Raw genomic sequence first — 144179 nt, forward strand, 5'->3', positions numbered from 1 at the left:
CCCACGATTACATTCACACTCTCAACAACCCTTTGGAGTGTTAGGTATGCCTCCTCTGGATCAAGATTGAGCTCAAGAAAGCACCTATCCATCTTGTTAAGAGCCAAAACAGGCTTAACCCTTTCTCCAAGGGCTTGTCTCAGCACAGTTTCGGTCTGGGCACAGACACCCTCAACACAATCCACCACCACAAGTGCTCCATCGGTGATGCGAAGTGCGGTTGAGACCTCAGATGAGAAGTCCACATGCCCAGGTGAGTCAATGAGATTTATAAGGAACTCATTCCCTTCACGTTCCCCTTTGAAATTCTTCAAATCACCCTCTGGCATCGCATAGTAGAGAGAGATACCAGAGGATTTGACAGTGTTGCCACGCTCAGCTTCACCCTCTTGTGCTATGATATTACCAGAAGCAGCCACAAGAGAATCAGTGAGGGTAGACTTTCCTGCATTTCAGAAATGTAGCATCAGAGAACTAGGAAATTTCCATAATCAGAAATTTGTAAAAGGGCACGAAAATCTGTAAATCTTTTCTACTTCCTAATTTGTTAGATACAAAGACCAAAAACAAAAAAACTAATACTAAATTAACATAATATCAACTACCAGAAGCAAAATAATGTCATTGCTGGTCTTAGAAAAAACATGGAAAAATGGCTTCAGATCAACACAAAAGGTTTCAAACTAAAACAACATATCGTGTCTTGAATACCATACCATGATTGACGTGTGCAATAACAGACATGTTACGAATATTGTGTTTGCAGTCCATTATGTGCCGAAGCCTGTGAGTTGTGAACTTCACCTGCATATAATACATAGCTTAAGTTTTCTATACGGGGAGAAAAACAAACCAAGAAGAAAAAAACTATATCAACTCACCATCTTGATGACAGGTCCTTGTTTCTGCAAACAGGAGCTAGATTACTGTGAAACCATAAGCAATGAACATAGATTACAATGAAAGAAAAGAAACGTTAGTTAACATGAACCAACAGAGTATATGCATGTTTTGTAAGAGTAAAGACATATATAAGTAATGCTTATTTTTTAATAGTTCCAACAGAATGTTAAAAAAACAAGTAATTGTTTCTCTAAGTAACCTGAACCAAACACGCTAAATCAGCCACAGAAACAATAACCACTTTAGCATATATAGTCAAATCATAGCAGTTAAAACTCAAACAACACACAGTCCATCAAAAGTTTCATTTCATTCAACACAAAGTGTTATTCATTCAGTGAAGAAGATCTGCTGAAAAATTACCGGGCTGAGAAGAATGCAGAACGTAGAACACAAGGCAAGAAGCTCTATCCAACAGATAAAGGGATTGAAAGAGAGAAGTGGTGTAAGCAAGTGAGCCACCAAAGATCACCATTTATAGAAAGATGTACGGGTTTTTGTAGTTGGGCTATAATGATTGTCAATTGTGGTCTTGTAACAAAAAACATACACGCAAATGAAAATGATATATGTAGTGAAAGCGCGAGGTGACAGAGTAAATCTTAATAACACAACTATTCGTGCTCCTTTCAATTATACGGATTAAATCCACTTTTTTTAAGTATAAGGGAAAGGGACTGTACAGTGAGAGAAGCTTTTTTTTTTTTAAAAAAAAAAACTTATCTAATGATCAAAATTGATATATTGCATTTAGGGCTTAAAAATGTTTTTTTAATAAATATTTAATTTTTGTGTTTATTTTTTTGTTCAGTATTGAACTTTTAATAAAATAATACTTTTATTTATGGTTATCAAACTCTTGAATTAACTCATTAACTCGTATAAGTTTACAAGTTCACTTATTCTCTACGAGTTGACTCATGAGTAAATTCTCTTTTTAGTAGATTCTATAAACTCTAAGTAAATTCGGTAGAATTTTGAGTTTACTATCGATTCAATGATACAACAAGTATTATATCAAAATGTAAGTTATTTTGGATTATTTTCTGTCTGTTTAATGTTTAACATACATTCATTTAGTGTATTATTCTCAAATAAAAAAATTCTCACTTTTAATAACACCATACCCTTGTTCTCTAATCACATCAAACTCTCGATGGGAATGATCTACCACTACTATAACATTTGCAAGTTATTAGCTAGTAGTGATGCATTACTAGACTTGGTTATTTAAGTATTGTGAAATTTATAATTTACTATTTTGCTTTATTATATTATTGAAATGTTTAATTTGTATGCTATTTATAAATATTTTATTATTATTTTTATATGAAATTGACTCTTACGAGTTTACGAGTTAAGTCTATCAGAATTTACAAGTTAAGTCTATGAAATTCTCACGAGTTTATGTAAACTCTCAAGTTTGATAACTTTGTTTTTAATTTTGGTCTTTGATATTTTATTTTTTGTCCTTGATATTTTATTTTAGGTCCTCATAAATTATTAAATTTTATTTTAGTGATGACTAATAACAAATAAAAATAATTTATTATGAAACAAATATAAAATTTGTTAATTTATAGAAGATTAAAAATAAGCGTCAAGAATTTAAAATAAAATTATTGTTTTATTAAGGAATTAATAAAAAATAAAAATTTATTAATAAAAAAAATAAAAATTAAATATTTATTAGAGATAAAAAAAACATATTTAAATCTTATATTTATGTTATTTTTGTAAGAAGACATGCTGATAATTTGTAGGACTCGGTGTTTTCAAATTTATTTCCATTTAAAATCACTTTCAGCAAACATCTATGCTCATTTCGGTCTATGTTCACCCCTTCAAATTACTTTCACCAAACAAATAGTGTAATGAACTCGATTCTATCCCTGTCTAGAGCAAATTTCACACTAGTGTTCACTTCTTCAACATTTTTCTGCATGTGTGACGCTAAGGTAATGTTTGGTTGTGGAAAAAGAAATAACATAAATAAAAATAAAAGATAGATAATTTTAAAAAGAAAAAATAAAGTATAAATATCACTATTAAATAAAGGAAAATGTTAAATTATTTGATTAAAAAAAATAGGTAAAACAATGTGCAAATCATACATAAGATAACATGCATCATCGATGTTTTTTCTGATTCAATATTAATTTAGTGATGTCATCTCAAGTCAAAGTCAAATGCATGTCTGATATGATACAATGAACAGATTGACAATGGATACATTTTTCGGTTTAACGAATTGGATCGGCCCAATCCAAATTAAATAACACTACTATTTGTATTCGGGCGATGCTAGGTGCACCCAACATTTAACGTTAAAAGACAAAACTATCTCTATCTATTTTTTTAAAATAATTGGGCACCCAACGCTTCCATTTCTCACGCGACTGATATTCTTTTTCTTCTTTAGCCCCTGTGTCGCTGCTCTTCTTGCTTTGTTGTCGTGGTTGTTGCGCTACCGTGTTCGTCCATGCATTAAGGACCTGCGCCACCATCGACCGTCGAGGTAAGCGTCTTCTCCCATTGGTGTCGTTTCCTTTTCTGCATCCTTTTTTCGCTGGTGTACTGTGTAGGGATTTAGTTTAGTTGATCCTCTAGGGCTTTAGGTGATCCACATTAGATGTAGGTTATAGGATATAGATGATCCGTAGAGGAAATAGATGATCCGCATTAGATGTAGGTTATAGGTTGTAGATGATCCGCAGAGGAATAGATGATCCGCAATGTGATTTGGCTTACGGATCAAGTTAATCCTTAAGAGGCATACGAATCAACTTGATCCGTATACTTCTTACGGATCAACTTGATCCATAAGAGGCATACGGATCAACTTGATCTGTTAGAAGTGTACGGATCAACTTGATCCATAAGAAGCATACGGTATGACCCTATTTTAATTTTAAAAAATGAAAAACAGGTTTAAATTGATGAAATATGATTTTTATTAGGGTTTAGGGTTAGTTTTGAGGGTTTTAGGCTGAAGTAGAATTCGAATGAATAATGAAATAAGTTTCATATTATGCTGTAATTTTTTGATGTTGATATTGCTTTGAAATTTGATTGTGCTACATTTGACTATTGGCATTGTTTGGTTTGTATTGTACTGTTTGAACATGAACATGTTGATATTGGTTTGAAATTTGTTTAGTTTGTATTAGTTTTGACTTCAATGGAAAACCTCAATAAATCAATTTAGGGCAACAAATGTTTTGATGGTTTATCCCAAAGTTGTAGTCTACCTGAACCTCTTTTAATAGTTTGTATTAATTTTAAGATATCCAAGTGCCCGAAGGCTCCTTGTTATGCCAAGGTATGAGATATGGTCATTGTACACAGTCTTACCCTTGCGTTTATCTCCTAATATGGTTAAAAAGGACTTTACTGATATGAACTAACAGAATTCTCCTTCCCAATTATGGCCTTAACCCCATTCTTCTTTCTCTCGCAGACTTTAGTTAACTTCCATAGGCCCATCAGCATCCCTCATTCTTTAGGTGTGTATTAATGTAAAAAATGCTTCTATTTTCCTACCAATCTTCAAATAAAAACAAATCCTGATGACTCCCTCTGGAAATCCAAAGTTCCTTCTAAGGTTTAAGTTTTGTCATGTGGACTAAGATACTAATACTAGATAAGATTAAAATTAATGATAAGTTAAAATTTTAGCAGTTTGGCTCTAGCTTTAAAGGTGGTGGATCCTCTCGACTTAGATAATTAAAAGCTACAAAACACAACATATCTAAACTTTTTTACCATCCCATAGACAAAAAACCCAAACAAAAGCCCAACAATCCTGATAGGAAATATACACAAAGTTACTCCTCCTTAGTCCATGAATTCAAGCAAAGTATCATCAAAATTAATATCATGTTCAGAAACAGTTTTCTCCTAATCTTGAGGTGGTTTCTAAGTTATTGTTACAAGCATATCTTCTCTAGACCAGTTCAGTTCATCATCATTATTAGAAGCATTTACTTCTCTATTAATTGATTGTTCTTATTCATCAACCCATATTAAATAAATCTCTTGGAATTGTCTTCAAAACATAATGTATATTTGCTTCAGAAGGATGTTGGACATAAAAACATTGATGGACTTGAGAAGCCAACACAAAAGGATCATTTGGGTAACATTATTTATTGAAGTAAACACAAATAAGCCCATATTTGTCTTCTTCACCCTCAAACCAATCATACGTAAACATCACAAACTTGAAGTGACCATAATAGTCTAACTCAATTATATCATTGATTGCTCCATAATAAGTGATGGGTTCTATGTTAGGATTTCCATCCTTAGAACTTGCATGAGTTTGACTCAATGAAATCAGTGTTACACAAAAATTCTAAGTTTCATGTCTAGCATCTCACTTCATAGTATGGAATCTATATCCATTAATGAGGTAACTTGAAAACCTCTTGACGACATTATTTAGACCACGAGAGAATTCTCTAAGCTGAAATGACACATCATCTTTCAAGAACCAGTATCCCTCTGCCATGTTTTGATTGAGTTGAGTAGTTGCCAAATGCTACTACTTTCAAGAATTCTTCCCATCCCTTACATCTAATGTCGGCCAATAAGCTGAATTGCCAAATCGGGAGCACTTCAATTCAACCTTAAGGTGAACTTATAAGATACCAAATACCAAACATGACCTTTCACATTTTTTTAAATAATAAATAAATAAATATAGCATTATGACAAATGTAGGACAAGAAACTAAACAAGTTAATATTGTGATGAATTTGTGTTGTTTAGTGATGGAATTTGGGGTAGACATTTGCATATCATGGTTAGGACTAGAGGCTTAGGTCGTGCCTTAAGTAGAGTTATTGGCAGAGCTCTGGGGAGAGAGGATCGTCATGATTCTGATGATGCTCCCCAGTGGCGAAGGCCTACCTCATCGGCACAATTGATTGCATAAATATTAAAAAAACACTTTATATCTAGAATGTGCTTGAATAAAATGATTGTCATATACATGACCGATACAAATTATGCGATGCACTGAAGAATTTGACGGTGGTTGACTTCTAAGAGGAAAGAACACCATGCTTTGTTATTGAGACAAGGATACAAGGATTACATTATACCTTGATGCAATAACATATCCCATATCAGTTATATCCATCCACTTATCCATAGTCACCTGAATGAAACAAATATAGATGTCAAAGTTAATTTTAAAGTTAAGTCTTAAAAATAAAAAACATAAATTACATACCTTGGTTAACCCATCAGCAAGTAGTGACATCCTTAATTCCTCAAATTTGTCCGTGCCACCAAAGAGCTTGATATAGTCATATGAGAATTTGCCAAGTTCTTTAAACAGATGGTTGCGAACCAACGACCAAGAGTCTTCACCCATACCTAATAAACTGACAATCGATCGATATTCATAGTTTCCATCAGCTTTGACATCAACAATGTTATCAATGAAGTCGTGGATAAATGGCTGAAATTGATCCAACATAGGCATGATCCTTCTTGGATTGGGCTGGTCAGAAGATGATGCACTACGCCTCACTAACGAATTGCTATTTTGCACAGTATGAAAAACATCTACATACTCCCAGTAAGATGGATCACACTTTGTTGACCTTGGGTTTCTATTCATCGGTTTCTTCGATGCAACTTTTGTGCTAACCTTTGCTGGAGGAAGACACATAGAATTTTGATCAGGGTATGCAATTTCCCGAAGTTTACTCTTCAGAGTAAACTTATCACAAACATCAAGTTCTTCAAATCTTTTGGATATGGTTTCCATCTCTTCCTTGATGCTCACTTCGGGCTCAGATAACCCTTGATCTGAAAAATTGAGTCTCCTCCAGAACATATGGATTGAATCCAGTAAGACGAAACCAATAACATATTTAGATAGCTCACAAGCACAAGGAAGATCGTGCGTGATTCTCATGACACAACCACAAGTGGAAGGATTCTTGCTAGCATAATGAACACACTCAAATTCAGCAGCAATCTGATTTAAAGCATACCTTGAAACCATTCCAAGAAGCCTCTTGTATAAGGTTTTTTTAAACCACATGTGTACTTGTCTCAAATGATGCTTTAATTTTCGTGTGTTGTAGCGTCATCATGTCGTTCATGGTATCCCAGACACTGCTAAGTCTCCAAGGCAATTATGTAACACTCTTTTTAAAGCCCAGTGAGTAGATTCAGCCCTACATTTCAAATACTCAAATAACAATAAACAATACAACAATAAAATTTCATCAATTCATCAATGTTAATAGAAATAATTGAACAATTTCATACCTGTTTGTTGTTGTGTTTCCTAAGTGCATCACCTTATTCGTCCAGGAGGTAACAAATTTTTCCTTGTGTGGGATTATCCATGTTTCCTTGACATAGTCAACAAACATTGGCCAAGGTGAACAAACCATTTCAAACTTTTTCAGGCACTCATCAAATTTCTGCTTCAAAGAACAATCAACTAGAGTTCCCCAAGCATCCATGACATACTCCCAAGCATTTCTTTGATCAATTAATGATTTACATTTGGCCTTCACATTCTTGTTTATGTGAAAGTTGCACAACAAATTTGTACACTCAGGAAATACAATTTTCACTGCATTAATCAATGCTAGATCTCTGTCAATCACAATAACTCCAAGGAGGGCATCACGTCTTAAAAATATACCTCGAAACCGTTTTAAAGCCCAAACCACATTATTAAGACGTTCACTCTCTAGATATGCAAAACCAGCAGAGAATGTCATCCCAGTTGGTGTCACCCTAACAAAATCGAGCAGTGAGAGTCTATACCTGTTTATTTTGTAGGTACTGTCTACCAAAAACACCAAATTATATGCATTGACTAACTTTACTGCATCAAGGTGACACCAAAAGATATCAAGAACCATGTCTTCATCCTTTAATCTGTGCCAATGAATATACTGATCCCGTTCAAGAAGCTTCATTAGATGTTGCATTTTAGTATCACTTCCTCTTACGGAAGAACAATATGCACTTCTTGCATTGTATATTTGTTTGATGGTTGTACAACTATTCCCATTGTGGTCCTTCAGAGTTAGCAAAATGTTTTTTGGTTTCACCATTGACTTCGTCATATCAACAATAAGTGTCTTTTCAGCTTTAATCAATCGCCCAGCATATGGATGTTCAACTAATGACTTGGCCAATTCATGATTATGAATCCCAAACATCAACTTCACCATCCAGCCTTGTCCTCCAACCATTGGCTTGCCACAAAGCTTGAAGGGACACCCACATTTCCTAGTCCCAGTATATCTTCTAACAAATTCTTTCTTCTTACACCTATACTCGTTACTCCTTTCACAGTCAATTAACACAAACGAAGTCCTTCCTCTACTACAAGTGTTTGTGTCAGACCTTATAATGATCGCCACAAATCCGTTTTCGTGAGCAATGGATCGAGCCCACTACAAAACATCATCTCGGCTGTCAAACACCTACAAAGCAATCCAGACAATTTCAATTTTCTACAACACATTCATTTTATTAAATCACTCATAATAATGAACATTATTACCTGAGAAATATTGAATGCATCCGAACAATCAACATGTGGTTCATTCACACCACATTCTTCTTCATTTTAATAATCCATATCAATTTCTTCAGACATTATACTGTCATACATCCATTGATCTTTGTCCATCTTAACAAACAATCATAAATTTCAACACAGACATACAACACCTAACCGAACTATACATAACATGCAAAACTATACATAATATTTTACTATCAGTCACAACAACTCATTATTAGTAAAATGCAAAAATCCTATGTCATTCTACATACAATTTTAATCAATTACACGTATAAACAATTAAATTATTTTAATTATGACAATACAAACAAAGTAATAATTAAAATAATTATAAAATTAAATAAATTTTACAAATTCAAAATTTGTATAAGCCTTGTGCAATATCAACATACAGATCAACTTGATCCGTATCAGCCTTACGGATGAAGTTGATCCGTATGACATTTGCGAACCATCCCACTTACGCACACGCATCACAAATGCATATCTCATATGCCGCCGATGATGAACCAACCACCGCAACAACGAACACCAACACCTTCACCTTCACTGAAACTCACTGATCACAAGAAAAAAACACACCCAAGAGAGAAAACAGAAGAAAATAACGTTGGCAGCGAAAAGCACTGCACACCCTGCTTTTTAAAGAAGAAGATACCATAGGGACAATTTTAACATTTTTAAAAAATGTTGGATGCACCAACAATAATACTGAGTGCACCTAGTATCAGCCTTTGTATTCGGTGTACTTCTCTATTTTGTATTTCTATTTAGGGGTGGGAATAGGCCAGGCCAGACCAGACTTTAAAAGGCCTGAGCCTAGTCTACGATTAATTTTTGAGGCCTGAGCCTGGCCTATAGCCTATCAAAGGCTTTTATTTTGGCTCTGCCTGACCTTTTTAAAAGCCTAGCCTGGCCTGGTAGCCTATTTAAAAGGCTATTTAAAAGTCTTCTTCACATTAAATCTTTAATATTCCTAGTTGTTTTTACCCAAAAAAAAAAATAAAAATAACACACCTTCTATAATAGGTTAAACACAGAATGTTAATTACCTTTATCAAAAAGCTCGAAGTGAGAAGGATATGATTTTTGTTTGGTTAGGAACATAATAGGAAAGTTAAAAAAAAAAGAAAGAAATCTGATAGAAAAAGGATATGATTTTTTATAGGAACGTAATAGGATATGATAGGATATTATTTTTGTTTGGTTAGGAACGTAATAGGAAAGTTAAAAAAAAACCTAATAGAAAAATGATATGATTTTAGTATACGAACGTAATAGGATATGATAGGATATAATTTTTTTGTATAGGAACGTAATAGGATATGATAGGATATAATTTATTTTGCTCTAGAATACAGGAACGTTATAAAAGAAAAACGAAACCTAATAGGAATAGAAAAAGGAACTGTTAACAGAAATAGAAAAATTAATAAAAATAATGAGAAATATAAAAGAACACCTGACTCACACCTTGTAAATGAAATTTTACTTAATTATAGGAATAGAATCTGCTAATTTTTTTAAAAATAATATTAATTGTACCCAAAAAATAATATAAGTATATATATATATATATATATATATATATATATATATATATATATATATATATATATATATATATATATATATGTCGGCCTATCAGACTTATAAGACTTTTTAATAAGCCTAAGCCTGGTCTATTTAATTTAATAGACTTTTAAAAAAGCTTGAGCCTAACCTTTTAATTAAATATGTCATGCCAAATCAGGCTTTAGATAGGTCAAGTCATAAACCCCTGTAGGCCTATCTAGCCTATTCCCACCCCTATTTCTATTCATACGGAAAAAAAAATCCTATACTCCTGTCAAATACCAATGACACAATTATTGTATTCTCATCGCTTACCATCCACCAATGTCACTTTCGATTTTCGTACGTTACACCTTTTTTTTTTAATTATTGTACTATTTCAATTATTTTACTGTGTTTTCTGACAATTTTTAATTATTTTACTGTGCTATCTTCTGACCGGTAGTGTTGTATAAAAGTAAAGAATTTTTTTATCAAAATTGTATATGATGTTTTAACATAAAAATATTTTTATATATTTAATTTTTTATTATCTTTGCCCCTAATTTAGGTAGTATAATATAAATTCATCACCATATTTACAGTTAAAATAAAATATTCGTCTCTAAATCTATACTGCTTAAGTAATAATTGTAGGCTCCCTATTATTCTAATAGTGGAAAGAATGGATTGGGAGACACAGAAACGCACCCAATTTTTTTCCACTGATTTTGGATTTGGTGACTTTCTCATTTTAGACCTAACAGATTAGTCAAATAATTCATATTTTCTTAATTACTTGTTTTAAAAATTATTTTTAATTTAGTTTTTATGTGTTTTATACTTTAAAATCATAAAAAATATTACTGAATATGTAAATTAACTAATACAAAATTATTTCACTTTAATTAGTGATTTTGAAAAAGAATTTTATTCTTCATAACAGTCTCACTAGTTCAAAAAGGATGGTCTCAAATGAAAGATATAAGTAATTTGTATAAAAAGTAATTGTAAAAAATTTTGTAGTAGTTCCTAAACTACTAGAAATTTCTGTCACAATAAAAAGTTTCTGACAGTTTAATATTTGTAAAAAAATTGACACTTTTTTGCTGTAATTTTTTTTCCACGACAGATGAAAAAAATCGTTTTTTGTCAAAGTGAATTAATTTTATTTGAAGTTTTATTATTTTACTAACACGAATGAACAGTTCATTATTGATCACAACTAACCTTGGGCCCACTTGTATATTTTTTTAACAGAGACACGGACCCAATAAATTAAATCTGTGAAACAAAATTTAAGGGTGGTAGTAGTACGATGGAAAACGTGTCAAACGCAAATACAAATCACACCACGTGAAACAAACGAACCCTAAAGTGTGTGTGTGTCAAAGAGATTGAAAAATGAGTGTCCTACTCCTATGTTAGAGATGAGGGATGTTTGGATTTCGAATATCAGTGTTGTGAAAGTATATTTAAGAATAATTTTTGTTTGAAATCGCGTTCGGTCATTCTGGAATCGATCAATATAAAAAAACTGGATTTTAGACCAGCAAGATCTTGTGAATCATTTTCTAAGTTGTTTCATGAGGTTTAATACAAATAGCTCCATCATAACCAATTTCATGCATGTGGATGCATGCATTCAATCACAAAATAACTAAACCTCTCTCTTATCAAAATCCGATCTCGAAATCGAAGGCGGCGGGGGAGGACACTGTTTTGAACTCCCTCTATAATATTCTTATGATGGGGTTCTCTTTTATTCATTGTGATAAGAAACCCACTTCACGAATGCGTAATAAGTTGTAGCAACGTAACACATTCCTAATTCCTGGGGTTAAATAATCCAATGAAAGGATGAGAAAAATAATTGCTACTACAGTGATGGTTTATAAATACCCTTTTAGCATTATTGAGGGTGAAGGTTGGATGTGGGCTTTCCAATATGCAAATCCCGACTTTCAAAAAGTAAGTCGTAAAACAATGAGAAGCTATTGTTTAGCAATATATAATGTAGAAAATAATCGATTGAAGGCTTCGTTGAAAACTGTCAACAAAATTAGCTTAACAACTGACATATGGAAATCAAGTCACCAAGTGGTTGAGTATATGGTTGTCACTAGTCATTTCATTGATGTGGAGTGGAAACTTAAAAAGAGGGTTTAAAGTTTTGTGAAGGTGTCTGCTCTGAGGAGAGGAATTGATGTATCAGAGACCATATTTAAGTGCTTGGAGGTGTGGGGGATTGAAGAAAAGGTGTTTTCTGTGTCGGTTGACAATGTTTCTTACAATGACTCATGTTTTAAGAATTTGAAAGAGAACTTATCACTTGATACAAAATTAGTTTTGAATGGAGATTTATTTCATGTTAAATGTTGTGCACACATATTGAACTGGCTGGTACAAGATAGGCTTGGTAAGATAAAAGACATAATTCAAAATGTTCGTGAAAGTGTGAAGTATATTAACCATAATGATGCGAGATTGAAGGCCTTCAGTGATGTTGTTGAACAAAAGCGTCTAAAAGAAAGAAAGCTCATCCTTGATTGTCCAACTAGGTGGAATTCTATATTCCAAATGCTCTCAATTGCATTGAAATTCAAAATTGCCTTTTGAGCTTATGGAGAACGAGATCCTCTTTATACTTATGCACCTTAAAATGAAGATTAGAAAAAAGTGCTGAAAGTTTGTAAACTTTTAGAAGTATTTAACTTAACTACACATATAATATTAGGCAGTGAGTATCTTACTACTAATTTGTATCTTGCAGAAGTTTGGAGGGTCAAGCAAGTAATTGACAATTCATCAGAGGATGAAGATTTTTTTGAGAGATATGGTAGCCCCAATGAAACTATAATTTGATAAATATTGGGAGCAATGTAATTTATTGGTGTCCATTGCTAGTGTTTTAGATCCTAGGTGCAAGTTTCGTGTGATTGGCATTTTCTTCCCTTTGTTGGACAAGCTTGAAGGAATTGCTAAGGAGAATGTGGAGAAGGTACAAAGTGTTTTTCAACAATTATATGATGGGTATGTGGCTTTAAGAAATGAAGAGTCATCCTCAAATGAAAGGAATGTTGGTGGCATAAACTCCTTAACTATCCATCTGCCTTATACATTTTCTATGACTAGGTTTGATCAATTAATGAGTCTTGTGCATGAAAATGAAGCAGTCCCACCAATGAAATCAGAACTAGATGCTTATCTTGAGGAGAAAAATACTTATATCTCTAATAATGAAAACTCCTCTTGTAGTGCCTTGGAGTGGTGGAGGAATAATAGTTTCAAATATAAAGATTTTATCAAAGATGGCAAGAGATATACTAGTTGTTCTAATATCAACCGTTGTATCAAAATCTACATTTAGCGCTGGAGGTAGAGAAATTGATGAGTATCGTTCTAGATTGAACGAAGAATCTATTGAAGCTCTCATATGCAGTGGGGATTGAATTCGCCATAATTATAATTTGAAGAGAAAAACAAAGGTACACAAATTTTATTTTTAATTGACTCTTTTGTAATATATTTATTTTTCTAATAAAATTCTTTCTCATTATGAAGGTCGATGATCAACCGCTTGAAGAAATCACCTTGAAAATCTTATAAAATGATTACGACTTATTTGAAAATATAAGATGTTGAGACATTTTCTCTTTAAAAAATGTTTCTTTAACTTTCCTAAACTAATTTAAAGTGTTTTGTAAAATTAATTTATATTCTAATAACATTTTTCCCCTTAAAATGAAGGTGAATGAACAACTTCAAGAAATCACATTGAAGATTTGATGATATGTTGGCTAGTTGTTTCATGTTTGGGAGATGGCTTGGAAATTAAAAATTTCCTTCTTCTTTGTATTTAACTTGTCTTGGTTCTTATTTCTTATTTATTTTACTATTTAACATTAAGGCTAGATTATCGAATGAAACTTATGATATTTTACTTAGTTAACTTATTTTGTTTACAATATTTTAAATACTTAAAGTGCTCCGATTATAATTTTTATTTGGGTTGTTGTGATTAGTAAATTTTAATCTCATATTAGAGTGCTCTAATTAATTTTAACTTATTTTTTGTCACACAAATTAAAAGGAAAATATGTTTCTTTCTTTATATTAAATTTAAAAAAGTACTATATGAATTCTCAAAGTTTCCCTGTATAGTCATTAGATTCCCTTCATATATAATATTTATTGTAAAATAGGTTTTCTAATAGGCACGTAGGTTAAATCAGACTTTTAAATAGGTCAAGCCAAGCCTATAAAAAACCCTATGACAAGTAAATAGGCCAAGTCAAGTTTTATATTTGTAATTCAAGTCAAGATCAAGTCTAGCTAAGTCTGGTCTGACCTATTTCCATCCATACTCATAAGTTTGAAATGCTTAAAATACAAGAATATAAATCTATTGAAGAAATGTTCACAAGGTTCTACTATAGTGAATGAAATAAATGCTATAGGAGATAAATACACAACACAACAGAGAATCAAGAAGATTCTAAGGAGTTTGCCCAAAATTTGGAGACCAAAAGTCACTCCCATAACAGAAGCCAAGAATTTGAAGACTCTAGGTATGGATGAACTTATTGGTTCTCTAGAAGTTCATGAAAAAAAGCTTGTAGATGAGATAAAATTACCTGAAGGAAAAATGATAGCTCTCAACGCCTCTTAGAAAAACAAAACAAAGCATCAATCCAAAACACTGAAGTCAATAGTAGTTTCTGATGCTGAGAACAATGATGAACTTTTAAAGAAAGATGAAGAGGAACTGACATTCTTAACCAAAAGAGTACAAAGACTACTCGGAAGAAGAAAATGAGCGAGAAGAAACTTCTCTAGAAGAGACTTCCAGCAAGAAAAAAGTTCCAGGCAATTCAGATGTTTTGAGAGCAACAAACCTGATCACATCAAAACTGACTATTACCTTTCAACAACAAAAAAATGGGAAAAGATAAAGACCCAAGTGGAGAGCACTCAAGGCACATATGTACGTTTTAATTTTTAAAGGACGAGAAGGAAATTAGCTGAGCGCTATTTGGTAACTTTTTAAGTTTTAGTTGTGATTGAGTATTTGGTGTTGAATCTAATTTGTCGTCTTGTTTTTCTTGCTAGAAATGGGTTGATTGTGCTATGTTTCCTCTTGCCAGACATTATGCTGCTTTTTAATTGATTAATGGGAATGGGATGAACTCGGAATGAGGAGACTGCATGTGATAGATTAAAAGTTTGGTTGAACAAACTTCCCTGAAATACTTACAGGAGAAGAAAAAACATTTGCAAGTTAAAAATCAGTTTTAGAAGTATGAGAGCGCTATAAATTAGCTTTTATACATACGTTCTTTTTCTTATATGTTTATTCATCAGCTATTTTATTTTATTCTCGAAAGGTAAGGCTTCATTCCCGAGTGAGAAGGAACAAGCCCTATTAAGTGAAGGGCTCATATCTATGTCTATAAAGGGAATGTTTATCCTACGTACCTATTATAAGTTTCATTTTGGGTATTTAATGAGCAATACCATTACCATCTCTAATCTCATTTTTTTGTGCAGGATTTTATCTCAATCTCCATTCTCCACAAATCTCATCTCATATGGCAAGGTTATCATCATTTTGATTTGTCCTAGTATACCCAGTTCCCATTTGATCATGCACCACAAAATCAAAAGCACCACACAATTATTGAAAATACTACTATCTTATCTTTCAAGCAAAATTCCCAAATAGTTCGAACCAACACCGATGCAAAATCCTATGGATCAAAAATACACCGATGCAAGGACCAAATAACAGAAGTACAACATTCACGGACAAAACCACAAACAAAACTCGACAAAACTTAAATCTTAAGTAACATTGTTCATATGAGAAATAAATTCGGCTAAGTTCAAAAGTAAGTTAAATAGTTCAAACAATTTAAAGCTTGTCTTCAAACTCGGAGAGAGGAGTCATCTGTTCCTTCAAGCCCTTCCTCTTGCGGATGTCGGTGACAAGCTGTGCAGCTTGTGATCCAGCCTCCAATGGGTCAGAAGACATCATATCCCAGTGATCAAAGACACATTGTGGGAAAGCCTGGCCTGATGTTGCAGCCCTCAATGTGCTCGAGAAACCAAAGGACTCAATGACAGGGAGGTATGCTTTGATGTTGTAAAGTGGGGTACCAGGCCTCTGCATTTCCTCGAACACATGTCCACGTTTCTGGTTAAGAACACTGTAGATTCCACCAAGAGCTTGCTCAGGAGCCTGGATTTCAACCAGGTAGACAGGCTCAAGAAGCCTGGGTTTGGCAGTAATCTGGGAAGCATAGAAGACTCTCCTGGCAGTAGGGATGATTTGACCACCTCCTCTGTGGATAGCATCAGCGTGCAGAACAACATCACATACTTCAAAGCAAATGGCTCTCATGTTTTCTTCGGCCAAAGCACCTTCTTTTGATGCCCACTGGAATCCAGCAACCACAGAATCCTTGATTTCATTCAAATACTGGACTCCCTTACACATATCAACCACCATGTTGGGTCCAAGGGTCTCAGGGCCAAAGCACCAGATTTTCTTGGCGAGATCCTTGTCCCAACCAAACTCTTCTGACAAGATCTTGGAGCGAATCTTGGGGTCATCCCTTGGTCCAATCTTGCCATCGTCAATGGCCTCGGCAAGACCCTCCTCCAATGGTCTTGCTTCCATGTACAGACGATTGTGCTTGTTGGGTGATTTGCTCATCACAGTGCGGCATGATCTCTCCAGGACAGTCTCCCTGAATGACACAACAGGGTCAGATTTAATGATCTCAGCTCCACCCATGAAATCATCCTGCAAGTCCTTCAAACAGATCTCAAGATGAAGCTCTCCTGCACCAGCAACAATGTGTTCACCAGACTCCTCAATGGTACAAACAACCATAGGATCTGACTTGGCCAACCGCTTAAGACCTTCAACAAGCTTGGGAAGATCTGATGCAACCTTACATTGAACAGCAACACGAACAACAGGAGAGACAGAAAACTTCATAGCTCGAATGGGATGGGCATCAACTTCCTTTTCATTAGTCAAGGTAGCATTCTTTGTTATGAACTGATCCAAACCAACCATAGCAACAGTGTTACCACAGGGGACATCTTCCACAGTTTCCTGTCTTTTTCCCATCCAAATGACAGTTCTTTGAACACTTTTAACATACAAATCCTTCTTCTCCCCAGGGACATAATTTGGTCCCATAATCCTCACCTTCAAACCAGTTGAAACTCTGCCAGAGAATACACGACCAAAAGCAAAAAATCTGCCCTTGTCAGATGCTGGAATCATCTTTGAGACATAGAGCATCAGAGGACCCTCAGGATCACAGTTTCTGATAGCCGAAGCATATTGATCATCAAGGGGACCCTCATACAAATTCTCCACACGATACTTCTGGGCTGTTGATGGAGAGGGTAGATGAAATATCATCATTTCCAGTAATGCACTACTTGCTGGAAGCCAGGTTTGCATGACACGCTTCATCAATGCTTTGCCCATTAGGTCCTTCTCCTCAGATTTCATGGTGACCCCAAGCTTTTGCAGCATAGGCCACAGCTTATCCTTCTGATCATTCATACAAGTGTTAATAATCTGCTTGATGGGCTCGTAACAGAACTGAACAAACCCACGCTTGCAGGTAGCAGAACCAGTATTCTTGCTGGACCATTTCTTTGTGGCTGGATCAAAGAAGTTTTCACCCCAGAGCCTTTCCATCATTTTTCCTTCATCAACTCCAAACTTAGATGCATACATCTTGGCAAAGTTAGTCAGGGTAAAAGCCCAGCCGTGCAAACCAGCAGAAAAAGCAACTGTTCCTTTCTCTGGATAGACCTGAACATCACCGAGAAGTGGATCTTCATATGTAGCCATGATCACATTAGCATTCTCAATAACTCTCTGGAATGTCTGGTAAGCCTCCTCTCCGTCAACCTGGAGTTCAAGGAAGCACCTGTCCATCTTATTGACAGTCAGAACAGGCCTAATCCTTTCTCCAAGGGCTTGTCGTAGAACAGTTTCGGTTTGGACACAAACTCCTTCCACACAATCGACCACAACAAGAGCTCCATCGGTAATACGAAGTGCAGCAGTAACCTCAGAAGAGAAGTCAACGTGCCCAGGGGAGTCAATGAGATTAATAAGATACTCATTCCCATTGCGCTCTCCCTTAAAACTCTTGAGAGCTTCATCAGTCATTTCATAGTAGAGTGAGATACCCGTAGACTTGATTGTAATACCACGCTCAGCTTCATCTGCACGGGTATCAGTCATACGGACATCACCTGCAACTTCTTGAGCAATAATACCAGCAGCAGCCACAAGAGAATCAGTCAGGGTTGATTTTCCTGCAATTCAAAAGCAAAGCAATAAATTGTCAGTATGCAAGCGAAGTGTAGGGATTATATATTTTGAAAAAACATTGCATTCTGATAAACAGCTAAAAATTTTGATCAAAAACCATTCTTGAGTAATATATACATATACAGTAGTTTTTGATACAAAAGGAACTTCTTAAAAGGCCTAACTTAAAAATTTATTTTCAAACAAACGCCAAAGCTACTTATCTTCATTCAAAACAGCAATGGGTAAAGGAACAAAATTGTAATATCAGGTACATCAAAGAGAAAGAAACCACTATCTGTTAATCCATACCGTGATCAACATGGGCAATGACAGACATATTACGGATATTATGCTTATAGTCCATAATGCGACGCAGCTCTTCAGCTGTGAACTTCACCTGCAAAAATAGAGAAATCTCAATTCAGAGCATGAACATTCAACCAAAGGAAATAAATAAAAATCATGTATCACTCTCCATCGACTTACCATTTTGACTAGTCTTTAGTTTCCACCAAAGTCAAAGCTGAAACATTAAAACACCAACGTTAGCTAAATAGCAAGGTATCATGCAGGCAACAAAAATATAGAAAAAGAAAAGGAGTTATTGAAGGAGAAAAGGGGATATAAAGGATTTGTTGTCAAAACTCGGTCAAAAACAAATTAAAAATAAAAAAAGTAAAAAATACCACAAATTCAACATAGCCATAACATATAAACCATTCGTTTTAATATACACCTACAATTTTCTCTTGGAACAGTTATAATTCCTTCCTTTTTGCACCAAAGAAAATCCCTCAATTTTAAGTACCCAAATTAATTCAGGATAAAAAGTTTCGATTGTTTCAAAAAATCTTCAAACTTCTAAAAACAGTAGCAAACGGCTCAACTCAGAATGCAATTTGTTTAAAACCTTAAATTATCAGTTTCAAAATACGCCAATTACATCCAGCAGATTAACACAAAACAATAACACCCGTCTAAGTCTAAAACATCTCAACATGCATATGCGTCAGTGTGTGTGAACCAAGATCCATCTATCACATACAGACAGCAAACCAACCGAACAAAGACGAATTAAAAAAAAAATCAGTGTTCAGATTTTGATTACCTAATATCATGTTCAATCAATTCATATCATACCTCACTAAACAAATAAGAAATGCAGAACAATCGATTATTATTCTGAAAAAAAGTAAGCAAAAGTAAAACCACACCCAGACAACAAGCAAATGAACAAAACTACACCGAATTACCTATAAGTATTAAAAAAGAAAGGAGCAGAATCCAAAACACGAAGAAAAACACCGAAACGGAATCGGAATATTCGAGTAATGCACAGATCTGAAGCAAATAAACGGAAGCGAGAAAAACAAACGGTGCCGATCTGTTCGGAAACAAAGAAGCGAAGGAAAAGCGAATGAGAAAATTAGATGCAGTGAGGAACCAAACCTGAAAGAGCGAGAGAGAGCGAGCAAGCGGCGAAGAGAGTAGTGCTTCCGACTCTCGTGTGCGTATATAAAGTGGTGTGTGTGAGAGACGGTGAGAGAAAGGTAGTGATTTTTTAGGGTTGTATCCACCACGCAATGTAAACCCAATCCTAGAGTATGGGCCTTGGGCCTGGATCTCTCAAGCCCGATGCTATTCTTTCTCTCAAATTGTTATGAAGGATTATTCCCCTTTGGAAAAGCTTATGAAATGTTTATCGGGACTTATCTTAACAAAATAAATAAATGTTTTTTATATAAATGTTTGAAATAAATAGAAAATTATTAATTTTTAAGTAAAAAAAAATTAGACAAATTCCAATAATATGACTCATGTAATTTATTGGTTACTATTTTTTTTTTGTCTGCATCTACATTGGGAACCGATTTTCATTCTTCAGCTTTTATTTTTGTTCTTGCCACCGAAAAATTTCATTCCCCTGGCTATTAAAAACCCTCGTCACTTTTTATGTTATTAATAGGTGAATGTTTTATTTTTAAATCATAGTTTTAAATATATATGGATTTGATTTTATGATATTTTTTTAGATTTATGATTCTCAATTTTTTTGTTATTACGAACAAAAAATAGATAAATGGTAATTAGTGATTTTTTATTTTTAATATTTTTGCAGCATATAATGTTATTTTTAATTTTGTTAATTACTTTTTAAAAATTTATTCTAATTTTAAACATATTTTGATTCTTATTCTTTTTTTTTAATTTATAAAATCAAACAAGGTATTATAAGTGCTTATGTGACAATGTACATCCAAATGCCATAAAATTGTATAAGTACTTTTTAACATGTATATACAAACACAAACACCTTAATGAATTTGAAGCACTTATAACATAAGCTCTTACATAATAAAAAATTATAGAATAAGATCTTAATCAATTTATTTTTCCAAACGGACCCTTATTTGGGGTTAGGATATGATAGAAAGTGGGTTTTAGAGTATAGTTTTAAAAATTAAATCAATCACTTATCCAATTATGGTACTAGATCAATGGTTGAATTGGTGGATTATTAATTGATTCACATGATTTTGTCTTTATATAATAAAATTTGAAAAAAAATTATATTAATATTATTATTTATTTTATGTTATTATATGTTATTCTTTAAAAAAAATTATTATATTTCTATTACTATTATTATTAGTTTATTGTATTTATTATTGTTGTTTTTATTTATTTTATTATATTATGCATTTGAATTATTTTTTGGTGTTCAACGGTTCGTTTGGGTCTGAAAAGCTCCACTGCAACAACCCATTAGTTATGTATCAAAATGAATATTTTAATAGATAAATGACTAAATTAAATTTTAGTAAAAATTTTATCCTAATTTAGCCTATACACTACATGACATAAATGTTTGTTTGATATAATTAAAATTCATAATAAATAGATATCATTGAATATATAAACTTGTTCCTGTTTTGATTTTATGTAAATAATTAAGTTTAAAAGTTATGTATGAAATATATATAGTCTGAACCTGTTGACTCTGTGTTTAACGGATCAAACAATGACAAACATATTCTAAAGTCTTCAATATTTATGATTAAGTTAAAGCATTGTGTTTTATGATCCTCTTGGAAGGAAACGTATGAATTTTTTTCATAGGACTTGTCGAAGAGTAAAGTGCAAGACAGAAGTCAGCAAATAAAGCTATTTATTCCATCCCAAAGATAGAGTTAGAGTACTTCATAGTACAAAAGTTGATTTGATCTCTAGCATTGGATTTGGAGTGCCTTTTTAAGGAAAATAAACAAAGTGATTTATCAATCTTATTTGACAAATTGGTAACAGGCATTAAATATTGTAATAATCAAATAAAAGAAGAAGCTCATTTTAGAGTCAATAATAACTTTTCCAACAAGTCTATAAATACCAAAAGTTTTAAAATGTTAAAGTTATGAATTCTTAACAAACAATTATCTTTTAAGCATTGAAACTCTTGTAATTAATTTTTTAAGTTTGTAAAAAGCTCTCAAAACATCTTATGTATCCTGAGAAAAAAATATTGTGAGCTAAACTTGTACATTCATTATAAGATGATGGCTTAGTTTACATGCCTCCTACCTTAAACAAATATATTAATTTGTGTAAAGCTGGAAGTGAGTTGGTAGGAAATAATACTTTGGTTATTAGGTTGGAGAGGCTAGTGTAAACATTACTTGGGAAAAGCTAAAGGTAGCTTATAAAAACAATACTTGTATAGATAATAGAAACTTGATGGGTTATAAAAAACTAAATGTAATCTCAGTTAAAGAGACTACCCAATATAAAATATCAGTGTTTTTATGCTCTTTACACTATCTATTTTTGTTTGACCCTAATTGTGAATCTTGCTTTCAAAAATGTTTTTTTTAATAAAACTTTGTTTTGAAACAAACATATGTTGTTTTTTTTAAACCTTCTTTTTGAAAACTTATATTAGACAACTTATATTAGACGAAAGAGTGTCTTACAAAAAGGATTGCAATTTTGTTATAAATCATAATTCAATCCCCTTCTGGTAATTTTTGTCTTTAAAGTATATTATAGATTTATAATAAATAATTTAAATTGTGATATATGTTTATTTTTAACAATTTATAATTTTTTTTATAAGAAATTATTGGAGTTAATTTAGAGATAGAGACAAAAAAAAATAGTTTGAAAGACAAGGTGGACAATAAGAATATTGAGTATATAAATAAATGTAAAAGAATGATAGTTTAAGATAGTTGAAATAATTTTTTTTGGATTGTTGCATAGGTCGTATATGAAATAAACATCCAAAAAAGAGAACATAGATTATTGAAAATGCTTAATTAAAAGTGTGGAGAGAATAAAAGATTCACTCTTTATATAAGTTGTATATATTTTAATTTATAACATGAGTATATTAGGTTTCTCTTCTTTTGTTTTGATCATTTTGTAAAATTTAAGGTTAGTTATAACAAAAACATAGTACAAAAAATAAGTAAGAGGAAAGAAAAATATTTCCTATACTTTTATAATAACCTTTTTATTGTACATCAGTTACTATTTAGAAAATTTGTAATATAGTTGAAACATTCTAGACACATTTGAGGGGAAAAAACATGTTTAAAGGAAATAATAAGGAAAAAAAAGTATTCATAATTGTTGAAAATTCCTCCATAGTTAAGGTTGGTTCACATTCAAGTAAATATGCAAATTCAAATGAGAAGTATATTCATAGACATGCATAAGAAATTGTAGAATATTTTTCAAAGGCTTGAAATTGATTTCTTTGACCTAGAGACTTATACACTCCACTTAAAAAAGTAAAGATTAGAACTATAAAGAACTTTGTGAATGCAACTCATTTATTGACATTCACCACTCACTCTTGAATGGAGCCGCACCCCTCTCCTATAAATAGGGAGGCTTGTGAAGAGTTAGAACATCCCACCAAAGCAAGAGTGATAGTGAGAAAGAGAGTTCTAATTTCCATTACACTTAGTGAGGTAGAGAGAAATTGTAAATCATCCTTATTAAGTGAGGTTGAGAGATATTCTCTTGTATTGAGAGAATCATTGTAACCCTACTTTTAATAGTGAAGATATTTAGTGATTTGGTCTCCTGATTTTTACCTTTCACACTTAAAAAGATTTTCATGTTAAAAATTCTTGGTGTCATTCTTTTATTCTCAATTCTCGTTTTTTCGTTTTCACTAAATGCTTATTTTGAGTTTAAAGGGTGTTTCCCAACAATAATCCTTTATCCAAGCACATAATATACAAAATTGACCAATAAAAATTTGGTTTTATATACATCAGTTAAGTTGAGAAGAAAGACAAGAATACGGAGGAAAATCTTGAAATAATATTTTGCATTATTTGTAACAACTCATTGTTGCTATCTGACACCTTAAGTTGAAGGAGTAGGCTCCTCTAAAGAGTATATTGCACTTTAGAAGGTAAAATGCACATATATATCTCATCCTTTTATGTAATGAATGGTCCAGATTATTAATGTCATCTAAAATTATCATGTGAGTTTTATTTTTAATACAATCCAAGGTATTGAAAGTTCCTCTAAGCCAACTATAATAAGTTTAGGACATCTAAGGAAATTTAGATTTTCTTCAAGTTTTTCCAACTATAAAATTTTTCACAAAATCACACTTTTTGAAACTACATTAAAATATTATAATTTTAATAAACAGTTATGGAATAAAATAATTTTTTTTGCAAGGACCTAATTATAATGAAATCTTTCAGTTTTCTTGACTTTTTCTTACCTTCATTGTGTTTTCTTACACTATTAATGCATAATGCAGTCTTATTTTCAATAGAATTGTCTATTGAAACTTATTCAGAAAATTCACATAAAATTTAATTATCTCATCAAAGACTGGAAAAATCATGGTGTTACATTATTAAAGAAGATATTCTATAAGGTATATTTTATCGTTTTTCCCAGCTATGAATACAAAACTAGGCAATGGGAATGTAAATAAAAAGAAATAAGAACTTCCAAATATACAAAAGCTACTTAGATTTCATAGGATTCTTTAAACGATTAGATGTTAGAAATGCAGCATCATCCCTAATGAAACTCCACCAAAGGTAGGTAAGTGGAATAGTAATGGCATTCCTAAGAGCTTGTGCATCTAGAAGTCCTTTGTATGGAGGGAAATCATATATCTTTAGAGACATTGCAAGGCCACTAATAAAAACAACAAACCGAAGCTTCCACCGTGAGGGATGGTGACTAACACCACTCCAAATTGCCCATGTTGCAAGTTGTGCTATAGTCATTAGTACACAAACTTTCATATTCCATTCTGCAAAGTTAGAAAAAGAATTCCAAGAAAATAATTTGAAAGTGGAAAAAAATGAGTGGTATGGATAAGATTAAAAAAATTGGTAAAATAATAAGAAAAAGCACATTAACTTCTATATCTCAGTAAACACATAAAAAAGAGTAGACACAAAATATCTAAGAATCTTGTCATTACTTTTGCAATGGAACTATGAGTCACAAATGTGGATGAAATATATAATTAAGAAGATTCTTCTGAAAGAAAAATAAAGTAAACATGAGACTTTCATGCAATTTTTGTCTTGAGAAGTAATTAGCTAGTAATATAAAGTTTACTTGACAAGACTCACCATAGTCTAGTTTAAAGGAGTTGAGGTACATTATATGAGTGATCACAAAAGATATCAATGGAGCAGGAATCATAACTCTAGTAGCTTCATCTTTTACATTGAAGCTTCGTAATATAGCCATAATGAAGGAATACCCAAGGAGGGCTACTGTAGAAAAGTTGTCAAGTCTCTCTATTAACTCACAATATCTGCATTCATTGTAAGAAATTTTTTAAGAAACATGTTACTAAATTAAATAGATAATAAGATAGGTTATTCATTTTTCTTTTAACTAGTTTGGTGGGATTATATAGGGAATGTAGTCTTTAAAGAACAATAGAAGCATCAACATATAAGTTAGAATACCATTAGCATTAGCTATAACTAAATCAACTATTTATATGGGATTTGTTAATAATGTATTCTCATTTGCTATCTAAAAAAGTATGTTAATAAATTATAACTTTTTGTTAAAATATTATTAAAGATGTAAGTTACTGACTAATCATTCTAAAAAATAAGTGAAGTTATATTAGCAAACCTCTTCTTACACACACATATTGTAATTTTGGTGCAAACACAAAGATAATGTTTTGTAGACTAAGCTGAAAGTTTCATTTAAGATTTAAAGAGCAATGTTAAGAGTATAATGCATGTACTAGAAATTAACACAATAAATATGAAATTTGTTAAAATTTTATATAACTAAGATTGAATTAGAGATATATATATATATAGATAATATGATAATGTGACCATAAGATTTAGACTCCCAAAGAAGAACAAGGAAGTTTTACTATCAACTAACAAAAATATTATTGGGCCTTGTAAAAATTCCATCATTTTTAATGACAAATAACAAGGTATATAGGACATTCTTATAATACCCAATATAGAACGACATTGCATATTTTGAAATTAGTATAATTAAAATACTGAAATTATCTGCATAAATGACTTACCGACTATGAAAAATAGTGCTCCAAAACCAGGAGTTCAATGACAAAAGTCCATATACATGCCACAAACTAGCATATTCATAGTAAGGCCTTTTACTTGCCTTTAGAGGAAGTTTATTGTATAAAAGAGTGAAAAAGGACATCCAACCATGAAAATGCAATGCAAGATTAAGGGCAGAGAAAGCCATAGAAGCAGGTTCCTGAATAAATGGAAGACATATTAGATCTCCAGACAAAAATTTTATGTCTTGAGGAGTGTTAATGTTAGTAATACGTTTTCTATTACACTTTTTCATATATTTTTTCTTATAAGTTAAAATTTATTAAAAGTTATAAAATCACGAGTGAGATTTATTATATAAGCAGTGTTACTTGCAAAATTTTGTAGATTTTAATGACCTTTATCCAATAATTAAAAAAAGTGTATAAAAAAATATGTTACTAACATTTATCTTTGATATATTTGGAAATCAATTCAAAATGGAAAATATATTAAATGATTTATTTAATAACAAACCTGTATCCCATAGGTACGCTTAAATGGCCATTTACTATGGTATTTTTCTGGACCTTTATTAAGTAACTCCCTTTCTTTCTCTCTATCAAACATGCAATAGTATTGACAATCATTTTGGCAATCTCCTTTTTTCCAATGTACATAAAGTGGCTCTAACATGCCCCATGGATGATGAATTGTGACTTCATCTGAAGAGAATTTACAATTTGGAAAACATTTATCCTTAAAGCATCCCGTTTCCTCACATTGTTTTACACAACTCCTAAATCCAGAGCAAAACAATAACGAAAAATTCTCACAATTTACTTTTGGATAAAATGTATTCCAAATGAAAATAATGATTAAAAAAAGAATAAAGTTATGTACCTGTAATGTGGATCAACATCACCAGCACTTGCATTTAATATCACAATAAACGATGAAAACACCAAAATGAAAGCAATAGTATATGAATTTAACATCTGACCACAAAAGATTAGGAACTTTAAGGTTAATAACTTTTTGTATTCAAATAGATCATAAATTGAATAATGATTCCAAAAGCCTTAACAAAAGAACAAACTATTATGTTCTATCTAACAGAACACATTTCAGAAATATAATATGAAACAGTATTCATATAGTAATCTTAAATCTAATTAAGCTCTTTTCACCAACATAACTTTTTATGTAAAAATACTGTTTCTCTTTTCCTTCAAAATTATAATTTGAAAGAAATATCAAATGGAAGAATCAAATGTAGCAAAACACAATTTACCTTTGTGGTAGTGAGAGAGAAGAGAATGGAACACGATAATAAGTTTGAAAAGAGACAAACACATGGAAGCAAATGTAGCAATAGAGAGAGAGAGAGAGAGAGAAGAGGGAGACATTTTACCTTTGTGGTAGTGAGCACTGTATAAACAAAAATCTAGTACAAAAATTTAGAGTGTTAGAAGGATTCAAGAAATGACGAAAACAAAGGAAAATATAGAGGTAATGAGTTATCTCATTTTCCATTTTATCAAGACCAAGTCATATGAAAGGATCCAAGCCATTCATGATTTTTAAAAGCAAATAAATGGTTAACTACTCCCTAAAAGTATGTGACACCATTTTCTTATTTTTTTAATTTTTTTTAAAATTTTGTTTTATTTTTCCCTTGACAAATGTTTACTTATTCCTACAAGTTCCGTTTTTAAAATTTTATTTAGTTGTTTTGAATTATTATTTTTATTTACAATTTTAAATTAACAGCAATATTATAAAAATTGGATTATATTGGTAATTGAACCACGTATGAAAAATATATGTGAATGCGTGTATGTTTAACTATATGAGAAATATATGATTTGCTCATTGGATAAAGTTTCAAATGGTAAAGAAAATTCATGTGTAAGGTAATTTCTCGAGAAGGAAATTCAGAAAGTGGCATTTATGAAATTTCAGTGACACAAAACCAAAGAGGTTTGGCTTTCGTAGAATTGAGTTCATCTTTATTTATTTTTTATCATGCCTTGGTGCCATCAAGTACTTTTAAATCTCCATATATATGTATTATACATTAATGTCTCTTTTGGTGTCATTTAATACTACTTATATATATATATATATATATATATATATATATATATATATATATATATATATAACGTATAGGGTTTGGTGGTAAAATTATGCTATTGATTGATGCTACTTATTTATCTCATTATGTAATATTGTTACTTATATCAACTTAGTATTTTATATTATCATTTGATTAAAGAATATTAAAATATAATAAAGTTATCATTATTTTCATCACTTGCTATCATGTAATTTATGGGCGAAGTGATTTAAGCTTTCATAAAAGCTTAAATCATAATATTGTTTACTCAATGTGAAACACAATATTCTTATTCTTAATAATTCACATATAATTCATTGATTATCTTATTTGTTTTAAAATGCTTTTAAAAACATACAGACACACACTACATATTATAGGAAATAAAGTTTGAAGATGAAGAGCAAGAATGAAGAATAATGACAGGATGAAAAGTGAGAATGAAGAATAATTTTTATAAAAGTTATCATTGAAGAAAATATAATTTGAGTATCATGTTTTTGAGATGTGTATATACTATATCCATGTTTAATATATTGCTGATGATGTTATGATGGTGTGATTTTGAATCAAATTATAAAAAATATATTAGATCAAATATTTTTTATTTATTTAAATCATTGTATTTTTGTTAAAGAGCCTAACTTAGTTAAATAAAGTGTGTGGATTATTATATATCTCTCACAATATCTTTAATTTTTATGTATAAAAAAACATTATATTTTCATTCATGTTTTATTAATAAAAACAAAATTTCACGCACTACACGAGCGAATAGCTAGTCCAAAACACGCAGAAAACATCAAACAGAAACAGAATATTCCGATATTCCACTTAAACACTGAAAACGAACCCGAAAGGTGTGAGAGAGAGACCCAACAAAGAGAGTTGTGCTGCCTTCTCTAAAGTGGCAAGTGGGTATACCTCATATGGGTTTGGATCTTTCACTTCTGTACTTGGCTGATACTTTTGTTGGAATCTTTCTGCCTTCTGACTTGCACTAGTAGTAACTATTTGAGGACATAGATTAGAATTTCAATGATATTATTTGTACACAAAAAGTATGATGGTAAAAATGTGATTTTAGTTTTTATATTTTTTATTAAATATAGTTAGTCTTTAATTTTTATAAAAAAAATAAAGTTATTCTTTTTTTAAAAAAAATTATAATATTTTAGGAGAAACTATATGTACATAATTTTTAAAATTTGATAACCAAATTAATTAACATGAAAGTACAAGAGTCTTGGCCTTTGACAAAAAATACAGAAACTAAAAACACATTCTTCTCTTATTTTTTCATATGGCTTTTCAATTTGTTATTTAATTAATATAAAATTTTCTTTTATTCTTCTTGAATTTGTAATCATTTATGCTTTTCCGTAGCTAGCTATTAGATGCAAATATTTATATGGGCATACATTTTATTTTGATGCAATATGGGCTTAAATTTTAAGCTGCTAGTTAGTTATAGTATCCCCCATATACATAGCAATTGCTGTAAATTACTTGTTGCATTAGCTTCATGCTAAGTATTTAAATAATCCAATTGTATAGAACTTTAATTGTCATTTTATTTTTATTTTATTTCGAGTAACTTTTAGAGTAGGAGATATTCTTAGTTACTCGTAGAGTAGTACCCCAGACTATGTTTTGTAGCTATTTATTCTTTTTTATATTTCATTTCTTGTTTCTGGATTTCAAACATTTAATTTATCAGTTTTTAAATCATTATCTTTTGTAGCTGATAAAACTCCAGCATAGTGAAGAATCTAACTTTTATTTCCACATATATGTCATATTTTTTACCTCATAAAATTAAATGAGACGAAATGCTGCAAATTTTAAACAAGGTAACTTCTAGTTTCTTTCTTTTTTGTCCATGCATTATTATTTCCACAAATTCACCAATAGATTTTTTTAATAAAAAAGTCATCATATTATATTTGTATTCTAAAATAATTAAATATTTTAGTATTTATCTTTAAGGAGGTTAAAACATTACATGCATGTAAACACAATTTTATATATACATTAACAAGAATGAAGATTTTATAAAAAAAAATTATTAAATTAATCGTAATATAGTTTTATTAGAAAAACAATAGTTATAGAGGCGATTTAACCATAGGCATTTACAAAATATGAATACTGGTGGAAGCTTTAAAAACTGAAAAGAAAATTGTGTGATGAATCAAAAGTCAAAACTTGTAGACAGTGAGGACATCAATTGACTAATTTCTTTGTGAAGTGTTAAGCTTGTATTTATAAAATACTAGAATTTCTGTGTACATTGAAAGACAAACTAAGTTTTGTGCAACTAACACCAAATAAAAAAAGATTACCGTTATTTACACTATTTTTTCTTCTTCTTGAAGTTATACTGCTATATGGAGACCATGGTCCATTGATGATCTAGAGAGTGTCTTGTATGTGTGTTATACATGTGGATGAGGATGTTCCTTTACTGTGGTTCACAAAGTGACTTCTAGTGCCACTTAACCAAAGTGTGTGAGTGTCTCTCCTCAAATAATACCGAAACATTGTGTATGATAGCACACATTATATAAAAAAAGTTTTTAAAAAAGGTTTGTCACCATGATTTGGATCACATCAAGATTTTTTAACTGTCTGCGTTTGTAATTGGAACTGCATCGATCACATTTGTCCATGAATTGTCGGGATATCAATAAATGAGATGAAATCACAACACTACTAATAATTAAAACCTTAAAAGACGAAAAGTATCCACACTAAGGTTTTAGAGTTTAGACTCTAAATTCCACTAGAAGAAACATGGGTCTCTGTTACAGATGAAATTGCAGGCCCTGTGTAGCTCAACCCTGATAGGCTGCGTGAGCTCAAAGCATTTGATGACACAAAAGCTGGTGTGATAGGTCTTGTTGATGAAGGGGTGGGTCACAAAGATCCCAAGATTGTTTGATCACCCCCTGGTAATTTTGTGAAGGCCCAAATTTAGGCAACACATAACACATTATTCCTATCATAGACCTAGCAGAAGTTGGCAAAGAACCGAGTTCACGCCAAGAAATTATTGGCAGAATAAGGGAAGGAAGCTGAGAAATGGGGTTTCTTTCAGGTTGTGAACCATGGCATCCCTGTCACTGTTCTAGAGGATTTCAAAGATGGGGTGCAAAGGTTTTATGAACAAGATACTGAGGTGAAAAAGGAGCTCTATACCCGGGATGAGATGAGACCTTTTGTGTATAATAACAATTATGATCTCTATAGTTCACCAACACTCAATTGGAGGGACACTTTTATGTGTTACCTGGCTCATAATCCTCCCAAACATGAAGACTTACCACTAGTATACAGGTAAGTTCATGCATGTATAGTGCCTTAAATCTTAGGCCACTTAGATCATTCAAGGTATATTTATAGCTTCACTTTTCCGAAAATAGATTCAGATTTTCCTCGTTGAATGCAAAACAACACAGAGTTGCTTCCACTTTTTCATGATGTCACTGTGATTTTTGGTCTCTCGTCATCAATCCAAACGCACTATTTAAGGATTTTAATAGAAAGTAATGACAATTCGTGTTTTTTACACTATAATTCAAAAACAAATAGTCTTTATGATAAAATTGTTGACTTTTGTAAAATTACTTTAAAGGTCACTTTTAATTTTTTTTTTCTAATTGGTTAACAGTGTAACACAATGCATGAAAATAAAACTCAAATTTAGCTTTAAGTGTACGTTTGTATTAAGTTACTATGCATAAAGTGTGTGCATGATTCCTGAATAAGCTTCAACTTTCTAGTAGCATAGTAGGCTATAAATTGGGTCTCCACTGTTGGGTTACAAGTGTGAGGTGAAGTCCCACATCGGGTAGAAGTGGAAAGGTTGAGCACCATATAAGTGACGAGAAGACCCATAAACCTGAGCCTTAAGGTTTTGGGTTAGAGTGTGGTCTCAGGTCTCCTTATGTGGTGGCTCGTAGTCCACAGGTGTACCCCTCGAATCTCCCCAACAATTGGTATCAGAGCCAGGTTCGACCAGGTTCCGGTTCAGACGAGTATGCAAGTACCGCAGGTGGCCAGAATGGCTAGCGGCACAGCGTGCCCCGCAGGTGAAGCGGGGTGGCCAGAATGGCTAGCGGGCAGGGCAAGTACCGCAGGTGGCCATGGCTATACTCGTGGATGATACCGCAGGTGGCCATGGCTATACTCATGGATGATAAAGACTTCCGCTCGAGGGGGAGACTACCATGTGGAAGAGACTCACACTTGAGGGAGAGATGTGTTGGGTTACAAGTGTGAGGTGAAGTCCTACATCGGGTAGAAGTGGAAAGGTTGAGCACCATATAAGTGAGGAGAAGACCCATAAACCTGAGCCTTAAGGTTTTGGGTTAGAGTGTGGTGTCAGGTTTCCTTATGAGGTGACTCGTGGTCCACAGGTGTACTCCTCGAATCTCCCCAACAATTGGTATTAGAGCCGATGGTTCAAGTTGGTGACCGGCTCAGACGAGTATGCAAGTACCTCAGGTGGCCAGAATGGCTAGCGGCACAACGTGCCCCGCAGGTGGAGCGAGGTGGCCAGAATGGCTAGCGGGCAGGGCAAGTACCGCAGGTGGCCATGGCTATACTCGTGGATGATAAAGACTTCCCTTCGAGGGGGAGACTACCATGTGGAAAGGTTGAGCACCATATAAGTGACGAGAAGACCCATAAACCTGAGCCTTAAGGTTTTGGGTTAGAGTGTGGTGTTAGGTCTCCTTATGTGGTGGCTCGTAGTCCACAAGTGTACCCCTCGAATCTCCCCAACATCCACTTGTGTGCACGAAGAGTTATGAATCAGGGTATCAATGAGAGGTTATAGACACACAAATATACAAACCAACACATTTTACAAAAAGTAAGATCCAAAGTTAAACATTTCATTTATACTATAAGGCATTTAATTGCTAACCGATTGCATCTTCTTCTAGGGATATACTTCTGGAATATGAGACATATGTAATGAAACTGGGAATTGCACTGCTTGAATTACTATTAGAAGCTCTAGGGCTGCATCCAGACCATTTAAAAGACATAGGTTGTGCTGAGGGACTTCTTTCACTTTGCCATTACTACCCTGCATGCCCTGAACCAGATTTAACTTAGGGAACCACCAAACTTTCTGATAGTAGTTTCCTCACATTGCTTCTCCAGGACCATATTGGTGGCCTCCAGGTTCTTTACCAGAACACGCGGATTGATATACCCTCGAAACCTGGGGCTCTTGTAGTTAACATTGGTGATCTTTTGCAGGCAAATTTTCTATTGTAATTATAAATGTATGAGTTTCCTGCCAGTTAATTTTTTAATCCATAGGAATCAAAGACAAATACCATCGAGATCTACAACAACTCACATACCCTGGTCGATTAACTGAGCTAGACCCCTTTGGTTCCCGCCATAGTTATTGTGAATGGTTATAGCATCTGAAGTTTCAATGCAAAAAACTAATAAACTTTAACATATTTATATTAACATGGCTAGTCTAAATTATGGCTCTTTGATGCTTACTTATTAGGATTTGTGATCATGAATAAGATAGAAAAGAATAAAGTGATTTCATTGATACCATGAATGATTACAAGAGGGGTATTTATACACTGCAATAATAAGGGATAAAACTGATAGACTATATCAACAGTAACAAACTGCAACAAACTTAACAAGAGATAAAACTGATAGACTATATCAGCAATAACAAAATGTAACAAAACAATAACTAACTGTCTGCTTGACAATTTTCCTTTACACCCCCCTTCAAATTCATGGTGAAAGCGGATGAAACCTTGAGTTTGGATCTGAATATTGTAAATTGAGGATTTGAAACACCTTTAGTGAGAATATCAACAACCTGAAATTCAGCAGGCAGATGAACAACAACAAGCTCGCGCGACAAGACTTTATCGCGAACAAAATGAAAATCCAACTAAAAATGCTTTGTGTGAGAATGCATGACAGGATTTGCAGCAAGGTGGACAACACCTAAATTATCACAATAAATTCTTGGCAATACAACTGGAAAATGCAACTCTCTGAGCAAATTCTGCAGCCATAAAATATCTGCAGTGACAGTAGCAAGTCCTCTATACTCAGCCTCAGTGCTACTTCGAGAAACAAGTTCTATACTCAGCCTCAGTGCTACTTCGAGAAACAACAACTTGCTTCCTAGAAGACCATGATACAAGATTTGGTCCAAGATACACACAGTAACTTGTGGTAGACTTTCTATCATCAGGGTCTGAACCCCAATCTGAGTCACAAAAACCCATGATATGCAACTGCGGCGAAGGTTTGATGTGCAAGCCATATGTAATTGAACCTTGGAGATATCTTAAAATCCGTTTCACTGCCCTCCAATGATGCTCTTGTGGTCTATGCATAAATTGACAGACCTTATTAACGGAGAATGAAATTTCAGGCCTTATCACAATGATGTATTGAAGAGCTCTGACAATGCTTCGATAGTGAGTAGGATCCTGAACTGAAAAAGAACCATCAATAGTAAGCTTTAAACCAGAAACCATGGGAGTTGGCTGAGATTTAGAGTCTAACAAATTGGTTTTATGAAGTAGATCTATTATGTATTTTGATTGAGACAATAGAATACCACCATCAGAATAATGCTTAACCTCAATGCCAAGAAAATAATGAAGAGGACCTAAGTCCATCAAAGAAAACTTGTTGTTAAGATGAGAAATAAGAGAGGTGATTTCAGAAGAAGAAGAGCGGGTGATGATTATATCATCAACATACACCAACACATAGGTTTTAGAGGTAGGTGTAAATCGCATGAAAAGAGAAGTATCACTCTTGGCTGAATTAAATCTCAAGGACCTCAAAGTCAAACTGAGTTTGTGAAACCAAGACCTGGGGGCCTGTTTCAAGCCATAAAGAGCTTTGAGCAGTTTGCATACTTCGTGTTTGTCGGATGAAACAAAGCTTGGTGGTTGAGTCATATATACAGTTTCTTGAAGACCTCCATGCAAAAAGGCATTGTTGATATCCACTTGATGGATAGGCCACTGCTGAGAAACCACAAGGGACATAACAGTTCTAATCGTTGCTGGCTTAATCACTGGACTAAAGGTTTCTTTAAAATTAAACCCCTCTCTTTGATGATACCCTTTTGCTACCACCCTGGCCTTGTGCCTTTGAAAACTTCCATCTGCATTAAACTTGCTTTTAAACACCCATTTGCAGCCTATAGGCTTACAACCAGGAGGTGGATCCACTAAGGACCATGTATCATTTTGGATAAGTGCGTCATGTTCCTCTTTCATAGCTTTGAGCCATTCAGGCTTGGCCATTGCTTCCTTTACAATATGTGGCTCAATAGTGTGATCATAGCTTCCTTCCTTGTAAGAAGCATAAGTTTTCAGTTTAAAGACACCAGGTTTGGCTCTGGTTGTCATGGGATGAGTATTTTGAGGAACAAAACCTGTAATTGGAGATGAAACAACTACGACAGAAGAATCACTAGTATCACACTGTAAAGAAACATTAGGTAATAAATCAGTTGTATCATTATCATTTTGGAAATTCTGAGTAGTAGGAGATAAAACGAGTAAAGGATTAGAGGAAGTAGAATTGGAAGAAGGAGGAGAATAGGCAGAAACAAAAGAAGTGCCTCAATATCGTCAATAGTGTATGGATCTAAACATGATGTAACAGAAGTAACAAAAGAATCATAATCTTCAGGCAAGCCATCTAAAATCACTTCTATATGATCATCATTAGAAATTGCAGAACCAATTGCAGCTAGTGAATCTACGATTTTCTTGATCGCAAGTAAATATTCTGAAATTGACTTATCTTTCGTAATCATATGCAACTGTACCTTTAATTTTTTTTACCTTCGCACGAGTCTGAGACGCATAATAGACTTGAAATCTTTTCCAAATCTGCCATGATTGCTCCAAACCAACCATCTTTGTGAGGATTGGTGCTGATATCGATGCAAGGAGCCAGACAACGAGTAATTGATCCTATTATTCAAAATTGAGAAAAGCTTCACTGATCATACCAACTTCTTCATATTCTTTGGACTCAAATTTCTTTGGAACGTGTTCTTCATGAAGATATTTACTGAGCTTCAAACCTTGAATTGTGGCAAGAACTTGTTGCTGCCACACTAGAAAATTCTCATCATCAAGTTTGATCGAGATCGGAGTTGAAACGTTTGAGGATTGAAGAAAGTTTCGGAACCCTTGGTTAGAAGGCTCTGGATACCATATTAGGATTTGTGATCATGAATAAGATAGAAGACAATAGAGTGATTTCATTGATACCATGAATGATTGCAAGAGGGGTATTTATACACTGCAATAATAAGGGATAAAACTGATAGACTATATCAGTAATAACAAACTGTACCAAACTTAACAAGAGATAAAACTGACAGACTATATCAGTAATAACACAACGTAACAAAACAATAATTAACTGTCTGCTTGACAATTTTCCTTTACATTACTTAATATGTATTTTTGCGCTTATAGGTTCAATAGGCTGTTAGGAGTATCATAATTTTATATTCATATTATTAAACAATGGTACAACTTTGTAAAAAGCCTGATACAACTTTGCAACTTTTTAAGTTCCTATGATATGTAAAATGAATTTAATGAATGTGGCTAATTATTCTTTTTCCTGAACTGCAGCTGATAACAAATGACAGATTCAATAGTGTTGAACACAGAGTTGTGGCAAATCTCATAGGTCTAAGAATATCTGTAGCATGCTTTTTCAACGCTTCTTAAATCATCACCGAAACTCTATGGACCTATAAAAGAGTTATTATTAGAAGACAATCCTCCCAAATACAGTGAAACCACAGTTGTGGAGTATGTACGCTACTACAATGCAAAAGGCCTTGATGAGACATCTGCTCTTCAACACTTCAGGATTTGAGTTGGTGTGGTTTATTTAGCACAATAAAGGAATAAATTAGATATGTTAGAAATTGTAACATTTTTCAAACTCGATAAGATTAAGGATCCTATATTTCTTGGACAGGATAATACACACCTATTTTCTTGATCTTAATATACTATCTGAGATGAAACAAAAACTCTTTGCTTGTGTTGATTATATATCTTTATATGAAGCTACACCTAGTTTCTAGTGAATTTATGTTTTTCCTAAAATACTTTCTAACAGCCATCAATTACAAAAACTCTTGGAGACTAGGTCTAGCAAACAAACTAAAGAAATAAATTATTCGCACTTGTTGTTTAAAGGAATAACCGTTGATATGAAATATGTACATGTTCTAGATTGCAACTCCAATTCTTAGGAAAAATAAGTGTTTGTCCAATGCTAATTTCTATCACTCCCTTAATTTGTCGTATCCATACCAGAGGTTTGGATCAAGTCCGTGCCTTATGTCGACATTTGCTGCGATTTGCTCAGTTAACTTGATGGCTAGTCAAGTCAATCGAGTGGTTGCTTTGTATTTGAACTTTGCTGATTATGATAGTTGTCAAGTTTACTAAGGTGATTGCAATCGTGGCAGTAGACTTTGTAATGTTGTATTACCTGTTACTAGAAATAATATGGAAATCATTGATATAATGGGATAGAAATATTTCTCTAGCTTATAGCACTACGATTCAGATAATTTTTTTTTTTGGCAATTAGTGAACTCATAATGGTGGTTGAATTCAAAATGATTAAGGAAAATAAAGTGGAAATCAGAAAATTTTTCTGGCCGGTTTAGCTGTTGATTCCCCTGTTGCCTCATGTCACTTTGTCTTGTTGGTGGTTACTTTGCTAGAGTCACTGTGTGGCATTATTGTCAGCTGGGGATGGTGGAGGGTATGATTCCTAGGGCATTGGTAAGGTATCCATGGTCCCTTGCTATGACGAGTTAATGCATGATGAGTATTGTGATGAGATCTATTGTGGGAACTCAACGAGTTTAATCACTTTGATGGGTGACGAGTTAAAATTATTTTGAGAACAATTGATGAGTCATGTGTTTTGTACAGTTTATAGATAGAGTTTGTGTGCTAAAATGTTTTTTGGGTTAGACCTAAATCAGGAGGGAGAGGCCCTGACGAACTTTTCGGAGTCTAGGCCTTGGGGGTAAATATACCCAGTTTGAATGCCCCTTTAAGCCTATGCCTATCCCACATGATTGTAGCATTCTCGCAAAACAACATGATCTTAATTGGTCTCCCTATGATTTTACCTAGTGAGAGTAACCTGACTTACCAGTATGTGGTCTGTCTTGTCAAATACTCCTGGTATAGGATTGAGTCTTAGTATATTTGTTGCATAACGCTTCTGTATTTATAACATCCCAATTTTTCGTAAATAAATTTAAAAAGCTTTTTAGTAAAAATAAATAAATAAATAAATAAATATAGAGCAAATAATAGGTTGAGTACCCTAGGTATAAATAGTTATGTTAAGTCAGCTGCCTCCTTTTGGCCTCATTTTTGTTTTTCCTCTTCTCCTCTCAAAACCCTTTCTTTTTCCCGCAGCCCACCAAACCTATCTCAGTAAAACGACGATCTCGAACTCGTTCACCGTTGGATCATCGTGAAATTTGAGTATCATGTTTGCAACCCAATTCCAAACATTGTCACCGTTGGGAATTTCATAATCATATCTGAGCTTAGAGAAAAGCCCTTCGCATTGTAGCATTTTAATTTCCCGCAGAAACCCAAAACTGTCTCGGTAAAACTACGATCCCGGTTTCGTTAGCCGTTGGATTTTCATGAAATTTGGACATGTTGTTCAAAATTCAATTCCGCACGCTCTCACCGTTGGGATTTGCGAGACAATATTCGTGGAGGAAGAAAAAGGAATCGCATGAAGACAGTACAAGTGGAAGTTTCAATCTCTTCTTCGTCCCTCTGACGTTTGGGAATTCTATCGGAGCAGTCAGAGGAATAATTGAAAGAATTTCAGGGAACCGCTAGAGATGTTGCTATCGCTGGCTGAAGACACGTGAGTCCGCTCAGAGATAAGGGATGAGTTATTCACAATTGGGGATTAGTGAGAACATGTGTAGGGATCCTTAGAGGATTAAATTGGGGTTTTATTTTGGGATGTTTGTTAAATTGCAATTTTTTCCTTTATGATTATAAATAAAATATTGATGCCCTAATGAAGATTGCTTGATAAATTGTGCTCTTGATATTTGTATGTTTCGACCTATGATTTTGATATAATTGTATAATATTATTTGAGGGGTTTTAGTCCTCATGTTGTGATGGTCTTATATATAAATTGTTATATTGAGGATATGAAATGATGATTCAAATTGTGAGTATGTGATGAATTGTAGAATAACATGTTGCTTTGAGATTATAATATTGTTATTGAGATTGAGTATAAGTGTAAAGTTGAACATGTGTTAATTTGTGAGATACGTGTAAACATGTGATGATGGATTGTCACACTATGAGATGTGAAATTGTGAATGAGTTCTAGTTGTGGATAAGTGTGTAGTTAACACTTGATGTGAAATTACTTGTGTTGTAAGCTATGAATTGTACAATAACACGACCAGTGTTATCTTGAGAAAAACGTTGATGCGCAGTGTTAAAGAGAAAATGTAGGTTTCCTATTTAGGAACCAATGTTAAATCGTAGCGCAATTGTGTTGAACGTGTTTAAAACACGAGTGTAAGGTCGTGGGTGTTGTATAATTCATGAGCAGTGTCTGCATGCAAAAAATTATTTTAGGGGTTGGACCTGAATCAGGAGGGAGAGGCCCTGACGGACTCTTCGGAGTGTAGGCCTTGGGGGTCACCGGGTTTGAGTGCTCCTTTAAGCCTATGCTGATCTCATATGGTTGGAGCATTCTCGCAAAACATCGTGACCCTGACTGGTCTCCCTATGATCTTACTTAGTGAGAGTGACCTGACAAACCCATGGTGTGGTGTGTCTTGTTATGTACTCCTAAGCGCCCCAGGGTGGTTTTTCACTGACATGGTACCACATTGCATATAGGATTAAGTCTTAGCATAACTATTGCATATGCTTGTTAATTGATGTGTTATTATATCTTGATCGAAGTGTGGGATTCTTGTGTAATGTGATTGATAATTGAAAAGTGATTTTTGAATGACGAAGTGGTGAAGTTACGTGAGCTATGTTTAAGCAAGTGGTATCTCATTTATATAATATGTATATTTAATTGTCTTGTTTCTCTATTAGCTAGGAATGTGATAACTCACTCCCTGTGTGTTGTTGTGTTTGGATCCTGTGATGATCTTGATCTTGTGTTCGGGGGAGCAGATGAATAGGTGGATGACTATGAAGAACCTCATGCTAGAGGACATGAGAACACAACGCTCTGATAGGATGTGACATTAGGATATAGGTTCTATATTAATTGTATGAAGCTTAGACGACCTTGTTGAGTCGAGAATACTTTATTATTTATTTGGACAAGTTTAAATATGATGTAGAAGAAAATGAATGTGAGCCTTTTTCCCCTTTGAAAGACTTGTTTAAAAAAAATGTTTTAAAAATACTTTTAATTAATATTTGAATTTTTTTTATTCCTTATTAGTATGTATGTGAGGGGTAGAGGGTGTCACAATATTGATCAAGATTGATTGGTTGAGTGATATTGTGCTTTGATCCCTGAGTACGTGAATGATGTGAAAATATGTGAGACGTGTAATGTTTCTTTCAAAATGATCCCTTGTCTTCCCCATCTTGTTGGTTGGATATGCAGTTATAGCTCTTTCTATCCTTCTCTTGTATATTTTGATAATTGATCTCTTCCAATGAGATCCTCAACCACGTCCTTCAGTTTGATGTAGTAGTCGGTGTTGTGTTTGACCAATTTATGATGATGATGATGATGATATTTTGTCTTATAAATTCTAGGTTTAGGTATTCAAGGACATCACCATTTGTAGTTGGTGTATAGAGGTTTTGATGTATTGGTTCCTCTATTGATGGTGGAGGAGGAAGGTGCTTATGGTTGGGTTTCATGGCCACATTGGTGATTGAGTGATGTTGGACTCGAACGATTGATGGTAAATCGTTATCACATAGGCTTCAAGTGTTCGACACTAGTCCTCTGAGATTGAGATGGAATATTCGAACAAAATATCTTTGAACACACGCAAGCCAAGCTATAGTGGTGTACTTGCAAGGATTTTAATGCTCATGTCAGTGAAGACAGTTACATATGGGTGATCAAAGATAGACAACACCTTAGACCCTTGGGGTTCTATTCATACCATTCCTTCATTGCTATTACAGTAGAAACTCTTTAAATTAATACTTGGTAAATTAATAAACTTTATAAAATAATAAATTTGTCTGGTCCCGACTTGGGCCAATGTAAAAAATTGAAAAACTCGATAAAATAATAAGATAATAATTTATTGTGAGATCCCTTTATAATTTTCGGTCCCAAGAAAATCATAAATTAATAATTCGTAGAAATTGAAAAAAAAATATATTACACTCTATTGAAATATGATTCAATAGTTGTCTGTTTTCCTTTAAAGTTTAAGTCTATTTGGAGCTCATCTCTAACTTTTCTTATTGCATCCAATAGCTCAGGTGTTGTATTTTTGTATTATATCATAAAGTTATGAAGAGTGTTCGATGCCATAAGTGTTTCCTTTTGCGTAACAGACTCCAAAGACACCGTATCATCTTTGTCGTAATCCTCTGCATTATTCTCAATGATAGTACCCACAATATCTTCTAAACTCTGAACCTCCGAACATGCTTCATTTTCACCTGGGTAGTTCATTAGATTGTCGATATCCATCTTATTACGATAGCCACATTGATTGATCATAGTCTCGAGGTCTTGAGTTTCTTCATCAAAAGTGGATTCATCCAAATTTCTTGCAACGTCACTAGCTGAATGAATTTTACAGTGTCAAAAGCAATTCGCTATTGTTTTTTTTCGAACATCTATCGTCCAAGCTGGGATTGCTAAATTGATAGCATCAAGGAAATTTATCTTCCCTAGATCAGATTGTCCCACCTCATAACCTTCCAATATTTTGTGGTAAAACCTTCTACGGTAATACATCTTGAAAGCTCTTATTATCCCAGCATCACAAGGTTGAATCTTTGATGTCACGTTGGGTGGAAAAAAGAACAACTCAACGTTTCTTAGCCCTTCAATATTTCTTGGATGTGCTGGACAATTATCCACCACAAGTAGAACTCTTCTACCATGCATCATTTGGTCAAATGAACGAACATATTCATCAAAAAGCACACTAGTCATCCATGCTTTTTTGTTAGCTCGATACTGACAATCCAAGCTATTCATGTTGACATTCTTGAAGCAACGAGGCTTTGCATATTTCCCAATAATCCATAGAGGGATTTTTTCAAAGCCATCTTCATTGTAACAAATAACTACCGTCAGCCTTTCTTTATCTTATTTTCTTCCTTCAAGTTGTTTTGTTGCCAGTGAATGATCAGCTTGTAGCCTATAAAACAACCCAGTTTCATCCATATTGAAAACATCTTTCATAGGGAACTGATTAATTTTCTCCCGAATCGATACCAATTTCTGTTCCATGTCTTGTACATCAACAAACCCACTCTCGCCAAAATGACGAAATGACTTTATGCCATGTCGGTGCTTGAATTTCCCAAGCCATCCTATAGAGAAGTTAAAATCTGAATTATCATGAGGGTACACGAGTTTCATTATATCTCTTGCCTTCTGCAAAATTAATTCTCTTGTTATATTCACACGTTCTTGATGCTGGAGAAACCACTCATAAACAACCTTCTCCATGTCAGGATATTTTGCTGGTTTGTGTCTTTTGATCTCTGCTCTTCCCTTTTTTATTTCAGCAGAGAGATAGTCATCTGACCACTTAAGTGTGTTTGATATTGTTCCTTGACTAACTTTCAACTCAAATTTTCCCTCAAGCCATATCTGCAAGTCTTTTTGTGTGCTTGCAGGATTATCTCTCTTGTACTCACACAACTCCTTACGTATTTGATCTGACATAGTTGATTTTGCAACACCTTTTAGATGAGAAGGCATCTTGTGAAATATGATTTGAATACTCTAACACATTCATGTAATTTATATATGCCAAACTTGCTTAAGAATACATTGAACACATTTGTTCCTCTTGTTTACATTTACTGTACTTCAAAAGTCATTATTGATTTCCAATGCATATGAACACATTAGTTAATAATTTATGTTGAGTTTCAAGGTTCGTTGCGATGTAATTCTAAGAGGCATAAACTAATTTATCTTTTTGTTTGGTATGTACAATATAATTACTTAAAAACTCTTTAAATTAATAATTATTAATTTATCGATAAATTAATAACTCTCTAAATTAATAAATTTCTCCGATCCTGACATTATTAATTTATATAGTTTTAACTGTATGAAAATTCTTACGTGAGGTAATGTGGAAAATGCCTCACTAAGCAAATCCGAACATAATTGCTACCTCTAACAGAATATAGGCAATGATTCTATGCTTTGCACCCACATGGTGGTCCTCTAGGCTCCAGAAGGTTCATGAAGGGCATTTAAGGTTCGATTATTGGACCTTAATTATTGGCTCAACACATTGATTTACTTTGCCTAATTGTGCCCAAAATCTCCAAAGAGGTCCAAACCAGTTTTGAGAAATGAAGCAAATTGTGCAATGAATAAAAACTTGTAGACCAATTGACTAATTGATAACTGCTAATTATGAATATATTTTGGGGTTAAATTATAGAAGAATTTGTAATTTTTTCTTCTAATTTTTCCTTTTTGAGCAAATAATGATTAAATTAACATCATTTAAATTATTGTGCCAAGAATATTAAAAGTGATGGATTTATGAAGTTTAGTGAGTAAAATAAAGCCCAAAAATGCAGCTAATCAAGGAAATCAAACTAATTGAGGAAATAAGGGCTAATTAAGAAAATAAGACTAATTGAGGAAAGCAGGAAAACAGAATAATAAGGAAAATATAATAATTAAGGAAAGAAAGACTAATTAAGGAGATTAGACTAATTCAGAAGTCCGGTAATCTGCACCTATAAAAAAAGAAAAGAGAAGAAAGAGAAGACACACATAAATTTGAACATAATACAATTCCTTGTAGAAGGCAAAGGCGAAAAGAAGGAGCAACAAACAATGAAAATCATTTCTTCCCTCCATTCCTTTTCTTATCTTTTTCTCCATTACTAAATATTCCCCTCTTGCAATTGTAAAGTCTACATGACAATGAGAGACTAAATTTCCTCTGTTAGAAACTTGACACCCAACTACTCTTGATATAATTTCTCTTCATATCTATTTATGAATATTATTTTTGCACTATCCTTTCTTGTGCTTAATATTATTGCTTGTGTCTTGATCACCCATTTGCATGGTAAGTTTTAGGGGTAGCGTTGAGAAACATTATTTTCTAATAGAACTAGGAAATGATATCTAAATAAAGTTATCACTTGGGATACATTGATATTTGTTTAGCCTGTTATATATCTTTATCCTTAATGCAATTTTCTATTTTAGCTATGCAAAGAGATTTGGAAGAGAAAATAGATAAATTAGACTCTTTCGTACGGGGGAGGGGACCAAAGTTAGAGTATACTAGTAGATGCAGGTGTAAATTGAAATAATTATAAATAGAGAAAAATCATTAACATTACATCAAGGAGTAGCTCTGGTAGACTAAGTTCTCAACATTACAATATTATTAGGTTTTCTTATCTTTTCTATCTTTAATTAATTAATTTAAATTCATGTTTAATTCTTTTTCTTGTTTGATTTAATTTTCAGAAATTTAATTTACTGTTTTCTATTACCTTTTCCAAATATTTTTTCTTAATTAAATATTCATCTACTTAAGTACAAATAAAATCCTCATAGATACGATACTTAAACTTCCGTTTTAATTTTACTACTTAAAGACATTGGTGCACTTGCCAATCCATCAACACTAATATCTTTGTGAAATGCACCGCAAAAAATTAAGCTTGCAATTATAAAATACTAGAACTTTTGTCTAAATTTCAGAGGCAAAGTGAGTTTTGTGTATCTAATAATACAAAATAAAGGAGAGACTACCGTAATTAACACTTGTCTGATTGTTATACATCTAGACGTGGAAGTATTTAATTGTGGTCACAAAGTGATTTCCACATATGTGTCTCTCTCATTACATACCTAAAGATATTTTATTATAACCGCACATTATTGAAGAAGACTAAAAGGTTGCAGAATGTTATGAACTCTTTAGTCCACGACAAGCAGAAGCAATATGGAGGTTTCTATTACAGATGAAATTGCAGGCACTATGGAGCTCAACCCTGATAGGCTGGGTGAGCTCAAAGCATTTGATGACACAAAAGCTGGTGTGAAAGGCCTTGTTGATGAAGGGGTCGCAAAGATCCCAAGATTATTTCATCATCCACCTGATGAATTTGTCAGGGCTTCAAAGTTAGGCAACACAGAATACACTATACCTGTTATAGACCTTGAAGAAGTTGGCAAAGATCCAAGTTCACGCCAAGAAATTATAGGCAGAATAAGGGAAGCATCTGAGAGATGGGGTTTCTTTCAGGTGGTCAACCATGGCATCCCTGTGACTGTTCTAGAGGACTTGAAAGATGGGGTGCAAAGGTTTCATGAACAAGATATTGAGGAGAAGAAAGAGCTATATACCCGTGACCATATGAAACCTCTGGTGTATAATAGCAATTTTGATCTGTACAGTTCACCAGCCCTCAATTGGAGGGACAGTTTCATGTGTTACCTGGCTCCTAATCCTCCCAAACCTGAAGACTTGCCAGTAGTATGCAGGTAATTAGTTCATGTATGTATACTGCCTTGAATTTTAGGCCATTTAGATCAAGGTATATTTAGCTTTATAAGTTTATATTTGTATGATGTTACTATGCATAAAGGTTGTGCATGGTTCCTGAATAAGATTCAACCTTCTAATAGCTTTATAAATTGTCTCCACTCGAGTGCATCAAGAGTTATCAATCAAGGTATAAAATATGAAGTTAGCTAAACAAATAGACAAATCAATACAACTTCCAAAAGGGAGGAAGATACAAAGCTAAAGGCATGCTACTTCTAATTTCATTTCCTGTTCTTATTTTTAATTACCAAATGGACACCTCGTTTTCAATTTGTTTCCTGTGCAAAAATATGTACAGGTAAAAGAGAAAAACAAAAAGAAAGTTATTTTCACTATTTCCTGGTACAAATATTTGAAAACAGAAAACGAAAAGAAGGTGACAATTTTATAATTAAAAGTGAAATGAGAAAACGTTTTTCTCAAACTAAACAAATAACAATCCCTAAGGTTTCCATTTCTACTATGTAATTGCTTACTGACTGCATTTTCTTGTAGGGATATACTTTTGGAATATGGGACATATGTAATGAAGCTTGGAATTGCTCTATTTGAATTATTATCAGAAGCTCTTGGGCTGCACCCAGACCATTTAAAAGACTTGGGTTGTGCTGAGGGACTTATTTCACTTTGCCATTACTACCCTGCATGCCCTGAACCAGATTTAACTTTGGGAACCACAAAGCATTCTGATAATTGTTTCCTCACAGTGCTTCTCCAGGATCATATTGGTGGCCTGCAGGTTCTTTACCAGAACATGTGGATTGATATAACCCCAGAACCTGGGGCTCTTGTTGTTAACATTGGTGATCTTCTACAGGCAAGTTCTCTATCGTTATTGTGCATGTTTGATCCGTGGGAATCGAAGACAGTGTTAGGAGGTTTACATAAAAATGGCTAGTCTATGTTATGGCTGTAGATGGTTAATATGTATCTTAGGCTTAGCCCTTACATGTTCAAATGGCTGTTATTATCATACTCTTATATTCATATTATTAAATATTGCGACTCCTAAAACAGCACCAAATTTGTAATGACATTTTTCCCATGTAAAAAGCTAAAATCTGATACAACTTTGCAACTTTGCAAGTTCTTAATATTGACATGAATGTGGCTAATTTTTTTTCCCTTTAACTGCAGCTTATAACAAATGACAGATTCAAGAGCGTAGAACATAGAGTACAGGCAAATCTCATAGGTCCAAGAATATCTGTTGCATGCTTTTTCAGCGAAGGTCTTAAATCATCACCAAAACCCTATGGACCTATAAAAGAATTATTGACAGAAGACAATCCTCCCAAATACAGAGAAACCACAGTTGCGGAGTATGTACGGTATTTCGAAGCTAAAGGTCTTGATGGAACCTCTGCACTTCAACACTTCAAGATTTGAGTTGAATTGGTGTGTGGTTTATTTAGCACAATAAATGAATAGATTAGATAAGTTGGATATTATAACATTTATGAAACTAAATAAGATTAAGGATCTTATATTCTTATTCTTGGACTGGAAATCTGTGGTATCGTTTGTCTTGTAACTAAGTCATTATAATATACCGTATGAGGTGAAACAAGAACTCTGCTTGTGTTGATTATGTATCTTCATATGAAGCTACGCCTAGCAAATTTATGTTCTGCTAAAAAAACTTTCCAACAGTCACCAAATACACAAATTCTTAGAGAGTACGTGCTTCAAAACATAAACGAAAGAAACAAGTTATTGGCACTAGCTGTTTAAAGGCATAATCGTTGATATGCTATATCATATGTTCAACCCATTTTATATTGATTGATTTAATGAACGATTTTATAGTAATCGATTTTATGGTGACTATCTTAATGACCAATTTTAAAGACGGATGTAGTAACTAATTTAGTGACCACATGTTCTAGATTGCAACCCCAATTCTTGTATCTGTGAAATTTTATATATGTGAAAAGTTTGAAAGGAAACCCAATTTACACGGAAATTATGTGAAGGCAAAGAAGCATGGGGCACTGTAGAAAATGATCTTTGTTTATAAGAAAAATACTAGCAATATACACTCTAATGCACCCTTTGATCACATTCTTTATTATTATGTGAAATTTATTAGAAATCACATAATTTTGTTGGTCCAGTTTTTACTTAATGAGTTTTATTCATGATTTTATAGTTTTCAAATGAATTTTAACCAACAATTGGTAAGTGTTAGAAGGAGGTGTTTGAGAGTAGTGTGTGTTACTAGCACTCCTCTTGTTTATAATCATGTGATTTCCTTTCAGCACAATAGGGATGAGCTGCCCATGAATAAATATATTGACCGGGACATTTCTTTGTTTTGCTTTATCGGTTTGTCATTCATTTTTTTATAGGAAGTCCTATTCATGCAAAATCTCTTAAGTTGAATAGTCCCCACCTAAAGTAAAGTATTGGGAAGGATGGGTAAGTTCTGATCAAACATATGATCATCATAAAAAAATGCATTTTTGTTCCTTTCCATGTGCCCCGCTTACCATGAGTTTGGGTAACCACGTACCATGTAAAAGGAAATTAAAGCTAGTACCCAATTATCAAACTATATGATCCTTAACTCTTAAGCCACGCATGAACGAGGAGAGGGTGGTTTTACTTTTAAATTCAAGCAAATAGCCTCCAGATCAAGACCTAGATTAAAGATATACTTAAATATATTAGTTCACTATTGATTCCACTGACCTATTCTTTAGGTGGATTGTCACGCTTCTACTAAGCAAATTAGAAAAACTTCATGCTTAGTTACTCGTTTAATCCAAGTTGTCACAATATGACGATAGTTTAATTGTCTCGAGAATCCAGGGAAAGAAAATGAGGATGCCTTAGTTTATTCAACTCTTATGGAAAACTGAAATTGAAACCAGAGCATTTCCACCTACTCCTCAATTCTTGAACCTTTCATAGTTGCTTTCATTACAGAATTGATGCATAGAATAGCCTCAAAATATGGTGATCACAAGAACAGATGAGTTGGAGGCAGGAACTGTTTCCAGTTATGACAGGATAAGTGAACTTAAGGCATTTGATGATTCAAAGGCTGGTGTCCAAGGACTGGTAGAAAATGGTGTGACAAAAGTTCCACGTATGTTCTATTGTGAACATACTAATGACAGTAATGGCTCAACCAGTGAACCAAATTCAAAGTTCAGTATTCCCACCATTGTGAACCAAATTCAAAGTTCAGTATTCCCACCATTGAGCTCATAGGCATGTTGGAAGAAGAAGAAGATTTTATTTCATTTGGCACACAAAATACAAGAGTATGATCCCCTATTTATACTAAAATAGAGTGACCACTCACATAATTTGCTTATTCAAGAATACTAAATGCTCACATAATTGCTTATTCAAGACTTTGTAACTTACAACCTTACAACTTTCATCTTCCACAATTTAAGGCTCATAAAACTTGTTATTATTATTTTTCTAATTAATATCTAACATTCTCCCTTAATTGGAAAATTATTCTGCGCACCAAATCTTGTTCGCAATCTTCGAAAATCTTCAAATTTGAGAGGCTTGGTGAAAATATCCGCAACTTGATCTTGAGTTTTCACATGAGTCAATTCTACTTCTTTCTTTGTAATGCACTCTCTAATGAAATGATACCTTGTATCTATATGCTTACTTCGTTCATGGAACACCGGATTCTTGGCAAGCTCTTGTGCAGATCTATTATCAACATAGATCTTTGTGCTTTCCTTTTGCAACAACTGAAATTCCTCCAACAATCTTTTTAGCCAAATGGCATGACATGTGCAAGAAGTTGCAGCTACATACTCGGTTTCACAAGTAGAAAGTGTCACAATGCCTTGCTTCTTAGAACTCCATGTAAAAACACAATCACCCATAAAAAATACAAATCCGGTAGTACTTTTTCTATCATCAACATCTCCGGCAAAATCACTATCACAAAATCCCACAAGCTTATAGTTATTGGAGGGAGAATAAAACAATCCAAAATCAATTGTACCTTTCAAGTAACGAAGAATTATTTTTGCGGCTTTTAGATGAGGAGAGGTAGGAGCCTCCGTAAAGTGACACACAACTCCCACCGCATATAGAATATCGGGCCTTGTATTGGTTAGATACCTTAAACTCCCCACAAGACTCTTGAAGACCGTGGAGTCTACCTTCTCTCCTTCATCAAACTTTGATAACTTCAAGCCACCTTCCATAGGTGTGTTCACAGAATTGCAATCAAGCATATTAAATTTCTTCAACACTTCTTTTGTGTAACTTTCTTGTGAGACAAAGATACCATTCTCCGTTTGCTTCACTTCCATTCCCAAGTAATATGACATGAGTCCCATATCTGTCATATCAAATTCATGAGACATGGACTCCTTGAAGTCTTCAAACAAATTTGGGTTATTGCCGGTAAAGATAAGGTCATCCACATAAAGACAAATAAATAAGACATCACCATTATTAAAAGTTTTAACATAAAGAGCATACTCATTTTGACAACGAACAAACCCATTGTCTTGGAAGTACTTGTCAATGCGAGTATTCCATGTCCTCGGTGCTTGCTTTAGACCATACAACGCCTTGTTCAATTTCAAGACTTTTCCTTCTTGACCTTCGATGACAAAACCCATTGGTTGTTCAACATAGACATCTTCTTCAAGATAGCCATTTAGAAATGCCGATTTTACATCAAGCTGAAAAATTCTCCACTTCATTTGAGCTGCCAAGGAAATAAGAAGACGAATGGTTCTCATGCGGGCAACCGGTGCAAACACTTCATCATAATCAACTCCATATTGTTGCTTGTAGCCTTTAGCTACAAGTCTTGCTTTGTGTCTCTCAACCTCTCCTTTTCCATTCTTCTTGATTTTGAACACCCATTTGACTCCAATTGCTTCATGACCTTTGGGAAGGCTTGATAACTCCCAAGTGTTGTACTTCTCAATGGCTTTGATTTCTTCTTTCATGGCTTGTCTCCACCTTTTGTCTTTCATTGCTTCATCAAAGTTTAAGGGTTCACTGTCAACAAAAAGACAAAACAAATCATTTATAACTTCAGTTTCATCATATAATTCTTGAAAATTTCTCATTCTTCTTGGCCTTTCACTTGAACTCCCTTCGGAAGATGATGAAGCTTCATTGGTTGAAGGAGTTGGTGAAAGTGCTGGAGTTGAATCATTTGGAGTCAAGGCTTCTTCATCTATTTCTTCAAAGTACGGGAAAAAATCATAAGTGTCTTCTTTCTCCTCCTAATTCCATGTGCCTTCTTCATAGAACTCGACATCTCGGCTTACAATTGTCTTTCCATTGTTTGGATTGTACAATTTGTAGCCTTTTGAGCTTGCATCATAGCCAATGAACACATGTTTCTCACTCCGATCATCAAGCTTGAATCTTCCTTGGTCGGGTACATGAGCATATGCAATGCTCCCAAATACTCTCAAGTGATCAACTCTTGGCTTCACTCCACTCCATGCTTCTTGTGGTGTTTGATCTTTGACATTCTTTGTTGGGGAGCGATTGGACAAATAAACGGCACATGCAACAGCTTCGGCCCAAAATTCCTTTGGCATATTTTTAGCCTTCAACATACATCTAGTCATATTAAGAATAGTTCTATTTTTTCTCTCCGCTACCCCATTTTGTTGTGGAGATCTAGGAACCATTAGAGGGCGACGAATCCCATATTTTTCACAAAATTCATTAAATTCTTTTGATGTGAATTCGCCACCTCTATCGGATCTTAGAGCTTTGATTACATAACCACTCTCCTTTTCCACAAGAGCTTTAAAATTTTTAAAAGCTACAAATGCCTCAGATTTTTTCTTTAGAAAATAAACCCAACTCTTTCTACTATAATCATCAATAAAAAGCAAGAAATATTTATTGTTACCACATGAAGGAGGATTGATTGGGCCACACACATTGGTGTAAACAAGTTGGAGAGGCTCCTTTGCTCTTGAATTAGCTTCTTTTGGAAAACTCCTTCTTGCATGCTTTCCAAGGAGACATGCTTCACACAATTGATTAGTATGGTTGATGTGAGGCATCCCTTTCACCATCTTCTCCTCTCCTAAGGATTTTAGTGCTCCAAAATTCAAGTGCCCAAATCTCATATGCCAACACCATGATTCATCTTTTATCCTAGCCTTCAAACATTTTGCTTCATTGGTTTTAATGTTCAAAGTGAACATTCTATTTCTTGACATAAACACCTTGGCAATCAAATTAGAATTTTGATCTTGAAGGCATAAAAACAATCTTTCATATAAATTTCATACCCCTTTTCAACAAGTTGTCCCAAACTCAAAATATTGCTTTTTAGTTTAGGAACATAGTAAACATCCGTGATTAATTTGTGAGCACCATCTTTTAAAGAAATTAAAATGGTACCTTTTCCTTATATTTGCACCTTGAAAGAATCTCCAAAAGAAACATTTCCTTTCACCTTCTCATCAAGTTCCACAAATTTCTCTTTGCATCCACACATGTGATTGCTTGCTCCATTGTCAAGATACCATAAGCATTTGTCTTCCTTCTCACCATTATTAAGTGATAGTAGTAGTGTTGACTCTTCAACTTCTTTATCTTCTTTATCATCAACAAGATTGACCTTCTCTTCAACATTTGTTCTACACTCCCAAGAGTAATGACCATATTTATGACAATTAAAACATTCAACATTAGATTTATCATACCTCCTTTCATATGCTTTTTCATAATTGTTTCTACCTCTTCCTCTTCCTCTTCCTCTTCCACGACTTCTAGTGGATTGATGGCTCCTCCATTCATTATTGTCAAAATTATCACGATCTCCTCTTCCTCCTCTTCCTTGGTCATGACCACGTCCACGACCACGTCCACGTGCTTTTTGACTACTTTCTCCTCCATTTTCTTTCAAAGAAGCTTTGGCTTTGAGGACTTGCTCCAATGGCTCCTCATGTCTTCTATTGAACCTTTCTTCATAGGCTTGAAGAGAACCCATCAATTGATCTACGGTCATTGAGTCTAAATCCTTAGACTCTTCAATAGCACAAACCACATAATCAAATTTAGCGATTAAGTCCTCAAAGCCAAAGCTTCTTTGAAAGAAAATGGAGGAGAAAGTAGTCAAAAAGCACGTGGACGTGGTCGTGGACGTGGTCATGACCAAGGAAGAGGAGGAAGAGGAGATCGTGATAATTTTGACAATAATGAATGGAGGAGCCATCAATCCACTAGAAGTCGTGGAAGAGGAAGAGGAAGAGGTAGAAACAATTATGAAAAAGCATAAACCACATAATCAAATTTAGCGATTAAGGAGCGAAGGATCTTTTCCACCACACGAATATCTTCCATATTTTCTCCATAACGCTTCATTTGGTTCACAATAGCCAACACCTTGTTGCCAAAATCTGAGATAGATTCGGATTCCTTCATATGCAATGATTCAAACTCTCTACGTAGAGTTTGTAGGCGCACCTTTTTTACCTTATCAACACCTTCAAGGGAGGTTTTCAAAATCTCCCATGCTTCTTTGGATGTGATTGCATTTGACACCAACTTAAACATAGCTTCATCCAAACCTTGATGAATGAAAGTAAGTGCTTGTTGATCCTTCTTCTTCGACTTCAACAAAGTCTCCTTCTCATTTGGTGACAAAATAGCCTCATTTTGAGGTTGGGTATAACCTTTCTCTACAATCTCCCATGCATCTTGAGAACCTAACAAGGCTTTCATGTGTCGACACCAATTATCATAATTCTCTTTGGTAAGACGAGGGAATTGAAACATATTCAAGTCATTGCTTGCCATCTCTCAACTCACAAAGTGTTTCTCTCTCAACTTACAAAGTGTTTCTCTCTCAACACTCTAGAACTCAAGCTCTGATGCCACTTTGTTGGAAGAAGAAGAAGATTTTATTTCATTTGGCACACAAAATACAAGAGTATGATCCCCTATTTATACTAAAATAGAGTGACCACTCACATAATTTGCTTATTCAAGAATACTAAATGCTCACATAATTGCTTATTCAAGACTTTGTAACTTACAACCTTACAACTTTCATCTTCCACAATTTAAGGCTCATAAAACTTGTTATTATTATTTTTCTAATTAATATCTAACAAGGCATCCACGATGTTTTGCGAGATGATGTTGTGGGGAAACTTAGATATGCATGTGAAAAATGGGGCTTCTTTCAGGTCATAAACCATGGAATTCCAAGTGATGTTTTGGATGAGATGATCAAAGGTACTAGCAGGTTTCACCAACAAGACGCAAAGGCTAGGAAAGAGTACTACACCCGTGATCCGAACAGAAAAGTTGTTTATGTTTCCAATTATAGTCTATACCATGATCCTGCTGCTACTTGGAGGGACACTCTTTGTTGTGTGATGACACCTCATCCACCAGAAGCAGGAGAATTGTCAGCACAACAGGTTTTTTTTTCTCTCTACCCTCGATATACATATTTATATAATAAAATACTTAAAAATGCATAATTCCATAAAATAGATTTTATTTTTTAAGTATAATAGAGTTCACGTAGGTAAAATGTTCACATCCACATTAATCACCAAATTAGAAACTTATCAAATAAGGATATGAAAACATCTCCGGCCCAAAGCAAAGCTGCCCAATTTTATTTTTTTTTACAAAAGAAAAATAAGTTAAGCAATGGAACAATATAAAGTAACATTTTCATAATATTATGCAAATAATATAGAAACTCATGCCCCAATGTCATATCTTATCAAAGTGTTATGTCCTAGCTTTTTGTAGCACGAAGTTCTTTAAAGTCATTCATCTAACAATTTGCTCCTATGAACACAAGGTTCGAGATCATCACAAGATTCAAACTCAAACAACACAGAGAGTAAATTATCACATTCCTAAACAAATAGAGATAAACAAAATCATGTGCACACACACACACACATATGTATGTGTGTGTGTGTGTATATATATATATATATATATATATATATATATATATATAATATAGTATAATATAAGTATAACAAACTCAACTTAACACAATTCGCATTATTTTATTACTCATTGCATAATATCACTTGTCTCAAGGATTTATCACAAAATCACATTCCACACCTTCACATTAATCATGTGTTTAAAACAACAAATCTTAGGTACAACATAACATCTGACACTCACACAATTTATTACCCACTATCACGTAACAAGTCACAATGATCATTACACAGACGTTATGCAACAAATATACTAATACTCAATCCTATATGCAATGTGGTACCACGTCAGTGAAAAACCTCGTCGGGCGCCTAAGAGTACATGACATAATAGACCACACACTGGTAAGTCAGGTCACTCTCACCAGTCAGGGTCATACTGTTTTGCGAGAATGCTCCAATCACGTGGGATCGATACAGGATTAAAGGAACACTCAAACCATGTGTATTTACCCCTAAGGCCTAGACTTCAAAGAGTCCGTCAGGGTTTCTCCCTCCTGATTCAGTTCCAACCTAAAAAAAATTTTAACACACAGACTTTATCTATGAACTATACAAAACACATGACTCCTTAATTGTTCGCAAAATAATTTTAACTCATCGCGCCTCAAAGTGAGTCAACTCGTTGGGTTCCTACAGTGGATCCCATCACAACACTTGCCGCGCATTAACTCGTCGTCCTTAAAGGGTCTTACAGTCGTGTAATTGTACGATTCATAACTCACAACTCAATGAACACAACATCTCAATACATGTGTGATCTCATAATTTAACACATACTCAACTCATCACTTACACACAGTTCATCACACCTTCATAATCCCAAGACATTACGTTATCACGTCTCATGCATCATATACATATGACACAATAATAATATTAATATGTTATGTTCATATGACTAATCATCTCATTAAAACAGACATTTAAAATCATATATGTGCTGGAGTTTGAACTAAGCAATACCCACAACTATTTAATTGTTTTCAAAATCATTTTAACTCATCGTGCCTCAAAGTGATTCAACTAGTCCGATTCCCACAATGGATCTTATCACAATACTCGTCGTGCATTAACTCGTCGCCCTTAAAGGCGCACAAAATCTCAATACACATGTATCTTACAATTCAACACTTTGTGTGTGTGCGTGTGCGTGTGTGTGTGTGTGTGTGTGTGTGTGTGTGTGTGTGTGTGTGTGTGTGCGTGTGTGTGTGCGTGTGCGTGTGCGTGTGCGTGTGTGGCTTCTATCTGCGGCTCTAGGCCTAAATCGCTTTCACCTTGAAAAAATGGGTCTAGGCCTAAATCGCTTTCACCTTGAAAAAATGGGTTGTGCTGAAGGGCTTCTTCTTCTTCTATGTCATTATTACCCTACATGCCCTGAGCCATAATTAACAATGGGAAATAGCAAGCACACAGACAATGACTTCTTAAAAATACTTTTGCAAGACCAGATAGGTGGTCTTCAAGTTCTTCATGACAACCAATGGGTTGATGTAACTCCCATCCATGGAGCCCTTGTAATAAACATTGGGGATCTTTTGCAGGTAAAACAATCATGCATAAGATTAGCATATTCAAACTACATAAATAATTCTATTCAGGCTAAGCACAATATACCCCATCAAGGTTAACTGTGTTTGATTCTAAGGCAACACAAACATATGTCTATGTGTTTTAATAAATTTGGAATAGTAATTTGAAGCAGGAATATAGATTCACATTATTATCAAGCCAGAAGATATTGATTTTAGAATTTGATTTGGCTAGCCTACCCTCTCTTTAGCATAATTCCTTCTTGCATTCCTCTCATCCTACCGCTCTAGCAAAATTTGTTAACCACAAGCCCTTTTCTTTTCCTTTAATTTGATAGTTAATCCATCTTAATTGTTAATTTATTTTGAAAAAGATACTATATACCTAGAACCACTTTATTTCAATTTCTGCCAATGAGTTCATATTGTTATTGCCAAAACATTCTAGTTAATCCAATCTGCACATTACTTATATTGTCCTATTCATAGTTGTTCAAACTTTAAACAAAATTTTCACACATGCATATTAAAATCTTGAAACGAAGAGGAATCTGAAGTCCATTGGATTTATTCTTGAATCTTGACTGCTTTAACAAGGACTAAGATGTCTTTTTCTTTGTTGTTATTTTAATGTATCTTGAGTTTTTGAATGGTTGGGTTTATAGGCACTCACTGCGCTCAAGCAAGAATTACTTTGTTCATACTTCTTATTTTACATTTTTGTGAATATTGTCTAAAAATGTGGCTCGGGTTATATATACAAGTGAAATAAGAATTGGCATGGATTGTGATTATCAGTTTCACCGTATTGTTGTTGTGCAGCTTCTTACTAATGACAAGTTCATCAGTGTTAAGCACAGAGTTTTAGCAAATCATATAGGTCCAAGAATTTCTGTTGCATCGTTGTTTAGAAAAGATGGTGATGACTCACTAGTCTATGGTCCAAACAAGGAGCTGTTATCTGAAGTAAATCCACCACTATACAGAGACGTTTCTTTAAAAGAGTACTTGACATATTATTATGCAAAGGGCATTGGAACTTCTGGACCATCACACTTCAAGTTGTGACTATGAACAATTGCATGCAATGTTCATATTTTTAATTTATAGTATCTTATACTCCTAGTGAACTTTAGAAGGTGTCTTCAATAATGGAAAACCAAGACATGTTGCATGCTTTCTCAGTAAAATTAATCTTTTTGGACACTTGAGTAGTATGTAAGATATAAATTAAATTGAAGAAAGGTGAGTCATTGCTGCTTTTGGTTACAACATTGTTACCTGTTCCTATCCATTATTTTTCATACCTTAACCAACTGAACCAAATGACAAAATTCTTACTAGTTTAGCTCAGTTGATTCAACATTGTGTGTGTGGGTTATTATAAATCTCTTGATATCTAAGTTTGATTTCTACGGAACAAAGAAAAAAAAGACCAGACACAAGTGCTACATTGGGGGGAGGGGGGGGTAATTAAAAATGAAATTATTTTATTAAACTTATTGATTAACATGTAACTATTTCCTACACTTTAACGTCCAGTTCAATTATATACTTGGAACTTGGAAGCCAAGAAGAAAAGGTCTGTTAAGAAAACATAAACATGACAACTAACATGCAGAGAAGATGAAAGGAGCAAAGACAGAACTGCTGTATTTCAGTTTTGCATATATTCTGAACTGTTACAACCATTGATTTAAATAGAGAGCTAACAAGTCACTGATTGGGTAAAATAAACAGAAAATTATGGCTAACTAAGACTAGGCATCATTAGCCCACAACTAGCTATTAAAACAGAAGCATGCTTAAAAGTAAACATACAAGTTGCAAAAGTAATTAACAAAACAGTTGGGAAAATCTCAAATTCCAACAATCTCTAATAGACAGAAAGCAATTTGGGAAATAGTATTAAGTTGGAACCAAGTAAATGCTTGATATTCAACACTCAAAATCTAAATTTCTGTTTAATTTGTGCGTTTTTATTATGGTTGATAATATTTGAACACCCATAAAGTACAAACACCTTATCAACACCCTCTAATTTCTCTTTATCTTTGTTTTCCTATCACATTGCATCATCAATCAAATTAATTACTTATTTATCTTCTTTTTCTATCTCTCAAGGTGTAGATAATTAAGGGATGTCTAAGAATCACTTCCTTTTATTATAATAGTTGGTTTTATAAACCAGTGTATGAAGTTAGTTTGGGTTGGATTTGACGAAACTCGTAATTTAATCCAATCAAATTTGAACAGGTTAGTTTTGATTGATCTTCCAAGAAAAAAAATTTAAAACCCATCACAAACCAACCTGTTTGTAAATGGTTTGAGTTGGATTGGATCAACGGATCAAAGCATTTCAATTTGTCTATTATTTTTAAAAAATTCAATATTTTTTATAAGCTAAAATTTGTATTTAATAGAATACCGAACACATTACTTATGGTTGTTACATGTAGTCAAATAGCGGAAGAAATGATAAGGAGAAATTGCATTGTTGTCATTATCATCACATAGGCTAACATACTATGTTAAACATGATTTAAAAATTGAAATATAATAAACAAGTTCAAGAATCATACTCATAAAGCCTTAAAAGCCCAAAAACTAAAACTATTACAACATAGTTTGAAAATTTCAATTTTCTCAAATAATCAAATGAATAGTGCAACTAAAAATTCAACTAAATCTAAAACAGTTTGAAATAAATTAAAAAGAAAAATATTTGTTATATAGCCAATTGGGAGTTGAGATCCTAATTTTGTGAGAGTGACTAAGTGAAGTCATGAGAATTGAGAAAAGAAGAAATGATCTCACTTTTATTACTAAGTCTGTTAAAAATAATAATTGATTTTTTTTAAAATTTAATAATAATAATATTAGTAGTTTTAGAACTATTAATGGGCCAATGTTAGAAATAATGACACATGAAATCACAAACTAAGAGTGGGTGGGGTGAATTGGTTTTAAAACCGGTTTTAAACTCAAAATCAAAACTTTTCGCAAATAACTTCCTTTAATCCAATTGAAACATGAGATACATATATGTTGCAAATATCCTTTGATATCTTAATCACAATTAAACAATTACTCAATGATATAAAGCAATTATCAATCCACAAATGTTAAAAAACTTATGAAAGATGCAATATAAGAGTTTAAAGGTTAGAGAAAAAGATACAAACACAATTTATATTGTTCGGTTTCTAAAAAATTTACATTCAATTGATCCATAGTAATCTACTAGGATCTTTCCACTATAATATTTGAGTTACAACCTAACTCATAAGAAAATGCACACCACAAATGCCTAAACTCTTGAAAACCTATCAAGAACTAAACATACATGTAGAAAACTCACTACATGCACACCATTGAGAAACTTAATGAAAACGAAAATAAAAATGTAGATTAAGCAAAAATTTCACCTAATATGTGAAAGATTTGAAAGTTCGAAAACATTTTCTATGTAGTATCAACTTCCCTTCATGGTCCTTTGCAAAGATCTATTGCACCCAATGTAAAAAGATGTTTCCAATCAAGGATCAAAGGGGTGATGAAACTCAAAGGTTTAGAAACTCTCTCAATGAAAAACGTCATGTAAAATGAGAGAAAAAAGTGTCACATGCAAAGTCCTTCGAAAAACTTATTTTTATAGCCTCAGAACCAAAATTGTTGATTATGCTATAGAGATAGTTGACTATATTGTTCTTCGCATCACCTGGGTTTCCTGAAAAATAGAAAGTCATTTATATTGTCATATAGTCAACTGTTTGTGAAAGCAAAAATTTCTTTAGACCCAAATAGTCGATTAAATACTTAAGCTAGTCTATTATTGCGCACCTACCTCAATTCTTAGATGCAGGGGTCACAAATTAGTCTACTATATTAGCATATAGTCGATTATATGATGCAAAACAAACTTTGAGATTTTAAAAACTAAGTTATTAAGTTTCAATTCTCTTAGGCTAAATACCATGGATCAATGTAATACCAATCATTTTGAGCATGTTGAATATACATATCCTAGTCTGGGATGCATGTATGCATGACTTCAGATACACAATCAAGCATTTAAGGCAATAATAAACATTCTAATCAAGATTAGTGTTTTTGTAACACCTCATTTTTCGTAAATATATTAAAAAGGTTTTTTTTATTTAAAAATAAATAAATTTTTAGAAAATTATGAGGTTTTTATAATTAAATAAATAAGGAGAAATAACATTATTAATTAAAATAATGATTTGAAGGAAAAATATATTTTATTTATTCATTTGATAGGAAATAAAATAAAGTCTTGTTTATAAAATAATAAAAAAAATGGAGTAAATAATAGGTTGCGAGTATCCTAACTATAAATAAAAACCCATTAAGTTAGTTCTCAGACTAACGATACGTCTCTACGCTTCCTATTCCTCTCAATTTCGTTTTCCATTATTTCTCTCCCAAAACTTTTTTTTTCCGCATACACCCAAACGTGTCTCAGTAAAATGATGATCTTGGACTCGTTAACCGGTGGATCTTCGTGAAATTTGAGCACTGTGTTTCCAACTCATTTATGAACATTCTCACAATTGGAATTTGCGAAATAATATCTGAGGTGAGAGAAATGCCCTTCGCATCGTAGCTTTCTCTTTTCCCATAGAAACCCAAACCTGTTCCAGTAAAATTGCGACCTCGGACTCGTTAACCGTTGGATCTTCGTGATGTTTGGACACCGGGTTTGCCATTTATTTATGCACATATCCACCATTGGGATTTTTAAATTAATATCTGGGGAGGGAGAAATACTCATCACACGTAGACAGTGGAATGAAGGCTTCAATCTCTTCTCCCTCTCTCTAACGCTTGGAAACCCTAGCAGAGCAACCAGAAGAAAAACTTGAGGAATCTTAGGAAACCGCTAGAGATGCCGCTATCGCTGCCGAAATACACACATGAGCCCGCTTAGAGGTAAGAGATGAGTTTATCGCAATTGGGGTTAGAATGAACATATGTAGGGATCCTTAAGGTTTATTTTGGGATGTTTATTGAATTATAAAATTTTCTTTTTGATTATAAATACAATATTATTGTGTTTGACAGACCAATTGATATTCTGATGCAAATTGGTTGATAAACTTGAGTGCTCTTGATGTTTTTTGTGTTTTTGACCTATGATTTTGACTCATTAATTTTAATATGATTGTGAAAATTGTTTGAGGGATTTTACTCCCATGTTGTGAGAAACATTTTTTGTATAAATTATTATATTGAGATTATGAAATGATGATTCAAGTTATGAGTAAGTGACAAATTGAACCTGTGATGAAGGGTGAGATACATGTGTATTGAGATGTTGTATGCATTGAGTTGTGAGCTATGAACTGTGCCTTCATACAATTGTAAGATCCTTTAAAGGCGACGAGTTTTTGTGCGACGAGTATTGTGATGGGATCCACTGTGGGAACCCGACAAGTTGAATCACTTTGAGGCACGACGAGTTAAAATGATTTTGAAAATAATTGATAGTTGTGTGTATTGCATAGTTCATAGGTATGTATATGATTTATGAGGTGTGATAACATGCTACTTTAGGATTATACCATTGTGATTGAGACTGAGTGTATGTAATAAATTGAGTATGTATTGACTTGCAATATATATGTGTGTTGAGATATTGTGTGCATTGAGTTGTGAGCTACGAATCGTACAATCACATGACTATAAGACCCTTTAAGGGTGCGAGTTAATGCATGACGAGTATTATGATAAGAACCATTATAGGGACCCAATGAGTTTAATCACAAGCGCGACGAGATAAAATTATTTTGAGAATAATTGAGGAGTCGTGTTTTTTGTATAGTTCATATATAGAGTTTGTGTGCTAAAATGTTTTTTGGGTTGGACCTGAATCAGTGGGGAGAAGCCCTGACAGACTCTTCGGAGTGTAGGCCTTGGGGGTAAATACACCCGGTTTGAGTGCTCCTTTAAACCTGTTTCGATCCCACATGGTTGGAGCATTCTTGCAAAACAGCGTGACCCTGACTGGTCTCCTTATGATTTTACCTAGTGAGAGTGACCTGACTTACTAGTGTGTGATTTGTCTTGTCATGCACTCCTAGGCACCCGACGAGGTTTTTCACTGACATGGTACCACATTGCATAACGCTTGTGTATTGCTCAATATTGATTGATGTAGTGATATTGTGTTTTGATCCTGGAGTACGTTAATGAGGCAAAAATGAATGAGATGTGTTGTGTTGTGATGTAATGTTACGTGACAAAGTGGTGGAATGACGTGAACTATGTTTAAGTAAGTTGTATTTCATTTATATGATATGTATATCTATGTTGTCTCGTTTCTCTCTATTAGCTAGGAATGTAATAATTCACTCCCCGTGTGCTATTTGTGTTTGAATCCTGTAATGATCTCGAACTTTGTGTTCGCGGGAGCAGATGGTAGGTGGATGGCTATGAAGAATTTCATGCTAGAGGACGTGAGAACACAATGCTCTGATAGGATGTGTCATTGAGGTATAAGTTTCTATATTAATTGCATGAAGTCTTGGACGACCTTGTTTTGAGTCGATATTATTTTATTATTTATTTGGACAATTTTTATTATGATGTTAGAAGAGTGAATGTAAGCGTTTTACCTTTTTGAAATAATTTTATTTTAATGTGTCTTAAATTTTTTTAATTAATTTTGATTCCTTATTCATTTTATTATTAGTACATATATGAGTGAGGTAAAGGATGTCACAGTGACGAAATTGATACTAGTGACCAAGGTCACTTGTGCTGGTCAATTTTTTGGTGAGGTTTATGCCTTAGACATGGAGACATTGGCATGTAAGAGGTTGGAAGATAAGGTGGATTCCGGTGGCCATCTCGAGCCTCGAGGGTGGTGTGCTTTTGCTAGTGCTCATCGTGGTGGCCACGAGGGGTTACTAGTGTATGGTGGCAACTCTCATAGTAATGATAGGCTTGATGACATTTTCTTCCTTTCTCTTTCTCAAGATTTGGTGAATTGATTGGTGCTGAGTATGATATGGCTGCATATGATGGATTCTAAATGTGTTTATGATGTTAATGAGAGGAGTACAATGGCATGAGAACTAAGGAATCATTGGTTAATGTAGTAGCTTGTGAATGTTATTGTGTAGTGGAACAAATTAGGAGGTGTATGATTAATTCTCAATTAGATGATATGATGAATCGAAAATACTGCTATATTTATGACCTTGTGAGAGGACAATGACATGTGAATTAGGGAATCTTTGATACTTATTGTACGTAGCTTGTGAATGTACTTGTGCTTCTGTACTGAAATAAATTTTTCAGTGTGTGATCAATTCTCAAATAGATGATTTGGTGGCTCAGCTATCCTATAATCTTTTTATAAATCATGGACAAAAACATTACATAAAAGGTAAATAATTGAGGAGCATCTTAGACCTCTCCCCACCTTATATTTATTGTAATGGAGATTGATATGCACTAATTAAACAAATGGTTATTATAAAAGAATGCATTTTGTCACTTTCCATGTGTCCACTTGTCAAGATCAACAAAAAAAAATGTGTTCACTTGTCAAGGTTTATTTAGAGTATATCTAATACCTATTAAAGTGACACCCTCTACCCTGACATATATATAAATAAATAAATATATAAAAATATATTGGTAAATAAAATCATATGGGTAAAAGGTTCACATTCACTTCAATTACCAAATAAAACTCATTAAAAACATATTCGGCTCAAAATAAGGCCGTCAAAATTTACAAAAATATTTTGTTAAATCAGTGAGGTGAAATAAAATATACTAACATCATAAAATTAATATAAAAACTTATATCCCAATGTCACATTTTATCAGAGCGTTGTGTCCCGACATCCCTCAGCACAATATTCCTTAAAGCAGTTCACCTAGTCATCTGCTCCCCCGAACACAAAGTTCAAGATCATCACAGGATCCAAACACAAACAGCAAACCGGGAGTGAGATATCACATTCCTAACTAATAGAGAAACAAGACAACTAGATATACATATCATATAAACCAAATAAAACATACTTACACGTAATTCACGTAATTTCACCACTTTGTCATTCAAAGTTTACTTTTCATCCATCAATCACACTTTTCAATCATCAATCACATTACACAAGAATCACACGCTCTGATCAAGACATTATAACACCTCAATTTCATAATAAACAATTAGCAAGTGCATGAGACAGTTATGCTAAGACTCAAGCCTATATGCAATGTGGTATCATGTCAGTGAAAAATCACCCTGGGGCGCTTAGGAGTACATAACAAGACACACCACACAATGGGTTTGTCAGGTCACTCTCACTAAGTAAGATCATAGGGAGACAAGTCAGGGTCACGATGTTTTGTGAGAATGCTCCAACCATATGGGATCAGCATAGGCTTAAAGGAGCACTCAAACCTGGTGACCCCCAAGGCCTACACTCCGAAGAGTCCGTCAGGGTCTCTCCCTCCTGATTCAGGTCCAACCCCTAAAATCATTTTAGCACACAGACACTGCTCGTGAATTATACAATACCCACGACCTCACACTCATGTGTTAAACATGTACAACATATTGCGCTACAATTTAACACTGATTCCTAAATAGGAAACTTACACTTTCTCTTTAACGTTGGTTCCTAAATAGGAAACCTACATTTTCTCTTTAACACTGCGCATTTACACTTTTCTCAAGATAACACTGGTTGGGTTATTGTATAATTCACAGCTTACAACACCAATAATGTCACATCAAGAGTTAATCACACACTTATTCACGACCAAAACTCATTCACAATTTCACATCTCATAATGTCACAATCCACCATCACATGTTTTTACGTATCTCACAATTCAACACCTGTCCTACTTTACACTTTTACTCAATCTCAATAACAATATTATAATCTCAAGGAAACATATTATTCCACAATTCATCACATATTTCATTTATAAACACTGCTCATGAATTATACAATATCACGCCCTCACACTCATGTTTCAAGCATGTTTAACACAATTGCGCTATAATTTAACACTGGTTCCTAACTAGGAACCTACACTTTCTCTTTAACACTGCGCATAAACATTGGTCGGGTTATTGTATAATTCATAGCTCACAATATAATTAATATAACATCAAGTGTTAAACACATCCACTTATTCACAATCGAATATCATGTCCACACTTTAACATCTCATAACATCACATCAACCATCTCATAACATTCCTAATGATATTCATAAGGTACAACATACACATGTTCATCAAATTTAACCATAATATTCTCAAACTCCAACACTTAATAATTTTTGGAATCATACTATAACACTCTACAATATTATTTACATAAATTATTAATATAAATAACTACTTCTCTATATATAAACTAGCATACATCATATTGAATCACAAATTACAAAGTAAGCTTTCAATGCACAAATTCCAAATAATTATATGAACACTTTGGTCAATTTCAATTATGATATTAATTTTTTAAATTATATATAAAAACCTAAAAAGCAATAAAAAGAGAAAATACAAAATCAATATCTCTCTCTAAATTTCTCCTTACTTTATTTCATCAATTCATATTAATTAGAAAAAAAATACTCAATTTATAGGGTTCACGTTCAACACTATAGCATACTAATTTCACATCAATTGGTCTGTCAAACATATATAATTCACTGTAATAATTATAAGGATAAAATAAAAATTACAAAAACACCCTAAAACTCATTCCAATTGATATCTCTAAGGATCTCTACACATGTTCTCACTAATTCCCAATTGTGAATAACTCATTCCTTACCTCTGAGCGGGCTCACGTGTCTTCAGCCAGCAATAGCAGCACCTCTAGCGGTTCCCTGAGATTTTTCCAGTTATTCCTCCGACTGTCCTGATAGAATTTCTGAACTTCAGAGAGACGGAGAAGAGATTGAAGCCTCCAATTATACTATCTTCATGCGATTCCTTTTTCTCCCTCCATGAATATTATTTCGTAAATCCCAACGGTGAAACTGTGTGCAATTGAATTTCGAACAACATATCCAAATTTTATGAAAATCCAACGGTTAACAAAACCGGGATCGTAGTTTTACCGAGATAGCTCTGGGTTTCTACGGGAAAGGAAAAGACTACAATGCGAGAGGTATTTCTCTTAGATCATACATGATATAGAAAATTCCAACGGTGAGAATGCTCGGAATCGGGTTGCAAACGTGGTGCTCAAATTTCGCGACGATCCAACGGTGAATGAATCCGAGATCGTGGTTTTTCTGAGACAGGTTTGGTGCGCTGCGGGAAAAGAAAGAGTTTTGAGAGGAGAAGGAGAAGAACGAAAATGAGACCAAGAGGAGACACCTGACTTATCATAGCTATTTATACCTACAGCCTATTATTTGCTCTATATTTATTTATTTATTTATTTTTACTATAAAGCTTTTTAAATTTATTTACGAGAAATTGAGATGTTACAATTAACCCACCTAAGTCTTCAATTTAAAGTTTCACTCTAAAATTTAAATTTAAAATTAAAATCAAATCAATTCGTCTTATTAAATATACCTAAACAATGGGTGGATTTTTACCCGTACATAACAAATATAAAAGATGGACATTTTAATGGAAAGGACCACTAATAATACCAAATGGCTTTTTGTCCTTCACCTCTTTGTATTGTCAGTTATCTTTTGGCTACATTCCCCCATAATGGATTTTTAAAATCAAATTGTATTTTATAACATTTTATTTTCATTTATACATGAAATCAAATCATTTTCATTTATACAATTCTAACAAATTAAGATATTTGATTTCAAACCTATAGTTTTTTTTTTATTAGGATAGATAGTGATGTGCTTTTACCAGGTACACATAAAGAAGCTTATCTAGTAGTTGCCTTATTGAATCTAAGTTGCTTCAATAATATAATTGTCCTATATATATGCAGAAACAGATAATTATGTCTCTAGTTTATTCACATTAAATGGAAAATTGAATTCCACCTCCTTCATTTCTTCTCCTCTTAATTAATCCCTTTTGAACCCTTTATAGTTGCCTTCATTAAGATTTTGATGCATTGATAGCATCAAAATATGGTGGCCACAAGCACAAATGAGTTGGAGGCAGGAACTGTTTCTAGGTATGACAGGAAAAGTGAAATCAAGGTATTCGATGAATCAAAAACTGGGGTCCAAGGACTGGTAGAAAATGGTGTGACAAAGGTTCCACGGATGTTCTATTGTGAACACTCTAATCTCAGTGATGGATTAACCACAGAATCAAATTCAAACTTCACTATCCCCTCCATAGACCTCACTGGCATCAATGATGACCCTATTTTGAGAGATGCTGTTGTGGGAAAAGTTAGATATGCATGTGAAAAGTGGGGCTTCTTTCAGGTTACAAACCATGGAATTCCAACTCAAGTTTTGGATGAGATGATCAAAGGAACTGGCAGGTTTCATGAACAAGATGCCAAGGTGAGGAAAGAGTACTACACCCGTGATATGAGCAGGAAAGTTATTTATCTTTCCAACTTTAGTCTTTATCAAGATCCATCTGCTGATTGGAGGGATACACTTGCATTTTTTTGGGCGCCTAATTCACCCAATGATGAAGAATTGCCTGCAGTTTGTAGGTTTGTGATTTTTTGACTATACTGTTTTTAACATGGATAAAACTTAGATTGGTGTTGTTCTCCGATCAGATTTAGAGTTTTACTTCGGTAATATGCGAAACAAAGGAAACCATTAAATGCCATTGCGTATTCCTGAGTTAAAACTTTAAATCTTGATACTATATCTAAGTTTTTTCCTTTTAATGTTGGCCCTTGGACATGTTGTGACTTGAACTTAATTTATGGGGATGGATGACTAATCTCTTAGGATAGTCTCTTATTGGTGATGATATCTACACAACAATTTTAATTTGGTGATGGGAACATAATAAATTATCTATTATTAGTTAACTCCCTATTCCTCCTGTCCTTGCCTTGGTAAGTGTCTTGCTGTTTTGCCCATTTGGTGCAGAAAGTCTTGGTTAGATTTATGTCCTCTGTGGATAAACTTTTTTTATAAACACTTACGGGAAAAGAAAATTAGAAAGTAAAATAAATTAAGCTTCTTCTATGAGCTAAAATCAACTTACACACTTCAACTTTTGGAGAAATTAGATGAGAAACTTTTATAAAAATTAAATGCATAAGTTGATTTTAGCTCATGAGAGAAGCTCAATTCATTTTAACTTCCTAATTTCTTTTCCAATTAAGTGCTTGTTTATCCAAACAGAATCTTAGTCTTCTGATGTGAAGTCCTAGTTTGCATATTTTAGTTGTCACAGTTATTGACTTGAGCAATTCATGCATGAGCAAGGTATCTATAGACACACCAAATCAAAAGCTTTAGAAAATATAAAAATAACTTTCAACAATATTCTTTTTTATTGTTATCTTCATACATCCTTAGCTTTTGATTGGTCGTGCCTATAGGTACTTTGCTTACATATATAATAAGTGCTCAACCTGATCCCTTAAACTGAGACTTATCTGTCTTTGATGAATTTAATAACATACGTGCAGAGATATTGTGCCTGAGTACTCAACAAAAGTAATGGCACTTGCTTCTACTTTGTTTGAGTTACTGTCAGAGGCTCTTGGCCTTGATCGCTTTCACCTTAAAGAAATGGGTTGTGATGAAGGGCTTCTTCATCTGTGTCACTATTACCCAGCATGCCCTGAGCCAGAATTAACTATGGGCACTAGCAGGCACACAGACGGTAACTTCATGACAATACTTTTGCAAGACCAAATGGGTGGCCTTCAAATTCTTCATGAAAATCAATGGATTGATGTGCCTGCAGCACATGGAGCTCTTGTAGTGAACATTGGAGATCTTCTGCAGGTAACATTTTCATTCAACTATGTAAATACTTTTCTTTAGCTATGCATACAGTGCAGCATTTTATTCAACACTGTAAATAGTAAATACTTCTTGAGCAAAGAGAACTCGTGTGTTAGTTTGAAATGATAAATCCATTAGATAGAGTTGGAATGATAGAGTTTAGATAAGAGAGGAGGAAAAGTGTGGCAAACAGTACTCAAAATAATACTTTTTTATCATGATATGATGTATATTGATGTAATACAAAATACTTACATATCAGTTCTGTTTATATTAATATAAGGACAAGTGTTGATATACAGGCTAACTAATATAATATTACACTAGTAACTTTAATTGAATAATAAAACAAATTAGGAAATAAAAGAAAATTAGGAAATTCATAAATTTGCTGTATTACAATTAGATGACTAATTGACTATTGATTCAAAAATATGTTTCTAAGATAACCTAGAGCTAGATATAAAAAACACTTATTCTTACAGCTTGCAGGTTGAAACAGAATATGGGTGCAGAAAGGTCATTAGAGAGCAAGGATATATTATTGGTTTTAGAATTTGATTCGCATTCCTCTCACCCTAGTACCTTACTATTCGTCTATTCCAGCAAAAGTTGTTCTGCTGTATACCTCTTTCATTTACTTTGGTTTATTCATCCTACTTTTTAATTTTTTTAACTGTGCTTCCTAGGTCTTGGGTGCCCTTTATGTCCAACTATCAAATCCTCCTAAGCATATAGATACAAAAATATTGGGTTAAAGATATGTTACAACTTAGAACTCACCATCATAGTTTTATTATTGAAGTGAATGTACTCAAAGTCCAAAAGAAGTATATGAATATCTTAGATCATTACTCAAAAAGTTAATTCACATATTTTATAGATATATGTAGAGATTTGAAAGTTTATGGAACTTGACACAATGGCAAAGTTGTGCCTTGGAGAACGGTTGGTCATGGGTTGGAATTTGGAAACAGTTTCTTTGCATATGCAAGAGTAAAGTCATGTACAATGACCCTTTCTCATACGTTCGCATAGCAAGAAGTCTTCTGGCACCAGGATACATTAGTTAGTTTTCTATGGTACTTGACACAAATTTGAGGCAAGACCAAATATTTTTGAAATAAACATAATAGTTGTTTATAGTAATGGTGTTGCTGTTATAGCTAGGTTGCACAATACAACAATGTTTGTAGTAATTTTTACTTCAAAATCCTTTAACTGATAAGGGGTCTCGAGTCCCCATTGGATTGATTCCTACTTATTGTTTCACGTCTTTTTAGAAAATGTCTAAAAATATGACAAATAAGAATTGAATTGTGATTTAAGTTTCATGGTGTTATTTTTGTGTGCAGCTAGTGACTAATGAAAAATTCATCAGTGTTCAACATAGAGTTCTAGCAAACCATCAAGGCCCAAGAACATCAATTGCATCCTTTTTTAGAATTGGTGATCAGTCACCAGAGGGACTCTCAAGAGTCTTTGGTCCCATCAAGGAACTGTTATCTGAACACAATCCACCAGTGTACAGAGAAACTTCTTTAAAAGACTACTTGGCACATCAATACGCAAAGAGCATCGGAGCTTCTTCACTGTCATTATTCAAGTTGTGATTATGATAAATTGCATGCAACACTTGATGTTTTCAGAACAAGTTGTGGTTTATCTCATTTTGCTAAAATTTGGTACATGGCTATGTGGCTTCAAGAACTGAAAACTATGGCATATTGTATTCTTTGAAAAATGTATCCGTTTAGACTAGAGAAAAATAATTATGCACCTTGGGTTCTCAAATATCAACATAAAACTTGAGAGAAGCTTTATAGCATGTATTTAGATAATCTTGAAGGTATGAATTAAATAGAAGAATTTATTCTACAGTAAGGGATGTTCTAATTAGAAAATTATAATTATACACTATAATATATATAACCCGTCTAGTTCAGTTGCTAGAGCGTAAGCCTCTTAACCTTGTGGTCGTGGATTTGGGCCCCACTGTTTTATGACAGAAATCTAGAGATTATGAAAATAGACAATATTTTTCTTAACAAAACATTTTTCTGTTTATTTCAATGCAGCACTTTGTTTTTCCACATCCCTTTGTCCTGCCAAATCTCGATAAAATCAGGGGCAAACAATATCACATAAAAGGATAATTACCGTGGATAAGATAGCTCCCCAATTGCCACCTTTCGTGTAAAAGCACTGTGGATAAGATAGCTCCCCAATTGCCACCTTTCGTGTAAAAGCACTGTGGATAAGATAGCTCCCCAATTGCCACCTTTCGTGTAAAAGCACTGAAGATTGATAAGTGCGTGTCAAGCTTCTTTTTTTTTTTTTTTTTTTCCTTTGTTACATAAACTCAAAATTTGTTGGTCACAGACTAAAACAATTACATGTCTGAAGCACCCTAAAAATTAATTAAATTTATTTTGTAATTTTAATTTGCTTTATCCCCCTTACAACATATTAAATGACTTAACTAAAGAGGGTACAAATATCAAGTTTAATAATTAAAATTAAAGCAAATCAATTCCACTTAACAATAACTCAATCTCTAAATCAAATCAATTCTTATGATATTTGATTCCAAACATGCTCTAGAATTTTTCTTTTAAGGAAAAAGTGAGATATGCTTCAACTAAATAAAAACAAAAAATGATCCTTATCTAGTCACTTTATTGAATAGTAGTTTCAATAATTTAGTTTCCCTATAATTATATGCAGGGAATCCTGAGAAATAAACAAGGATGCCTCCAATCTATTCACTGTCTAGGAAAACTCCAATGAAAACATTCTTCATTCTCTGTTCCATATACTCACTCTTCAATCCTTGTGTTTTGAACACTTCATACTTACTTCCATTGCTATGATTTGGTGCATAGAAAGCCTCTAAATATGGCAGCCACAAGCACGGATAAGTTGGAGGCAGGAACAGTTTCAAGTTATGACAGGAAAAGTGAAATCAAGGCATTTGATGATTCAAAGACTGGTGTCCAAGGACTGGTAGAAAATGGTGTAACAAAAGTTCCACTTATGTTCTATAGTGAAAACTCTAATCTCAATGATGGCGTAACCGGTGCATCATATTCAAAGATCAGCATCCCCATAATTGACCTCACAGGCATCCATGATGATCCTATTTTGAGAGATCATGTTGTGGGAAAAGTTAGATATGCATGTGAGAAGTGGGGCTTCTTTCAGGTTATAAATCATGGAATTCCAACTCATGTTTTGGATGAGATGATCAAAGGAACTTGCAGGTTTCACCAACAAGATGCAAAGGTGAGGAAAGAGTACTACACTCGCGAAGTAAGCCGAAAAGTTGCTTATCTTTCCAATTATACTCTTTTTGAAGACCCTTCTGCTGATTGGAGGGATACACTTGCATTTTCCTTGGCACCTCATCCACCCGAAGCTGAAGAATTTCCTGCAGTTTGTAGGTTTGTGATAATAGTAATACTACTTTTATTATTATCAGCACTTGCACATGTTAGGACTTAATAATGGTGGATAACTAATTTCTTGGGACAGTATCTAATTTGTGGTGAGATGATATCATTACATTGAAATTTTTGTTAAGGGAACATAGTATATCTGTTACTATTTTTCTAAAATATCTTCCACAACTGAAATTTTTTATTATGTTGGAGAGTCTCGCATCATCTACTTCAATACTTCAGATGATACTTATATACCTTGTAGGCAACTTTAACTAATGCTAATTAGTTTTAAGATGAAATCTAACATAATCTTAAAACTACTAGCTCACCATTGTGCATTGCCTATTCTTCTATTCTAAGCCAATTGATTTTAGGATGAAATGTAACACATTGGATTTAGTCTTTCAGATGTAATGTCTTTATTTCCAATTTTAGTTGAGTTCTCTTGCAGAAAATGAGGACCCTCTAATCTGATACTTCTTTGTTCTTGATGAGTTGGCACACTTGCAGAGATATTGTGAATGAATACTCAAAGAAAATAATGGCTCTTGCTTATGCTTTGTTTGAGTTACTGTCAGAGGCTCTTGGCCTTAATCGCTTTTACCTTAAAGAAATGGATTGTGCTGAAGGGCAACTTCTTCTCTGTCACTATTACCCAGCATGTCCTGAGCCTGAATTAACAATGGGAAATACCAAGCACTCAGATGGTAACACCATAACAATACTTTTGCAAGACCAGATTGGTGGCCTTCAAGTTCTTCATGACAGTCAATGGATTGATGTACCTCCCATGCATGGGGCTCTAGTAGTGAACATTGGGGATATTATGCAGGTGGGTTCATCATGCATGAAATAAATCCTCATTCGACTTTATGAATAATTTTCTTTAGCTTAGTGAATATAGTTTGAAATGATCTGTGAGATAGTTTGGGTTCATCCTGCACAAAATAACATTCTCATTCAACTGTATAAATAATTGTCATATATTGCAGTGTAATGCTATTTTCACTAAAAAATTGATTAAATTATACTAGAGGTTTTTCCGGATTGCACACAATATCCGTTTTTTTTTAAACATTTACAACAACCACCTTTACAGAAGTACATTATGCAATATTTTTCAGCACAATTTAAGGGATAAGTGTAATGTATAAGGGCATCAGTGTAATGTTTTTTTTTAAAAAAAAAAAACAATTAAGATAAGAGGTTTTCTATAGGTCCCCAAAGAGGAGGGGAATCAGACAAAATTTGAGAAAAAGACAGAAGAGCTAGTGTAATTTACTCTAAAAGAATATATAGCATCTTAAGCATATTTTTCTTTCAAACTCAGTCATGTGTAGATGCACATTTCTCTCTCACTCTCTTTTTCTTATTAATTTCTCTCCTTATTATAAATAATTGTTAAAAATGAGTGGAAATAACATTACTCTGTATTGTAGATATGCGTAAAAGATCAAATTTTAGGGTTGTTGACACAAAGATGATGAGGCAATCCCAAATATTAAAAATCTAAGAAGATGCTTAAAGTAATGCACTGCTATTGTGATTTAAACAAAAAAAATGTGGAAATTTTACTTTAAAATCTTATAATTGATGAGCAGTACATAGTCTCCATTGGATCTATTCCCACTTATTGATTCACTTCTTTGTAGAGAATGTCTAAAAATACACCAATGGATATACTTTATAAATAGCAGATAAAAATTGAACAGGGATTATCAGTTTCACTGTTTTTCTATGCAGCTCATGACTAATGACAAGTTCATTAGTGTTCAACATAGAGTTTTAGCAAAGGATCAAGGTCCTAGAATTTCGGTTGCATCCTTTTTCAGAACAGGTATATCAAGAGTCTTTGGTCCAATCAAAGAATTGTTATCTGAAGAACATCCACCAGTATACAGAGACATTTCTTTAAAAGATTACATGGCGCATCGTTATACAAGTGGCAGTGGAACTTCTGCACTGTTACACTTCAAGTTGTGATCATGAAAATTACAAGCAATCTTGATGTTATTTTGAAATTAAGGGAACTTTTGTTATCTGTAGATATTGAACACATGTATCCGGAAATTTACAATAACTGTCACACACTGCTGAGCCAATTAAGGAATTTGGATCTCATTCTAGTGAACTTTAGGGTGTGGCTTCTATTACCTGAAATTAAAATAAAGTAGATGCAATAGCTTGCTGTAGATGGATTCAATCACTTTCTTTTTTCAGAAATGAGAACCGAGTTTTTCAGACCAACTAAGGATTGATGGTGATTTTGTGATATGCACTGTAAACAAGAATAAATATCTATGACTATTTTGTAAGGGTTTGAGTACCCTTATGTATTCAATCATTATCAATAATTTCTTTGCTTACCAAAACAAAATGATGAGGTAGTGGTGGCTTTAGATGAGGATCTCAGATCTAGGACAGTTCAGCTTTAACAGAGTGAGTCAGAAAGTGGTGTATGGCGGCTAAATATTTCAAACAAAAAGATGAACCTTGGCAACTAAACTGAAAAGCATTTCTTGATCTCTCTAATCCAGAGATGAATGAAAAATGACTTTGAAGCTTACAATGTGTTCACTTTGTAAATTACTGCAAAATGTGACACCACAGTGTGTCTTGGTCATCAAGATCTGGTGGTGGCACAATGACGAGGCATTCAATTGATCACAATTCAATGAGATGCCAAATTCAAAAGTGAGTGGTGCTCGCTTTTTCTTAGAGCCACCACCTAAAGCCACATAATAGTGCTCACCTTTTTCGAAAACTACCATTTAATGCCACAAAATATATAGAAAAGTAACACAACATGCGATGGTAAAATAATAATATATCGATTTCTTTCGTTTTATTATTTTAAAAATAATATAACAAAAATGATATGTAAACATCATAATCTATAATGTGAAAGTGAAAGGAAAAGATCAAGAAGTTTCTATATGAGTGTTGTGAGACCTATTATAAGAACAATCAAACAATTTTTAATTAAACAATATCAGTGTGGTAAGATCTGTCAAAATATCAAGAGGCTAGAAAACATTTTACAGAATGATAAGAGCTTTTGTTTTTGGAAAAACATATCTGTCTTCTAGGGCTTTTCTTTCTTAAATAGATAGCAAAATATATGCTCTTCAAGGAGATTGAGAGATTACAAGAGTTATATAAGGAAGGGAGGGATTCTAGGAGATTTCCTATTATCAGAGATATGCACGGGAAGGAGAGATTATGGAGATTTCCTAACAGCTATAAACCTATTAAAATAGGTAATAAATTGCAGCTATAAACCTATTAAAATAGGTAATAAATTACATTAATATACATTAACATCCCCCCTCAAATTGATGTTGGTAATTCAACCAACAATAATTTGTCAACAAGAAACTGATGGCGCTGTCTAGTCATAACTTTGGTAAGGATATCAGCCACTTGAAGATCTGTGGAGATGTAAGGAAGTGAGATAACTTTACTGGTCAAGGCTTCCCTGATATAATGATAATCAACCTCAATATGCTTGGTTCATTCGTGAAACATAGGATTTGCAGCAATCTGAATAGCACTTGTATTATCAGCATGAAGAGGGGTAGAGCTAGGCTGTGAAAATCCAAGCTCCTCCAAAAGATTGTGTAACCACACAATTTCAGAACAAGCAAAAGAAATTGAACGATATTCAACCTCAGTAGAAGATTTAGAAACACAATCATGTTTCTTACATTTCCAAGAAATGAGGGCACCGCCAAGAAACATACACCAACCTGTAGTAGACCGATGGGTAAAGTTGAGCCTCGAGGAAAGAATAACCCACGTGTAAGGGACCTTATAAGATAGTGGATAATGCAACAAATAGCAGCAAGATGAAGATGTCTAGGAGAAGACATAAACTGGTTGACTTGAACAACATATGATATGTGAGGTCGAGTTGTCGTTAGGTAGATAAGACTTCCTACCAAACGCCGATAGAGAGTTGGATCAGCCAAAAGATCCCCTTAAGCTTTCCTGTATTTGACGTTTACGTCCATAGGAGTATCAACTGAAGTAGTGCCTTCCAAACCAGCCAAAGTTATCAAATTTTAAATGTACTTATGCTGGTTTAAAAATATGTCATTGGATCGATGATGTACCTCCAATCCTAAAAAATATGTGAGTTGGCCAAGATCTTTCATGCGAAATGTTGCATGTAGCACGACTTGAAGCTTAGTAATCAATCCATTATCAGTTCCCGTAATGATTAGATCATCCAGATAAGTTCTCAAACCAAGCCCGAGGAGCCTGTTTAAGCCTATATAAAGAACGTCGTAGTTTACAAACATCATCAGGAGAGGGAGTAGTCATTCCAAATGGAAGCTTCATGTAGATTTCTTCTTTGAGATCACCATGAAGAAAGACATTCTTCACATCCATTTGATGCAGCGGCCAAGATTTAGAAGCAGCAATGGCGAGGATGGTTTGAATGGTAGTCATCTTGGCAACAGAACCAATGTCTCCTCATAATCAACCCCATATTCCTATTTATTACCAAGGGCTACTAATCAAGCTTTATAGCAGTCCAAAGAGCCATCAAAACGAAGCTTGATAGAGAAAACACATTTACTTCCAATAGGTTTGACTGTGGGAGGGCAAGAAACAATGTCCCAAGTTTGATTCTCTTGAAGTGCTCGTAGTTCTTCTTGCATTGCTTGTTTCCAACATTCATGTTCCATAGCCTGTGTGTAATAAGAGGGAATGCAAATAGAAGACAAGGTAGCTGATAGAGATACAGGTGTATAAAAACCATACCAATCAGGGGGTTTAGATGGTCGAATGGACCGGTGAAGAGGTATGACAGGAGTGATAAGATCTAGTGTCGAGGCAGAATCATGAAGTGAACTAAAATCAGCTGGACGACGTCTTTTATACACAAAACCAAGCTTGAACCGTTCCACAATTGTGGAAGAATATGAAAAGTGTGGCATAGGAGATAAAGAGGAAGATGGTGGGTCAATAAACCATGGCAAGAAATATTGATTTTCAAAGAAAACCACATTCCTAGAGATTCTAATACGACAGGACTGTGGATCATAACAAACATACCCTTTTTGAGTAATAGCATATCCTAGAAAAGCACACTTAACAAATTGGACAATAACACATAAATATAGTTCCTTATATGTTTCTTATGCTATTTTCCAATCAGAATTAGTTTTATCTCAAGAATCTGTAGTAAAAGTTTTAGCATAGGTTACTAAGGCGAAACTCCTATTTTGATTAGAGAACACCAAGTGTGATAACTGCTAAATAAATGTGCTTTTGATAATGAAAAATAAAGTGAAATTGTCTTTAAAAACAATTATTTAGCAGTTATTCGTGCTTAATTGTTAGGAATTGATGTTTTTCCAAATTATGGCCTGCATATATAAAAACTAGAGGGATTAAAAGCAAAAAAGCTACAAAAATTACAAAAAGTTGAGGATTTAGCATGAGGCCCAGCCCAAGGTGCGCTAAGCGCACAACACACGCTAAGCGCAAAAGCATGCACTTGCGATGAGTGAGCAGAGTGCGCTAAGCGAGAGTACGAAGGCCCAAATTCACTTCAACAACTATAAAAAGAGAGTCAAGCCAAGGAGAAAGGACACACCGAGTCTCAGAGCACTCTCATACCTACCTAAAGCCTGAGAACTCTTCCTTAGGGAATTCTCTTCTCTCTCTCATCATTTTTTTCTATTCCCTTCTTCCATCCCTTCTCCTCCACCAATTCTTATACCCCCATTTCAGTGTAAGGACCTCAATGGCTATGAGATGCTAAACCCCTAGTTAAGGCCTGATAGGCCTAAAAAGCCAAAGAGATGTATGATGTACTCCATATTTATCAATGCACATGTGTTTCTATCCTATTGTCTTTTCTTATTTATATTCTCATGCATTGCTTATATTTACATTATATTAGGGGTTAGATGCTCGGCAGAGGGTAACTTCTAATAGAAATACAAAGAAAATATGCATGTATCAGTTTTAGGGGTTAGGCGCTCGACAGAGGATAACTTATAATAGAACAAAAAGAAAAGATATCATAATGAAATCATTACTAGACATAGGATGATAACATTATGCACATGCATTAAAGCACACATCTAGAATCAAAGCTTCATGCATTTTATCTATTGAATCTTTACAAAGGCATTTGGGAGATAGGTAGGTAAAATAGGTTTGTCATTATGATGCATCAAGGGCAAGTAATCGAATAGATGTGAGTAGGATAAATTCACCTAATTGATAAAGAAAAATCCAAAAATCATAGATCCTAGGCAAACAAGGCATGCTAGATCCTAACATTCTCATTCTATTGACTTCTCTAATTAGTTATTTTGCTTTCTATTATTTTCTCTACCATTAGCTGTTATCTATTACCATTCTTTTACTTATTTTACATCACTCTTTATTTCTTCCTTACGAATTGAAAATTATACAATAAAAGTACAAATCAAAATCCTTATGAAATTCGACACTTGGACTTCCGAGTTTTACTACTTGAACATTTGGTGCACTTGCCAAACCGTTAACAAAGTGCTTCTAAGTCTTGTATTCCAAGTTTTAACTAAAACCTCTTGGTCTTGTCCTGCCTCTCAAAGTGTACTAATCTATTGCTTATCATGCAAACTGCAAAGAAACCATTACCTTATTTCTTAATGCTTTCAATTGATTCTCATATTCTTGAGCCTTCTGAGTCAGTTCTGCTTTAGCATCTTCAGCCTATATTGAAGGGCCAAATATTTCATAATACATACAACATGAAACTAATTTCTCCAAGGATAAAACTTAACCATTTTTAGTGTTATTTTCCAATTAGAAATATGTCAAGTACCTGAGTGATAAAAGTTTCATCATAGATTACCCAGGTTTCAGTTGAAACTCCTCATGAAATTTATGACCAACATGGTGTATTATGAAGCTGATGGTTATGTAGAATATACAAATGACTAAAACTAATCACTTAAAGACAAGAACACCATATATTTGGAAAATGTTGATAGACAAATAGTATTTAACATGAATTTTCAAGGAAAAGGTCTTCCATACAAAAGTTAAGATTAAACTTTAGGACAAAGATATAATGTCTCAAGTTCTTTTGACATTATTCTCTAGTTAACATCAGTATTTCTTCTTAGTAACTAGTAACTACTACTATGAAATGCCAATTTTGATTAGAGAGTAGTACCAACACTTTTTATAATAGCTTTTTAGTAGTACAAGCTAGGACATTACAAATTTTGTTTCTTAGGAAATTCAAGTTACAAATAAGTTTTCTTAATTGTTAACATAACCATGTCACCATGTTTAATATTGTATGCTTAAACACACAAGTCTGAGTTCAATAAAATTCATCGGACTTGCCATAATAGGGGTACTTAACTGTCCTAAAAGATATTGTGACACCATCTACCCCACACATATATGTACTAATAATAAAAGAAATAATTAAAAAAAATTAAACTTAATTCAAGTTTTTAAAACATATTTAAATACAAGCCTTTCAAGAGGGTAGCAGGCTCACATTCACCTTTCTAACATCATCATAAAACTTTTCTAAATAAATAATAAATTCACTTCGGCTCAAACAAGGCCGTCTATAAAACCCTATACCCCAATGCCACATCCTATCAGAGCATTCTGTCCCGACGTCCTTCAGCACATGGTTCCTTAAAGCAATTCACCTAGTCATCTGCTCTACCGAACACAAAGTTCAAGATCATCACAGGATCCAAACACAAACAACACACGGGGAGTGAGTTATCACATTCCTAACTAATAGAGAAACAAGACAACTAGATATACATATCATATAAACCAAATAAAACTTAATTACACGTAATTCACGTAATTCCACCACTTTGTCATTCAAAGTTCACTTTTTAATCATCAATCACATTACACAAGAATCACACGCTCTGACCAAGACATAATAACACATCAATTTTATAATAAACAATTAGCAAGCGCATGAGACAGTTATGCTAAGACTCAAGCCTATATGCAATGTGGTACCATGTCAGTGAAAAACCATCCTGGGGCGCTTAGGAGTACATAACAAGACACACCAAACAATGGGTTTGTCAGGTCGCTCTCACTAAGTAAGATCATAGGGAGACCAGTCAGGGTCACGATGTTTTGCGAGAATGCTCCAACCATATGGGATCAACATAGGCTTAAAGGAGCACTCAAACCCGGTGACTTCCAAGGCCTACACTCTGAAGAGTCCGTCAGGGCCTCTCCCTCCTGATTCAGGTCCAACCCCTAAAATAATTTTAGCACACAGACACTGCTCGTGAATTATACAATACCCATGACCTCACACTTGTGTGTTAAACACATACAACATATTGCGCTACAATTTAACACTGGTTCCTAAATAGGAACCTACACTTTCTCTTTAACACTGCGCATTTACACTTTTCTCAAGATAACACTGGTCGGATTATTGTACAATTCACAGCTTACACACAAATAATGTCACATCAAGAGTTAATCACACACTTATTCACAACCAAAACTCATTCACAATTTCACATTTCATAATGTCACAATCCACCATCACATGCTTTCACGTATCTCACAATTCAACACATATTCTACTTTACACTTTTACTCAATCTCAATAACAATATTATAATCTCAAGGCAACATATTATTCCATAATTCATCACATATTTCATTTATAAACACTGCTCATGAATTATACAATACCACGACCTCACACTCATGTTTCAAACATGTTTAACACAATTGCGCTACAATTTAACACTGGTTCCTAACTAGGGACCTATATTTTCTCTTTAACACTGCACATAAACACTGGCCGGGTTATTGTATAATTCATAGCTCACGATATAATTAATGTAACATCAAGTGTTAACACATCCACTTATTCACAATCGAATATCATGCCCACACTTTAACATCTCATAACATCACATCAACCATCTCATAACATTCCCAATGATATTCATAAGGTACAACATACACATGTTCATGAAATTTAACCATAATATTCTCAAACTCCAACACTTAATAATTTTTGGAATCATACTATAACACTCTACAATATTATTTACATAAATTATTAATATAAATAACTACCTCTATATCTATAAACTAGCATACATCATATTGAATCACAAATTTCAAAGTAAGCTTTCAATGCACAAATTCTAAATAATTATATGAACACTTTGGTCAGTTTCAATTATGATATTAATTTTTTTTAATTATATATAAAAACCTAAACAACAAGAAAAAGAGAAAATACAAAATCAATATCTCTCTCTAAATTTCTCCTTACTTTATTTCATCAATTCATATTAATTAGAAAAAATACTCGATTTATAGGGTTCACGCTCAACACAATAGCATATCAATTTCACAAAAATTGGTCTGTTAAACATATATAATTCACTGTAATAATTATAAGGATAAAATGAAAATTGCAAAAACACCCCAAAACCCATTCTAATTGGTATCTCTAAGGATCCCTACACATGTTCTCATTAATTCCCAACTGTGAATAACTCATCCCTTACCTCTAAGCGGACTCACGTGTCTTCCGACAACGATAGCAACATCTCTAGCGGTTCTCTGAGATTCCTTCAGTTATTTCTCCGACTGCTTCGATAGAATTCTCAAACATCAGAGAGACGGAGAAGAGATTGAAACCTCCACTTGTACTATCTTCATGCGATTCCTTTTTCTACCTCCAAGAATATTATCTCGCAAATCCCAACGGTGGAAGTGTGCGAAATTGAATTTTGAACAGCATATCCAAATTTCATGAAAATCCAACGGTTAACGAAACTGGGATCATAATTTTACTGAGACCATTTTGGGTTTTTGCGGGAAAGGAAAAGGCTACAATGCTAAAGGTATTTCTCTCAGCTCAAACATGATATCAAAATTTCCAACGGTGACAATGCTCGGAATTGAGATGCAAACTTAGTACTCAAATTTCACGACGATCCAACGGTAAACGAGTCCGAGATCATCGTTTTTCTGAGACAGGTTAGGTGGCCTACGAGAAAAGAGAGGGTTTTGGGAGAAGAGAGAAAAAACGAAATTGTGAGGCAGAGGAGGCTGAGGAGTCAGTCTGAAAACTGACCTAGCATGTTGCTATTTATACCTAGGGGCATTTACGACCTATTATTTACTCTTTTTATTTATTTATTATTTATTATTTTATAAAAACAAACTTTATTTTATTCTCTATCAAACAAATAAATAAGATATCATTTTTATTTTCTCTCAAATCATTATTTTAATTAATAATTATATCTCCTTATTTATTTATTTATAAAATCTCATCATTTTTTTAAACTCCATTTATTTATAAATAACAATCATTTTTAATCTAGTTTACGAAAATTGAGATGTTATAGATATATTTAGAGTAGTAGAGTTATTTTGTAATTGGTTAAAAGTCTAAATTAAAATAGTATAAAAATCTTTACACTAACAGGGTATCAATTTAAACTCAACAACAATAATAATGCCTGATTTATTACAAAGTTAGGCATCTTATACCTTCTCTAGGTTAGATATTTCAAACCAGGGCAATCCCATTCCATCCAAAGCTTTTAGAAATGATTTAACATTTTCTGATTGTGATGACAGAAAATTATTTGGTTCACTAACCTACATAAGAGAATCCATGCTAAAAGGTATATCTCAAATCAAGTTGCCAATTACAGTTAGAATTAGTAAAAGGTTAAAAAGAGTTACCACATTCACGGTACCATGTTGTAGCTTCTTCAGTATCTGGCACAAAATTGTACCATTGCTCAAGCATGTTCTTAATTCACCATCCTTGACATTTATTGGAAGGTTCAATTAGGGGACAAGACTAGTTAACCATTGAACCAAAAGCAATCAATGTTTGGCTAAAAATATTCAAGTAGAAGGAGATCGACATATGAATGAATACATAACATGCAAATTGCTAATTGGTGTACTGACTAAGTCACATTTCATTACCTTCCACCTCACCATAGAAGGATAGAAAATTCCCATTTTCATTGGATAGAAAATTACTAATATGGCTAGTTCCTTAACCTATCATTCACAGTACAGTTATTAAGGCAAACGAGAAAATAAGGTAAAAGGATACAAATAAAAGGTGAAATTGGGCATAAACTCACCTTCAATCACATTGCTTTTGTGCTTTTGTATCCAATATATGATAATCAAGCGAGAATATCCTATGGCTAACCAATGAAAACAACCTATTAGAGAATAATATTCACCACTATGCTTACACCAAAGATTAAAAAATAGAACATTAAAAAACTATAAGAACTGTAAGAAAATAAAAGCCAATGTACCTTTTCCAGTTTGTGCAATAGGTAACTCTTGAACTGATGAACACGACATCCACTTGATGTTTGATCCATTTTACAAACACCATGTTTGAGTGTGAGATCTTCAATCTTCTTCGTGAACTCTTTGTCAGAGAAATGTTCCAAACTAGTGCTGCAAGTCCTTCTCAAACTCCCCCTACACGTGAGGATAATGAAGAAGAAGCTACAATGGTTCATGAAATGACACACTAGGGTTCAAGCGGTTCACAAAATGACACAGTAGGGTTCACATTTTGGACGATGAAGGGGAAGAGATTGTAAAAGTGAGGGTTTAAGAAGAAGAAGAAGGGGAATGAGGAAGAACGTGTTACAAACCATTGCAACCACTTCTCTGGCGAGATTCTGGAAAGCCTCGGGTTTAAGCAGCGCTACCTAGGTATGTAAACTCTAGAGGAGAGGAAGGGGCGCGATGTGAAGAGGAATAGGCACGAGTGTAAATGAAAAATAAAGGCCTACAACGATTCCTATATAAGACCGACTTTGAATATCTTAGTTTAAAGATGGTTTTGACAAAAATCATCTTTGAAAAGATATTTCAAAGACGGTTTTACAATAACTGACTTTGAAAATTTTAGATTATTTACAAAAATGCCACCATATTTTTGAAGATGACGATTTTTTCTAGGACCATCCTTGATACAGTGCCGTAGTAGCCTTATTTTGTAGTAGTAAATGTAAAAACTAACCTAATATGTCTCAATTTATAATTAGGATACTCTTAGTTTATTATTCACTCTATTTTTTTATTTTAAAAAAAAGAAACTATATTTTACTCCATATCAAATGAATAAATAAAATATTTTTTATTATTTTCTAAGAACATATATTTATTTTATTTACCTTAAAATTATTATTTTAATTAATAAAATTATTTCTTCTTATTTATTTAATTAAAAATCTCATTATTTTCTTAAACTTTATTTATTTTTAAATAAAAATCTTTTTTAATTTATTTTACGAAAAAATGAGATTGTTACATTCTACCACATAGATCCATCTCATGTGAGGAAGCACAGTGGAAACTACGAGCAATCCTTTGCAAAACATGAGGGAGAGCCTAGGTGCAAAAAATGAAAAGATGCTCTAACTGAAGTAGACAATTTAGTTGGGTGGGACTCTCGAACTTATAGGTAAATAAAATAAATTGAGTAAATTTTCGGATTGTGAAAATGAGAAAGTCATTGTATTGTTTTAAAATGAGTTGTGGCCAAATCTGGTTCTAAATTGAGCATATTCCAATCATTTGTTATTGTACAACTCATTTTAATTGGATTGGAATAGGTCTCTGATTGTATTGTATAACTCCTTTTTTTGGTTTCCGAAATCACCAATTCAAAAGATAAAAATAAAAACATTCAGGAAAGCATCTAAGAGGCAACTTGAGAAATACAAGAATCATCATCTTTTTTTTGTGTGTGTGTATAACCCTCTTAGCCCGGGATTAATGGACTAGTCTGCTGATCCAATAATAGTAAAAATTTAAAAATGAAAAAAATTGGAAAGCTGATTTTATATATATATATATATATATATATATATATATATATATATATATATATATATATATATATATATATATATGTATGTATATATATAGGAAAGCTGAAATTATCTAAGATTAATGAAACATATAATAAAATATATATGAATTCATGAAATAGTAAAGTTTAAAAGAAAACTTTATCTACATAAATAAAACATAAAAAATTAATATCTCTAGCATTTTTATATCAAGAAATTATAAATATAAATATACTAAGAAAATAGTCAAAACATACTAAACACTAAGTAGTAATTATTTAAATACTTAATAATCCCAACCACACATCAAGTAGTTTTAAGTAAATGAAAGTATAATATTGTAAAATAATACATATTTTTTAATAAGTTTAATTGGTCTCTGGGTTAAAAGGAACATACCAAACAAACTTGCGTTTATGGACTAATATTTTAGTTAGTCCTAAATCGGATCATTGCTTGGTCTGCTTGGCGTATAAGGTCTTTTTTTTAATTGTTTCCAAATTTAATTTCTTTTTGATTCGCCAAGAAAGCAATTTTATTAAGTAAATATAAGAAGTATTGATAATTGATGCATTCAATATAAAATCACCCTATTCAAGAACATGTAACAAATTAAAAGACAAACTAACAAATTATACTGACTACATCATTAGATAACTTAGAAATTGTACTTTACCTTGCATTGAGAGCTTCAACAAATGAACAGGGATATATTGCTTTTTTCCGACTTCGACCAACAAGAATCATGATTAAGATCTAATTTTTATGTAGATTGGGAAAAAATATCCAAATCTTTTTTTTTTCTTTCATTTTTAACAACATACCTACAAAAGTTGAATGAGCAATGCAATCTGAAAATGAACAATGTCAAAAGTCAGCGATGCACACGCATATGCATGGGAAAAGGAGGTGATCCATCGATTCCTAACGATCATTAGTCATTACACAAGGGACAAAGCAATCAACGCAGGCCAAGCACAACCTTTCTCCTTGCAGAATACAACTTGTTTGGGACTGCAAAGTTCAAATATAAACTTTGTTGTAAAATTTACTTCTTTCATTCCATTATGTTTGATATTTTAATAAAAGGTTAATATATATTTCAAGTTTCTAATAAATTAATAAATTTTATTTTAATTTTTTAATAACTTACTAAATTTTTTAGATGCCTGTAGAATTATTATTTTATAATATCAATAAAATTTTAAAAAAGTATGAATATAATTAATAGGAAGTATAAAATATATTTGTGATTCTTAATAAACACTTGAATTTTATGTTTATTTTTAATATTTTTTTTTAATTTTTGTTCCTGATAAAATAATAATTTTATTTTTGATCTTTTATTTTTTTTAATCTCTAATGAATAAGTAAATTTTACATTTTTTTTCTAATAAAAAATTTCATTTGTTATTATTTTTTTATAATGATTTTTATGCTACCAATTTCAATTGGATTGGAATATGTCTCTTCAAGATATGCCTTCTCAAAACTTTTGGGTGTGAAGTTGGAAGACACCTTTATTCTGTCTCTTCTGCTGTATTGGTAAAAGGGGAGAAAGGTATATGATATTGGAATGAGAATGTTTCTCATTTTTATTATATTTTTTGTTCAGCTTACAATATTTTACTCTTTTCCCTTTGTTACAGGATCTAATTCTTTATATGAGAATGTGGTGCTTAACAAAATTTGAAAGTGCCTTGCCCCCTTAAATTTGTTGGCATTTTCATAGATTGACGTTGAATAGGATATTAGGATCCCTACAAAATCTAGAGGGGGTAAATCTTGATGGCATTGGTCCGCATTGTCTTTTTCTATAGTTTTCTAAGAAGACTCTAATCACTTATTTACCTTATCATCAGAATTCTCAGACGAATTGGTTTGAGGAAATATGCCAATTAACTATCCCTAACAAACTATTAAGAACTAACTAATATGTCTAACTAATCACACTACTCCTAACATACCTCTTGTTCTTTCTCTTACAATAATATTTTGGATAATATTTTTCATTGGCTTGGTTTCTCTTTTGTGTTGCCTTCTTCTTATAGGTTATAATTTGTTCAATTTGGTCAGCTTAGGTGTGTAAAGTAAGGAAATTATCTTTATTAATTTGGCATGCGGTTGTCTTGTTTATTTAGTTTCTAAGGAATGATATATTGTTCTATAGGAAAAAAGCATGATATTATTTTCACTCAAAGTTAGATCTCGACATGGATTATTGAGAAAAAAAATTACAATTCTGATTTTTTTTTCCTGACTTGTGGCTGATGCCTTTCTGTATTCCTCTGATTGTAAGCCTAATGGTGTAATGGTTTACATGAGAATAACCCTTATATATACTCCCTCTTATGATATCTTTATCTTTGCTTTTCACAAAAACAGGTAATAAAATTTATAATCATTTATAAAATAAACATTTTCTTGAGCCCTTAATTCTTTTATCCGAAAATTAACATTTAAAAATATTATATTATCCATAATCATCTTTTAATATTATTTTTCTTTCTGTTTCTCTATATCATATAATCTATCTATGCACATATTGTTTCCCTTTTTAATCCTACATCATATCTCTCATTTTTCTATGAAACGTTATACGAATATACTGTACAAGTAAATTTCTCTTTGAGAAAATTAACAAGATTTTTTTAAACTCAATTGACGAGATATATCTTGTTGGAATTGCACAAACATTACATTTTATACCTACATTAGTATTAATTTTCATATCTGCAAGTTGATGACTTTTCTTTTCTTCTAAAAATCAAGATTTCTAAATGAGTTGAATATGGAAGAGCTACGTTGTTCTGACAGAATACTTCAAATGAATTAATATCTATCATTTATTTACTAATTATTAACGAGGGTTTAAATATATTTTTGTTCACATATTAGTGTTTTTTATTTTTGGTCCTTGTAATTTTTTTTATTTTAAGTTTTTATACGTTTGTGTCTTTTTAATTTTAGGTTTTAGTTTTTGTTAGTTTGTGTTTTTCTAATTTTAATTTCTTTAACATTCTAATTTTTTTTACTTATAATTTTCATAAATTTGTGCTTATAGAAATTGAAATTAAAAAAAAAATAAAAATTTATAAAGACTAAAAATTAAAAAAAAACTTATAAAAATTAAAATTAAAAAAAATACAAACATGGATTAAAATTAAAAAAAATAAACTTAAAAAAGTCAAAAATAAAGTTCTCACTTATGGGACAGAAACATATTTAAACTGATTAATGAATGCCATAAGATGGAAAGCAGAAAGATTATTACAAAGGAATATACTTAACATGTGTGAGCGAGTGTGTATTATTGATAAACCAATTAATTAACAAACTGAACTATAGAAGAATGACAGAAAGAGTATATTCTGCAACTGTCATTTCAATGGTATGAACTCTGAACAATGAGCTTCCATTGCAATTATATAAAAAAAATTATATACGTAGGCTTACTAAATCATAAAAGAGAAAAAAAAAAAAGGTTAACTATTATAACCCAAATAGTAACTTAGTTATATGTGCCAGGATTAATCGACCGTAGGATTTAGGAGGCTGAAGTAGATGCATAGAGATTTATGTTCCATTTTTATTATCGCTATTGTATAAAAAAATAGTAATTAAGTTACAAAGTAATAGCGACTAAAAGATAATTCATCGTGAATCAATTTTATTTTACGGTAACATCCTGAAATCAAATTAAATTAAGTTAAATTAACACTTTTACAAAGAAAATTTAAAAAGATTTTTTGTATATATGAACTAGTAAGAAGCAACAAATTCATACATATCATGTCAACAAGTCTGCTACTAAAAGTTATGACCACCAACATCAATACTCTCTAATACATGCAAACGCACTCATTAGGATTTACTTGCTCTAGTTCTTTTTATAAGAAACTAATTTTAGTGTGTCTAAAACTTGTTTCTTGTAAAAAAGACTGGGAGGGAGTATATTTCATTCTAATTAACATCTAATCAACCCAACATGGAACCATGCACATCTTTTATCTACAAGCTAGGCGAATCAACCGCAAACTTCACTAAAGATCCAAGCTCATCCCAGTTATCAAACGTGAAGAAGTCGTTCCCAGGTGGGTTGTTAATCCAAAAGTTAGAAGATGGTGAAGTTAGTTGTTGAGGTTGCTGATGCTGCTGTGCCACCGGAGCACACAACTGATGATGAGTCATCACATGATACTGATTCCTTTGATCACTGTTTGTGTAGTTAATGGTAGGTTTCTGCTCATTGTGATAGTGGCCACCAAAGTTTATATATGATTCTTGATTAGTAGTATTGAACTCCACATTGCTCATTCTTGAACTCTTGTCATGAATGGATTGGCGCTTAGCTGATATTTGTTTCAAGTCTGGCGTGTGCTTCCTCTGTGAGACATTTCTCTTGAAAATTCGACACAATGTCCAAATTTCCTGCACATTATAAGAAAGTGAATTAGTTAGTCTGTGTTAAGGTTAAGACACATAATAACGATGAAAAGAAATTACTATTATCAAAGAAAGTTGTGAACATTGGAAATTTTTATAATTTGTTCGTGATACTAAGAATGATCAAGAAATAACGTACAGAAAAAGTTACCCTTATATGAATTTATATACTATATAGTTTGGTTTTCAAATTCGAAAATGATTCTTGGACATCCTATGGGTTTACTTATACACATTGAGAGAGATAAAAAAAAAAAAGAAAAAAGATAAGTAATTGATGATATAATGTGATAAAAAAATAAATAGGAAAAAAATGAGAAGTGTCAGCTAGATGTCAGTAAAGTATGGATGTCTATATATCATCATTCAAATTAGACACCAATTCCTTAAAGCAAAAGAAATTATACATAAGGACATAATTAAAATCAGACTTTTAAAGTACATATAGATTTGAGGAAAAAAACTACTATAGCAACTACAAATGGTTTGAACCCTATAATCATGCTAATTAAGGTTAACTGAGAAACAATGTATTAGAAAAAGTTTACTTGTATATATAAATTTCTTACGGCTTCTTGGGGAACATCTACGTAATTCTTGGAGCTGCGAAGGTTGGTGTTGTTGTTGTCTGTGTTAGAAGGAAGGCGAAACTCGTGCATCATCCAATCAGTTTTGATGCCTTTGCCTGCACTGCCACGGTAATACACTAGTGTTTTTTTGAGGCCAATGCAGTCATTGCCTTCTCCTCCATGTGAGTACACTGGCTTGTCTATGCCAGTTGCTTTCCAGAACCCTGAGCCAGTGACTCTGTTAGGCCTTATGCTGTTCCTATACTTCCTCCCTCTTCTGCAAAAGAAGTACCCTTCTTTCTCTCCTCCAGTGGCACTGGTTTCTGCATATGCACAAATGGTTGCAATCAGAAGATGATTAATTATATAGTTGGCTTAACGAAAAAGAAGAATAAGGGTAGAGGAAAAAAAATAAAAGAAACAAAGTTTCACTAAGCTGAAAAGTAGGTTAATTCATTAGAATACTTGAAGTTCTATTGTGATTGACTATTGTGTATCAAGATGTTAGGTCTGAAATTTGAAGAATATTTATATGTATGATTTTTCTTACAAAAATAATGATAATGACTAAATCTGGGTTATATATAAGCTTGTTTTTTGTTCTTCTTGTAGTTGCTCATGAGAGAGAGAAAGAGAGAGTTCAGGAGAAACTCTTCTGATGTGTCTTGGTTTGAAAGGAAAGCCTCACAGTTTGTAAGCTGAATATTAAACAGAATACATGAGTGCTAGAAAGAGATGATATATTTCCATACAATTAAGGACTCATGCAAGTGTGATTTCATTTACCCCAAATGAATCAAAGTTGATCCTCTCTATAGTGAGGCCAAAAAGTAGATATGTTTATGTTTACCCATCTTAATCAAACTTTATAGTATGCATATAAGTGTGATGATCATACATACTTATAGAATCTAGCCAAAGAGGCAAGTAACTTAATCATGGGTACCATTTTTTCTAGCTAAATATCTCAGATGAAGACCCTACTCTTAATATTTCCTTTATTTGTAAGAAAACCATCTAGAATTTTGAAGTTATACTGAAGAGAAATAGAAGAAGATCAAGAAATTAATTAAAAGGGTAGCCAAGCTATAATTAATTTAGAGTGCAAACAACAAACATACTCGGAAGATCCCAAGGATCGTATTTGTAAATATCAATCTGTTTGATGAGCTCGATGCTGATGGGTTTCTTGTCAAGCTTCCTTTGAAGATAGAAACTAACAAGTTCTTCATCTGTAGGGTGGAATCGAAACCCCGGAAGAGGAACATCATCATCATCCACATACTCATGATGATCATAATCAATATCCTGGTTGAAATCTTCGTTCACACCCATCTTATCTTCTCTCTCTATCTTTCTGTGTGTATGTGTTTGTTTTTCTCTTGCTTTTGGCTGAATAAAAGGGAGAAGAAAGAAAAAAAGAGTGGTGAAACAATTTCAATGAAGTGGAGAACCTTCTTTCCATTATTAATATAGTGTGAAGAGAGTCCAAGGACAATACCGATGAGTAGTATTTCATGCAAGTCAAGTCATGAGCTCTGACTTGTGCCCTCATGATGTTTTGGTGTTGGACTCGTTCTATTGTATAATTTAAAGTCACGATTTAGGACGTGTAAATATTCTTTAATAATAAATTTATTTAACGCATAGAATGGATCTCTTCCGTTCAAGTACTTTTCTTCCCTGTAATAGAAGCTGCCAATAATTGCTCCTAATTCATGGGTTGAACTTGAATTATAAATGAGACAGACCTATATTTGTATCATTTGCCATTGGATGGAGACCATTAATTTCGATCGATCACGCTGAGCAATAGGCCTAGGGTTATTATCATCATAAATGGACTAATTATATTTCGATCTCACTTTATCATAATTTTTCTTATTTTTTTCTTTATTTTCCTTAACATTATTAATTATATCTATCAGTTTTTTTTTTCTTTCTTACTTATACACTAAAAAAAGGTGTAACTTTAATACTTTTTTTTTTGAAAAAAAAACACATTAATTTACTTTTGTACTCCATTGTTACAGGACTCGTGCTAATATATGTGCTTCAGAATATGATTTTTGAAATTTCTTTATATTGACAAAAAGAAAAACAAAAAAAACGAGCACATTGAAGTTAATAATGTAATAAAATTTTATTTTAGTTACATATTTAGCTTAGTATATATTGTCAAATTGATTTTTTTTCTTCTATTGTTGCCCAAGATGGAATAGGTCCATTTCAGTGTACTTTCATTTCCATCAATCTATTTTCATCAAAGAGCTTTCTCTCTGTACTTGAACTTGTAATCTGTTGCACAGTTGAAGTATTCTTTATGTATACGCTCCTAGATGAATAATCGATACCTCAATAGATGGGACAAGGGAAACACTAAAAGTATAATTATCCATATATTCACAAAACTTATAATAATTTAGGTGGGATTTACTCTCACTTTTTTATAGTTTAAAGTTATTTTTTATATAAGTTTGAAGTTACCTTAAAATTAAAAATATCAATGTTAAATTTAAATTTAAATCTAATTGATAATTTTATAATTTTTATGTTTAAAAGTTATTTTAAATTAATTTTTTATTATAATGTGCGTTTGAATCTTGATATTTGAAAAAAGAAAGAAAATGAAAACTAAAAGATAAAAGCTCTTAAAACTAACTTTCTAAAATATACTTTTCTTCAAAATTTTCTTTGTTGCAAAAATATAATTTTCTTTAAGCTTAGTTTCTTAAAATTTTAGTTTCTTCCTTTATCATCTTTCTATATTTAATTTATTTGGATTAATTAGAAGTGAAATAGAAAGGAAAAAAAATAAGATAGAAAGTAACTAGAAGGTAGAAGTAAAATAGAAAGAAATTATACACAAAATGTTTTGTTTGAATGGATAAAAATACAAAGAAAAGGGGTGAAGAAATTTTCATCAACTTATTTAGATAAGTGAAATTTAATAAAAATAAATATATAACTTGTGTAAAAAAAAACTTATTAGTAATTAAAATAAGTTCAAATAAATAAATTAAATGTTTGACAGAAATTATATATATTTTTTATGTTATAAAATACTTTCATTTCCATTTTTTTTTTAAATAGATAGTCAAAAATTTGATATTTCCATTTCATATCTCTTTCTCTCCGTTTATTTTATCTTTATTTATACTCAAACAACCATAAAATTCAGGAGATAAGCCTAAAAGAAACTAAGTCAAACACTATTTTATTCAATATCTCTATAGTTGTTTTCTTTAAATATTCAGCATTCTCCTTAAAAGAAAAATCTATTGTGATTACTACTCAATCAAAAAAAAAATATAATTTGATACGCATTAGGGTGATACGTCCCAAGTGGAAAATGCGATATAATAAAAAAAAAAGGGAACATAATAAATAAAATAGAGAATGTTAATTATAAGATACTAAGTAAATATAATAATTAGAATAAAAATAAAAAAACACATAAATTATCATCATAAATGTTTTTGCATGATATTGTTTTTAATTAGAAATAAAGTTTAATTTATTGATTTTCATAATAGTTGGGTTAACATAGATGATAGAAGAAAAACTCTAATTTTAATTAAAGATGAAATAAAATTAAAATTAAATTACTCATTTGATACCTATAGTTTGATGATTCATACCTTTTTAGTCTCTATAGTTTAAAAGTGATTTCTTTAGTCCATATAGTTTACATTTTAATTCTCTTTTAGTTCCTATGATTTGAAAGTGATTTTTATAGTCTTTATAATTTATATTTTAATTCTCTTTTAGTCTCTATAGTTTAAAAGTTATCTTTTTAATCATTGTACTTTATATTTTAATTCTTTTTTAGTCATTATTATCAAAATATGAGTAGTACTATCAATAACAATTAACTACAAAAATATTAACAAATAATTCGTAACTAATTTATCGTAAGATAATTTGTAATAAAAAAAATAGTTGATAATTTATAGTTAATCTGTACTTAATTATTTTTGTATATTTTTTTAGTAAGGATTAAAAGATAATTTAAATACAAATTATAGGAACTAAAAATGTCACTTTTAAACTATAAGGACTAAAAGAAAATTAAAATGACTAAAAATGACACTTTTAAATTATAAGAATTAAAAGAGAATTAAAATATAAATTATATCTACTAAAAAAATCACTTTCATAACTATAAGGACTAACACCTAAGATTAATATAAAAACATATATATATATATATATATATATATATATATATATATATAAGTTTTTCCCTGTTAGAAAAATATTGTTACTCAATCAACAAAGCAACACCTACGACCGTTGACAAACTAAACGAAGAAATTAATTACAGATGTTGATAAATTCTATGAAAAACTAAATTTTTCAATAGATGCGGACTTTCAAAAGTGTCGTAGCACTCTCAAACTAGAAGTTTGAAAATTCCTTTGGTTGTGTCTACCAATTTTCGTATTCAACCCATGAGCAGATTTACACAAAACGAACGAAGAGCGTAGAAGGAAGTCCCATAGGGGAAGAGATAGGAGCCATGTCTTAATTTCTGTGGGACCTATGTCTTCATGTTGCAGTTGCTCGACAATCTCTTTCAAAGCCTGGAATAGATACCATTCATCGGAGAGTGAGAGAGAGAGAGTTGACTTTTTAATTTTTGTTTCATTAATATTATTTTAAAATGTTACTTTTAATTAAGAATATTTTTTAGAAATATTTAAAACATGTTTTTAAAATTACTTTTCATTTTATTATATGCTGATGCGTTACTTTAATTTGTTTGAGTATTTTTCTTTCCTTGTAAAATTTTTATACCATATGTGTTTAATGATATTATTATTTGTTAGATAATATGAAGAACAACAACAAAGATTTAAAGAGAACATTATTTATGGGAATCGCTATGACTTTCATATTCTGTTTCGGGCAAGAAAAGTAAAATTGATATTAACATTTTTTAGTAATTTAAAATTATTAATTTAGATTATGTTCAACAAGATATTCCAACTAATTTTTAGTTTTTTTTAATTATAAATTTTGTTTGGCTGTTTGGTAAACAAAATTTTTTAATAACTTTTAGTATTTTTTTGAAATGTGTTGTAACAATAAGTTATGGCAGATCGAAAAGATTATTGGCTGAGTCGCGGACAATGTCGTTTTTTTTAATACGTTTCATGACACTGTCAAAAATTGTGCAAGCAGACTATCAACCACGAAGTTTCCAGGATAAAACAGCCCAAATCACTATATAATATTCCCACTGCACTGAAGGAACCTTTCTAGAATTACACCCTCTTGTATGACTTGAAAAGTCACTCTAAAGCCACCTGAAAATATAACCGGAAAAGTCACTATAACAGCCAACCGAAAATATGACTAAAAAAGTCACTCTAATAGTCAATCGAAAAATATGACTTGAAAAGTAACTATTATAGCCAACCGAAAATATGACTTAAAAAGTCACTCTTATATCCAACCGAAAAATATAACTTTAAAAGTCACTCTTATAGCCAACCGAAAAATATGACTTGAAAAGTCACTCTTATAGCCAACCGAAAAATATGACTTGAAAAGTCACTCTTATAGTCAATTGAAAATATGACTTAAAAAGTCACTATTATAGCCAACCAAAATATTAGAGCGATAGAAAGAAAGAGGGAGAAATTTACCGGAAATGCATCGGTTGAAATATGGGAGGGAGAAAGAAAAGTTGAGGAAATGCTTTTCAACTGGGACAAGAAAAAATGAAGAAATGAGCTCTCTATATATAGGGAGTGAAACACTATTCAAGTGTTTATCTTGAGCGATGTTGCACTTGAAGTTTTTTTTTTCAAACTTTCATCCATATTCTCCTTTGTTCTAACAATCCCCCACTTGAAATTTGAAAAGAAGATTCTTGAGGATTTCATAAAATTGTGCATAAACAAAGGTGTCATACAACTTGAATCTTTGCATAGTGAGTAAGATTCAGATTTTACTAGAGTGACTCGAAGTCTTGAACTCTATCTCCAACATCAAACCACACACAACCTTTTCATAGGTGTATTCTATAAAGTCCGTGCATTAAAGGCCATGCACGTCTATCTCGGTATAGTGAACGCTCTAGAAATTTTTGCCCAAAATTTCATATGAAGCGGCCCCCACTTCAACATTCACATAGGTGAGTCTATCAAGAATACTCTTGTAGCCTAGGTACTCCACTCAACATAGAGTATAAATCTCATTAAGAATTATGAATTTTGTTTTCATAACTCATCCTCTTGTTACTTCAGGAATCATGCTGCTTTCACTTATAACAGCATGTTCATCTCATATCACTTCATAACTTGTTATTACCCATTGAACCTAGTTCTTGGGATCTCCAGTCATTTAGGTCGGGTTACCATCATGAATGATCATCGCAGTAAGGGCAATAGTCTCATTCTTTTAGAAGTGTTATGGACTTTCTTTCTAGTTAATCCTTTCGTCAAAGGATTTGCTAAATTATCATTAGTGCGTACGTGATCCACTCTAACAGCTCCGTTGAGAGTAATTCTCTAACAGTGTTGTGCTTACGACGTATTTTTCGTTTCTTACCATTGTAATAACGGTTCTCAATTTTTGCAATAGCTGTGATACTATCGTAATGGATCAACACAGCTGGTATCGGTTTTTCCCATAACTGAATCTCTACAAGTAAGCTTCTCAGCCAACTTGCTTCCTCACTAGCAGTTGTTAGTGCTATCGTGTCAGATTCCATAGTAGACTGAGCTAAGATAGTCTGTTTCTTTGACTTCCAAGAAACAGCCCCACCAGCTATGCTAAATATATAGCCGCTGGTTGCTTTGGAATCATCTGAAAGAGTGTTCCAATCTGCATCGCTGTATCCTTCAAGTACAGCGGAAAACCTTTTATAATGTAATCCAAGGTTTATGGTTCTTTTAAGGTACCTCATTACCCTTTCGAAAGCGTGCCAATGCTCCTTACTAGATCTACTGGTAAACCTGCATAATAATCCCACAACATAGGCTATGTCGGTTCTAGTACAATTAGTGGCATACCTAAGGCTACCAATGATACTTGCGTACTCAGTTTGTCGTATACCTTCACCAGTGTTCTTAAACAGTTTTACACTTGGATCATATGGTGTACTAGCAGGTTTACAGTCAAAGTAGTCATATTTCTTTAAGATCTTCTCAATGTAGTGAGATTGATCCAGAGAAATTCCCTCTTTTGACCTAGTAATCTTAATACCAAGGATTACACTTGCTTCTCCGAGGTCTTTCATATCAAAGTTGTTACACAACAATGATTTCACATTGTTCACTACATGAATATTTGAACCAAATATGAGAAGGTCATCGACATATACACATATGATAGTGCAAATATTATATACAAATTTGTAGTAAATGCATTTGTCACTTTCATTCACCTTAAACCCATTCGAGACTATTAAGTTATCAAACTTTTCATGCCACTTCTTAGATGCTTGTTTTAGACCATACAAAGATTTATCTAACTTGCAGACTTTATCTTCTTGTCCATGAATCATAAACCCTTCAGGTTGCTTCATATAGATTTCCTCTTCCAATTCACCATTTAAAAAAGCAGTTTTAACATCCATTTGGTGTACCACTAGACTGTGAATAGCAGCAAGAGATATTAGCACCCAAATAGATGTTATTCTAGTGACTGGTGAAAAGGTGTCGAAGAAATCCACATTCTCTCTTTGCGTAAACCCTTGGCTACAAGGCGAGCCTTGTATTTATCCACAGTACCATCAGGTTTTAGTTTCTTTTTCAAGATCCATTTACAACCAATTGGTTTGCAACCAGGAGGCAAGTCTACTAAATGTCAGGTCTTATTAGATTCTAAAGAATCCATCTCATCATTAATGGCTTCTTGCCCCAAGTCAACATCCAAAGAAGACAAAACTTCTTGGAGGTTTGATGGATCCTCCTCTAATGTATAGGCCATATAATCGGGCCCATAATCTTTAGCAATTCTTGCTCTCATACCTCTTCGATGCTCTATATCTGGTTCTAGTTGTGCAAGATTTTCACTACTAATAGCAGGAAGATGACTGGATGAAGTACCCCCACTATTCCTTAATTTAAAAGGAAATTTATTTTCATAAAAATCAACATCATTTGACTCTATGATCACTTTTGCGTTTAGGTCATAAAACCTATACGCTTTGCTATTAATAGCATAACTAATGAACACACATTCATAGGCTCTACTTGCAAGTTTAACCCTATTGGGGTCTGGGATCCTTACATAGGCCAGACATCCCCAAGTTCTCAAATAAGACAAATTTGGTTGTCTTTTCTTTAATATCTCATAGGGAGATATCTTGCTTTTTGATTTGGGGATTCTATTTAGCACATAACAAATAGTTAACAAAATTTCGCCCAACCAAATAGATGTTGCACTAGAACTCAACATAGTAGCTACAACTAATTCTGTAAAAGTTCAGTTCTTTCTTTCAGCTTTACCGTTCATTTCAGGTGAATATGGAGCAGTCGTCTCATGTATGATTCCATGCAAATTATAAAACTCATTAAACAAACTGGAATCATACTTTGTGGCTCTATCACTTCGAAGTTTCTTAATATTCTTATTGAATTGATTTTCAATTTCTGTTACATATAACTTAAACATGTCAAGCACTTCACTTTTATTTTTCATAAGATATACATATGTATAATCAGAGCAGTCATCAATAAAAGTGATAAAATATCATTTTCCATTTCTGGTTAATGTTCCATCAAATTCACATATATCAGAATGTATTATATCCAATGGCTCAGATTCTTTAACTACTGATTTATGTGATTTCTTAGTTATTTTAGATTGACTGCAAAAAAAACATTTTTCAAAGTGATTTGAAGATAGCTTTGGAATAAAACCTAAGTTACTCATGTTAGATATGCAACGACTATTTATATGACAAAGTCTAGAATGCCAGATATTAAAATCACACAACATGTAAGCAGAAGGAGAAACTTTATTAAAATCAAGATTCAATTTAAACATGCCATCAGTGGCGTACCATTTCCCTATAAATACCCCATTCTTGGTCAAAGTAAATAAATATGCACCTATGGTTTGAGTAAACCCAGCCTTGTTTACAAGAAAACCAGAAACCAGATTCATTCTCATCTCTGGAGTATGCATCACATCTTTGAGGATCAAAGTCTTTCCAGAGGTAAACTTCAGTTCAACATCTCCAGTTCCAGCAACAGTAGTGGTGTGGGAATCACCTAGCAGCACTTTCTTATTTTCAACATTCGTGTATGTTTTAAACATAGCACGATCATAGCAGACATGGCAGGAGGTGCCAGTGTCTACCCACCATCCATCTGATCCTCCAATCATATTGATCTCAGTTATCACAGCTATGTATGACTCTTGAGCAATTTTCTGTATCTCATGGGATTGAGACTCTACTGATTTATCATCAGTCATTTGATACTTGAGGTAGCAGCTAACAACATACTTTTTAGTCCCAGCTTCCTCAGTATCATACTTCTTTTCTAGAGCCAGCCAAACTAATTTGGCAGACTTATATGGGCTATAATAATCATAGAGATCATCAGCTAACCCATTCAGAATGAAATTCTTGCATAGGTAATCATTTTCATTCCAAAGAGCTAATTCCATAGTCATTTTATCCTTCACTTCCTTCTCAGCATCTTTAGGTATCACTGGAATATCAATGTTCAAAACATAGGCAACTTTCCTCATAGTTAAAGAAAACATCATCTTTTGTTTCCAACGTTTAAAATGATACCCTTCAAACTTAAAAGGTTTGTTGAGGTCATTGTTGTTCGAGCCAGTAATATCTACGATAGCCATAGCAGAACCGAAACCGTCTTAAAATTGTTGTAACAATAAGTTATGGCAAACCAAAAAAATTACTAGCTGAGTCGCGGACAATGTCGCTTTCTTTAATACATTTCGTGGTACTGCCAAAAATTGTGCAAGCAGACTATCAACCACAAAGTTCCCAGGATAAAACAGTCCAGATCACTGTATAAGATTCATACTGCACTGAGGAAACCTTTCTAGAATTACACCCTCTTGTATGACTTGAAAAGTCACTTTAAAGCCACCCAAAAATATGACTTGAAAAGTCACTCTAATAGCCAACCGAAAATATGATTAGAAAAGTCACTCTAATAGCCAACCGAAAAATATGACTTGAAAAGTCATTATTATAGCCAACCGAAAATATGACTTAAAAAGTCACTCTTATAGCCAACCGAAAAATATGACTTGAAAAGTCACTCTTATAGCCAACCGAAAATATGACTTAAAAAGTCACTATTATAGCCAACCGAAATATTAGAGCGACAGAAAGAAAGAGGAAGAAGTTTGTCGGAAATGCATCGACTGAAATATGAGAGGGAGAAAGAAAAGTTGAGGAAATGCTTCTCAACTGGAATAAGAAAAAATGAAGAAAGAAGCTCTCTCTATATAGGGAGTCAAACACTATTCAAATGTTTATCGTAAGCGATGTGAGACTTAAAGTTTTTTTTTTTCAAACTTTCATCCATATTCTCCTTTGTTCTAACAAAATGTTATTTGGGTTATATTCAGCAACACTAACAAAAAAGAAAAGATGATTGAAAGCTGAAAAATTAGTTTATTAAATTATAAGTGTTCAATAAAATTAGTTGTTAAAGTAATTAAAAAGTGTAAAATGACATAAAAATAATAAAATCATGATTTATATAAAAATGGTAACTAAGAAATTGGATAAATATATTGAGGATAAAAATAGAAAAAAAAATATAAAAGGGTAAAAACTAACATTTTTAAAAATGCTACTTCAAGTTGCATTTTAAAAAAATGCTAGAAGCTACTAAAGAAACTTATTTAGCGAACAGTCAAACAAGTCTTTCAGCAATTAAAAAATGCTACATGTTAACTGAACTAGTTTCTAGTCAAAAAACTTGTTTGACGGTTAGGTAAACAAGTTTTTTAATAGTTTCTAGTGTTTTTTAAAATGTTACTTTACTTAAAAGGAGAATTTTTTAAAAGTAGCATTTCAAAAGCTTTTTATATTTTCTTCGATTTATATAATCAATATATTTATTCATTTTCCTAGTAACCATTTTTAAATAAATAATTATTTTATTATTTTTCTATCATTTTATACTTTTTAATTACTTCAACAATCAGTTTTACCGAATACTTGCAATTTAGTAAGCTAATTTTCCAAATTTCATCCACCAATTAGCTTTCCAATTTTCAACTAGTTTTGCCAAAAATAGTCTTGAGTTACCAGCTAGTTTTCTAACTTTCAGCTACCTTTTTAGCTAATCTTGTCAAACAGATTTTGCTCAACAAGACATTTCAACTAACTTCTAGCTTTTTTCACTGGCTGAAAAACATGTTTGATGGTTTGATAAACAAATATTTCTAATAGTTTTTAGATTTTTTTAAATGTTAGCTTCTAAATTTTTATATTTTCTTTCATTTTTATCATCAATATATTTATTCAATATTCTAGTTATCCTTTTTAAATAAATTATGATTTTATTATTTTATATCATTTTATATTTTTCAATTACTTCAACCGTTAATTTTATCAAACATTTATAATTTAATAAGTTAGTTTTTCAAATTTCAGTCATCAATTTTTCACTATCACTTAACTTTCCAGTTTTTAATTAACATTTTAATTTGTTTTGCCAGATATAGACTTAATAAAAAAATTTAATCTAAGATAATTTGTCTCTAATTTGTTAAATAAAATTAACCATAAAAGATAAAATAAGAGAAAATACATTATTTTATAAAAAAACAGAGATGATATATATAATTGCATAGTTTTTAATTTATAATCTAAATTTGCCAATTATGCTTTTCGAAGTCAACAGCGTAAAGCGTTTGGTCAAATGGTACTTTCTTCGTTCTGAAATTAAGCACTCTAGTCAAAGACTCCGGCTACTGCTGCTACGTATAAAAAAACAAAATTTGTTGATTTACATATCTTTATTTTTTTTTTATTATTAGTGTTTAAGAGTTATATTATTCATATATTTTAAGATCTTATTTAATTATAATTTATCAACATATTCTACTAAAAAAATAAGTATGTGTATATTAACAAATTTTATCGGCATTTGTCATATATAATGGGTATATTTGTTATGGAAAATATTTATTTAAATTTTGTAAAATTATTATAAATAATAAATTTATTATTATTTATATAATTATATATTCAATATTCAAAGTCAAAAGAAATCTAATGTAGTTAGTTAAAAAAGGAATGTGAATTTTATAAATTCCTGACACATTGTCAATTTTTACGAATTAAAAAAAAATCAATATCACTTATTAAAATGAAATAATTCATTTCTACAACAATTGAGTAATGGCCGTGTACTTCGAGTATTTAAAGAGTACCGTATTATACATTTGTTTTCCTTTACGATGATTTAAAGTATAATTTAAAAATCCTAATCCATACACTCCGATCATTACCCCTTTTCTCTTTTATTTACTGCTAAAGGATATTATGCATTTGTTTTCCTTTACGATTTATTAAAGTATAATATAAAATATCTTCATCTGACCCAATTAAAGCAGAGAATCCACTCACCTATATTATTATTTCGACGTGGCTCTTTAAGCTCAATACCTTGGAAATATATAATTCAATTTGCATTGCTATATATTTCCCAAAGTCATAATAAAATGGAGTATTAGTTATTTCTCAAACTAATTAATTAATTTTAGACAAATTAAATCTCAATTTAGTAATCCACAAATTTTTTTTAGGAGTAGTAATTCAAAGCCATATAAGCATTTATATTAGTTTTACAAATTTATTATTATTAATTAGATAATATTTTGAAGATTTTATCGTTTACCAAATTAGTCTTTCAAAAATCTAATATATAAAAAATTGATGGAAAAAAATTAATTGTCTAATTTAGTAACATATTAAATACTTAAAAGAAAATTCTAAAATTTCATCATGTCATTGGTCTTCATGGAGTATTAAAGTGATAACTAATTTGATGATAAAAAAATTTAAAGACTAAATTAATGATGACAAAAGAATGTTTATAAGAGAATCCCATTGTTTAATGGGTTGCTTATCAAAACAAATTATTCTAGAGTCTCACGTCTGAATTGTTTAAAATTGGAGAAAATTACTTATATAAGTAATTATTGTTTATGAATTACTTAATTTGTATTAAATATAGGAGAGAGAGAAAAAATATTTATGAGTTAAATAACTTGTTAATAGAAACTCTCATTGGAGAAAAAAAGTTATATTCTACAAGACATTTCAACTAGTTTTTAGCTTTTTTACCAATTGAAAAACTTGTTTAACCGTTGGATAAATAAGTTTCTTTAATAGTTTCTAGCATGTTTTGAAATTCTACTTGAAGTAACATTTTTCAAAACATTGGTTTCTAGCTTTTAGCTTCTGTCTTCTTATATATTTTTTTATTTATATCATCAATATATTTATTCATTCCCTTTATTATCCTTTTTAAATAAATCATGATTTTATTCTTTTCTATCATTTTACACTTTTTAGTTAATTCAACAACCAACTTTACCAAATACTTATAATTTAATAAACTAGTTTTTCCGCTTAGCTACCATTTTTCAATTTTCAACTACTTGTTAGTTTTTCAGCTTTCAACTAGCCTTTTATCTTTTAGCTAGTTTTTCCAAACATAGTCAAATTTAAATTGAGTTACTTTTAAGATTGAAGTGGCATAAATTGGATTGCTTATATGAAGACCATTATTACATAAAAATAAGACTCGCAGGAGGATAAGTATATTCTACGCAATAGTAACATTGGACCTAAGTTCAAATATCGAACCCAGAGGACTAGTCGTATTCCCAAATAATCAATTTACTAAATAACTAGGCAATTTGAGTTTTATCAAATGCGGGAAGATTTTTTTTTTTTATCAATTTACTCTTTAACATAATGAAGAAAGTAAGCAAAAGAATTTAGTGAGGAAACAATTATAATGAAAAACCTAGAATTATGAATTCGCACATATCCATTTTCTCCAATTTAATTCCAATAAACTCCCAATTACATCAATTACCATTATTCCCCTAATTCAGTTACTAGCCTTTGATCTAGGTCTAATAGCACTCCTTAGCCTAAATCCATATTCAATTGATCATAGATATATTGATTTAGGTTAAGGGATGAAGTTCACAATTAACAAGGATGATCAACAACTAAGTTAATCCACTAGAAATTGCCCAACTAGTTTTGTCATGCAAATTGATACAAAATAATCTCTTTCTAGGTCAACTAATCACATACAAATGATTACTACTATGTAATCAATTAAGTTTTAGACTGATGAGATCCAAATATAAAATAAAGAATAAGAAAAGAGATTTAATTGAATAACATTGAGGTCTTTATTGAAATCAAAGAGGCTTTTTAGACAATTAGATTAAACAATTAGAAAAAAAATATTGAGACAATTATGATTTCCATTGAGTTTCTCTTACTTGATCAAACAACCAAAAATTCAGTTATTTCAACTACATTAAATGATCTTTCAAATTGGTCAAGACTATCTAGTTTATGGTACATGAGTATAACAACATCATAATCCTAGACCAAAAAGGTCTAGCCACTTATGGTCATGATAAAGCTAGAAATCTTATGAGAGAACATGAAAACAACAAAAGAGGAAGAAACTTTACAAGAAATGACCCTGTTGTGATCTCCACACTCCTCCATAGCCACAAATGCTATCATAGTGCTTGGAAAACTCAAAAAACATGCTCAAAGAAAAAAAGATAAGGTTTTTTCTTCAAAACTCGCTATTTAATAGCCCAACTTAAGTGACTGACGATGTTGATTAACCACGGTCGTGGATACTGATTGCTTCACAAATTGATTGATGATAAAAAAGGACGGTCGTGGAATCATATACATGACGGTGACGAAAAATTTGGCACTAATCTTTAAAAACTCAATTTTCTCCTGGTGGTCATGGTTAATTTGTATAGCCATGGATTTTGTATCCATGGTTGTGCTTTTTCACACAATGTCAAAAACTCTTTTCAAATTGCAGAAACCTGTCCCTTTTTCAATTAGGTTCACTTGAGCGCCTGTCTAATATAAACTAACATTATTCCATGAGTTTTGTCAATCAAAATATGCCAAAATGAATGAATATGAAATGAAAACTCATATATAGGAAACACTATAAAATTTAGGTATATAAACCATTGGAGATGCTATAAGGTGGTGGTCAAATTTTTTAAAATTACTAATATTATGATAATTATTTTGGATGATTAAATTGAAAATTTTCTCTTTATTTTATTGTTGTGGAATATTGTTTGTATTTTCTCTAGAACGACCCTCTGTCGTTACATGGAACTAGGGTCTAACTTAAGTGAAAAAACTTTATTTTATTCATTTAAAACTCTTCAATTAATTAATTTATGAAATTATTTATAAACTTTTCGCATCTCAAAGGCAAAAGGCTTAAACACAGATCACGAAAATAAAACATAACATGATATATGTACAACATCATAGTAACTCAAATCTCCTTAGAGCACACATATAAACACAAACCACACTATAAGGATAAATTGCATAAACTCCGAGCCAATCAACATCATACATAACTTTAAAGAGGAAACAAAAAAGGATAATACACCCTCTGATAACTGCTATAGATAAGTATATTTTGGGATTAAATTATGTAGAAATTGTTCATTTTTCTCTTTTATTCCTTTCTTTTTGTGTGAATAATTGGAATTTTAACATCATTTAAGTTTGTGTGCAAGAAAAACTAAAAGTTTGTGAATTTATAGTGCTTGGTGAATAATTGGTGCAGAAAAACAAAATAAAGCCCAAAAAAGCAAAATTGAAGATCTAAAGCTTCTTGCTCAACGTGTCTCAGGCACTCAGCGCAATGCAGTCGCTTAGCAGGCAAAGCACACTTAGTGCCAGGAAGTATGGAGAAATTTGGAACACGAAGGCGCGCGTAGTGCAAGTTACGCACTAAGCACAAGTTTATTGTCATACTCGCTAAGCGTGACAATCGTGCTTAGCGCGAAGGTTGCATGAAAACCAAGCTGACTGCACCTATAAAAGAAGAAGAGATAAGAAGGAAAAGAAACACAGAAAATTCAAGAGAATTGAATTCCTTACAGAAGGCAAAGGCTATAAGTAGGAGAAGCAATCATTAGGAGTCATTCCTTCCCTCCATTTCCTTTCTCAATTTTCCCATTTCTAAATATTATCTCCTTGCAATTGTAAAAATCTCCTATGATAACGAAAGGCTAAACTCTTTTTGTTGGAAGCTTAGTAGCCAGCTGCTTTTGATGTAATTTCTCTTCATATCTATTTATGAATATTACTTTTTCATTATCCTTTTTTGTGCTTAATTTTATTGCTTGTGGCTTGATCACCCATTTGCATGGTAAGTTGTAGGGGTAGCGTTGGGAAGAGTTATTCTCTAATAGAACTAGGAAAGAGTATCTGATTTAATTTAACATACTGTTTTAACTCTTAAAGGAATTTGGGAGAAAAAATAGATAAATTAGGTTCTTTCACTTGAAGGATCATGGTTAGAGTATATAAGTAGATGCAAGTTAAAATTAGAATAAAAATAAATAGAGGAAAATCATTAACATTACATCAAAAGTAACTTTGGTAGGCTAAGTCCCCAACATTCTCATTTGTTGAATTAACTTCTGCAATATTATTGGCTTCTCTCATCTTTTTGTTTTAATTAATTAGTTCCCTTTATTGTTTGTTTTTCCTTCTTGTTTATTTTAATTTAATTTATGCCAATTTATTCTACTATTTTCTTCACAACATTTTAAACCAATTTATTTATTGCTTGAAAAATTACATATTCACCTACCTAAGTACAAACAAAGTTGTTGTGGATTCGACACTCGAACTTTCATTTTAACTTTACTACTTGTGATAATTTGGTATACTTGCCAATAGTCCAACACCCTCACATCCAGGTACACATATCCATGAAGTCTCCAGGGACACAGGAGCATCTCCTATCCATCTGCTCCCCATATACATCAAATAAGGGATCATCATAGGCATGAACCAACATGCAACAACGCAAGGGTAAACTTACCAAAAGCAAGCATACTAAAATAGTATACAACTTAACAGTTAAAGCATAAACAAACATCATCATATACATTTAGAATGTAATATTCAAAAATCATACTTAAGGCATAAATATTAGAAATTCATATAATAGAGCATCTTACAATAATCCTCAATCCATCAACCATTACATAAAGATTCAATCGCCATAGACCATTATCATCAATCAATCATCATCATCACCATGTACAACAATCATAAACACCAACGACCGACCCTACTCCATGGAGATTTCACATTTTAAGTGATTAATCCAAGTACATCCCTTATCATAATCCCACCATGACTATTGGGGGAGACTTGAATTAACCCTATGGAAGAAGTGTGATTTTGTTGAAAATGCATGAGCATGGGTAATGGCTGACCTCAACAAGGTTTGCAAAGACCTTAACCTATCTAGGAGTTCGTCCACCCATCCATTCTATAGGCCTTTTCACCATTGGCCACCATCGATAACCTCTAGTACTAGGTTGAGGATCTTCTTAGCACTCTCAACTTATGTGCCTACTCAACCAACAACTAAACTTAGATTTCTTGAGGTTTTTGAGATCTCAAGGACCCAAGTTTCACCTTTAACAACAATTAATCTCATATGCACTGAAAGGGTCACTAATCTCCCTGGGAAGTAGTTCTCAACACCTCGACATGTCATTCAAAGTCAAAATGTAAGGGTGGTACTCAGGAAGATATCCCATTAGATAAGACCCTCAAGTCGCTTTAGTGAGGAGGAGTTCTGATATGTAACTCACTTTCCCAAGTATACTATTTTCCAACACCAAAAAGAATCTTCCCAAAGGATATAGTTAACTCTTTTTCACACATATGGATGGTTCTCAAAATAAGCTAATCATCCACAACAATCATACGTCATCACAAATTCATTCTCAAAATCAACACCATAAAATGTTATAATATTATAGATTCACCATCCATATCATGAACCCAACTATAGTTCAATAAGCATAACAAGACATTCCAACATCTTGAATTCTAGCAAACAACTTACCAAAAACTCACATGAATGTGAATCACATGATCTGAATATAAAGTCAACTGTAATCATAAAGTAACATCATCTCAACCACATCTCATATCATCATTAAGAAATCAACCAACACAATTCAAATCCCTCATTGATACAAAATTAAGGATATTTCATATTACAATAATTAAGACATATGCATATATCACCACTTCAATAATGCAATCACATCAACATAATATAAACACCTTAAGAATAACATAATCATTGTATGATTAAGCATACAACATTTTCATAAACATTTTAAAGTCATTTGAAACATAAAAAAAGGAAGAGTTTGTAGAGAACTTTCAAAATAACAAGATTCTAACCCAGCTAGTCGAACAATCCCTCGCTGGGCCTAAAGGTCCCTGGAGTTGAATGGTCCATTTTGTCACATTGTGGCTTAGTCAAAAACAATTATGGCTAGGCCGGAATCCCTTGGAGAGAAATCTCCTTTTTGTCACACTCACGCCCAACTGAACCAAACTTTGGCAGGGCCGAAATGAATAAGGGTTGTGAACTTGCAAGTTCCATTACCATTAATTGCATACTCACTCATCCTAACATTGTGAAAAGACTTTGTTGATGGATTGACAAGTGCACCAATGCATTCCAAGTAGTAAAGTTAAAACGGAAGTTCGAGTGTCGAATCCACAGGGACTTTGTTTGTACTTAGGTAGATGAATATTTTATTAATAAAAGAAGTTAAAGAAAATTGTTTTAAAAGGTTATGAGAAAAATAGAAATTTAAATTGACAGAAATTTAAATCAAACAAGAGGGGAATTTAAACTAGAATTTAAATTGATTAATTAAAGATAGAAGAGATGAGAAAATCCAATATTCTTGTAGAAGAAAATTTAGAAGATGAGAATGTTGGGAACTTAGCCTACCAGAGCTATTGTTTGATGTAATGTTAATGATTTTTTTTCTATTTATAATTATTCCAATTTACACCTGTAACTACTACTATACTCTAACTTTGGTCCTCCACGTGAAAGAGCCTAATTTATCTATTTTATCTCCCAAATCCCTTTGCAAAGTTAAAATAGTAAATTGTATTAAGAATAAAGATGCATAACAGGCTAAACAAATATCAACATATCCCTAGTGATGACTTTATTTAAATACTCTTTCCCTATTCTAGTAGAACATAACGTTTCCCAACGCTACCCCTAAAACTTATCATGCAAATGGGTGATCAAGCCATAAGCAATAATATTAAGCACAAGAAAGGATAATGCAAATGTAATATTATTAAATAGATAGGAAGATAAATTACATCAAGAGTAGTTGGCTGTCAAGTTCTCAACAAAGGGGGTTTACCCTCTCATTGTCATGGAGGATTTACAATTGCAAGATGGAAATATTTAGTAAAGGGGAAGAATATAAGAAAGGGAATGGAGGGAAGGAATGACTCCCAATACTTGTTTCTCCTTCTTCTAGCATTTTCCTTCTATAAGAAATTATAATCTCTTGGAATTTCTGTGTGCTTTTTTCCTTCTCCCCTCTTCTTCTTTTATAGGTGCAAATTAGTGGGCTTCTAAATTAGTTTGCTTTCCTTAATTAGCCTGCTTTCCTTAATTAGTGCTACTTTCCTTAATTAGTCTCCTTTCCTTAATTGGTCTCTTTTTCTCAATTAGCCTTATTTCCTTAATTAGCCATACTTTCCTTAATTATCCTTACTTTCTTGGGTTTTATATTACTTACTAAGCATCATAAATTCTTTACTTTTAATATTCTCTGCACAAAAACTTAAATGATGTTAATTTAACAATTATTTGCTCAAAAAAGAAGAATTAAGAGAGAAAATTACAAATTCCTATATAATTTAACCTCAAAATATATTCATAATTAGCATTTATCAGACTCACCCAAGCTCATAAATATCAATAAACATGAAAAACATTATCATTCCAAGCATTAAACATATAACCAAAGCATATATCAAACCAATTTAAAGCTTCCCTTACCTATGGATCTTCAAGTGTAGGTTCTTGAGAAGAGGAGAGAAAGAGGAAACCTCAAATTCAGCAACACCACCTCACCATACCCACAAAAACATGATCAAAACCAACACAAATAAGGATTTACAAATATACTTGTTGTGGGTCAACACAAGGAAAAGAGAAAGAGGAGAGAAACAGAGTTCACCATCTAAGAATGGAGTCAAAAGCTTAAGGAAGAGGGAAGAACACTTGTCTTGACTAGAGACCAAGTCTCATTCTTAATTAAGAGAGCTCATTGTGGGTGGAGGAGAACATGAGAGAATTGAGGGTTTTGAAAGAAGAGGATAAAGAGGGCTCTAGGTTTCATGAGAGCAAAGATGAGAATGACTCTCTTCATACAAGAGATGCTCTTAAAAGGAAAAGAAAAAGGAAATGAGTTCTCATCAAAGCCTGACCCAAACCAAAACCCCACACAACTACACTCATCTATCATAATAACATAGAATATCACCCAATAAATTTATATTTTCAACAACATACAATAATTTAATTATTTTTACAATTTAATTAAAAACGCCTAATCACATAATTAAAAAAAATATAGTGTTAGATTCTCCGTCAATTATATTATGACTTTAGTTTGCATTTAGTATGTGGAATATTTTTTATATGGGTGGAATGATTTTTCTCAAACATTTCCAAATGTGTTTATTGGTTAAAATTATATTTTAGGGTAATAATTATTTACACTCTTAACTAATATATATATATATATATATATATATATATATATATATATATATATATATATATATATATATATATATATATATATATTCCTACTTCACTTATATTTGTCTCACTACTACATAATAGCAATTCTACATCGGTTATATAGCACATATGACGTCGATTGTTAACCGTCATCGTAGTGGACATTGTAGAATGTCAATCATCTACGATGATGGTTCATAACCCATCTTAGAATGTGACACATTCTAAGACAGTTTTTGCAACGCGACTGTAAGACAGTCTGTCAATGCGATCGTCTTAGAATGTGCCACATTCTAAGACGGGTTTCGAAATGCGACCGTCTTAGAATGTGTCACATTCTAAGACAGATTTGTAGATAGACCTGTCTTAGAATGTGCCACATCCTAAGACAGGTTTCGTTAGAATCGTCATAGAATTTTTTTTTAAAAAATCAGGTAATTTGTTTTCACAACCACCTATATATTTTATCAGTTTCAGACTACAACCTGACAAAAATTAAATAAACACATTACATACACCACAACTTCACAATAGTGAATTTACCAATACATGTAATGAAAAGAAAATCATGTTAGGTAGCTAGTAGTCTTCAAATTCTTATGTCCATGTGGCTTTTAATGTTGTAGTACCCATGGTCAAATTATCAAAAACATAATGTCTTCAAATTCTTATGTCCATGTGGCTTTTAATTGGTTATACAAAAAGAGTGGCAAATCCTCATGCTTTTCTAGTATGTGTTTATCATCTAATTGGCAGGTATCTTCAGTTTTAGAATCTATGCATTGGATACAAATAAAAGTTGTTAATGTTATGGATTCATGGTTTGATAATACTATTACCCTCTATTTTATGAAAATTCAATTTGAATAAAAATCGAGGATAAAGTCACTACAACTTTTCCAATTAGATAGGTTATTTTACAACAGGTTACATACTATAATGCATGTTGGGTCATCCAATTGATAGGTAACCATTTTATCACTTATAAATGACCATTATCTTACATTTGCCTCATGTGATATATGGATGGTACCAAAATTCAAAAGTGGAAAAAACCAATAGTTTAAATTAATGTGGCCAATTCATTTTTTTTGCCTTACTTGTATTTGATATGGAAAACTATTAGCAACCAAGACTTTGATGGTCTTATTTTATGGCTTGTTGCAGCTGCAAAGCTTGGAATCACATCACCACCAGCTTATCTGTCAGTGTCTCAGAACGTTGATACCTTACTCAAAGCTGTAAACTATGCATTTGGTGGGGTAGGAATTGTCAATGATACTGGACTTTACTTTGTAAGCAGAACATCTTCAAACCCTCCGGACTCTCTATTTACAAGTTAGAATTTAAGTAGCCTCTCAACTAACTTAAGTTCTATCTTTTGAATATTTTAGATTCAAAGATTATCTTTTGACGATCAAATAAACAATTTCAAGAAAACCAAAGAAGTAATTTTGGCAGGCATAGGAGAGGCAGCTGCCAATAAGCATTGCAATGAAGCCACGTATTTCATTGGGATTGGTAATACTTCACACTCACAAAAGTATTCTATTTTGTGAGAAATAAATGGCCTAACAGATTTTAGCTGGCACTAATGCTCTGGCTTATAGATAAAGACAATAATTTAATACATTCTCCATTGCTTCTTGTGATGCAAGTACTATTGATTGAAGGAAGAGCTAGTTCAAACCACAAGTTGAACATTGTGGAAAACAAATTTGGTTGCTATCAGTTTGCTTTCAATGGTTTGCGAGATGGAGAGTGATTGTATTGAGGACATGGACATTGAAGTCCTCTCTTCAATGTGGCCTGAAGATGTTGGCACTGATATTGGAAAATAGTTCAATATAGAAAAGCCTGGAATAGACCAATATATTTTGGAGGAAGTCACAATCATAGAAGAGCCAACTAACGCAGATTTCCAGTGTCTCATGGAGCTTACAAATTACACAGATAAAGGGTTTTCTCAGCTGACATACAAACATGATATGCTTTCATGTAAAAGTTTAAATTCTGAGGATCTTTAGTGTTCATGATATGGTATTAGACACATGTGACACAAATGTAACAAAAATCACTAAGTTGTTTTTACCTAAACAAGTTAGGGTGTGAATCAACTCAGATCGGATTCATTGAACATGAATCCTTTGTGCAGGTAGGATTTCTATGGAAACGCCATAAAACAAACACAATAATAAGTTTTAGGAGTAATTGATTCAAGAAATGGTATTACAGACTTGTTGTATTCGAAGTATTGATAGTGGTGGTCCAAACTCTCTAGGACTAACAGGCCTAAAATGATAAATGAATTTGCCTTTTATTGTGAGGGTAGTACGTAATCCGAACTCCTTGAACCTATTCTACATGAGTGGAGGTCAGTGTATATGCAAAGACACACTTTGATGCCAAGTTAGTCAAGAAGTTTACACAAAGACTAATAGAAATAAATGCGCGTAATGTGAGACACAAGTGCCCATAGTACTATTTAAAGGAGTAAGTATGGACTGCATTTCTACGCTAGAGGCCCATGATTCGAAGAGAGAAATTATACGTCGTTCTTAATAGTTTGCATGATAAACATTTTAGAGGAGCGGGACTTGGATTCGGGTTGGGTCCTAGCTAGGCTTCACCCATAACAAAACTCATTCAAGATGGACTACACATAAAATCATTTTTGGATTTTAACTAGAACGATTTAAACCTTGGAAATAGTTGGCTCTTCACATGGCATGACTGTGTTTCTTTTCTATACATGACAATAAAAAGTTTCGGAATTGCACCAATTATCTAATAGAAGTTAAAATATGTTACATGTTAAATCACTCATACATTTTTATTTATCAATTAACCTAATAGCCACATCCCTGGATATGTTAAACCACTCCCAGGTGGGACCTGTACTTTGATCATGCAGTTCATCTGAAGGCTTTTAATGAATCTAGTTAATTTTGAGCCTTTACCATAATATTTAATTTTCATTGGACACCTTTTTACTGTGTTCCTATGCTCGTGGCTACCTAATATTAGAAACAATTTTCTGATTGTGATTCATTTATATGATAATTTATTTCTTAGGTTTTTAAACCTGTTAATTTAATCAACAAGCTGAAAACTCAATTGTAAGCCTAAATTTGTAGAGGATTGTTAATTAGAACAAAATTAATTGTATTGAGCTAGACTTGTACCCTAATTATATGATACTAATAACTAATTTAGATAATTAGTAGTAATAATTAGTAACTACATAATATTGTTGATATCTTAAATGAATTTGGTGTTAGTGTGTCAACCTTTTCTTCATAGTCATGAACTTGTATAAATATTGTTTAAATAAAATTTTGTTTATTACAACTGGCAGACTAAGATCTTTGGGAAGCAAAGCTTAAAATCAAGAGGGATATAAACTTCCATTTATAATCCAAATTTTTTACTTCACTACTATGCCAAAATGAGACACTCTATTTGTTCACTTAGACACATAAGATTATAAGATTGAAGTTTTCTCATCTTTGTCATAGCTCCACGATCACTACCTATATTAAGAAATTCTAGAGCTTCCTTCCATGTTTGAACACATTATAGTAAAAGCCTACACTAATGACTATACTCTCAATATCGTTTTGAATATATAATGAAAGGAGATAACTGGGAAGAAAAGCCTATAATGAAAATACCAAACCCTTAAGTCACCAAAAGTAAAAAAAAAAGAAAAAAAGAACCAAAGCTACATTGGGAAGGAACAACCAACTTCAATAGAACAAGTACAACAAAAAGTAAATTTGGATATGATGTTGTTTTTAATTTTTTTACTTCTGTTGTTGGTAAATTCTCTCTCTGTGGTTTTCTCTTGGCCTACAATTTAGAATATTTAAGCATTCCAAATCAGGCTTGCATATATTAACGTGAGCAGACAACTGAATGTGTTGGTGAGAACATAGTAATGAATAATGTACAATAGTGGTGCCATAGCGACGTCATGGACCAGCCCTCGACTGCAACAACTTCCAAATAGTGGAGGGGATTTCAGTAAAGGTTGTTGTGGTGGCAATAATGGCAAAGTTTTACCATTTCTTGTGTTATGTTATTGGCACAAACATGACGTCTTTTAGACACTAGTCCAAAGTTTTACTGATTGTTTGTATTTGGTTAAAAACATAATGTTTCACTAACATGACTATTTTTAGCTTTGGGAAAAATTGCTTCATAAACCATGTTTTATTAGTCAATTGCTAACCAGTGAGGTCCCTATTCACGCAACATGCAATTCTTTCTCTACTGTTTCAACTCAAACCTACTAATACCCACTGCTGACTGGATTTGCTTCCTAAACAAGCCTTGCATTTTTTGTCAAAGCCTGGGCATACCCACTGCCTGAACTTCTACAAATTACAACAACATATGGACCCATCATTGTAACAAAGAGAGCAAAATAGTTGCATAATTAATTATTCAACTCTACCAAAAATCAGTTGCCCAAATAACAAATTAATTAAAGACAAATTAGTTGCCCAACAAAATAGATGAACGATTTCGAGCGAAGAAGCTAACAGGTCATCTTTGGGTGAGCGAGGTGCGCGTGAGGTTGAGCAAGGTGTGCGCGAGATAGCCAGCTAAGGATAATATTTTAGAAATTTTGGGTACAAAATCGACGATGGTCCTTTAGATAAAATCGTCGTCGTCTACATTTCACCTAATTACACAAATGCCACCATCCTATATTCTAAGACGGTTCAACAAAACCGTCTTAGAATGTAAGTCGTGAAAACAAAAATAATTCTCCCTAATTACAAAAATGTCAACGCGTCACATTCTAAGTAGGGGTGGGTAAGCAGGTTGGCTTGCCCCGTGTACGGCCCACCCGTAAGCTCACATTGGCAGCGGACCAAGCCAGTCCGTCTTACACTTTTACACGGATTTAAAATATTGGTTCACCCTTGCCCTGCGGACCCTGCGAGCCAAATGGGCTGGTCCGCGGGCCTATTTTTTCTTTAAAAAATGTAATTTTAAAATAAATAAATATTTTTCTCTTAAAAAAATAGTCAATTACACTCAATTATATATATATATTAAAAAGTCTTAATAAAATCTCTAACAAATACTTAATTACAAAAGTTTTAACACAACCAAATAAATTTTCAACATAAATGTAAAGAAATTTTGGAAAGAGCTTTTAAAATTAATTAGGTTTGGGTTGGGCTTAACTATGGTTGTGGGCCAACTCGCGGGCCAAACCCGCATAGCCCGCAGATTATGCGGGACGGGCCTACAATCCTATATAGCCATGGATTTTTTTTTAAAAATTGATCCATATCCCGCGTGAACTGTGGACCCTGTGGGCCGGTCCATGGATCTGAGTCCGTTTACCCATCCCTAATTCTAAGACGGTTCTGCATAACCGTCTTAGAATGTGCGTTGTAAAAAGACATATTTTTAGTAGTGTCTTGTTGTTTAAATAGTATCATGTTAATATACAAAAATGAAAGATATATGAGTAAAATTTCGAAAAATAAAAGTATTTATGAGTAAAAATATATACAATATATAAATCAAGAGAAGCAAATTAGTGTTAAAAATGCCACTGTAATTATCCATTTATCCCTAATATTGTAATCATACCGTGCGAAAGCCTCACTATTGTTACGCTCGTTTTGTTGTCCTTACTTACAAATATTATATTAGAAACTTTTATAAAATATCCTAGTCATTACAAGAGAAAAAAACTAACACTTGCGAATTATAAAGAAATCGTGCAACTTAAAATATCCTGGAAATTTTTACCCGGAATTTTTGAAAACGATGTATTTTGAATGATTATATATATATAAGTATTATTCAGTGTATATGCATATATGTTCTTGGTAGAAATAGGAGTAGTGGGGGCAAGATACGCGGGTTAGGCTAATTAAGAAAGAGAAATCCATAACTGGGAGGTTATGGGTTAATTCTTAAGTAATTAGTCTAAAAATCATCGTTTTACGTGCGACTTAAAATTTAACGAAACCAACCTATGAACCACGCTCGGGGTTTTATTCTGAGCATTTTGATATATATATTGCGTACTTTCGAAAATTGGCCTTGACGGACGCAGAGAAACGCGAGGAACTGGAACCAGAGAAACGACACGCAAACCGAGGCAGGATTTTAGCGTTTCAAAGGTCAGATTTTTCTCACTTTTGTGGCTGAGTATGGGTCACAGCCAAAAGGGAAAGTGGGCCCTTTTTGCTCCACTCAAATGGAGACATGTGGCATTGCTTAAATAAAATAATAGAAAAAGAGAAAACCCTTTTATTTAAAACCAAAAAGCTATGTTCTCTCTCCTCACTCAGCCCCAAAAAAATTCAGAGGCCTTTTCTCTCCCTCTCTCACGTGGCTTTCTCTCTTCTTCCTCCACCATTGAAGCTCCACACAAAGCTTCAACCTTTGGTGCCCATTTCCGCTCCAAATCGCAAAAGGAGGGCATTTCCGGAGTCGTGAAGTGCGGGTCTACGAGTGGGACTTCGAAACTTCAGGTTTGGGTGGACTTCTTTCTCCTTTGATTTTCGTGGGTATGGGGTTTTGGGAGACATGATGGTTAGTCTTGCTAGGTTTCTGTTTTATGATGATTATTTGTGAAGAAATTTGTGGAAAGCATGTTGAAATTGCCATGTTTGGATGAATTAAACATACCCATTCTGTTTTAGGGTTTTTATGATGATGCTTGTGATGTTCATGTGCTGAAATTGCTTATGGAAAACTGTTAGAGATGAAGGGTAGAACTAACCTAGGGTTAGAAAGTGAGAATGTGGTGTTAGGAGTGGAAAAAGATTGAATTTTTGAGGGCTGGAAGGCCAAATCTGGAATTGGTAGTATTTAGAGGTTAGAGTGAGTTAATCTTAGCTTGAAATGCCATTTAGGACTTATGAGAAAGGTTAGGCTGTGCTAGAGAGAAAAACAAATGACCAAAGTGAACAAAGAGTCATTTCTAGGGCAAATTTGGGTGTTGAAGAGTCAAATTTTGATTCGGTGAGATTTTAAGCGTAAATCCAGTTTGAGCAAGTTTAGATTGATGTTATGGACTGGTGTGAGGTGAGAGTTTGCTTCAAATTTACCTCATTCTCAATTTCACTTTTCAAACCTAGAAAACCCATTGAATTGAGGGGTATTGGACACATAGATTCTATGTTGCTGTGTTTTGAAGCTTGACTTTGGGTTAGACATGATTGATACATGATTTGGGACTTGTAGGAATTGATTTGGGCAAGATTGGATGAGGGGAAGTGTGATTTTCGAAATCTGCACTTATGCAGAATTTTGCTGTCAAAATAGGTGCAGCAGGATTTTGGCTTTGTGCAGAAAAATGCTTGTGTGTGATTGGCTGTGAAAAGAGTAGTGCAGAATGAGTTCTGGATGTTTTCTAGTAGATCCCAACGGTCAAAATGTAGGCTCATGTACTAGAGACTTCCAGTAAAATTTTGGAGTCGATCCAACGGTTAACGAATTGGAACGAAGGCATTGTTACTGGGGTCTTTGAGTGAGAAAAGCTGTGATTTTGGTTGGTGTTTTGGCAGAGTTTTCTGCCTTTGCTCTGTTTTACTTGGCTGTGATAGCTTGTGCTGTTTGAATGTTGTATTACTTTGATGTTGGGGAAGCTTGGGAGGATTGATGGGGACCTGGTGTTGAGAGAAACGAGGATATGGGCTATGTGGGAGTACGTGAGCTCAGTTGGAGGTGGGCAACAGGGGATGGTGGGTTTATGCGCGCTTTGTGGATGTGGAAAACTTGTTGTGCACCATCGCCCGACCGCCACCTAGTACCACATGTGATGGGTACCCCATAATCCTACAAGCTTGAGATGAGGAAGTGTTGAAGGGTGAAACTTCCTGCTTTTATTCGTTGACCACAGAGTGGTACCTGGAGATATGTCGCGGGGGTCAGGAGACCTTGGGGACGTCAGGTGGGGTGCTATTGCCCAAAACCAAGCTTGACCAATCCCGACCCAACCCGGGCATAGTCAGTCAGTGAGAACCTGTGATGTACCTAAACAGGCGAGCTCCTGGCAGTCAACAGATAAAAGGAACAAAGACCACAAAGCAAGGAGGCTTGTGGTGGCTGGCCAGCTATGAACTTGTTTGATGTGTGAGATATGGCCTCTGGTAATCGATTACCAAGGGTGGGTAATCGATTACAAGGCTTAAAAATGAAGACAGGAGGCTAAGATGGTCTCTGGTAATCGATTACCACAGGGTGTAATCGATTACCAGGCTTGAAAACGAGGTCAGGAAACTAGGGAAGCCTCTGGTAATCGATTACCAGCCTGTGTAATCGATTACACAGAGGAATGGGTCACTGGTAATCGATTACCAGGTATGTGTAATCGATTACACAATGCATTTTTGCATATTTCATGTCCTGAGGCTGTGTAATTCGAGTTTAGCCTCTGGTAATCGATTACCAAGGCTGTGTAATCGATTACCAGAGATGAAAAGCCTTAAGATACCCCTTTTACTTGCATGTAGTGGTTATGAGACAAATTGTGTGCGGCGCAGTTAGACGTTCGTGAAAGAGTCTACCCCTTTCTTTTCTTTCTTGTAGATCGTGATGGCGGCGCAGCTAATCCATGATCGAGTGGAGATGGAGTGCCTAGAGGGAGCTTGGGAGACCCTCGAAGGCAACACGAGGTGCCGATTTCGGGGCACCATTCGATTCACGGCTACTTCTTTGGTGCATCTAAATGAACCTGCACGGACGCTTCAGCGCACTGTGGGGTGGATACTACCCACGCCTACACCATATCGTCTAGTGGAGCCAGTCTAAGTGATCGAGGTGACGTCATCCGAGGAAGACCCTGAGGAGGATCCCGAGGAGCTACCTCCCGAGCCTGCTGTGGATGCTCTTGACTTTCTAGAGGGTGATGAGGACCCACTTCCTGAGGTGGATTCTCCCGAGGAAGTCATGTCGGCATCTGAGGCAGACTTTACGGAGGATAGTGGCCCGGGGGAGATGGCGATCAGCGGAGGCTCTTCATCCTAGTGGACAACTCTTTGGATTAGTTTTGTATACTTTTGAGGGTGGGTGTATCTAGGACTGACTGTTAGGTTTACCTTTTTGTTTTTGTATGGGTAGACCTGTTGTATAGGAATTTGATGATTGTATACATGTGGCTGAAGCCACCACTATGGACACCTTTGCTCTGGATGACACTGTGTATTTTGTAAAATTCGCACATTTTTGGACAGCTTTAAATGATGAATGCATTTATGATCAATCTTGTTATTTGAAAAGAAAGCATTAGCAAATTTATTTGTAAAAGAGTTTATCGACCGTATTTTATTCTTTTATTTTCACGTGACGACCTAAAGTAATGGCTGATACATTCTTCCTTTTGAAACATCAAAATAGTTTAGAGATTATGAGCGGTAAGAAAGAAATGACTCCGAATAGAGTTGTGAACTGGCCATTCAGGACTCTATAGTGAGGACTTTCCTTCTAAACCTAGTTATGGTGAAAAGAGAAAGAAATGAAAAAGAAAAAGAAGAAAAAAAAATTTACCATGGTTTTTGTTATTTAAATTATTACTATTAAACCAGTCATTAATTTAGGGACGCCACAGGAGGCCCACGATCCAAGGCCTACGAAGGTTTGTATGAAAAGGGAATAATCCCTAAGTAAAGACATTGTTCAATTATAAAGTATCATATACTCTATTGACTATTTGTACATATCGCTCTCAGTCGAATCCTGACTAGAACGTTAGAGTGTCTTTTGGAGGTACCCCTTTTCAGCTACCACATTCGGACCAAGAAGGAGAAAAAGAGAAGCGTGAAGACCCCTCGACAGAAGGGAAACAATTCGATCAACATTTGACAAAAAATGCTATAACAATCAAAACTGTCAAGTTTCAAGTATGGTACCATACTATATTGTGCTACTCCAATACTGTTGTAGTGCTGCAACATTTTTTATAGAGGTGGACGTGAGTCAGTTTGGGTTGGGTTTGGCTAAGCCTGTGTGTGACCTTATCCAATCAAATTTGAACAGGTTGGTTTGGATCGGTTTTTCAAAAAAAATGAAACCCAATACAAACCAACCCGTTTGTAAACGATTTGGGTTGAGTTGAGTCAAAGGGTCAAAACATTTAATTTTACATATTCTTTTGAAAATGCAATATTTTTTATAAGCTAAATTTTTTATTAAATGAATTACTATAATACATTACTTATAATTGTTAGGTGTAGTCAAATAGGAAAAAAAAATCACGGGAGGAATCACATTGCTGTCAATTTGTCATTATCATCATATAGACTAACATACTATGTTAAACATGGTTTAAAAATTGAAATATAATAAACAAACACCACACCCACAAAGCCTAAAAACTCATAAACTAAAACTATTACATCATAGTTTGGAAATTTCAATGTTCTCAAATAATAAAATGAGTAATGCAATTGAAATTTTAACTAAAACTATAATAGTTTGAAACAAATTAAAAAGTGAAATAGATGTTCTACAACCATCTTTGTTGTACCATAATTGAACTAATTACTTATATTATATATATATATATATATATATATATATATATATATATATATATATATATAATTTAATACAAATTAACGAGCCAATGGACCGATTAGTGGATGTAGCTATTAAAATTCGTGACCCAATCCAAAATTCAACTGGTTTGATTGATTCGGTTTGGGTCTGATCCAAACACAAAAATTACCCCACCCAAACTATTTAGATTGGTTTGGATCAATTTGAATTTGTGGTTGTGGACACTCCTAATTTTGTAGCCAATGATACCAATAAAAATTATTGTCAAAAAGTTAAAAACCGTGGATAAAAATATAAACAATATGTTTATGATTTTTTAGTTATATCTCAAGTATTCTTTACATTTATTACCAATAATTGAAGATTTAATGGTCTATTGAACACATAATAAGTAAATAATATTATTTTATTTTTTCTCATAAAAAATATTATTTTAATTTTTAATATAATATATCAAGCGATATTAAACAAAAAGAAAAACTCAAATTTAATGTCATAATTCATGACTCATGATATATGTAATATTCAAATTTAACATGAAAGTTATTAAATTAAGTTAGACTTATTGTTATAGCTTGATTTAGTGTCAGCTATAAAGTTATTTTTTACCTCATGTATTATGAAGCATTAGACTTTAGGAATCCATTATGTAAAACTTTTCTTAGAGCGGGTTCGATATTGCTCTATCTGTTGTCAAGTCTTCTATATTAAAACCAAAGATATTGGATGATCTTTAAATAAAAAATTATGATTTTAGATGATAATAAATGTATTAAATTTTATATAGACTAATGAATTTTATTGAGCTTTACATGAAACATATCATTCAATATACACAAAAGTTTGATACTGAAATCGTAACCTAGCCTCCATATACATATGTCTCACTAAACGTCCAAACACATAGGAACCTTTTTTTTATATAAATAGACCGTCCATATACACTAGAAGGCCGAGCTCTGATGTCACTTAAAGTATCTCCATATATATATGGACCTATTATAAACAAGACTCTTATACATTGTGGAAGAGATGAAAATCCAACATATCATATTTCCATCTCTTAGGATGCCAATGTTTCATCTTGAATACTAAGGATAATCTTGGTAAATTTGATTTTAAGTGTGATAATGGAATGTTGTTGGGATATTCTGAAACTTCAATGACATGCAAATTTATGACTCTAGAAACTTAGTTGTAGAAGAAACAATCCATGTGAAGTTCAATGACATAAAATCTGATAAGGAATTATCACAGCTAGATGAACCATTTATCTCAGATTGAATAGTGGTCTAAACTCAACAGACAAGGACAAGTCCAATAATGAGCAATAAGTTGAAGAGTCTAAGATACCCCTGGACGGTCCAGTAGAAGAACAAAGAGAACCAATTGGACGCAACTGTCAAATGAACCATCCGGACACAACCAAATAATTGGGAGCCCACAAGACAAAGTATGAACAAGGCCATCATTTCAACAAGGCAAGAGTGCTCTCATCTTAGAAGTAGAACCAAAGACAGTGAATAATGCCTTGGAAGGTGAAAGATGGGTCAAAACAATGCAAGAAGAACTTGACCTGTTTCATAAGAATGATGTTTAAAAGCTTGTAGAAATACTACCCCAAGACAAAATCGTTGTAGGAGTAAAATGGATGTTTAGAAACAAATTGGAGGAAACATGTAAGGTTTTGAGAAACAATATTAGGCATGTAACAAAAGGTTACTCACAACAAAAAGATATAAATTATAATGATACTTATCCACTAATTGCTAGACTTGATATAATTTGCATTCTATTGTCATGTGTTTTGCTCATAGTGATATGAAACTATATCAAATGGATGTAAAAAGGAAGTCCATGGTGCAATTGCTCATATGTTGTTCATGTAATTTTTTAAAACTCAAGAAAAAAAATAATATAATAGTAAAAAAATACATATAAATAGTATAATAGTAATATTTATGAACATTTAAACAAGATTCAATATTGTTGATAGATGAATGAGTTTCTTAAATATGTTAACAGACGTTTGATTCTCTGATCATGCATATAAAAAAGACTTTATTAGGAAATATAAAATTTACTTTCGGGATCTCTAAATCATATCTAGAGGATAAGTCTCATGATTCAGATGTGGAGATACATTGCTTCCATAAAAAAATGATTTACAAACACTTGGAATATCATTCGAAAATCAGCAGCTTGGGATAGAATCATTGGAACAGCCAGTTTGAATCTGTTGATTTCATGCGATACACTATTTCTAGCTCGGAATCAATCAAAGTCCTCGATCATGTTTGCTGGTTGTAAATATTATTGTTATTATTAATTTGGAAAACTAAAGACCCATATTCGCATCTAGATTTCTAGATTTAGCAACTTTCACATAAGTAGTTCAAAAGATAAAGTCAAAGATACATCTGAGAGACGACTTGATTGAGAATCTGCCAAAAAAGTTTATTAGTAGGTGACGAAGGTGAAAAGGTCATGGTTCTCCACTTCTCCGTCAAAGAGCATGATTGAAGAAATTAGTTTCCGAGAGGAACCTTCTGCTTCTGATTTCTGAAGAGTAGACTATTCTTGTTCGGTTTTAATAATATTATTACTTTTTTAAGAAAATCATAATTGTGTAGTGGGAACTGAGTCAGAGAAGATTCTTGCGTAAGAACTGAAATATTCACTACCAAGCTTTTTTTTTTTTTAACAAAAATGTGTAACTCGCTTTAGGTTCCAATTATAATATAAAACTATTTAAATATTTTATTTAACCTTTTAAATTTTTAGAATAATTAGTTCATGATATAACAAAGTTTTTGTGAACTAATGATATTGAATTTAATGCCAATGATTCTTCCGTTTTTCTAATAAAAAAAACGTTAATTTGTCATATATAAGTGAATTTTGGCTTTGTTCATGATTTGAAATTTAATTTGAATTCAAAGAATTTTGGACACATTATATATAATTAAATATGAAGGATTATAGATTGGTCAAAATATTTGAAGGAGTTTCTAGAAATTCTCGGAGCAAAGAGTTAGACTTTGGATCTCCCTGTTCCTGTCGCAATCCTGTACGCCTACACAAACACAATAAAACATCTCTTTTCTTGATAAAAGGAAAAAGGTTGGACTTTATCGCCATTATCGAGATTTTTGTGCAAAAATCCAAACATTGTCTACGTAGTTTTGTCGACTAGAAAGAAGACCCAGAAAAGGAAGGATACGATTTTCAATTTTGGGTAACTAGTGTCCAGTATGGTACGTCTTAGTCACTCAATTTTATTTTTTATTTTTTACTTTTTAGAGTTGTTAAATAGGTTTTACTATTATATTATTTATATGTATTTTGTATAATTAATAACTTACTTTTCGAACTTAGTAATCCTAAAAATTTTATTAAATGAATCTCACAAGTACATTTTGAATGCCATCCATTTATGATATTTACTTTAGATATCTTATATTAAAACAATTTAATTACTCTTTAGAATGTCACGTCATATTTAAACAATTTATGCATGCACAAATTTGTTTCAATGGTTAAAAAGTTAAGCAATTCATATTTTTATATAATTTTTTGGTTTACACTTAATTTTGTTTCAAATGAAAATATTGGTTTATTGATTATGTTTGATACAATAAAATACTTATTTAGTCGTAAGCAACCGTCTCCTATAGAAGATATGAAACTTATTTCAAAGAAACCCTCCATGCCATCTAAACTTGTTTCAATGGAAAGAAAAATTAAGTTACTATATCTTATAATAAGATACCCACGAAGATAATTGTGTTAAAAATGCTTTAACATATATCCAAATTCTTATATTTTATTATTATTATTATAAAAATATATGTACATAAGACCCCAATACTCTTTTTTTATTACATAAAATTTTCTATTTTATTTTAAATACTTTAAGAACCAATGCTTAGATACACAATTAGTACTTCATTAGCTTTCTCGTACGGATTCTAAGGACCAATCTTAATAAGAGCTAATCTTATTAAGTTTTCTCCTTCAATAAACATGGCTTAAGAGATAAGAAAAAAAGAGAAATAAAAAATCCATCCTATAGGTGATAGGAAAAAAAGGAAAGAAAATAAAGTAAATGAGAAGTGAATATATACTGGAATGATTCACAACTATATATACTACTTATTGTTCAAAATACGAGAAGATACTACTGCAAAAACGCGATTCTAAGACGGTGGAAAACAGGATACAACGACGGTGGACGACCGTCATTGTATCCAACGTCGTGGAAAATAAAACTGTTCAACGACGGGTCAAAATCATACGTTGTCGAAAGGGATCCACTTTCAAAGATGTTGCTTACGTAAGCAACATCTTTGAAAGTTCGCAAACAAAGACGGTGTTTACGCCAGCAACGTCTTTGAAAGTTCACAAACAAAGACGGTGCTTACGTAAACACCGTCTTTGTTTGCGAACTTTCAAAGACGTTGCTTACGTAAGCATCGTCCTTGAATTACATATTATTTTTAATTATTTTTATTTTTCCAGAATGATAAATCATCAGAAAAAATAAAAATAATTAAAAATAATATATGTTAGCATTGTAATTAATATTAATAATAAAATTTATTTATAAAATTAATATTTAAAGGATAGATTAAATCAAAATAAGAGGTTCACAAATTATTTATATTTAATCTATCATTTAAATATTAATTTTATAAATCAATATATATATATATATATATATATATATATATATATATATATATATATATATATATTAATTACAAGACTATAACCAAAAAAAATTGTTAAGACAATTTCATACAAAAAACAAGTTATTATAATTTTAGGATATAAAGTTATTATAATTCGTAAGAGAAAATCCTAAATTAAATAATTATTTTTCAGAAAAATTAAGAGAACGATGTACCTCGACTTTGACAGGATAGATGATTTTATCTTTTACAGCATACTGAAAGAAAAGCTGAAAAAACAAAAAAACACAACAAGAAACAAATATTTAAAAATTCTCAAATTCGTATTTATAGATTTTAAACTGAAATTTAAAATCACAAAAAAAAATTGAAACTTATGAGACAAGATAACAACAATTCATATTAAGAATACGCTAAATAGATAGGAACTAAATTAAGAATGTACTATATGTAAAAGGATCAAATTAAGAATGTACTATATGTATAGGGATCAAGGTAGACTTTGGATCTTTGTTACTTGCTTCAATTACTTTGATAAAGTCTAGCTAACATTGATTCTTCAGCAATTAAAGATACATACAAGTATAGTAATATACATGTTCAAAAGCAACTTAGTAAATGATTAAGACATCCAATGATTATAATAAACTTTATGCCAAGGTAATTTCCAAATACCCTTTGCTCATGTCCACAACCATATAATCAGAGTGGCTAAGACGTCTATAAGAAGGTATGAATTTACCGGACAAGAAGTTAAGTCAATGGCCAGCTTTACCAACTAAGGGTCACATGCTATATCCACTAGAGTTGCTCCACCCTGTTAGCCCAAAGGATTAGAAAACATACTCATTGACATTAGTATGTTAGTTTATATTGAAATGTGAAATATTTTACAGGGGAAATCAAGAAGTTACTATCTACAACTGATTTCTTATTAAAAATTTATGCATAGGCAATGACTTTCACATACCAAAAGCAAAATAGACAAAAGAGTAAGGGGGTTTCTTAGGTCTGGGGTTCAAAACAATATAATTTTTTATCTTGTAGTTTATCGGTAACAGAATTTTATTTTTTTTCCATGTTTATATAACTTATTGATTAGTGGGCAATTTAAAATATTTAGTGGACCAATAATGCATATTCCAAAATAAATTTTAAGGTAGAGAGGGCACTTGCCCCAAGTCCTAGCACACATCTGCCACCAGAAAGAAAGTATAACAAAATCTAGTTCACTATTTGATGTATATTGTTAGAAATCTAGTAATTATGTGTTGGCTCTTGATCAGCTGTATAATTTGTAAAGCTTATCCATTACATTTAGAATAAAATTATAAATAAGAGTTAATACTCGTCTGCTCAATGAGATATTTCTGACACAAGATTAGCAAGCTGGAAGATATTGCATAGATGTATGCAAATTTTATACTCAAATACTCAGAAAAATTGTTATTTATTTAAACAATTTGGAAAGCTACTCTGGTAATTGTGCAGGTGTTGTATTTCTAAAGCTGTTACAGAACCTATACCAACAATGTCAACTGAAAGACCAAGGCAAGGCCAAAGTCTAGGCAACCTAATAGAAGGTACCTCAATACATATGTGCCAAATGTCTCGAGTTTTGTTCAAATCAGGATCCAAAACCATTTCTATCATGCCACCATCCAATGCGTCAATACTTCCCCTAAGTGTGGAAAACAAAAAGGAAACCGATATTTTTATGGTTATATCGATTTAAAAAAACTAGAGTCAGAGCATAACGTTTAATGGCTGGATAATTCAGGCAATATTGCAGTCAAGAAAATATATCTTATCAAGACAAAGTGCATTATGTTGCAAAATCACTTTGTACCTCATCCAAAAAAACCAACATATAGTCAAGCCACAGAAGAGAACTCCAAATAATTGAAGCTATATTGGATGCAAAAGATAAATTGGTCTTAAAAATGGGCAGAAGGTATGAAGTATGGAAGGATTAACTACAAATTATGGAACATTGGAAAGATGTAGCAGTTTGCATCCTCTTGAAAATTTCATTAGGACCTTAAATGACACAGAAAATCCTGCAAAATTGACTTACACAAGATGGGGTGGGGTGGGGTGGGGTGAGGGGGCTAAAGCTTTAATTTGATTGAGAACAAGAAAGATTGAACTGTAGGCCATTTTGTCAATCAGATTAACTAAAAGCATAAGTTAATAAGTATGGGCCAATGAATGGTTATTATAAATATATAACCTTAATACCCATCAACCAAAGCTACAATAAAGACTAGTAATGTACTTACACCATTACACTTCCAATGAATGGTTATTATAAATAATAGTCTAAGTTTTTTGGAATTTACTATTCCGCTCATGAACATCATAATTATTGTTGGGCAGCTCCAATTCTCGAAAACCCAGACAAAATTGTTCTAATTTCTAATTAACTCCATAGTCTTGAGCGCTTGCAACACACTGCAAGAATGCAGCCCTGCAGTGAGGTTTTTAATATATTAATGATAGTTTTATCTAAATTTTAATAAAGTGTGTTAGTATATGTCAATAAATATTATATATAATAATTATTAATGTTAATATATATTAAAATATTTTTATCTTCACACATCTCTTATATTATTTAAATTTATAAAAATATATTTTATATCCACACATGTTTTCATTTGATATTTTTCTTTTAAGAAAATTAAAATTTGATAATTCATATATAGCCATGTTTTATATTCTTTCACTTATATTCTGTCATGATCACTATAAATGACTATCCTCTTCTTCTGATTCCTCTATGCACTACTTTCTTTACTGGGGCAACTCATGACCAATCCTTAGATGGGATATGTAGAAGGCAATGAATATTATACAACTAGTTAAACCCCCAACCCATGAATATTCACCTAGAACCATTGTCCTTCCAATTAGCCTACATGTTTTCTTTCTTAATTATTATTCACATCCCCCCTTCCATAAAGCAATTAAATGTTTTGAAATTTAAGTTATTCCCTACTCTAAACTCTAAATATTATGCATATGCACATACAATATCAATTAAATGTATGAGTGTGTCTCTCTTGAAATAGCACCTAAACATTATCTATGATTAGCCCACACTGTATAGAAAAAACACTAAAACTTTCCACGATAAGGTTTTAGAGTTTAGATCCTAAATTCCACTAGAACCACGAAGATAAGGTTTTAGAGTTTATACCCTAAATTCCACTCGAACAAACATGGAGGTGTCTATTACATACGAAATTGCAGGCACTTTAGAGCTCAACCCTGATAGGCTGCGTGAGCTCAAAGCATTTGATGACTCAAAAGCTGATGTTAAAGGCCTTGTTGATGGAGGGGTCACAAAGATCCCAACATTGTTTTATCATCCCCTGATGCAAAGAACCAAGTTCACGCCACCAAGAGATTGTTGGCAGAATACGGAAGCAGATGAGAAATAGGGTTTATTTTAGGTTGTGAACCATGGAATTTCAAGTCCTGTCAAACTCACTTTTGTGAACCATGGAATTTCAAATTCATTGGAGTTAAAAATCACCACTTAAAAGGTAATATGTACTTCCAAACATAAATGAAAATAAAAAGACAAATCAACAGAATCAAAATATCAACCGGAATTCAAGCAACAAACTCTATATCTTGTTAAACAAAAAACTGTAGGCATCAAAGAACACAAACCTGGAAAGCGATAAATCTTCTTCTTCTTGTCGCAAAATACAATTAGCTAGGGGTCCCAACCCAGCCTATGAACCACCGAGGGAGGAAGTTTCTGAACATAGAAGTTCCTGAAAAGTCAAAATTGGGCAATATTAGTGCAACGAAAATACAATATCTCAAACCACCACACCCAACTCTTCATGCAACGAGGCCGATGTTACCTCCGTAAACAGTGTCACCGCAATGACCTTTGGGTTCTCAAAAAAGTTGAAAAACTCACTCGTTTCGTTCAGACGTACTCACGAAGAACAAGAAGAACGCGCGGGACAACTTTTATAATATATGGTTCACGACGGTGTAAATTTCAAACCCGTCTTTGTATTTAGGGATTTCAACGACGGTTTAGATACACCGTAAATTTTTTTATAATTACAAAAATGCCCCTGTCTCCCTTTCAAAGACGTTGTCAAACGAAAACGTCCTTAAATATGTAAAATATTTACCAAAATGTCACCGCTCCTAATACAAAGACGGTTGTGTTGCGACCGACTTTGAAAGTACATCGTAAAAAACATTTATTTTAGTAGTGGGATAAAATATAGGGAAAAAATTACCACTGAACCACTAGTAAATTACACAAATGAATTTGATATTGTACTTAACTCAAAATATTAAGGAATTAGGTTTTTGGGTGCTTCACTTACATGGTGCTCAATTTATCTATTCTTACCCAATGTATCGTGGGACTTCGCATTTACATTTTTACTTTAATATTTTTTTTCTTTAAATGAGTTTTTCCACATAGTATATATGTTTCCCCTCATGGTTCTCAATATGTTCTAAGGTTGGTTTGGTGATAAAAGGAGAAGAGAGGAAGGGAAAACTCATGAGAATTTGATTCCCTCCGCTAATAATTAACAACTAACATTTGCTAATAACAAATAAATTATTCATTATGATTGTCGTCAACATGCATTAGATACTTGCAGCACTATTAACTTACATCAACTCGTGGACATGCTTCCTGACCATAACATTACCAAAACACTTTCAATCTCCATATATGAATTAACTGCTAGGAAGACTTTCGATACAGGTAATTTAGATGTTTGGATCCTCCATTAATTTTATTATATACTTGTCTTAGCCGGTCACCTAGTTGAACCATTCAGTTCTAATACAACTTTTTAGAATTTGAGGAGATAAATCAAAACATTGAGAGATCTCCACCAATCATCTACGAGCAAATCATACCAATAAACTTGATATCAAAATGATAAATGATAAGATCACTTGTCATTGGACAAATAAACCCTTTTAGATTAGAGTTTTTTGTATTGTTAATCATTTTTCTTTTTCTTAATTAACCTTATTTTAAGGATGATAAATTTTACAAAACACAATGTTGTATAATTATGTCATTTCATAATACAATAATAATTATGAAATATTAGAAAGAGTGTATTTCAAGAAAAGATCGAATGCATACTTATTATCTCAATTAAAACTACGTATAACGAAATTCAGGGTCCTTTGTCTACTTGACTACAAGGATTTCGTACATAATGAAGATGGTGGCTAGGGTTGGAGACCAAAAGAAGTCCCTCACCATGGGAAAGTTTGTCCAATGGTTAGATAAATTACTTTTTAAATAGAGTGGCACAAATCCATCATGGCAAGTAATATATTCCACATGAAAAGTAAAGTATCCAATCCCTTTGTGCATTCTTCTGAAGGCAACCTCGTAAAGGGAAAGGGAGGAGATATATATATGCGGCTAGTGCTGAGCAATGTTCTGAAGGTGTCAAGTGCAATGACGGAGAACACACCGACGACACTGTGGACCGTATGTTATCTGTTTTAAGATCATAAGGCGCATAGGTGGTCACCCAGGTCAATAGCTTGTCCAAGATTTTGTTGTTGATATAGAGAAATTGCGTGACTTTGGGTATTGCCACATGCGCAACGTACGTTTTTCACCATGACTTGATGTGAAGAATCTCCTCGTCGACGACCAACGTGGTGAAGGATCAAATATATGACCGTGCAGATTGTTTGCTTTGCATTCTTTGTGTGACCCTTGCTTCTGTGGCAAAGATGTTTGCAATGAAGAAGGGTTACGATAGTGAAGAAGAGTACACAAAGTGGTGATCATGCAATGTTCTTGTAAACCAATTATTTCAAGATCTATCATTTAACCATAATGCTGGTCATTGACAAATTTTGATTCAAACAAGTTCAGAATGATCTATTATGGACAAGAAATAATAATGATAATAATAATAATTCAGTTCACTGAATAAAGATAAGAATTAAATTAAAATAAAACATTGGGGTTCACAGGGACATCCTACATCATAACCCTATAGCTTAGGGATTTATCTATTCATAGACATTGGGAAGCACAAAATCACACAAGAAAGTATAAAGAGCAAAAAGGGAGAGAAACCTTTACAAGAATTTATCCCCATTGTAATCTTTACATTCTTCCCCAATCTGCAGCTCTCTTAAAGGTTCTCCCCAGTCAGAGAAAAGTAAATTCTAAAATAAAACTGAAGATCTAAAAATAAAACAAATACATGGGTGTTCAGAAATTAACTTTCCAATGAGAATGTGGTCACTCGCAAACTCACCCTTCTCAGTGTTTATAGGAATAAACACTTAAATAGATAAGCAAATGTGTTACCATAGGCTTGTACATCAACCAAGTCACACCATAAAATCAACAAGCAAAAATAGGGGATATCCATGGTATGTAATGGGGTTAATGCTCAAATGTTAGGTCTCTCTTGTTTCATTCTTCTTATTTATTGTTTCAACACTGAAAAAATCACTTTATTGTGCAAATATTCTTCTTTCTTTTTTGATGAAGAGAAAAGGTGGGAGTGAAGGATCCCATGATTCAGCAATAGCGGCTCTTATTTCTTGAGGACATGCCTTCTTGATGAGGACATGAGGGTTTATATCACTTCTCATCATAGACCGGTGAAATGATATGAAACACAAACTCTAAAGGTCAAGAAGAAGAAATCCTAACAATCCCCAAATTTTCACATGCAAGCAGACAATTAATACATACATGCATTTTATCACAAGTTCTAGACAGACACTAACTTAGAGGTAATCACATACTGCACAACAAGGGGGTCTATATGGGGTGGGGGGGGAAGAGAAGAGAGGAGTACGAGAGGAAATAGATGGTTTCTCTAGCGAAGATTATCAACTCATCTGAGATTGAATTTGTTATATTAGATGGATTAGATACTTTACTTTCAATGTGGAATTTCCTATTTTAAAATGCATCTTATTAAACTTTTTTAGCTGGGTTCCATGAAATCACTACTGCAAAAAAAAAATTCTACGAATTCTACGACAGTTACAAAGACAGTTTGTTGTGGAAAGTCAAAACTTTCTACGACGTCTCTTAAAAACCTATATTAAAAAAATTATTATTCTAAGACAGTTTTCTGAAAAAAAAAAGATTTTTCAAGACAATTTTTGGAAAAATTGTCTTAAAATGTATTTTTTTTAAAAAAATTATTAAAGCGTTCCTACATTATAAACCAATTATTTACTTGCTTTTGGTCTAAACCTGTTCATTTAGCTAAGGCAACCTTATCCGTGTCTTGCATAGGTCAATGAGAACATAGTTAAAGATCAAAACATACCCAAGCTAGACTTGGTTTTACACAAATGCTAAATTAGTACGAATCTTAATAGTGTATTTTAATGAACAATAATACAAAAGACTCATAAATATTATTTATTAATAAGTGTTTTTACTATAAATTTAATCATGAGACTTATTTAGAGTAAGAAAAAAGATTTTTTTTTATAAGTTTCATCAAAAAGCATTTTGAAATAATCTAAAAATATTATAGATGCTACAAACTAATTTGAGAAGCTCTATGTAATTATAATGAATGTGTTAAAGAGTAAGCAAGACTAGTAATGTACTAAACATAATTCCACACCAATTTTTGTAACACGATTCTTGGAAGAAAAGATGTTTACCGTTGGGTATGGCCATTTACAGTTAATATTCCACCATGCAAGTAAGATTTGCTTTGCTTCTTTTGGCAGTTTTTCTTTCTTCTTCTTTTTGGAAATTTCATGCTTCAGATTAATAATATAACCGCTATATCTACGTAGAAGGTTATCCTTTAGCTCTTGAACTTCATTCATCCCCTTGCCCTCAATTGCCTCTTTCTCCATCCTACTACGATATTTTCCTGGTGATTCAGTAACTTCATCTATCACATGAAAACACAAATTGTTAAGCATAAACCCAATACAAAGTTCATTTGCCCATCATGAACCAATATGCATTTGGTTGTTTGATGTACATGTCCATTATTCAACCATGGTCCCACCATGAAAAACATTGCACCTTCACGGAATTGTACAAACAAGGAATCAATCAATTAATTAATCAGAAAAAATTTTCACACAAGGGCCGGGGAGGGTCAAACTTTTGGAGAGTCATATGTATAATTTTTAATCTTATTTTTTATTGTAATTCATTTTACACTCACTTAAAAACTTGTTTTACTCTCCCTTGATCAATTAGGTGGAAGAAGGACAACTTTTTCCTCTAAGGATTTCCTTTTTACACCGAAGCAATGGCTCTGTCCTTAGCTATACCCGACTGTTTGTTAAAGAAGACGTTTTTAACAAAAATCAGTCTAGTACTTCTTTTTCTCTAGTTTGAGCATTTTAAATAATGAATTTATTATTAAGTAAGGATTATTTTTATTCAAATTATTCTATTAAATGGTGACTAAATAAAAAATCATTGTTACATAAAAACAATGACAAGTGACAATTAACAAAAATAAACAAAAATAACCTAGATAAAAAAAATTTAAGAAAAAGACTTTCAAAAGGAATAAAAATGGTCACATGTCCAAATGGGCCATTATCCGCACAGTTAGTCAACTTAAACTGAAAAGAAAAGAAGCCAAAAATAACTCTACCTCACAGTTACAATATCATCAATCTTCAAAATCATCTGCACAATTGTTGTTTTCAAATAACTAAATTGCCTTTTTTATTTATTTTTATGCTTATCTTTTGTACGGTAGAATTTAATCCCTAAACACGTAAATAAATAATATCAATGAAACAAAATGAAAATTTACTTGATAATTGATAATTAGCAAAGTAAGGGCAGAGGGTTAGTCAATAAAGTGACAACCATGCTTATCTTTTTTATGTTGGGCCAAAATGTAGGTCTACTCCACAAGGGTGAATGAAGTTAAGTATGGGCAGCAGCTGTAGGTATAACAAAAGTGAAGGTACTAGGAGTTTAAGACAATAGGACCTTTACATTTTAAGCAAGTTCAACATTTGGCATTAGGTGAAGATTGATTTGTAGACCAGAAATGTTTAATCACTCTAGGAATGAAGGACATTAATTATTGAGTAAGGAATACAATAGTCCAATCCATTATTCATTCTAATAAAATTTCTAATTTGATGCTTATATATATATATATATATATATATATATATATATATATATATATATATATATATAATCTTATTTATCATGTGCCAAAGTGTCCCTCGGAGTAGCTCTATTATAAATCCTAGCTAGCTAGATAGATAATAGCAATAAAACTATAATATATAAGACACACAACAATAGCAACTAATTAGTAATTTACTAATGTTAGTGCATATATATGGGAGAGGAAGAACAATTTTCAAATGCACTCACCTGATTTTTGACATACCAAAGATACCATGGTATTTTAGTTGACAACTTAAGCTGTGCAAGGGCATATCTTGTTGTTGTGACAGACACCATTGAGTCCATGTCCCCACTGGATTAGCAAAAAGAGTCAAACATAATTAATATGTATCTACCCATTAATCATTGATTTGGATCCTCTCTAGCCAGCTGCACTATCTCATGTAAGAGATAAAGAGACATTGAGGCTATTAATGAGACTTGCTAAAAAATTTAGACGCAATTCTTTACATGCTTTTCATACCATTCTCTAATAAAAATTAAAAATTAAAGTTTCACTCCAATATCTTATACAGACTTTTCAGTATTATGTATATTATTAAAGTGAAACTCTAACTTTAACTAAATGATTATAAATAAGTTATGTGGCATGCCTCCAAAATGCTCAATGACATGAAGTTTGCATTATCAAACTAGATGCTTCCTGTTAAATTGGCATACAAACCATTGTACTTCATCAATGTAAAACAAGTTAGCAAATGCAAAATAATAAGTAATATTCAGAGCTTTAAAACTATAAGGAGATACCATGGGTTTGAGTAGTTGTCCATCCAACGATATCTACATAAATGCCCACAAGACGAAGATCCATGCAAGTAAAAAAAATAGCATACTTACTACCTAACAATTCAAACACTCTAGAACAACATAACATATTATCTTGTTGAGAACAACAACATCTAATTAAAGTCACTTACGGATCAAATATAACACCTCAAGCTTCTCTAACAATGATAGCACCGTCTGCCACATCCCCGATAAAAAGGAAGAGACTGTGTCAAATGTATCTAATGGGTTTACATAATACCAAATTATTATTATGTTTATTTATGATTTCAATTTGTAAGAAGAGTTTTAAAAAAAATGAATAAAAAGAGAGTTAATAACATGATGTATTAGATAGAAATTGGTCAATACTATAAAGAGTTAAGGGGTACCCTACCACAAACCACCTTACCCTGCAAGTTATATGCTGCAACAACAAAATAGGGCCAAGTCTGTGACATAAAATAGAAGGCAAATAACTCACACAAACACATTGTTCAACTTTCTAACCTAAAACAAAATGAGAACCATCCCCACAACAACCTCAACTACAATAGCACCCACAACCACCACGTCATCATTAACAACAAGTCCTTCTCGACACTCCTCGACATGGCACTCTGGTTCTGTACCTGTTTGGAAGACTGGCTACAATGCTCGATCTTATAGCCTTTGCGCTTTTGATCTTAGCCTGCTCCTACTGGAAACTTTCTGGTCAGTTACTGAACGAAGAAAACACTGAAAGGGACTTGGAAAATGTTGTTAGTGGTGAGAAACAGGGTGACTTCGCAAACAAGGAATCAATTAAGGTGTACAAGGAGAAGATTCTCGTCATTATGGCTGGAGATGACCCCAATGTGTATACCCTCCATCACCAACCTCAACCCCTCCTCCGTTTGCGGTGGCCTCACATTCATCATGTCGCTGGACTTCTCCACTGTCAACAACCCCGATAGCTTCCTCAACCTCCAAAGGGTTGCACGTTTGTCTCGTACTTAAATGTTCGGCCAAAAGATCTGATTTTGAAGATGGATCTCGATGTGGGTATGTACATTAAGGATTTCATGAATGTGGGGTTTTTTGGGTCTACCCAACATAGCACCGAGGTTCACAATGTTGAGTGGTGATGGCTAAGGAGGCGACGAGGTCGACGACGGTTATGTGGTGGTCCCATGATTCGGGCATGGCTGAAGGGAAGGGAAAGCGAGAGAATGTGGTGGCGTCGTGGTTAGGGTTTGTGAGTGTGTGAGTGTGGGCAAGTACGGGTCTAGCAAAATTCGAAGGAAAAAGGGTTTTACAGCTCGAAATCGCAGCCATTCACTTCTAAGATAGTTTTAAAAAAATTATCTTAGAATGTCAGTCTTCTAAGACGGTTTTTATAAAACCGTCTTCGTTGAATAATAAAGTATTTATATAATTGTCATTGCGTGACATTCTAAGACGATTCCATATAACCGTTTTAGAATGTGCGTCGTAAAATATAATTTTTTTAATAGTGAATAGTCATACCATTCATTTTAAAAAGTGATATATCTAACATTGTACAAACTTTCCCATGGTCCCCACCCTAGCCAACAATTTTATATTTTCCATTAGGGTCAACTATTCATTTAGGTACCAAGAAATAGTTCAATTTATCATAGGCCCATTTACATCATAAGTCCATATAACAAATACTCATCATTAATTATAAGGTAACATAATATTTATTTCAATATATAATAGAAATATTATTTAATAATCTAAAATTAATCCAATGATTAAATAATGTTAATAAAAAAAATCCAACAATCTTCTACTTTGATAACATTAGTTTATAATTGTAGAGATAAAATAATTATTATAACAAAATATCAATCATGATAGAAACAAAGATTAATAACCTAAAAAAATAAACACTTTTGTTCTTCTTTTGAAACCTATCCTCATGCAAAAAATTTCTTAAAAAATCAGAGTACATGCCAAAAGAAGAACAAAAGTTTAGGAGATATAAGTTGTTCAAAAGGAAAGGTTGGGGTACACAATATAACTAGACAAATATACATCAAGGTATTTAAGGGGATAAGTCTTGGCCATCCCGGTTCCTATAGATACTATACACAAAAAAACATAAACACAAAGCAAAACATATAGACCGCCCAACCTTTAGTGACTATGTCTAGCATCCATCTGCACTATCGATATGACTTTCTTGTGATTCTTTTTGCCTGTTCACTTCTTAAAACCAAACAATAAAACACAAACAAGGAGAATGGAGGTTTTGTGGTAAAGTACGATAGAGGCAAGAGAGTAAACACACGTATAACATATGCGTTCTTTAACACATGCATATCGAATGGTATATCCTGATTATTGTATGGCTGAAAAAAGTATTCAAGAATATCTCATGGAAGTATATTAACAATTAGTATAAAGCAGGGTAGTATGTACCCCTCAAACACAGGTAGTCATACATATATACACTAGTCATTACACAAAACTAAAATCATTATAGCCCAAATATATCAAACAATCACATACCCACAAAGTTAATAATGCAATACATGATTCCTATGTTTGTCATACTCATTACTACTCTTCCATTAATGATATCATTTAAGGTGGGGGTGGGGGAGGGGGGAGGAGGGTACCTAAATAGTATTTATATGATGCCTTTAACATTAAGCCATGGAATAACCAAGAGACTCAAGGAAGCACTAAGCCTAGGATATCATCAAGTCTAGGGTGGCACTAAACCTGGGAAGTGACACAAAGCCAAGGAATGGACACTATGTCCTAGGAGTGGCACTAAGCCTAGAGGTGGACACTAAGTCATAAGATGTCGTGGTGCATGATTTATTTCAATATCTTTCTCTTTGTATTAGAGATGAGATGAATGAAATAAATTTTCATGGAAAACACTTGTCCCTCAATTGTAAACCTTTCCCTTTTCATTTCACAATTATTTTCTCAACAATAAAACAAAATCATAAGCCTTCACTAGAAAAATTGTTTAACACTAGTTAAAACATCAAATATGATTTTTTTTTTAAATTAGGAGTATTGTATACTAAGGGCCCATTTCTTTACACTTATTTGTTGAAATAAACAACTTTCTATTTTTTAGTATATTTTTCTAAACTGTTTCCACTTAAAAAATATTTTTTTGCTTATTTTAATAAGTAAATCCTATTTGCTTCTTAAAAAAATACTTATATAAAAAATATTTATTTTAAAATTACTTATTTTAAATTTAAACAAGCTCACCTTAAGTAATATGATAATAAGTTTATATAGATATAGATATAAATGTAAGTAGGTAGTAGTAAAGGAAAATAGTATAAGTTTACTAAGAACAAAAGCTGCACATAGCCAACAAAACCGTATATAGATTAGCTTGAAAACAATTAAGACCAATAAAAAGAACAATTTGGATGTGAAAAATCACAAAAGTAAAAAGCTCATTGTTCGGGGATAAAAGTTTATAGAGAACTTCACAAAGGATCAAGAAAACACTGTAGTTTTTTCCATAATTTTTCAAATCACATTTGCCTCAAATCAAGTCCCATTCCATCACCAAAACAAACAAACTACATAATTGGAAAATTGAAAATTTTTTACATACATCAATCATCGTGACCATAAATTGCACGATTACCACGTAACATAATCCAAAAAGTGCTCTTTGAACAATTGAGTCAATTGCTTTGAGTCGGGGTTTGCCGAGTAGTGAGAGAGTAACATAGTTCTCTTGATGTCATAATTAATTACTAACTATAACAATGACAACGAGTAAATGCACCTTATATATAGCTGAGTTGTAATTTGACCATTTGGAAGTAAAACCCCAAAAGTGTTGAGGCAACTCCTAGCCCTCTCTGTATGCAAAAATGAATAATATCACTTTCCATTTATCTTAGGGTTTGTCCACATTAAATTTTTTAATTTGTGGCAGATTGAATAAAATAAAAGCTATTCACATCTACAGATTTTTGCTGCAATTGCGATTATTGTTTCATGTACTTTCAATGTTTCTTTATTTAATAGTATTTATTCAATAATAATTTGAATATAATATATACTGTCTGGATTAGTTTTGTTTTTAATTTACACGTTTTGGTTCATTCAATAAATAGACAAAATATAAAAAAATTTGCAAAAACAACATTGATTATGTCAAAACCGATGTTGTATTGTGTTATACCACATCAGTTTTGACCACATCGGTGTTGATATAACAGATGTTGTACGATGCATTATAACATCGGTTTTACCATAACCGATGTTGTTTTTGTATTTTTTTTATATTTTGTCAGTTTGTTACTATATTACATCGATTTTGGAGAGAACCAATGTTCTATAGTGGATTTCAACATTGGTTTTTATAACTAATTTTAAAAGTGACTTACTTTTAACGACGATCATTTCAACATCGATTCAAAATCAATATTGAATGTTCATAAAAATCAATATCAATGGTCTATTTTCTAGTAGTACCTCTTATGCCATAACTTAGAATCAAGTTCAATCTTACTAAAATTGTACTTATGTTCAGAAATCAAATTATTCAGCAGGAAAACTTCTTTTTCTCATCTCTACTTCAAACAATTCATGACCACCAACATTAGTAATTACACAACTTTTTTCTTTAAACAACAAGCAATAACCACTTTGTATCATTTGACCTATACTCAATAGGTTTTGATCAATTTCATGCACAAAAAGAACATTAGAAATATGTTTTATACCTGTCATAGCTTGGATCCCCACAACTCCTTTACTCATGATAACAAGTTTGTCTTTGCTTCCAATCTTCACCGATCCTCCAGCTGGGTTTAGTTATAAGAAAAAATCTGATTTGCTTGTCATGTGTTGAGTGCAGCCACTGTCAATATACCAAGTGATCTCCTCCTCCAAATTCTTTGTAGTGTTGGCCATGAACAAAAGATCTTCACCATTTTCAGCTTTGGTGAGATTTGCCTTTTGAGTGCTCTATTTTTTTTTTCTTATTTTGTTGTTGTTGTTTCAGCCTGCAAAACCTTTCTACGTGGCCATTCTGTTTGCAATATCTACATTGGATTGATGATGGTGTCTTCCCTTTACACCAGCAGTCACTCTCCTTGTGGTTGGTTCTCTTGCAAATCCCACTTGAAAATTTTTCTCTCCTCTTTGAATCATTTCTAGAGTTTTCTCCAACATATTTCTTGAGAGCAAAATTTGTTGTCTCCTCATGTTTGAGAAGCCTCCTTTGTTCTTGAGCTTGAAGAACATTTACTTGCTTTGTCAAGCTTATTATGGAGAGATCCTTTGACTCTTCAATTGAAGAAATCTTGGGTTCAAACCTTTCTGGTAAGACAACCAAGACTTTCTCAACTATCCTACTCTCTAGAAATTTTCCCCTAAGTAATTTGATTTGATTCATAACCTTCACCAATCTGGTCATGAAATCTTTTATGTTTTCAGCCTCATTCATCGTCAAACTCCTCTTAAGGTTGAGAACTTGCATTTTCTTGGCTTTCTCATTTCCAAAGAACTCATCTTGAAGCTTCTCCTTAATCTCCTTTGTTGTATCCAAGTTTGAAATTCTCATAAAAGCATCATCATCCACAATTGGGTGCAAGATGGTAAGAGCCTTTGCTCTTTTAGCTACTTGCTCATTGTGAGATCTGCCGATCAACAGTGAGATTTTCTTCTAAAGCTAGTGGTTCAGCTATCTCCATTGCTTCCTAGAGATAATATGCTTTCAACTGACCTCTCTTCTTCATAGCCTAGATTTTGTAGTTTTTTCCCTGTAAATATAAGAGGTGTTGCTAGTGGAACATTGTTAGAAGCCATCTATGAGGTTGGGTAATCTCAAACAGGTTGGGTTTTCTCTCTTACTCTATTTCTGGTTTCTATTTTCTCTCTTCACTTGGGTTCTCTCACTGGTCCCTCAAGATCATAAATGCTCTAATACCAATTGTTGACACAAGAAGCTCACAAATTCAGAAATTAAAGAAAAATGCTCTAAAAAACAAAGGACCGTCGAGTCAAGTTCAACTAACATTCAATGATCTCACAATTCAAAAAGGTATAGAGCTTTCATTCACACAACACGTAGTGCTTGTCCAAGTATGCATACAAAAAAAGTCAAGACAACAATTACTTCAACCAATCTACTTAAATGCACATCTACCCATCTTAAACGCTAAGTGCAATACTTGTACTTTAGTTTTAAAGAGTTTGGCTATTGCATCAAGCATAAAAATTACTATCAGAATATAGCATAGGTATCAGACATAAGACATTATAAAATTTTAGTAGCATTAACAAAGGAAACAAAAATTTCTTAGTTATTGTTCTTTATACTACTTAGGCAGAGTTGATCCTTGCAAAATCAAGTGACTTCTTTCGATCAAGAGCATTAGCTGAGTAGTTTTTCATGTAATCTTTGATCATGTAATTCAAGTCTGCGTAGCACCCGACACCTACTGTGAGCTCTTTATTTGGACATGGTGGGTAGTAGTCCATGTTAACTACCTTCACATCCCTAAGGCAATTAATTTATGCATCATCAAGATTCTAGTGAGACCTCGAGCCTTATCAACATTTTCTCAATGTCTCTAAACATTTTGCATGATAACTTCAGATCCTCAAGTGTCGCTTCCCTAAAAATATAGAAAGAAATTAAATATTTTATACCAATATATGGTATTGTAGACCAATATTAATTTGGTTTAAGTGAACTGGACTCAAATTCCTTAAGAGCAAGATATCGATTTAAGTTGTACATGGTTAAAATCTGGATAGAGGAGATCTATTTGAATAAACTAGAAACCCTACCAGGACTCTATTTGAATAAACTTTTTTAGAAGTATATCTAGAAGACAAAAATAAGAAGGAAAAATGAAAGAAAAAAAAAACTTATGCATAAGTTAATATGTGGTAACATAATAGAGTCAGACAATAAATTATGAATAACTAATACATGCATATGACAAGTTTGATGACTTTTATAGTTACCTTTTTAAAACTCATCAATTTTATTAGTTAATAGTGTAACAACATTTAGACTGACAATATAGTACAAGTCTATTAAGCTTGTAAATCAATCAAATGTTAGATACATTGATCGAGGTGGTAATATAGGGAAAGAGTATAGTAGAAGCGAGGTCTTGCTTCAATTGATTAGCCCAATATTGAAGAGCTTCTTCATCGCCACTACATACCATACTAACATATAGTCTTTCCATTACAAGGCCTCCTCTTGCTCTGGCACAAAGTTAGTCCCATATGTTACCTTTGGGCTTGGGCTTACCAAGGTGCAGTAAACTATATCTCTAGCTTATGTGGATCTCATTCAGAGGCCCTTTTAGGTTTTGCTTTCAAATGAAAATAAAATTAAAATTTGATTCATTTGTTTGGAAAAATAATATTTAAACATAGGATTTAGCTTGATTAAT

The 144179-nt window shown here is 32.8% G+C and overlaps 8 protein-coding genes and 3 pseudogenes across 11 annotated transcripts in view; 5 read left to right on the forward strand and 6 right to left on the reverse strand.

The window, feature by feature from the left end:
- The window catches only part of LOC100790826 (elongation factor 2), a 3575-nt gene extending 2137 nt beyond the window's left edge, over positions 1–1438 (reverse strand). The window contains exons 1-4 of one of the 2 annotated variants that reach the window (XM_006598142.4): positions 1267–1438; positions 882–926; positions 717–804; positions 1–445 (exon numbers count right to left, since the gene is read on the reverse strand). The exon at positions 1–445 is cut by the window's left edge and continues 2137 nt beyond it. In XM_006598142.4, the coding sequence (XP_006598205.1) occupies positions 1–445; positions 717–804; positions 882–884 (536 nt within the window). In that variant the 5' untranslated portion in view covers positions 885–926; positions 1267–1438. Of the gene's footprint in view, positions 446–716; positions 811–881; positions 927–1266 lie in introns of those variants that run through there. The other variant, XM_006598141.2, reaches the window with a different exon arrangement.
- Positions 1439–15707: 14269 nt separating this feature from the next.
- Positions 15708–20040, reverse strand: LOC100788357 (elongation factor 2). Its single transcript, XM_003546747.3, has 4 exons — positions 19833–20040; positions 18870–18906; positions 18693–18780; positions 15708–18385 (listed from the first exon to the last, which is right to left on the reverse strand). The coding sequence occupies exons 2-4, from the start codon at positions 18870–18872 to the stop codon at positions 15945–15947; spliced, it is 2532 nt and encodes an 843-aa protein (XP_003546795.1). The 5' UTR covers positions 18873–18906; positions 19833–20040; the 3' UTR covers positions 15708–15944.
- A 4342-nt stretch (positions 20041–24382) lies between these two features.
- On the reverse strand, positions 24383–26922 carry LOC100791355 (post-GPI attachment to proteins factor 3). The gene is made up of 5 exons (XM_003545869.4): positions 26828–26922; positions 26462–26723; positions 25948–26144; positions 25007–25194; positions 24383–24678 (listed from the first exon to the last, which is right to left on the reverse strand). The coding sequence occupies exons 1-5, from the start codon at positions 26920–26922 to the stop codon at positions 24383–24385; spliced, it is 1038 nt and encodes a 345-aa protein (XP_003545917.1).
- A 2956-nt stretch (positions 26923–29878) lies between these two features.
- On the forward strand, positions 29879–36977 carry LOC100791883 (1-aminocyclopropane-1-carboxylate oxidase homolog 1-like; annotated as a pseudogene).
- A 4524-nt stretch (positions 36978–41501) lies between these two features.
- Positions 41502–43067, reverse strand: LOC102670491 (CENP-B homolog protein 2-like; annotated as a pseudogene).
- Positions 43068–45165: 2098 nt separating this feature from the next.
- On the forward strand, positions 45166–47476 carry LOC102659434 (1-aminocyclopropane-1-carboxylate oxidase homolog 1). The gene is made up of 3 exons (XM_006598143.4): positions 45166–45842; positions 46402–46723; positions 47044–47476. Exons 1-3 carry the CDS (start codon positions 45301–45303, stop codon positions 47293–47295), a joined length of 1116 nt encoding a protein of 371 aa, XP_006598206.1. The 5' UTR covers positions 45166–45300; the 3' UTR covers positions 47296–47476.
- A 1388-nt stretch (positions 47477–48864) lies between these two features.
- On the forward strand, positions 48865–57463 carry LOC100789412 (1-aminocyclopropane-1-carboxylate oxidase homolog 1-like; annotated as a pseudogene).
- A 9593-nt stretch (positions 57464–67056) lies between these two features.
- Positions 67057–71097, forward strand: LOC100789941 (1-aminocyclopropane-1-carboxylate oxidase homolog 1). 2 transcript variants are annotated; one of them, XM_006598144.4, is made up of 3 exons: positions 67057–68067; positions 69007–69328; positions 70684–71097. In XM_006598144.4, the coding sequence occupies exons 1-3, from the start codon at positions 67523–67525 to the stop codon at positions 70939–70941; spliced, it is 1125 nt and encodes a 374-aa protein (XP_006598207.1). In that variant the 5' UTR covers positions 67057–67522; the 3' UTR covers positions 70942–71097. The 2 variants fall into 2 exon arrangements, with proteins under 2 accessions (XP_006598207.1, XP_014623453.1); XM_014767967.3 differs by lacking the exon at positions 70684–71097 and adding an exon at positions 69814–70190 and having other exon boundaries at positions 67343–68067.
- Positions 71098–72008: 911 nt separating this feature from the next.
- Positions 72009–75018, forward strand: LOC102659833 (1-aminocyclopropane-1-carboxylate oxidase homolog 1). The gene is made up of 3 exons (XM_006598145.4): positions 72009–72771; positions 73282–73603; positions 74515–75018. The coding sequence occupies exons 1-3, from the start codon at positions 72227–72229 to the stop codon at positions 74752–74754; spliced, it is 1107 nt and encodes a 368-aa protein (XP_006598208.1). The 5' UTR covers positions 72009–72226; the 3' UTR covers positions 74755–75018.
- A 14381-nt stretch (positions 75019–89399) lies between these two features.
- Positions 89400–92046, reverse strand: LOC100790471 (NAC domain-containing protein 42-like). The gene is given in 3 exon segments (NM_001254404.2): positions 89400–90095; positions 90680–91002; positions 91801–92046. Coding segments are annotated over 3 exon segments (957 nt in total). The 5' UTR covers positions 92015–92046; the 3' UTR covers positions 89400–89675.
- Positions 92047–131921: 39875 nt separating this feature from the next.
- LOC102660098 (homeobox protein KNOX3) lies at positions 131922–137638 on the reverse strand. Of its 2 annotated transcripts, XM_006598147.4 has the most exons (5): positions 136911–137638; positions 136741–136773; positions 136180–136285; positions 134472–134710; positions 131922–132543 (listed from the first exon to the last, which is right to left on the reverse strand). In XM_006598147.4, exons 3-5 carry the CDS (start codon positions 136205–136207, stop codon positions 132352–132354), a joined length of 459 nt encoding a protein of 152 aa, XP_006598210.1. In that variant the 5' UTR covers positions 136208–136285; positions 136741–136773; positions 136911–137638; the 3' UTR covers positions 131922–132351. The 2 variants fall into 2 exon arrangements, with proteins under 2 accessions (XP_006598210.1, XP_040865463.1); XM_041009529.1 differs by having other exon boundaries at positions 136180–137638.
- Between the last annotated feature and the right edge of the window lie 6541 nt (positions 137639–144179).

Source organism: Glycine max, chromosome 15, assembly GCF_000004515.6.
Source record: "Glycine max cultivar Williams 82 chromosome 15, Glycine_max_v4.0, whole genome shotgun sequence".
NCBI lineage: Eukaryota > Viridiplantae > Streptophyta > Magnoliopsida > Fabales > Fabaceae > Glycine > Glycine max.

Bases quoted from the DNA above. Each gene is read 5' to 3' on its own strand.
- LOC100788357 (XM_003546747.3), bottom strand. The intron at 18,386-18,692 runs GTATGGATTAAC...TTTGAATTGCAG, and splicing joins CATTGCCCATGTTGATCACG to GAAAATCAACCCTGACTGAT.
- LOC100791355 (XM_003545869.4), bottom strand. From the start codon at position 26,922: ATGTTAAATTCATATACTATTGCTTTCATTTTGGTGTTTTCATCGTTT. The intron at 26,724-26,827 runs GTACATAACTTT...CTCTGGATTTAG, and splicing joins GATGTTGATCCACATTACAG to GAGTTGTGTAAAACAATGTG. The intron at 24,679-25,006 runs GTGAGTCTTGTC...CTAACTTTGCAG, and splicing joins CTCCTTTAAACTAGACTATG to AATGGAATATGAAAGTTTGT.
- LOC102659434 (XM_006598143.4), top strand. From the start codon at position 45,301: ATGGAGGTTTCTATTACAGATGAAATTGCAGGCACTATGGAGCTCAAC. The intron at 45,843-46,401 runs GTAATTAGTTCA...ATTTTCTTGTAG, and splicing joins GACTTGCCAGTAGTATGCAG to GGATATACTTTTGGAATATG. The intron at 46,724-47,043 runs GCAAGTTCTCTA...CTTTAACTGCAG, and splicing joins ACATTGGTGATCTTCTACAG to CTTATAACAAATGACAGATT.
- LOC100789941 (XM_006598144.4), top strand. From the start codon at position 67,523: ATGGTGGCCACAAGCACAAATGAGTTGGAGGCAGGAACTGTTTCTAGG. The intron at 68,068-69,006 runs GTTTGTGATTTT...ACATACGTGCAG, and splicing joins GAATTGCCTGCAGTTTGTAG to AGATATTGTGCCTGAGTACT. The intron at 69,329-70,683 runs GTAACATTTTCA...TTTTGTGTGCAG, and splicing joins ACATTGGAGATCTTCTGCAG to CTAGTGACTAATGAAAAATT.
- LOC102659833 (XM_006598145.4), top strand. From the start codon at position 72,227: ATGGCAGCCACAAGCACGGATAAGTTGGAGGCAGGAACAGTTTCAAGT. The intron at 72,772-73,281 runs GTTTGTGATAAT...GCACACTTGCAG, and splicing joins GAATTTCCTGCAGTTTGTAG to AGATATTGTGAATGAATACT. The intron at 73,604-74,514 runs GTGGGTTCATCA...TTTTCTATGCAG, and splicing joins ACATTGGGGATATTATGCAG to CTCATGACTAATGACAAGTT.
- LOC102660098 (XM_006598147.4), bottom strand. From the start codon at position 136,207: ATGGTATCTTTGGTATGTCAAAAATCAG. The intron at 134,711-136,179 runs GTGAGTGCATTT...TTCATGTGATAG, and splicing joins TTTGGTATGTCAAAAATCAG to ATGAAGTTACTGAATCACCA. The intron at 132,544-134,471 runs GTAAACATCTTT...TCTTTGCCACAG, and splicing joins GTAAATGGCCATACCCAACG to AAGCAAGGGTCACACAAAGA.